This window comes from Ambystoma mexicanum, chromosome 6q (assembly GCF_040938575.1).
Source record: "Ambystoma mexicanum isolate Mex_15411 chromosome 6q, UKY_AmexF1_1, whole genome shotgun sequence".
NCBI lineage: Eukaryota > Metazoa > Chordata > Amphibia > Caudata > Ambystomatidae > Ambystoma > Ambystoma mexicanum.
The window spans coordinates 1,504,963,376-1,505,107,554 of NC_090937.1; positions in this window are offsets into that span (position 1 = coordinate 1,504,963,376).

Here is a 144,179-nt window from a genome sequence, read left to right on the forward strand (position 1 = left end):
ATGCCAATTTACTAACACCTCCCTAATCAAAGCCAGCCTTCAGCTGTGAACTACTGCCCCTCTGAATGAAGACACAGAAATAATAGGAGCGAAATTGTCGTATGCTCCTTTAAGCTACTTGGTCGACCTCCAGGCCAACATTTAAAATAGTTTGTGGGAGACTCATTCTGGAGGATTGGCCAGAAGTTCATATGATTCAAATTGGTGCAGGAAAGTTTGTCCAGGCCTACTGTGCAAAACTGCCAGAAACCTATGTCCACAAACTAACACAGGAAAATGCAGAAAAATAACAGCAGCTGCACCAGGCTCAAGTCGGCTTCAGACCCACGAGAGGAACAGAGATAGCATGCCTATCTATATTGAATGACCTAGAAAATAACACAGACACTGACACACACTCTGCACTGTTACAACTCGACCACTCAGCAGCGTTTGACACAGTTGGCCATGACATACTCATCAAGAGTCTAGAAGAAATAGGACTAATCGATCTAGCCCTGCTCTGGATTAAATAATTCCTAACTGATAGAACAGAAACAGTCTGGATGAACCCCTTCAAATCCACCCCACAAAACTCTCACTGTGGTGTACCACAAGGATCATCCCTATGCCCACTGCGCTTCAATATCTACTTGACTCCATTAATCAAGCTCATCAAAAGTCACAGCCTTAACTGCTACAACTACGCAGATGACACACAAATCATCTATAAAATCAAAGACCCACAAGAAGAGAACACAATTCTGGATGACTGTCTGAAAGAACTCTACAAATGGATGAACACAAACAGCCTTAAACTCAACCCAGGCAAAACAGAAATTATGATTATCTCCAAAGTCCAAGAAAATAACCTCTATATTCAATGTCCCAGAGAACTAGGAACAGCATCCGCACCATGGAAAATAGTAAAAAATGGTGGCGCCCTAAAGGATAACGCACTTACACTTGAACCACAAATAAACGCAATAATCAAGAAATGCTTCTTCCGCCTACAAACAATAAAAATAATCCTACCATTCCTCTCCTTCGCCCATAACACACTGACCACCTTTGCACTCATCATGTCCAGAATAGACTATGCACAACAGACTTTACCTTGGAATGCCTGAACCCCTGATGAAGAATATGCAAGGGATCAACAATGCAGTGGCTAGACTTCACCTCAAACTATCACAAAGGGACCATATCATCCCAGTGCTAATAATGTTACACTGGCTGCCAATAAAACAATGTGCATTACATACAGAGAAATTTGTGGTGAAAAGGCAGATTTCCTACAAAAGAAAATACCCATCTACCTACCCGCAAGAACTCTCAGATTAAGCAATGACATCCGCCTGGAACCAAAACCATACACAAGAAAAAAACTTAGAGGATCATCATTCTGCCACCTGGCAGCCAAAACATGGAACACCCTTCTGAAATAAATACATAATGGATCACTTAAGATTCAGAAAATCACTTAAAACCTGGCTCTTCAGCTCCCAATCGGACCAAAACGAGTAGAAACACTAAGACACCACTGAAAATTAAACAGTCCACAATGAATGTGCATGGAAGGTAGAAGCCGGGGAGGGAGGGATCCCAGGACATACCCACTCCCAAGCCATCATCCAAATCTAGGCTTCACCTAAGGATAGTAACTCCAGCTGCAGATGAGGGAGAATTAACCAATAAACAGGACCCAGTGAGACAGGGAGCGGAGGGAGGCAACTAGAAAGCCTCAGATATGTGATAGCAGGTAACCCCCCTAGCGACCTGCAAGTAATCCTAGTAACATACACTGCTCGACCCAAGCGGGAGGCCTTCACCATCTTCCAACCCTCAGACCACCAAACAAATACAGAGAGACAAGGCCACTTGCGCAGAACGTGGTGAGAGACTCAGCGACTGTCGAATATACAAAATCCACAAGGTAAGAAAAAGTGCTACTAACCCAACTGCTAAACCTAAACTCTCCTCTCTGCATACACCCCTAAATGCTAAACAAACACAACCATGTCCTTTCTCAGCAATACGCAGTTGGCTCGTGGGGTGCCGGTATGGCCACCAGGTCAGATCTGGTGGCTGCAAGGGCAACCACGAGCAGAACTCCTAGTATGGCGGTATGGTAGCAACGGTGCCAGTAGCTTACCGGAACTGGTGTTACCGTACTGCCATGCTTATAATGAGGCCCATAGGACTCTACCCATCAATAAACTGCACTCGTGCTCAGCGAACGGTACTAACCAAACTGAAGCTCCCAACAGTATATCATAATCTTCTCGCTCTACCTTTGCCCCGCTATGCCCCACTAACACACCCCACCCTCTGACCTTTCAGAGCAGCCAGAGCGCATGGGGACCACTCCAGAGTTCATACTGCGCGGTATAAATATCCTTTAACCTTAACATTAATATTAACATACTACAACTCCACTTGAAACACATGATTGCCTTTGGAGAAAAATAAGCGTCATGCTTTCAGGGAGTTTGAGAAGTGAAACCGTAGGTTGGAATACAGTTTTACTGGTTATGATTGCCTGTCCTGTTCATGAATCGATACAACTGTTATCTCATATTTGTATTTTTTGACAAGGTGTTTACTTTTGTCTTCGTTCATCGATGCATGTATTGAATGTCCAGTGGATATGTTGAGTAAAATGTTTTTGCTATACCTGCATATTTGATGGACGCAGATGGTGCCACTCCATTTACAGATCCACCGAACAGCTCAGGGCTTTACCACTTGCAGGATGCTAATGCCTCTCTTATGTTCCATACCCGAGGCACCTATTCTCTTTTACCATCTAGTGGAGCACAATAGAGTGTACATTGATGTCTACCTATGCTTGTCAGGTAATGTGAATTTAGATTGGGGATATTAACATGACCTTGCTATTAATGTTATATATAGTTGAGTAAATACCTGATTTATATGGAAATATGTCGATGCCCTAGTTTGTCGGATGCTCCAGAAACGAGCCTGTTCATTCACATTAGATAGTAAACGTTTTCTGATTACAAATATAACTAAGTATTTGTTTATTTTTCTTAAACAGATAAACGATGTGTTTTCCTATTTTCACTGTTTATCTGTTTATCTGATAATATGTTATTGGCAGTGCCGATATTAATGTTTTAAACTTGTATTTAATGTTTAAGGTCTCATTTGAAATATTTGCCTGTTGAATAGAGAGGAATACGATGTGTATTTAAATACGCCTTAACTCATTTTTATTTGGCAGAATCATTCCCAGCCCTGCCTAGAAAAGAGAAGAAAACAGCAGTAGAACCCAAGTGCTCGACACTGAAGCAATTATTATCCTACACGAAAGCCAAAACTGATGGCTTGTTTTTCTTTAGTGTTGAGCCGAGCGATTAGGGTGAAGGGAGATGGCAAGGGGCTGCCACCCTGAATGGATCAAAGTAAACGACTATTCGTGCCTTCTGCATAGCTGTCAGTGGTTCCCATTGATTCTCTGAATCATTAATTTAAACAGGAGGATAAGACAGTGGATGTTTATTTTTTTATTTTTTAAGATTGGATGTCGGTGCCTAGGTGGCTTTATTTATTTGTATGGATTGTTCTGTTATAACGTGCTTAATAGCAGTGAGTGGTTTCTAAGCACGAGATCAAGATTTGAACCTGTATTGGGCTTTGTTGTAGTGCTTACAAGACAAACACATTTCCCTTGAGCTATCCTTACTCCCTCCCTCCTTTGTGCGCCTTTTCGATATGCAGTAGGTATCTTTGTTGTTTGAAAGCACTGTGGTGAGCGAACAACAATAACCCAGCAGAGTGTGGTCAGACCTTTGAGGACTACGACTTCAGCAGCATTTGAGAGTTGCAGTGTCAATGACAAGGGAGAGCAGCCAGATAGCAAAATTGCTTTTATGGCCAGAAAGAACTCCATATACTCCTATGCTTCTGAGATCGATTGGGTTGATTAAGCTGGTACCGATCACTGAAACATACTCATGGCCTTAACTGTTAGTCTTGTCTTTAATGTGACATGAAGCGCCACAATGGAAATGTAGTGGTGCAGATGGATGTGTTTTCCCTAGCTCCCGCCCCCTCACCACTGCCATATTAGAACAGCAGGGGAAGAGCTATATGTGGGACTCCATGTGTTGTCCCTATACTCTATTGAGTGCATGAGGGACAATATGCACTCAGACAACCATACTGAATGTACCCTCGTACTCAAAGAGAGGAAGGATATCAGCATGCACCATTAGACATCATGGGGCTCTGAGTGAAATCTGACGAGGGCAGAGTGATAGCATGAAGAAGATATACAAGGACATGCTGAAACAATATGGAAATACTTAAGAGTAACAATGTAACTGAAGTGACAAAAGAAGAATGCATGAAATGATAAAGTAATCATATATACAAAGAAGGTAAAGTAACTTGCTGACAAATAAGTAATGTTACTTCCAAATAAACGCTCCCGATTGCTGTAGTGACATCTCCCTCTGAGGGTCTCCCGATTTTTCGGATTCGTACTTATAATATGAAAGTAGTGACATTTTTCCTATGTACTATAATGACCAAACCTCTCTGCTATGGACAACATAGCTTAAAAAAAAAAAAGGCATTTTCATAAATTTTACTCATTTGCGAATCACGTTCAACTAACATACTGCAAATCACATACAGCAGCACATAGTGAAGTAAAATGCACACATGCACTGTGTTGAGATATCAAAGGAGAATACTCTGATGAAAGATGAAAAATTAACGTGTACAGTAACATCACTGCTTTAAACACACAAAGTTACTAACTTCTTCTTTTTACAATCGCAGTGAAGACTACTCTCCTGAAAATCAACAGCATATACACTGCAAACAACATATCCGAAGAAGCCTGGTCATTTCGCAAAAAAAAGTAAGTACAGTACTACCTTTATATTCTTACTGTTCCTCAAAGAGACTGTGTGGGTTATTCATTTAATTTGCACACCAAAACAAACATTGATTTTTGAACCATTCTACCCACAAATCCCCATTTATTAAACAAAGAATAACAGGCAGAATGGCTCACAAATCCCTGTGTTTTTGGAACTCAAATAACATACAGAATTCTTAGAATGTTAGTACTAGAAAACAATAGCTGTTTCAATTTTATACCATTACGTTTACTATTAATGCTTCTCCTCGCAACTAGCTCACTTTGTACTCTCATATGAAGCACATTGCGGTAGTATAGAAACAGAAAAATAGCCTTCCCAAATCATTGAAACAGCCCAATGCACATTCACTCACCACCACAACGAGCTTCTCCATAAAACTCATGCATGCATTCCCACAGCACACATACATTTTACAACAGACCAAACCATGCCTTCTTTTTTTCAACAGACCCCAAAGAATGCCTACCAAAAAGCAAGTCCGTAGAAAGGAACACAGAAATAGAGCAAATGAAAATAAAAGTGTCCAAAGTAAGCATCCATCTGTAGCAGAGTTTGTAGAGAACGTTGGAACAAAAGAGCTAATACAGTCGTTTAGCGAAACAAAGGAAGCTTCAACTACCGAAACTTTACCTCCTCCATCAAAATATGGCACGAAACACAAAAAGCTTCACAAAAAAAATCGGCTATCAGTACTGCTAACAATGCTCCTATTAATCCTGATATTTTAACAAGAACCCATAGTAAAAAAAGTATTTTAGCAAAAATGTTTCACCACTGAGTCCTTCAGAATCTAATAAGAAGAGGACCAAAATCATCCTCAACCCTTAAAACCTACCGCTGAAAATTAATCCTACAAGCTCTCGTGGACAGTGCAATCCTTCTCAAAAGGAAGTTGTTTATATTAGTGTTAAATAGGATGAAACCACTAACAAAACTAAGTACTAAACTACAAAATAAACTTATCAATAAAAGGAATGTAAACAAAAATAACTTCTTACATATTTGTGGAGGTGAATGGAGTCACACAACAACCACATAACCATATTTTAATGAAGAAGCATACAAACAAAATCAAACAAACACAATTGCCATCCATAGCAGTGAACGAGGGTATGAAAAAATCAATAATACCATCATGGAACAAGAAACATTGCTTATAAAAGTATCCTCTGAAAACTCAGAATTACATCTCGATTCGACTGAACCAGACCATCCAGTATACAAATGGCCGTGCACGTCAATGTGTGACATTCCTAACAAATCTTTCAATTCTTTACGTCAGTTTCTCAAGCAGTATGTGAAAGGTAAAGACAAAATTAAAATGAAAGTGCTGCAAAATATGGATATCTGTCCAGTACGCAAATACACAGGACATTCATTAGCCTGCATTTGAGGACCTATTTGGAAAAGCACCTTCCATGATATCAAAAGGATATCAATACATCATCAAATGTAAGAAATCTAGTGTATTAAATATAGTATGCTAAAAGTCCGGCATTAGAATTAGCCAATTTATATAACACTCTTCTGCATGGTACACCCAAATATTTACAAGAAGAAATCGAGCGTATCCTGAGAAAATATTTTGGAAGTGAAAGCCACTTACAAAATGCAATAGTTTTAGAACAGACTAGCAACACTTTGCACATAGCAACCTTCTACTACACAAATACAAAAAAGAAATAGTAAAAGTGCATCGGCTGAAACACCAAACCATGTGTGTGTGTGTGTGTTGCCACATAATGTTTTACAAAAGGAACACAACAAATATAGGCATAACATACACAATAGAAGACAATGAAGACTCCAAATGGTTTGAATTAGCTCTGTACCTTATAGCAGAAAACAAATAACAAAGAAGTGAACCCCTAATACGTTGCAGTTACTGCACTACAAAACTGGAAAACAACCAAACTCCTTCACGTGCTATCACAAATAATTTGGAATTGTTCCCACTACCAAAACCCCTGCAACAACTCAATTTGTATGAGAGCATCATAATTCAAACAATTCACCCATTTCAAGCAATTATACGCCTTCAACCAAAAACAGCAAAATTACCTCCCTCTGAATTGGGGAAAGGCATTTGTGGCAAAGTAGTTTATTTGCCATTAGATCTAACAGAACATGTACACACTCTAGGAGTGCAACGTCCAATAGAGCATTCTTTAATTGTCTTGGTAAATGGTGTACCAACAAAAGACAAACAAATTTGGCAACAACTGGTGGACTTACATAAAGTTAGACAAGCCTTGCAATATCTGAAAGACAATAACGAATACTACAAAAAATAAATATTGAAGAACAACTGAAATAATTCAAGAGTCATAAGAAACTGGTCAATTTGAACTTCTGGATCCTGTTGCAGTTTCCACTCTTTTGGACCATTACATGATTCATCCATTGCATTCCAATGAAGCATAGATGATGCACTAGAAAATGACCAAATGCGACAAACCAAAGGGTCACCAATGAGCATGTGGGAACAAAGTATAGAAGCACATGCTTTTCCACTGCTATTTCCTACTGGCAAAGGCAGAAGATGCCATGATAGATGTGAAAGCGCAACACCACTCCAGCAATGGATTTGACATGTATTTTATTACAGGTATACAAGTCATAAGCCAGAGACCCCCAACCCTCTCCACAACATCAATCAACTGACAGTACTCAAAGGATAACATTCTAAATGAGACATGCCATAACATTCCAGATGGATCTAACAATGATGTCATGGCATTCTTCACACTAAGCATTCTACTAACATTATATACAGTCTCAGTGTAAGCTGAGACATTATCATAACAATAGACCCACTCAGATTACGGCATCAGAATAGCGCTCATTATGAATGTATTTGCAAGATCCCAGATATAGACAAAATGTGGAATACATATTCCATCTACTCTTTGAAAGTGAACTAGCAACCCTATGTTACAGAGTTGCACACATTTTGAAATCTGGAACCCACTTTCAAAATATGTCAGCTACGCAATTGATCCAAAAAGTACAAGAAACAGATGAGGTTTTACAATGAAGTATAACAAATTTGTTTGCAAACATGCGTGGTACAAAAGAATACTGGTTCCGATGGCACAGAGACGTAAGTTGTATGATCAGAAACCTTGGACCACCAACTTGGTTTGTTACACTAAGTTGTGCAGACTATGCATGGCAAGATTTACATGAGTTTCTACGCATATCAAACAACAACAAAACCAACATAGATATATTAACACCTGGAGAACTTTGCTTTCTAGATCAAGTTAATCTGTCAAGATATTTTCATCATAGTTTCATTGCTATGCTACACTTTATTTGTAATAAAACTGTTCCTCCCCTCAGAGAAGTGCCAACTTCTTTTGGAGAAAAGAATACCAAGTGAGAGGGACACCATATATTCTCATGCTTTTATGGATCAAAGGTGCACCTAAATTTGGCCACGACAGTGATGCCACTGTTTTGCAGTTCATCCAAAAATATGTCACTTGTGAAATTCCTTCACAACAGACACATAGTGACCTGCATGGACAGATTTTACAATTTCAAAGACACAAATGGGGCAAACATTGTTGTCGCAAATACAAAAACAAAGGGAAATACTACACCAAATGCCGCTTTGGTTTCCCTAGACCAGTTACAGAAACAGGTGAAGTGAACAACTTCATGTCATCGGTTCGACATAGTGTTAAAGGTAAATCACCTAAGAACACGTATTACATAAAACGAACAGAAGAATCAAAATATATCAATGATTACAATACAATCATTGCTCTCTTATGGAAGGCAAACATAGATGTGCAGTACATTGCAGACAATTCCACTGCAGATGCACAATATGTTACAGCCTACTTAACAAAAGCAGAAAAAACAGAGCTTCAAGACCTCAGGAATGACCTATCATCAGAAAAAACACTATCTCAGAAATTGTACGTCCCAGGCATAAAAATGCTCTCACATAGAGAATGTGGCACATATGAAACGGCATATCGTTTAACTGGTACTGCTTTGTATGGAAAATCAGACAACATAGTATGGCTAAGTCTTGGTCCTGCTAAATCTAGAAAAATAGTTCTGAAATCATATGAGGACATAGAAACAATTGCCAGAAATGATCCCAACAGCCAAGACATTTTAAAAAACATTTTACTAGACACATACTATCCGAACAGGAGTAGAACTTTGGAAAGCATGTGTCTATACCACATAGCTCCAAACTTTGCATACAAAAATAATATAAAACCTGATGAGAGCAAAGGTAGAAATAGAGTGACAGATTATGAAGGCAACTTAGTAAAACTTACCAAACGAAACTTAATTAATCATGCACATTATCATTAAAAACTCCTTAAAAGAAAGAACTATATTACATGTCTCTGCTACAACTTTTTAAACCATGGAGAAAAGAGGAAGAGATACTAGATAACTATGACTGCTATGAAGATGCTTTCAAAGCAAATGAATGCGCTATAACCGATGTGAACTTTACGCAGTACAAAACAATGTTGCACAATGAACAGCAACACGAAGAAGAACTTCAGGCCCAACTAGATAAGGACATTTCCGAAAGTAGTCAACCTTCTGTAACAGGAAGCCAAGAACCACTAGGACAGCCACTAATAGCAAATGAGGCAGAATTAGATATGACAGAAGTGGAAAACACCATGTGTCACTATGAAGAAGATATAGAAGACTTAACTGTACTACAAGCAAAACTTAACAAGATCAGCGCACCATTTTTGAAGAAGTAACAAAACAAATTGCTCAAGACGAAAATAAAAAATATACCTGCCAAAATTACAAACCTATACTGCTGTATGTCAGTGGTGAAGCTGGGTCATGAAAAACATTCTTAATCAAAATCATCAGCAAGTTCCTTCAACAATTGACAAACAACATACTGTAAGCTGTTGTAAATGCCCCCACAGGTTTAGCTGCCTACAACATAGGCAGTGTCACTTTACACTGATTACTACTCCTTCCAGTAGAACACCAAAACAAATTAGACTATTACAAACTTTCTGCAGAAGCTGCAATGGAACTACGCAGAGTATTAAAACAAATGAAAATGCTACTAATAGATGAAGTGAGCATTGTCTCCAACCTAATGTTGCTTTGATTCACCTCAGATGGCAAGAAGTACTTAAAATAAAGTACGAAGAACTCTTTGCAGGGAAACACATTATCGTTTTCAGAGATCTTCTACAATTGACACCAGTGGAAGGTGAACCTCTTTTTAAAACCTTAGGACACAAACTCTGCTTTAAAACTTTCAGCAGCTTATAAAATGTCAACCTTTAACAGGAAACATGCGGCAATCTGCAGATATCACTTATACCAACATTTTAAAAAGTATTAGAGTTGGTGAACTATCTCAAAAATATTGAAAACCGGCACATTCATGTACTTTATGGCGATAATGCATGTGCTACTGATGTTATGGAACAATTAGCGCACAAAAATGTCAATTGTATGGCCTTAATGCCAACTCTTGCAAGCTGTTTCAAATTCAATGAGCAATGTTAAAAAAAGAAATGCAACCAATAATGGAAATGTGCGCCACAGACAAACTAGACGTACATGGTATGACACTACCCATGTGTGAGCAAGCCACAACAAGACTAAATAGCTTAGAAAATTCAATCTCCAACACAGCTGGGTTGGAAAAATATTAAAAGGATCCTTAAATTGTAGAGTAATGCTTAAAAGTAACCTTGACATGGAGCAAGAGCTAGTTAATGGGGCTCTGGGTACAGTTGTTGGCTTTCAAACAAACCCACCTGACAACAACATTCAGTTTGTCAATATTCGCTTTGACAAACTTTCAGAAGTGAAAAGGATAGGGCGCTCAACTGCTCGATTCCTTCTCTTCAAAGACATGTATGTACATAGAGAACAATTTTCTCTAACTCTTGCATATGCAGTCACCATTCATACATCCCAAGGTCTTACCCTAGACAAAGCATTGATAGATATCGGAAACACAGGGCCTCATTACTGGTCGGGCGGTTCGGAATTAACAGTGGCGATAAACCCGCCGCCACTGTTAATTCTGGACCGCCCGATCCCGACTCCTGCAGGCGGGAGGTGATGTTCCCACCAGGTCTGACCTGGCAGGTTTAACACTGCCCGCCTGCAGATGGACGTGGAAACACCAGCACCATCACGAGATGGTGCCGGTGTTTCCACTTCCCCATTCCCATTGAGTCCTATCGGACTCAATGGGAATGGGGATTTACAGAATTCCGCCTCCGGAATTCCCGTAACACCAGGGTCGTAATGCCCTGGTCATTCCGGGAGTCACGAAGGCGGAATGGTAATACGAGTCCGGCGGTAACCAAGGAGTTTCACCCCCTCGGTTATCGCCAGACTCGTAATGCGGCCCACAGTCTTTAAAGAAGGCTTGAGTTACATAGCACTATCACGCTTAAGTATACTTGATGGTCTAGTTCTAATCAACTTTGATGCAAGTAAACTGAACGCTGATATTCCTTGCATTTTAGAATACAATAGACTGTGTTCACTGTACACCCCCCATTTGAAACAATATCCTGTCACAGAAAAATAAAACGTGGTAAAAGAAAACTAATTCAAACAGCTATGCAACACAATCTGACAGCAAATCCTTCAAAGAAAGCAAAAGAAGCAAAAACTTCATCAATTACCACAAGCAAAGAAGAACCTAAGTAAATCAGGTACTTCTTCAAAGAAGGAACAAAAACTCAGAAAAAAGCACTCAGAGACAGAGCTAGCTGGTCCATTCAAATTTGCAAATGAAACTGGTGTAAATTGCTATGCAAATGTAGCAATGAATATTCAATTTCAATTGCCACCAATTGTTAATAATATTTACTTACACAGTACAGACCAATTGTGTTTGCAAATGTTAGTCCATCATAGAAACGCAACAAACAAACCTGACAACACGTACAGTGTTCACGGAATAAAACAAGAATTGAACTACTGTGCTGCAATGGTGAGATTCACTATAAACTCACAAGAAGATCCACAAGAATTTCTAATATACTTACTACAAGTACTGGAAAACAAAAAAATACCTATAAATGACATCTTCCAGATTTCATACATTTGGAAACATACATACACTCTCTGTAACAATGTGATATAGGAACAAATCCCAAATGAGCATTGTGTGTATGTATCCATACCTAATTGTGAATCCATTACATTTCAGCAACTTGTACAGAATGCAAACCATGGCAGATTATGTACTATGTGCAATTCAGACAATCGCTCCACCTTACTGATACAAACACATAGTAACTACATAATACTTATGCTTCCACGTTATAATGCAGATGGTACCAAAAACAACTGCAAGCTGATTGGATTCACACATGGTCAAGTGTCACTTGGAAAGAAAACCTTTACAACAATAGGTATAATTTACCACCAGGAGCTACAACCAATGCAGGTCACTAATGTATGGTTTGAATGTAATGATAGCACCATTACTCTAAAGCAGAGATTGCCAGCTAATCTTACAAATGTGTACTTAATCTTCTTAAAGCCAACATTTAATAACTAATGTGTACTTCAACATTACCAAAAAATCTAGTAAAGGACTATAAACAGTTAGAATACGCCAACAAGTATCTAACTGCCCAAGAGTGTATAACAACCACACAGATAAATGAATACCACAGATCCGTAACAACAAATGCACAGTTAGAATACACCAACAGTTGCTAAAAATCTGCAACTAGGCAACAGACATAACATTAATCAGAAAGAACAAGGACAGACTCAAAGAAAACAAAGAAATAGTTTGTAGCATAGAAAATACATTTTTTTTTTAATCCGACAAGGATTTTTTCCCCCAGACCCAAGGATTTGAAAAACAGAAACTGAGCAAAATGCACAGTACACTGGTTTGTAAACTAAATATGAGGGTCCAAAAAAAAAGCTAAACTGTCTATTATACAATGTAATACGTCTTTATAAAATACAAACACTAACATGCTCTTTTCTTTTATCACAGACATTAAAAAAGGATATTTCCGCCAAGTACTAAAGTCAAGTAAGAAATATATGGATTCTGAACAAAGTTAACAGTAAGTATAATTACAGTCATGTCATACGTATTCAAATCTACACGTCTCATTTATGGCAGTAATATGGTGCAGTGGCTGTGGGCTGGGCCTAGCGTCTCGGATGTATAACCTACCACCTACACCCTATGGCCAATCAACCAAGACTATAGGTCCTACCCACAACCATCGCAGCATATCAAAACCATGGTGCTTGTAATTTCACTACTTTTAAATTTACTCTTGGGTACATGGTCTGCAGCCATGCCCCTAAGGCGTTAGGTCGTACACACAACCACCGCACCACAACACACTTATAACCTCACTGCTTATGACTTCAGTCTTGGGTGCATGGCCTTTAGCTGGGCATCCAAGACTCTGGGTCCTGGCCAGAACCACCACAGCATATCGCACCCATTGTGGCTTCTAACTTCACTACGTATAAAGTTGGGTTTGGGAGCATGGCCTTTGGTAGTAGTTGTGGCCACAGGCTACACTCTTGGGTGTAAGCCAATGGATTTTTCAATGTATGGGTATGCAGTGTATAAAATCCATAGTAGCTCACGGCCATGCATCCAAGACTCTAGGCCCTGGCCACAACCACCGCAGAATGTCACACCCATGGTGGCGTACAAATCAATAGCACACACATAGAAAAAAATAATTTCATTACGGCATGTACTCAATTTCAATGTTCGCTAACACCATGCGTTTCATTAGAACAGTTTCAAGTTGCCTGCGCACAGCACAGACTGAAATACTACCCTTATGAGACCCCTCATTTTCTGTACTTACAAACATCCCGAACAAGGCGGGCATAGGGAATACATCATTAAAACCTACCGCCTGAACAAATACAGTTTTTCACCCATCTCTTACTGTCTGAACCTCCCCAAGCACTCTGAAACAGCAGAACAGTTTTCAAAATAGCATTTTGCTGCTGGTCGCCGCTGTGATGTCGGTGGATCCAAAGATGTCGGGCGCATCCAAACAATCTGATGCAGAACACGGCTCACTGCAGCCAATCGGCAGAGACGTCGCATGTCCGCGGTCATGACGCCAGCCGCTTAGCCAATCGGTATCAAGTCCGCGGAGCGAACAGGGAAGTCTGACCGCGGAGCGGACATAGATATCACACATTTTTTGAGACCTACTTTTTGGTCATTTTAAAGAAAAGTAGTGCACGGATTGTCACCAAATTTACAAAAGCAGGCTTTCAGGACCAAGACCCTGCCCCTGCCACAAATTTGGTGAAAATCCGTGCAGCGGTTTGGCCTGTAGCCATGTGCAAAGATTTTCCCCCATTCAGTCTATGGGAAAAAAAGATGTTTTGGGACCCCCCCTATAACTTTCAAATTATGCAAATGAAGATTATATTTATTATTTGAATTACATATATGTATTGCCAAATGCTAACCATTGTAAAATATGTCGAAAAATGGATGAAATGTTTTTTTTTTTTTTTCATTACACATTATATACCAGCAATTGATATAAATATATGAGATAACCTTTTTGGGCTATATTATATTTCTGATGCAAGCACGCATGATGATGAGAGTTATTGTGGAGCGTAAGCAATGTTAATTGTTGTAGATTGGAGATGACCTCTGTAGGAATAACACAAAACAGGCATTTCAAAATGAATCCCTGTCATTGGGCCAATGGCTGCAAAAGCTTTTGGAAATGGTTGCCATGGAGCATCTTAGTGCCTGCATCATCATGTCCAGCTTTACACTCTCGAACCACCAGAGAAGCCAGTTAGGCAAAGTGGTTTGAGGTCATCATCTTTGGAACAGAGATAACCCAATCAAATGATACATTTTACGGGATACATGCCTATCTAAGTACACATGTCAAAGACAGCCATCAATCAGCCTGTTGAATGGCCATCTCCAGAAAATGTGTCATGAGACTCAGCCTCTTTCAATTTTACTACTGTGAAACCTTGACCTTTTAATTATGTGTGAATAATCTCTCTAGACCCTCCACTGTGAGACTTTGACACTCTGTCTGGATTGCCATAGTGAGGTTTGCTACACTTTAATTCTCACAATGTGAGTTTCATAGTCTTGAGTTTTGCCAATTGGTGGTTGCTGATCTCTGGATTGCGCAACTGCACAACTTTATCTCTTTGACATTTTCTAGGGTGAGTCTATTTGTTTCAGCCTGCATTTGAATACCAGAAGTGCAATGGTGGAGTGTGCCACCATTGCACTTCTAATAATAACAATTTCGTATTTATATAGCGCTACAAACCCTCAGATATCTGAGCGCTGCTTATTATTTCCCACAGTGTGTGGTGCTCATTTATCGACCTCGGAAGGATGAAAGGCTGAGTTTGGCCCTGCCGGGATTCGAACCTGCGTGAGCAAGCTCTGTATGGATGTCAAAGCGAGCGCTCTACTTGCTGTGCCACTCGACTCGCGACTACTCCCTCCTGAAAATATCCACTGAGAACACTCTCCTCTCTGGACTGTACCATTGTGAAACCCTGATACTTTACAATCCTCTCAAGTCTACCACTCTCAATTCCGGCACTTGACTGTTATTGCTTTCTGGACCTAGCGGCTTTAAACTTAAAGGTTTTTTTATTTATGCTGCTTTTGGCCTGATACTTGGTCACCTGTAACCTAACACCCTGGAATCTAACCACTTCAAACCATGCTCCTTTGAAATTGTGCTACTTCGGAATGTAGGCACTTTGAATCCTCACACCTTCTACTCAGCCACTCTGAATGTAGTCACCTTGAATTTTCTGCCCTTTAATTAAATCACCTAGTCCTCTGAAATCAACAAGTTTGTGCATCTGCTGCCCAAATGTAACTATATTGAATCCAATGAACCTCGCATCCCAGCTACCTGGAATTGTGCAACCTCTTAGATTGCCTAATCTTCTTCTTTGAAACCTAACCACATTGATCCCACCACCTCATATCACTGAGTTCTCTCACACTACAAACCCTCCCAGCTCTGAACCTAGCCACCTGGAATATTGCTGCCATTCATACTTAGCCATTTTTGATTGCTCCTACATTTAATTTAGACACTGTGAATCTTTGCGACCATTGAATTAAGCCACCTTGAACAAAACCACTGTGGATTCAGTCAAGACTGAACCTGGCTACTTCTGAAGTTAACCACATTGAATCTGGCCACATTTAAACCCGTTCCCCTGGCCTAAAGCAACCAAATGTTTTCACCATCTCAAACTCTTCAATCAAAAATGTTAACCCACCTTTAACCCACCAGAGTAATCAACCTTGAGACAGTCACATGGAGGCGTCATGCCCCTGAGTGCTTACCTCCCACCACTGTAAACTCAGTCAGAAACTCAGCCACTTCAGAACTTCACCACAATGAATCTGCAAGAAATTACCCACTATAAGTGTTAGCAGCCACAAAACAACCACCACTCAGAGAGTGCTGTCTCTGGAAATCCAATCTCAATCAACGCAAGTTCAACTATCCCGAACCTCATCACCATGAAACTCTGAGATATCCCAATCATGAGGGCTAGCAACCATGAGGCATCCCTCACAGGAAAGTCCACGAGAATCCTAAACTTTATCTCCAGGACAGCTGACAATTTCTTTGAATCAGTCCACCAGAAGATTGGGAGACAAAGAAATAAGTTCACCACAGGTGGCATTTCACCCCTGGAACCAAGGACAATAAGCAGTCTTGATTAATGTGGGCCCCTAAAACTGTGATCCTTTTACCACTGTGAGACCTTCACCACTGTGTAACCCAACAAACACTGTTGGCCCCATCTCAGTAATCACTCAACACGATGGCATAACCACAAGTTTATAGCTATTAACAAAGAAAACATTTCCCAACAAGGGATAATATCACCAAAATAGGTTGGCACACAGCGACAACATCAATAGACCGCAAAGCCACAATAGCCACAAAAATGGAAAACAGAACAAGAAAGACAAAATAAACAACTGTCCCCGCCAAACACCTACCAGAACACACAACACTTATATCACCACTAATCCCCATTAAAGGATCAAGCGCCTGTGTGTGCGGTGTACTGCGACAGTGTAGGTGTATTGTGATAGTGCGGTTTGACACAGTACTGCGTGTTATGTGCGATGCATTGGACTGACAGACTGCTGGGTCCTTTCCTCAAACCTCTGAGAGTGGAAGGCTTGGAGGCGAGGAGGTCGAGAGGTGCTGCAGAGGCACTGGCATTGGCGACGGAGCTTTGGAGCTGCCTTGGAAGGCGTGCAAGTTCTAAACTACCTACAGCCTCTCCCACCTACTAGAGGAGCGGCTACTTGTGGAGCTGCGATGATCCCAAATTGGAAATGGGAGCATGTATGCTGCATGCAGCAAATAGGTATTTCAGAGCGTATACATAAACTGTGAGCCCTGTTTGGGTCTGCTGCGATCCTGAATAGGGCCGAGGCCTTTTCTGTGTTTATTACACAGTAAAGTTGAATTGCAGCATGGTGAGAGAGAGCACTCCTACCTGTTGTGGAATAGTGGGCAGGCTGTCGCCATCAAGACAGGAGGGGCTGGAGTCCTGTGCGAAACGCAGTATCATGGTCCTGGTTCAACGCAGATTAATAATTGTTGCTACTTATCTGTGTCGGTGTACACCTTTTGGTGTTACTAGGAAGGACATAAAAGCACTTCCTTTTCAATAAGGTTGGGGAGGTGTGGGTATATGGCCATTACCTGTGTTGAAGCATATCTCTGTAGCAATTGAATCAGGCGGGGACTGTGGTCCTAAGGACTTTGACCCGTGCTGGTAAAAGTGGCATAACTCATATGCCGGTCAAGTGGCACAGCGAGTAGAGCGCCCGCTTTGACACCCGTGCAGAGCCTGTTAACGCAGGTTCGAATCCCGGCGAGGCCAAACTCAGCCTTTCATCCTTCCGAGGTCGATAAATGAGCACCACACACCGTGGGTAATAATAAGCAGCGCTCAGATACCTGAGGGTTTGTAGCGCTATATAAAAGCCTAATTATTATTATTATTATTATTATAAATTCATCAAAGCGGCCACGAGAGGAGTGCAGGCAGTGGAAGCGCCATTGTTTAGCCCTTCGAGTGGCTGGGAAAAGTCGGCGGCATTTTCTGCCCCAAAACAAACAAAAAAATAATAATAAAAGATGTGGTCTACAACTATATTTTCATCCTACATGTTTCCTGGAAACCGGCTGGTAGTGCCTGTATTGGTTTCGATGCGGGACAAGGAAAGTAGTTTGGAGCCCTTAAACCAAGCGCACGCTAGGACCCGACTACAGGTCAAATTGGGCTCAGTTGGTACTGACGAGATGGTAAAAATTCCCAACTTGAGTTCACAATCCCCGTGGAGGCCAGTCAAAAGGCCTCTCAGAAAGGGACTTCCAGTAAGGACCGCAGCCTCCTCAAAAGATATGACTGCAATGCAGGTTCATGATTTGATGGACGCTCTCCTAACAATGAAATAATTGAACCTGAAATGGGTGGCCAGGGTAGACAACATACGCTCATGGATACTGAGGATCCTATGGACCTAAATCAAGTGTCTGGACTCTCTAACTTTGATTTGCAGCAAAATTGGCTGATGATTTTTCAGCCCTATCAGAGAAACGTAGTACTCAAAGGTGTAAGAGTATCTCATTCATAAAGGACAAACTTGATGCCCTAGTTGAGGACTCCGTACCAAAAAAAAAGCAACTTCTAATGACTCAAAACAACCACTGGAAGGGGAAAGCTCACAGACTGCTTTGGAACTAGCAGGCGCGGTTGAAATACCCCTGCAATTGCCAGTGCAAATGCCAGTAATAAACTCAATCAAGCCAGTGGAAAGTCAAAAAATGCCAAAGGACATCTCACTGATTGAATACAATAGAGAAGAAATGATTTCTTTGGTAATACTGAAAGGTCTCATAGTGATTTATCATCAGTGGACTTGAGTATGGCATGAAATTACAGTGATGTATGAGAGGGAAGACGCCAGGAAGGCAGCATCTCTATAGAGGAACTGGCCAGCATACAAAACATGGTAAGGGAAACCCTGACCATCTCCTTATCCCCCTTTTGCAAACTGTATGAATCCATCCACTCAGCAATCCAAGAACAAGTAAACCTAATGCACACCTGGCAGTTGAAATTGGCAAACATGCATACGTTCAACAGGAAATTGGAAGAACGGCTCGATGTGGAAGCTGAATCTTCCACTCAATGACAGAAAAGGCTGTGCGACCTGCCTGGAATGAGAATGCTGACAAAACTTGCTTAATCAACGCTATCCTTGAAGATGGGAAGTGGATGAGGGAGTATTGGAAGGCGAAAGAATGAGAAGCTGTAATGAACAAATGTGCTCCCTGAGATAATCACTGGGTTGAAATGAAAGTCTGCTCTCTTGCTGATGTTGAACAAACACAAAATACAATTGATCTGACTAAGAAAACTAGTATAGAGCCCCATAACAAAAATGCCTTCTCTATATTAAAATCATCTTCGTCATCACTACCCAGTAAAGAAGGAACCCGGGGACAGAAAAGAAAAAGTGATGTCCTACAAGAAAAGAAATCAAAGAATCTGAAGCTGTTGCCAGAAAAAAAGATGAACAGATCCAGAGCATTTGTGCGGAACATACAAATTCCAACTTGGTTGGTTCCTCATGAAAATACAAAAAGACTGCACAAGGAGATGAGCTTGCTTAACCTCACACAGCCCAAAGAGTCCGCAACAGAGGTTGATCAAAACCAAAGTTCCCGCACCAACTTGGAAGAAGTCTCATTCCAGATAGACTCATGTCCAAGTGACCTCCTGGAAATCATGGAGGGCAAAGTAGATGAACAATGGAACAATTTGAGTGAATCAGATTGGTAAGAAATCGAAAAGTAGAAGCCTTGATATCATTCAAAAGCAAGAAGACAAATAATGGAGGGAGCAGATTTGGGTCCTTGACAGTCGCTTCAATCTTTCAAACTATGGAAGATAAAAGACAAATAGTGGATTTAAAAAGTGGCTTGATGTCCCGTAGTAATAAAAACAAGGAGGACTCAAAGCTGTGATTATATGGGCACGATTTATAGATTTATGATTATATACTCAAAGGAATTGTAGTGCATGTCTAATGGTAGTATCTAACGTTAGCTTAGTTAGGGCCCGTCTACCTCACTGCGACCTGACCCTCACCCCGCCTGGTCACAGACAGATGGATCTCGTGACGCTCACCCTCCCGCCAACTAAGCAGCCAATCACAGAGGAGCAGCGCCTACACGCGCCTATGCATTGTGGTTGTGTGTCCAATCATAATGAACTTTTGTAACATTTGTATCTGACATCACTGATGACGTTTTTTGCCCTTTTAATCAATTGTAAGTGTGTTGTTTACCAGAGCACTCTCAGGCAGCAAAGTTCTGTGGATGCCCATTTTACATAAACAAAACTTAACTCTTGCAGCCTTAGGGCCTCATTACACGGTAGGCGGTAAACCATGGCGCTATTAGCGCCATGGTTCATGCCGGTAATTTACCGGTACCGCCTTGGAGGAAAGGGGAATTACCGCCCTATTCCAAGGTTGGGAAGGCGGTAATTCCTCCTTCCTCCATTGCCCTTCCCCATTCCCATTTTTGCCCCATATGGCATAATGGGAATGGGGAAGGCGCTAATTACGGTACCGCAAATTGCAGTACCGTAATTAGCACCCTGGTCCCTTTGCGGGTTGGATTTTTAACGCCTGCAAAAAGCAGGCACTAAATTCCCCAACCCGCAAAGGGACCTTGTAGTAAGGCGGTAAGGATTTACCGGTACCGGTAAAATACCGGTACCGGTAAACCCTTACCGCCTACTGTGTAATGAGGCCCTTAGTCTCATTCCCCATTGGGGTGTGTGTCATGATGCCTACCCCCAAGGAGCCAGATCGGATCCAGCATCCCCGGAAGCCGACATCATGTTCTCAGGGGGAGGTCCAGCGGCCCCTGGTAGGGGCCCTGTGGACTCAGTCCTGGCGCCTTTGGCGCCAGGCTCATATTGGACATCAGTCCTGGCGCCATAGGCGCCAGGCTCATGACAAGTGAATTTATGTAAAGAGTGATTTTGTGTAAACTTACCTGATGCAGACCATGCTGCAACATCCAGGCCTCCTTGAGGCCTTAATGGGACTACTTTACCTGTGGGACTAATTTGCCACTCTGGCGTGGTCAGGGAAGGATACATACCTGGTTGGGGAAGGATACATACCTGGAACTTCTTTGGAGGCTATTTAAGCCACGCCCAGACAGCAGCTCACGCTTCGCGTTGTTCTGCTCCTAGCAGCTGGACGCTCACCGTGTCAGCTCCTGCATCCCGGCTCCAGCCACGCCCGATTAGATCCTGGAACATCTAGAAGGAGAGGAGAGAGAAGGTGAGAACAAGAACATTGCCAGTTGCTTACCTGTGTCCGGAGTCGTCACGCTGGCTACCTGAAGAAGAAGAGTTTATTTTAAACGCTTCGCGTCGCTCGTTGCAGCGCCGCACTCACTCACCTGTCCACGAAACATCTTCATTCTTCATCGCGACCCTCTGCATGGTCCACCGCATACCTGCACCTAGGGGAAGAAGAAAGACAAAAGGTGAGCAGCAGGATCGTTATGATGAAACCTGGGTTCCATCTTTAATACTTACCTGTCTGTACTAGGCGGGTCCTGTCAGCATCTCGGGTCGGCGCTGCTTCTTGGGCAGTTACCGTACCCCGGCCCCTAAGGGGAAAAAAGACAAAGCATTACTGGATGTATTTAAAAGACATTTTCAAGGAATCATTTTACCTCTTATCCAGTTATTTCCGGCGATTCCATTCTTCACTCCTAAAACTCCCGCAGTTTCAGTAATAAGGAACAGACTTCAGATTTCGAAGACAGATGAAAGGGAGATCATTTTCTTGAACTTTTACGAACTACATACTCACGGCGCTTGCCTGGAAAGTCAGGTGAACTTGAACCTCACGTTTCCAGCTAACCAGTGAAGTAACTGGATATACACGCACCCCTGCACTAGAAGCAGGATGGAGAGTTCATCCTTTCAAATCCTAAGGTGAGACTTACCGGGGGAATTTATAGGAGGTGGCCAACGGAGAGTGAACTGGGAGGTGGGAAGCCAAAGCGTCACTCCGTAGATAGCTAACCCCCTTTCTCCATCTGCAGAAGGATTCTCCTGCGGATTAGACAAGCAAGATTCGGGGGTCCTGTCCAGTCGGTCTTCCGAGTTCTGCGCATCACCCTAGAAGAGGCCACAGCAACCCAGACCAGATCAGCACCTCCGTGGGAGTCAGGTGAGCGTTACAGTGTGTCACATTTATTGGTATGGCACGTGCAAGTTGGGGAGTGGACCTGTACATTTGGAGACCCCGTGACGTGATTGGGACAGGTGCCCTGAGGCCCCATGCTGTGCAGTGAGATCCAGGACGCCCCCAGCAAAACCATCGCCTCTGCGGTTGACCAGTTTGCGTGCACAAATATGAGGTTCCATCCAAGGGTTCCCGTTTTCCAAATACCCAAATAAAACTGCTCGACAAGGCGGGTCACGGCTTGGTTGGGGTGTGGAACAGATTGTGGATAGACCATGAACGATGGCTCTCGGACCACCCTACTGAACATGTGAGTACCGTTTGCGAGATTCATAGAGGAAGAAGTAAACATTTTGAAAGGGTTATAGTAAAAGAGAAAAAATAGGGGAAGATAAACACAGACACTGAGGGTATAGTTTAGGGTCAGTGTGAATGTGACTGAGGCTTTCTTTTACCTATCCTTTATATGACCATTAGGTTGTTGTGGAAATAGAGTATGGGATCCTAGCTCTGAAGGGGGACAGAAGGCGGCGCTGCATAGCATTGTCCTGACCAGTGCAGGGAATAAGTGGAGAGAAAGTGAAAAAAGTAGGATTCTCATATATTTAGTAGACTCAGAGTAGCAATTTAGAATATTCTTTTTCTGTGTGAGCAGAATTCTTGGAGAGGTAGCCTAAAGGGGCTCAGAGGTGGGGAGTGTCTGAGAAAATAAGAATGAAGGAGAATAAACTAAAGTAATTGAAAAGATGGGGTAAAAGAGAAAGGGAGTATATGTTACATGTGCTAAAGTTTTTCGTCAATGTGTTGACGTTTTTCATGTTCGTTTGTCAGTAAGTACATATGTATCTGTGCATTCACCAAAATAAGGTCTGATGAGAAATATTGGTAAATAATGTGTGATTTATATTGGTAAAGAATTTGCGTTTCTTGCAAAAGGGTGTAAGTAAAAAAGGTTGTGATATTTTTTAATATTGATGATGAAATAAGATTGAACAGAGGTGTTACAGAAAGGAGGTTACTTGGTGATTGACATTGTGTAACTATACCCAGAAAATGACGTGAACACAAGTAAGTGCAAGAAATACGGTATTATGGGAGGGACTACACCATTAGCACATATCTGTCAACATCTCCCTCTGTACAGTGAGAAAATACAGAAATACCATGATCAGTGGATATCGGAAATAAAAGGAGAGGGTGTGTCGCCTATATGGCCTGAAGGAGGGTCCTTCGAGAAACATGTATTGGACCTTGTGTCAAACCCATCTGTTAGCGAAATATAGGGGGAAGCAATTGTAGAACAGAAGGGAGGAACTAGATCTATGGCGAATGTTCGAGGAAGTAATGCCTAGCAGCGAGGTAAGTAAAGACACACTAACCGAGAAGGAAAAGGCCCCGGAGGAGAGAGAGGGTGCTACAGGGGAAGAATTCACAATAACAACGTGAAAGAATGACCTCACTAAAATCTACCCGCTGTTGACAAGGCCTGCAGTGGGCTACAGTGAGCCCCTGTATGTGCCAGCACCCACCATACCAACTACCCAGGCAACTGCATTAGCCACCGCCCTGCCACCATATGAAATGGGAGGGTTATATTGAGCAACTAGTGCCCCTCCAGTGAACTTTTGGTGGCTAACAGGAGACTTAGGCAGACAGCTTGCACATGCACAAATGGAAATAACGCGATTAAGAGCCTTGTGTGATAGGGGCCAGATGTTGCCACGGGGAGGTGAAGTACCGCCATTGACAGCGGTTGACCTCACCCCTCCCCCAAGTGTCGCAGGAGGATCCACACCAGCCCCGCCACCGCCAGCACCCATACCGAAGGGCCAGGAACAAGAGTGGAAATCAGGAGGGTTCCTGTTCCATTTAAATGGTAAACCCGTAAGAATAATAATACCTGCAACCCCAGACAGCCAAAGAGGGGAGGGACAAGGAGAAAGGGAGTCAGAAGAGGAGATAGAGGAAATATGGAGTTACCTAGATGAATATGAAGAGAGGGTGGCAGCAGTGAGATCTCCGCTGCCATTCCCATTCGACCAAGAGGATGAAAGAGCCATGCCAAGGTGGCAAGGGAGGTTAAGGCAAAGAGTAGGAAACATGCTTGTGAGTAAGACAAAGAAGGGAACGGTAAGTAAGAAAGGAGGAAAAGCAAAACTACAAATGCCTCTGATACACAAGGGAGCAGGGAGGCCACACTACATTCCATGGGTACACATGGATAAGAATAATCTATTGAAACTTCTTCCTGCACTTTCGGGTGGGGTGGGGAAGTGGATACATGCATTTGAAAAGAACACAATAGGAGTGCCCTTAGCCATAGGGGATGTATATTGTTTATTAGTGTCCGCTGTCGGTGATCAAGCAGATGGAGTGTGGGTGAAGGCAGGCTTCCTGGGAGTTACAATGAACTGTGACCGCCATGATGGGTCATCATTTAATAACGTCAGAGCGCAAGTATGGGATGCATTGTGGAGAACTTTTCCAGACACTCCAGATTTACATTTAGTGATGCAATGCACTATGGGAGAGGAAGAGGAGCCTATGCAATTCTTCCTTCGGGTGCAAGACCTGTGGAGATCTGAAATGGGCACGTCATGGGACCAATCCATCGCCTTGTTCTACTTTATAATTAAAAAAGGGCTTCTGAAGGAGGTAAAGAAGGCCTTGGACAAAATAGGTGGGATAGAAGCCAAAGGCTGGCCAAAGATTCAGAGTATAATTGTGCACCATTGTAGGAGGATCAAAGAAAGAGAAAAAGAGATAGTACAGAGAAGGTTGGCCGATAAAACAAAGCTAGTACAAAATAAATTAGTGTAGGTCGCGGCAATGAATACCACAACATCTACTGACAGACAAGAGGAAGGAGAGGAGGGGGTAGGAAATACGCCAGCAAGGAAATGAGAAGCAGTACGGTCACCCACACCCAGGAAGTCCATATGGGTTACCTATGGGAGGGAATGGGCAAAACGAACAATGCTATAATGAACCACAGCAGAAAGAACCACAAGTGCAACAAAGACAACAACCACAGCAGAGATGTATGCAGCAACAAATGGCAAGGCAGAACACTATGCGTAATGCAAATACTAATATTTTTACAACATCTACAAATGGTGCACTGGCACCTTTTTGCAGTGCAGCGGTGGTGGGGGACATTGTATTCTCTGTTCCAGGAACAGAGACATATGCAGACTAGGACAGCCCACAGAAAGCATTTGCGTGTCCAGTCCTATATAGTACCCTACATGCAGAAGAGGAACCACTAGTGGGGGCAGAGATAGGCAACAAACAGTTCATCTTTATGGTGGACTGGGGAGCTGAAAAATCATATCTCATGGAAGGCCGGTTCCCGCTCTCTGGAAAAAAGTTGGAAACGCAAGGGTTCTCTGGGGCTATTTTAAAAGTTGCTTACACAAAAGACCTTGACATAACAGTGGGGGGGGGGACGGTGCAAGCACCTCTACTATATCATGAAGACTTGCCAATAAATTTGTTGGGAAGAGACCTCCTGTGTAAATTGAATATGAACATTTCCTTTACCGAGCGTGGAATAGCGTGTTCCACCCCAGGAATGTGCCCAGTAAAGGCAATGCTGATGATTAGTACCATGACCAACGAAAATGTGGTATGAGTGGTGCCCATAGGCATGGACATGTTCGTATATGGGATCCGGGTACTTGCCAGAGTGGTGCCAGAGATAACAAGAAAAGAATTGAAAGTTCCCTCAGATTTTGTCTTCCGCCCCATTGTGAATACAGATGCTGTACCAGGCAACATTTTGTCTATTGATCTAGAAGGGGTACAAGTTTCAAGTAAACGTGTCGCAGTGATAGGACTGGATACACATGGATACGAATGGAGAACAGTACTATGCATAGACACAAATATAATACAGACTTACAAATAAACAAACAAACAAACAAACATAATGTTGCACAAATTAACTGATGAAGAACTGTTCACTGACAATGAGAGTGATGGGGAAATAGTAATGGAAAAAAGTGTACCATGCGACATCATGATCCAACAAAGGGAAATACACAACCCTCTCATGCCAAGTGTTACTGTGCCACCCACTATATTTGAGGAACATATGGAAAAGGTCCTGCCAGAAATATGGACTACAGACCCCCATGATGTAGGGCTCTTAAAAGAGGTCACACCCATCAAAATAAAACTGAAACCAGGTGCAATACCACCACGAGTAAAACAATACCCACTAACAAGGGAGGCAGAGGATAGAATACGAGAAACAATACATGCATTACTGCAACAAGGGATAACAGTGACATCCAACTCACCATGTAACACAGCAAATATTCCAATCAAGAAAGCAAGGGGCAAGGCTTGGAGGATGATCCAGGACCTATGCCCACTTAATGACATCATACAAAAGGACTTTCCATTAGTGCCTAACCCTGCATCCATTTTGTGTAGTATACCTAAAGATGCTACTTGCTTCACAGTAGTGGATTTAAAGAATGCTTTTTTCTCAATACCACTTGACCCAAGCTGTCAGTACCTCACAAAGTTCACGTTAGGGTGGAACAGATATGAACATTGTAGGTTACCCCATGGATATTGTGAAAGCGCAAGCATTTTCAATAATATCTTGCACGAAGACCTTGGCAACATTGGTGTAGAGAGCATGATAATACAGTATGTAAATGATTTACTTGTCTGCAGTAAAAATGAAGAACAGTGCAGAACAGATTCAATAACATTGTTAAATTTACTAGCCTAAAAGGATACAAAGTGGTCAAAGGTAAGCTGCAATATTGCCTAGCAGAAGTGCTCTATTTAGGACAGCTGATTTCGAAAGATGGTAAGAGAATTTTACCAGATGGAGCAGCAGCAATACGCCACCTGATGATACCAAAGACAGTGAAGGACATGCAAAAATGTCTCACCATCTACAATTACAACCGTGCCTGGATACTGACTTGATTATGCAGCATACACACGCCCACTGTTACAGGCCCTAAAGGAAGAGCAAAAGAATAATGTCCCGTTAAAATGGACGGACGAGATGATGACACAATGTTTCAAATTGAAAGACCTCATTGCACACACACCAGTTTTGGCGAACCCTGATTATGTCATGATGCCTGCTCCCGAGGAGCCAGGTCAGGCCCAGCGTCCCCGGAAGCAGAGTTCATACTCACCAAGCAGGACCCAGCAAACCCCTATAGGGGCTCTTTGGACCTTGTCCTGGCGCCTTTGGCGCCATCTCATAAAAGGCATATGTCCTGGCGCCATAGGCGCCAGGCTCATCATGGCAGAACATATGGTAATGCTTGGGTGAACTCACCTGAGGCAGACCATGCTGCATACTCACCCAAGGCAGACCATGCTGTCTGAAGCTCCAAGCCAACTAAGGCTGGGGAGGAACTATTTTCTTTCAGGAACTCTTTTCTTACTCGGGTGAGGCCAGTGGAAGAACACTCACCTGAAGCTCTTCCAAGGCTATTTAAACCACACCCGGATGGCCACACATGCTTCGCGTTATTCTGCATCTGCAGCAGGACGCTAACTGAGTCGGCTCCTGCATCCTGGCTCCTGCCACGCCCGCCAGCACCTGGAACACCTGCAAGGAGAGAAAGGCAAGCATTAGGACATTACCTACCTTCATCCAGCATCCGGATTCTTCACTCTGTCGATCCTGCAAAAGAAAGTCAAGGGTTAGAAACGCATCTCATCGCTCGCTGCAGCGCCGCTTCCACTTACCTTCACGTGGCGCTGTCTAGCTCTTCAGCGGTCATAGGCGACAGGCGACATCGGCCGTATCCCAGCACCTACGGAAAAGAAAGACAATAGTTAGAAGCGCTCCGCTTCTTATGCTGCCGCGCCGCTTCCACTTACCTTCACATGGCGCCGGCAACCTTTTCAGCGCCCATAGGCGACATCGGTCGCATTCAAGACCTACGGAGAAAAAGGACAAAACAAGGTGAGCAACGAACTAATTGCAAAAGGACAGATTACTCACCTTAAGTCTTACCTGAATTTTGTTGGGACCTCAGTTCCCTTTTCGGGTCGGAGGGGCTTTTCTGGCTTTTCCGTACCCCGGCCCCTATGGGGAAATAAGACACACTCATTAAGGTTTGGAGCAAACCACTACGGCACACCTTCATTAAAAGTACTCACCTGAGCTTACCTCGGTGAATCCATTCCTCCACACGGATTCCTGACCTAGTCCCTGAAAATTAAACAAAGGCCAAGGGACAAATAAGGCTTGATCTTTTGAACTATATACTTACGGCAGCATTTTGGTAAAGGCAAGCAGACATCGAACCCTCGCCAAATACGAGATCCAGTGAAGTAACTGGAAATCTACGCGCCCCTGCATCAAAAGCAGGATGGAGAGCTCGTCCATACAGAAATTAAGGTGAGAGTCTGCGGAAGGCACAGCTAGGGTTCGAGGAGGGTGAGAAGGGGATAAAGGGTGGAATCTCACACAATCTAGCAGACAGTTAACTCCCTTTTCCCATCTACAGAAGGATTATTCTACGGGCCAGACAGATGAGGTTTGGGGGTCCAGTCCAGTCCATCTTCCAAGCACTACGCTTTACCGTGGAAGAAGTTGTAGCAGTCCAGAACGGGTCGGCGCCTCCGTGGGAATCAGGTGAGCGTTACAGAACGCAAAGCCTACCAATAACTTCCTACCCAGGCGCCATGGAAACTTCCGAGACAGACCAGCTGGCCCAGCTATTAGGGGAATTACGGGCCGAAGTTCATTCCGCTCGCCAGGAGATGAATGCCCTCAGGAGGGAGTTAATTGTGTCAAAGGAACGAACTGATGATCTTGCCCGCCAGCTGTTGCAGAGTCAAGCTGGTCAAACTCCTCTACCAAGTTCAGGGGGTAGTTTCACCCCTGTGGCTTCAACTAATCCATTGCAAATCAATCTACCTGGAAACGTGCCACTGGCCTCGCCTGAACATTTTGCTGGAGATCCCAAAAGATTTGCAGTATTTATGAATCAATGCCGATTGCATTTCCTCTGCAGACCTGGGCCTTCCCGAATGACCAAACCAAGGTAGCCTTTGTACTTTCTTATCTGAGCGGCAGCGCAGCTGATTGGTCAATCCCATTGGTTACTCAAGACGACCCGATCCTTCAGAACTTTCAAGCCTTCCAGACAAATATGGAAAGACTTTTTGTGAGGCATTCTCAGGCACAGGCCCTGGACAACAAATTCTTATCTCTACGACAGGGTAATCTGGACCTCTTAGGTTAGTTGTGCGACCTTCAATAGGTTAGTTGTGGAAACAAGATGGCCCGAGGATAAGAGAATTACGCTATTCCATCGAGGTCTACGTGGAGAACTTAAAGATGTCTTGGCCAGGTCGTAAATCCACCCCAGGACTGCTCGGACTATATTGACTTAGTGGTCCAACTGGATCACAGGCTTCAAAACAGAAAAGCAGATCGGTCCAGGTTTGAAACCCGGGTTTTTGCCAAAGCCCAGGTTCACCCCAAGGGTGTCGATGCTACTGAACCTATGCAGATTGGAGTAGTCAAGGGACCTTTGACCCATAGGTAGTGTGAACGAAGACGGCAAATGCAATTGTGCCTCTACTGTGGAACTTCAGGACACTTCTTACGAGACTGCCCTGTAAAATTGCCCAAAAAGGCGGTAGGAGCCACGGATAAAGATCTTGTAGAATCTGAGCTGGGAAACGACCACGCCCGACAAGCGTAGAGCTCCGCTTGCCGAGCTTAAAAACCAACTCTTTGACCTCACACTTCACCATGCCAATGGTCCTCGTAAATCCAAAGCAGCCTGAACGGTTGCATGCAATTAAGGCATACATCGATAGTGGGGCTGTAGGAAACTACGTGGATCGTGAATTGGCTTCTAGGATGAACCTCCCTCTTTGCCCTAAAACCAATAAAGATGTCATCACCACTGTGGATGGAACCAAAATCGCCTCTGGGCCGGTAACTCACTCTACCACGGAAGTGACATTGCTGGGTCAAGACGGGCATCGGGAGGCAATGGTGTTTGACGTAATCAAGGCTCTGCAATTTCAAGTAATTCTAGGAATCCCTTGGTTAGAAACACACAATCCTCAAATTGATTGGCGAGCAAAGAGGATAACCTTTCCAGAGTGTGTACAAACCTGCTATCCACGAAATACAAGCATTGGCCTAGCTACCTCAACTCCTGTCATTTTGCAAGTACCGCCAGAGTACCAAGAGTTTCAAGACGTCTTCCAAAAGGAACAGGCCAATACTCTACCGCCCCACAGGTCATACGATTGCCAGATAGATCTACTACCCGGTGCAACACCCCCTTGCAGCAGGATCTATGCCCTTACCGAGCCCGAGAATCTTAATTTACGACAATATCTGGACCAGTACTTAGCCAATGGTTTTATTCGCCCGTCTAAGTCTCCTGCATCCTCGGCTTTATTCTTCGTACCAAAAAAAGAAGGCGATCTCAGAACTTGTATAGACTACCGCGCACTGAACCAGATAACTGTCAAAAACAGATACCCTTTGCCTTTGATCCCTGAACTCCTTGACCAAGTGAAAGATGCCTGCATATACACCAAGCTAGATCTCCGGGGGGGGTTTATAGTCATAATGTCGACAATAAAAATGTCGACAGTCAAAATGTCGAAAAAAAAATGTCGGAAAAAAAAATGTCGACTTTTTTTTTCAATGCATTTTTTTTTTAAATGGGGGGGTCCCCACCAACCCCCCTTTTTTAATTTTTTTTTTAATTTTTCCCTTTTTTTTAACTCCCGAACCCCTAAAATAAATATATAATTCAAAAAAACGAAAGTCGACATTTTTTTTTTCGACATTTTTTTGTCGACATTTTTGTCTGTCGACATTTTTTTTTTGATATTATGACTGTCCACCTCCGGGGGGCTTACCATCTAGTGCAAATCAAAGAAGGCGATGAATGGAAAACTGCCTTCCGCACTAAATATAGGTTGTTCGAGTACCAAGTTATGCCTTTTGGACTGTGCAATACACCGGCTGCCTTCCAATATTTCATGAACGATGTCCTCGGGAACTCATCGATGTTTGTGTTATCGTATACATCGATGACATTCTTGTATACTCCTCTTCAGAATCTGATCATCGAAACCATGTCAGGGCAGTCCTCGAGAAATTGCACCAACACAAACTATTTGCTAAACTTGAAAAATGTGTTTTCCATGTCACGGAAGTCGAATTTCTAGATTTTATCCTGACACCTAAAGAGTCCACATGGACTCACGAAAAGTGGATGCTATCCTCAAATGGCCATCACCCAGCTCTGTAAAAGGTGTTCAAAGCATGTTTGGCTTTGCCAATTTTTATCGCAGGTTCATTCCGGAGTTTTCACGGGTGGTTCAACCCATCACTGCACTCTTAAGAAAAAATAAACGTTTTGAATGGTCTAAAGAAGCTGAGCAAGCCTTTCAAGAACTAAAAGCTAAGTTTACTTCTGCACCCGTATTGAAACACCCGCGCCCGGATCTCCCTTATAACGTCGAAACCGACGCATCCAGTCTAGCTATGGGAGCTGTCCTTTCTCAAAGGGACCCAGAGACTAACCAACTGCATCCCGTTGCGTTCTGGTCCAGAAAATTCTCGGCTGCCGAGATTAACCATCACGGACAAAGAACAGTTAGCGATTAAATCTGCTTTTAAGGCCTGGCGACATTATCTCCTTGGCGCAAGACATACCATCACAGTGATTACCGACCATCGGAATTTACAGTACTTGAAAACCGCCAAGGCTCAGTCATCTCGACAGCTCCGTTGGGCTCTGTTTTTTGCTGAATTTGATTTCATAATCACCTACCGTCCTGGCTGTAAGAATGGCAAAGCGGATGCTCTATCCCGAATTGGAATGGGGGACACAGTCACTAACTCAGAGCCTGTGCCGAGAATTCCCGAACAGAGGATCTTAGGTATGACTTCTTCACAATCGCTAGAAAATATCCAAACTAGAGTTAAACAACTCCTGGACCCAACAGACTTGCAGGACTGGGTTCAAAAGGGATCTGATTTTACTATAGATAACGATTTACCTTATTTCCGAGGACGATTATTTCTTCCACAGACGGATTTACAAAAGCTAGTTGTTTCTTGTTATCACGATACACTAATAGAGGGACACCCTGGCATTGCCAAAACTGAGGAAAAGGTGAAAAGACAATTCTGGTGGCCTTCTTGGCGAAAAGATGTAAATTAATTTGTGATGTCCTGTGGTGTGTGCGCCCAAAATAAAGGCCAAAAGAAAAGACCAGCCGGTCTTCTTCAACCGTCAGACATTCCACCATCACCCTGGCATACCCTGTCATTGGATTTTATTACAGACTTACCCCCCTGTTCAGGATATAACTCTATTCTTGTTATTGTGGATTTATTCTCCAAGATGGCACACTTCATTCCATTAAAAGGTTTACCTTCAGCTTCAGTTCTAGCTAAAGAATTCCTTGAAAATGTTGTCCGGTTACACAGATTTCCGTCTGTGCTGATTTCAGATCGAGGAAGCCAATTTATTTCCCACTTTTGGCGTAGATGTTTTCAACTGGCACAAATCGATGTAAGACTATCAACCAGTCATCACCCCCAGACCGATGGTCAAACAGAAAGAACGAACCAGACTTTCGAACAATATTTACTTTGTATGCTGCAACAATCTGAAAGTAACTGGAAAGACATTCTTTGGATAGCTGAATATGCATATAATAATTCTGTGCACTCTGGAACTGGGCAAAGTCCTTTTTACACTTTATATGGGCTTCACCCTCGAACCTCTGACCTGGATCCACCTCATGATCTCGGAACACCCGCAGTGGACCAGCTGCATACCGCAATTACCAAAGCCTTCAAAGAAGCAACTGAACATTTACAACAAGCCAAGAAAAGATACAAGAAAAGTGCTGATCGGCATCAAAGTGAGGCACCTCAGTACCAGATTGGGGACCAAGTCTGGCTGGCTACCAGACACTTATCACTCAAAGGACCTCAAACTTTTAATCCCAAATACCTGGGACCATATTCCATTACGGCCATAATCAATCCTGTGGCCGTTAAACTGGATTTACCAGCTCATATGCGAATACATCCTGTTTTTCATGTGTCACTTTTGAAACCTGTGCAACCTGGAACCAGACCAATCAAGCCTCAAGAACCCATTCAAGTGGAGGGAGAACCTGAGTTCGAGGTGAAGAACATTTTAGATTCTAAAATGATAAGATCAAGGCTTTTCTACCTAATCGATAGGAAGAGTTACGGGCCTCAAGAGAGGTCATGGGAACCCCATGACCATGTACATGCACCTCGGTTAATTAAAAAATTTCACCGGACCTTCCCAGACAAACCAAAACCCCTGGGGAAAACAACCTTGGGAGGGGCCTTGGGGGGGGAGTGCTGTCATGATGCCTGCTCCCGAGGAGCCAGGTCAGGCCCAGCGTCCCCGGAAGCAGAGTTCATACTCACCAAGCAGGACCCAGCAAACCCCTATAGGGGCTCTTTGGACCTTGTCCTGGCGCCTTTGGCGCCAGGCTCATAAAAGGCATCTGTCCTGGCGCCATAGGCGCCAGGCTCATCATGGCAGAACATATGGTAATGCTTGGGTGAACTCACCTGAGGCAGACCATGCTGCATACTCACCCAAGGCAGACCATGCTGTCTGAAGCTCCAAGCCAACTAAGGCTAGGGAGGAACTATTTTCTTTCAGGAACTCTTTTCTTACTCGGGTGGGGCCAGTGGAAGAATACTCACCTGAAGCTCTTCCAAGGCTATTTAAACCACGCCCGGATGGCCACACGTGCTTCGCGTTATTCTGCATCTGCAGAAGGACGCTCACCGAGTAGTCTCCTGCATCCTGGCTCCTGCCACGCCCGCCAGCACCTGGAACACCTGCAAGGAGAGAAAGGCAAGCATTAGAACATTACCTACCTTCATCCAGCATTCGGATTCTTCACTCCGTCGATCCTGCAAAAGAAAGTCAAGGGTTAGAAACGCATCTCATCGCTCGCTGCAGCGCCGCTTCCACTTACCTTCACGTGGTGCTGTCTAGCTCTTCAGCGGTCATAGGCGACATCGGCCGCATCCCAGCACCTACGGAAAAGAAAGACAATAGTTAGAAGCGCTCCGCTTCTCACGCTGCCACGCCGCTTCCACTTACCTTCACGTGACGCCGGCAAACCTTTTCAGCGCCCATAGGTGACATCGGTCGCATTCAAGACCTTCGGAGAAAAAGGACAAAACAAGGTGAGCAACGAACTAATTGCAAAAGGACAGATTACTCACCTTAAGTCTTACCTGAATTTTGTTGGGACCTCAGTTCCTCTTTTGGGTGGGAGCGGCTTTTCTGGCTTTTCCGTACCCCAGACCCTATGGGGAAATAAGACACACTCATTAAGGTGTCGGAGCAAACCACTACGGCACACCTTCATTAAAAGTACTCACCTGAGCTTACCTCGGCGAATCCATTCCTCCACACAGATTCCTCACCTAGTCCCTGAAAATTAAACAAAGGCCAAGGGACAAATAAGACTTGATCTTTTGAACTATATACTTACGGCAGTATTTTTGTAAAGGCAAGCAGACATCGAACCCTCGCCGAATCCGAGATCCAGTGAAGTAACTGGAAATCTACACGCCCCTGCGTCAGAAGCAGGATGGAGAGCTCGTCCATACAGAAATGAAGGTGAGAGTCTGCGGAAGGCACAGCTAGGGTTCGAGGAGGGTGAGAAGGGGAAAAAGGGGGGAATCTCACACACAATCTAGCAGACAGTTAACTCCCATTTTCCCATCTACAGAAGGATTATTCTACGGGCCAGACAGACGAGGTTTGGGGGTCCAGTCCAGTCCATCTTCCAAGCACTACGCTTTACCGTGGAAGAAGTTGTAGCAGTCCAGAACGGGTCGGCGCCTCCGTGGGAATCAGTTGAGCGTTACAGATTATGATCAGGAGTTTTACCTGTTTTCACACTGCAACAGCATTTTAATGACTGCAGATTTGACCCAGAAAACATCATTAGGTCACAAGCCATTGGCCTACTACAGTGGTACATTTGATTCAGTAATGCAGGGCCACTTCACATGCGAACAAGCACTCGCTGCAGCGGCCTTCACAATAGAAAAAAGTGCCACCATCGTGATGGGATGCTCAGCGACACTATGCGCAGAAAACTCGCTCTTTGTGGTTTTAGAACGTTCAAAATCTACATTAACAACACAACGGGCAACGACATATGAAATTATAATATCCAGCCCAAACGTTCATGTTCAGCTATATTCATTACTGAACCATGTAGAGTTGAAGACATGCAAGTGCATGATTGCGCAACATTTGAGGGAGAGGAAGTGTTACGCTCACCTGATTCCCACGGGGGCGTCAATCTGGACTGGCCCGCTGTTGCTTCCACCAGAGTTACACGTAGAGCCGAGATGACAGACTGGACAGACCCACTTAGCTTTGTTTGTTGGACTCGTACGAATATCTTTGTGCAATGGAGAAGGGGAATTAACCTCCCGTAACCTGAGCGTTAACCCGCCTTCCCACTCCCCTTGTCTGCCCACAGAACACTCCTGAAGTCCCCTCTTAATCTCACCTGATGATTTGGAAAGATGAGCTCTCCATCCTGCGTCGAGCGCAGGGGCGCGTAGACGACCAGTTACTTCACTGGCGTGGAGGAATTGGCGAGTTCCAGTATTGACTCTAAAGTCCAATTGTTCGTAAGATTTCAAAAGTCTGATCTTCACTCTGCCAGATTCCTTGCAGGTTGCAGATTTAAACCACTAGAAGAGTTCCAAGTGGCAATTGGTAAGATCCTGGTAAGTCTATTGTGGTTCTCCCCTTTGGGGCCGGGGTACAGCGATGATGCAGAAATAACTGCGCCAACCCAAAATGAGGTGAGTACCCCCCTGTGGTAAATCAGGTAAGCCTTTGGGGTTAGGTTGTAATGTCCTTGTTTTCCCCTTAGGGGCCGGGGTGCGGCGGTGATGCAGAATTGACTGCACCGACCCGAGATGAGGTGAGTACCCCCCTGTGGTAATCAGGTAAGTCTTTGGGGGTAGGTTGTCTTGTCCTTGTTTTCCCGTTAGGGGCCGGGGTGCGGCGGTGATGCAGGATTGAATGCGCCGACCCGAGATGAGGTGAGTACCCCCCTGTGGTAATCAGGTAAGTCTTTGGGGGTGGTTTGTATTGCCCTTGCTCACCTATTTGTTCTTGTCTCCCCCAGGTGTTGAAGAAAGGCCTGGAGATGCTGGGTTCACGATGGAGTAAAGGAATGCAGCCCCGGATGGTGAGTTCAGCGCGGCGCTGCGAGGCACTGTGAAGGCTTCTCTCTTCCAGATCGACAATGTGCTGGATCAAGGATTCAGGTAAGGGTTTTGTTCTGATCTCTTCTCCTTCTCCTTTTCTTGTTCCAGGTGTTCCAGGGCTGAAGCGGGCGTGGCTGAAGACTGGAGCTGCTGAAGACACGGTGAGCGTTATGCTGCAGCACGCAGAATAACGTTGAGCACGTGTGGCTGTCCGGGTGTGGCTTAAATAGCCTTGGAAGAAGTTCCAGGTAAGTATTCTTCCACAGCCCCACCCGAGAGGAAAGGAGTCCCTGAGGTAAAATAGTCCCTCAAAGCCTCATTTGGCTTGTGGCTTCGTGCAGCATGGTCTGCATCAGGTAGGTATGCAGCATGGTCTGCATCAGGTAAGTTTTCTGTAATGTGCCTGGCGCCCATGGCGCCAGGACTGACTTTATTCTTATGAGCCTGGAGCCATAGGCGCCAGGACTGTAGCCAAATAGCCCCTAACTGGGGTCTTTGGGCATGCTTCAAGTGGCATGATGTCTGCTTCCGGGGTTGCTGGGCCTGGTCTGGCTTTCCGGGGGCAGGCACCGTGACAGGAAGATGATATTCCCAAGGTGAGTGAAAATGTGCTACAAGAGGGGGAGATATACTTTGTAGATGGATCAGCAGCAATAGACAGTGAGACAGGAGAAAAGCATGTAGGAGGCAGCAGTTGTAAGAATGGAGGAAGAGGGTATGAGATGATTGTGCAGAAATGACTCCCCTCTCATTACTCGGCTCAAGCAGCAGAACTGACAGCACGTATTGAAGCGCTGCATATAGCAAAAGAATGTGCTGTCACAATATACTCTGACTCAGCATATGCAATGACAACAGTGCACTCAGGGTTGTCATGATGGCGACGAAGAGGGTTTCGAAGGGCAGATGGTTCACCAGTACAACATGCAGCACTACTAAATGAACTGATAGAAGCACTTGCAGAACCCTCAGTGGTAGCGTTGGTGAAGTGCCAAGCACATACCAACAACACAGACGTGATCTCATTGGGAAACGCAGCAGCCGACGCAGCAGAGATAGATGCTGCCTATTTCAATATTCCGCAAGCAATAGAGTGCATTGTTAAAACGCCCAGCACAGATACACCAGAGGAGGGATACAGCCATACCCCAATTGGCCAAATAATAGAGCTCCAAAAGCGTGCACCTATAGAAGAACAAGAGTTGTGGGGGAAGAGAGGTTGTAAACAGTCTCTGACAGATTTAATAGGGAGACAGGAACTAACAGGGAAGGTAGTAATGCCAGTGGAGTTATTAGAAGTAGCATTTCAACAACTACACTTCCCAACACACGTGACTAAACAACACATTGCAGCGGAAATACAGGAACATTGGTGTGTTCCAAATTTGCAGGAACACTTGTCAAAATTCACAGTAGAATGCACAACCTGCCAGACATATAATTCAGGAATGATCCTGAGGACGCTGCGAGGAATGCTACCACGTCCTTTGGGCCCGTTAAGAGAGCTCCACATTGACTATGCGGATATGGGGGCAAGATGTAATGGAGCGAGATATCTGATTGTGATAGTTTGTCCATTCTCAAGGTGGGTGGAAGCTGGACCATTCCCCCACCCAGACGTGAAGTGTGCCGCAATGTTCCTAGTGTGGGAGGTTTTCTCAAGGTGGGGCATATGTGACGTAATAAGATCAGACAATGGCACTCATTTTGCAAACAATCTATTTAAGGAAGTACCACCTTACTAGGTGTTAAGCGCAAATTTTGTTTGATTTGTCACCCACAGGCGAACGGAGTGGTGGAAAAAATCAACGGCCTACTCAAAAGCAAACTATCAAAGTAATGCACCACGCTTAAGAAGAACTGGGTGCATTGCTTACCTCTAGCACTGTTCCAACTCAGAACACAACCAAGTAAAGATCATCATTTGAGCCCACATGAAATAGTGAGGGGTCGGCACATCCATACACACTTTCCCCAGTAAGAGGAACCTCAGACACTCACATTGCTGCCACAGTTCTAGGGGATGAATTTAAGGAATACCTTACCCAGCTTTCATGCGCAGTATGTAGCATAGTGAGACAGATCGCACCACCATTTATGCCAAATGCTGAGACAGATACTACAATGCCAGCACAGGACAGCCCAAAGGGTCAATTAATGCCAGGTGAAAATGTGTACATGCGAAGTTTTGTGCAGAGATGGAACTCTCCAAGATTTCATGGGCCCCACGAGGTTAACTATTGCACAACCACTGCTATTAAAGGGATTGAAATATTGGGTGCATCTGTCAGATGTGAGAAGAGCACATGATAGCGCAATCCCTCAATGTCAACAAAATAACAGCAACAAAGTTGCAAGTGGATAAAAGACACGTGTGCAAAAAACAAAAGAACAAAATTCAGAGTGGTGAATAAGAAACAGTTTATGACAGGTGAAAAGAGAAGTGTACACATGAGAATACATATGTGTATGTAAAAAAGAAGTTGCTCTCTCTCTCTCTCTCTCTCTCTCTCTCTCTAAAAGCATTATGAATTAAATAATAAATAAGATGAAAAGTAAATGTGATGCCAATGAAATAGAAATTAATGACAATAATACTGAAATATATGCATGTCACTTAATTTTATATCGCCCCTCCAGGTGGAAAAATGGCAGAAAGGAGGGCACTTACAGATGACACAAATGTAGATAGTGATAGGGCAGATAGTAGAATAAGCAAATATTATAATTTAGAGTGTGGCCTTAAATTTGTGTCAATATTGTTTTCTGTGATATTATTTTTTGCGGCCTGGTACTGGATTGTGGCTTTCATAATTAACGAGGGGGGAGCGGTATAAACCTGATACGAAAGGGCTCAACGCTCATATGGGCTGGAGTTAAAACTATGTGGAAACAGAATCACTCTGCAAATAGCACTTTTTTCACTTGCTGCAATTAAACCAAGTAAAGTAACAAGACCAATACGTATGATGGGGATTACTCCTGGGAGGGTGAGCCTGACCTGATAAATACTGATGTGCAAACAACCACAGAACCTACCTCACAAGGCACTATAATACACTTTGATCTTGCTACTACAATTACACAGAAAACTCCAGAACCACAGGCCTGGCAAGCTGCTAGTGAACCCAATGACACAACATGGGCATATGTCTTTCCCATAAAGTATAGAAGGGTGACAATTATTAATAACAGGGAAGGGGGGGAGGAGACAGAAAAGGGGGGCGAGAGCGAAAAGATATGATGTGTACCATGACCTGAGATTAGATGAAATTGAAGACCTCCGCCACCCAGACCAATGAAACAAATGGTACTCAGACATGAGTGCAACAGCGAAACAAGCCACAAATGAGAGCTGCTATCTTTGCTCTCTCATATCGCACGCATCAGGCAAACCTAAAATACTTGTACATCAAGAAGTTCCCTTGTCAGAAGCCCAATGTTTAATTCATCTCATATTATGTCGAATTTGCAGCACCTTGCAGTCACACACAGTTACAATAGAAATGCTGCAGAACGAGAAAACATGCATGAGCAAGCCGCAAGGAGTAACTTGCATCAAATAACCATTTTTTGTCATCAAAGGGACAAGGTTAACAGAGAATAGGTGGCATGACGAGACAATCACGTGCAAAGCTGAGGCACTACGAGGACTAACTGAAGAAAACTTTCAATGGGTCAAAGAAACGTGTTCTTCAGTCTGGTCCCAGCATATTGCAAAAATGATGTGGGTTACTGCTCTCGAGAAACCTATCAAAACCCAGAAGGAAATTCTGCATGAACTTTGTTTTCACGGCGAAGGAAAGGTGCAGATGGGGTCCAACAGGCAATGCAACAAAACAATCATCATCCCAGATATGAAAAAAGGTACATCAGCACTCATGGACATGTTCTGGGTGTGTGGCAAACAAGCCAACCTGCATCTACCGGTGTCATGGAAGGGCACATGCGCCCTGCCACCCTGCATTCAGCACTAATGGCTGATTCCAGAAAGTAATATCCATGGGGGGAGAGGTTCGGCTGGCATATAGGCAGCAGGGCACTCGGCTGGCAGATCGGCAGCAGGAGATTCGGCTGACACATCGGCAGCACTCCAACCAGCAACCAAAGAGCCTTCCACATACGACTTTTTATCTGAAAATGAGCTACAGGACAGAGTGTCCCACAAAAGGAGGTCATCAAACTATATCTCCAGCGAGTCATCCGACCTTCTAGCTGAGATCCCTGCAAAAATACAAGTTGTTCAATTCAGCAGAAACTTTCTTTGCCTCCCTCCTAATGCCAGGACTCCAGGCACGAATGAACACCAAATGGCTGCAAATAGTATGCTGGGAACTGATCCAACTGGCCAAAGATACTGAAGAGGGATTCAATGTGATCAAGGTGGAACTGCGTGCCTTGTGCCTAATGACAATGCAGAACCGGTACGTCCTGGACGTTCTCACCGCAATGGACAGCGGTGTTTGCTGAAAAATTGGGAGCACATGCTGTACATTCGTACCTTCTGAAGACGCAGATAATGTGACCCTCTATCACATCATCTCGACAATACACAGCATGGGGGAGAGAATGCTGAAGGAAGGAGGAATAAAGCCGAGCAACTGGTTCGATAACATATTCAATTGGATACCGTCCTGGTTCAGCATCATGATGAAAAGTTGTGTTCCAGTCATAGTTTTTATTTTACTATTTTTGTGTGTGTGCCAACCTGTAATCCGATGTTGTGTGAAATCAATGCCTAGTTCAACAATGAGGATGGTAACAATGGGCAAACAGACAATGGTAGCAACTATGAAAGATGCACCAATACAGACTGGAGAACAAAACACACCAAAATACTGCATGACATAATTAAGGGCTGAATATTAAAAATCTCCCCTGGGAAAATCTCCCTCCTGGCCCCGTGCCTTGATCAAGAGATTGCCAGCGACGAACAGTTGGTGGATAGTGCATGGGTCTGAAAAGGTTTCATACAAGAAGTAGGGAAAAACAGCTCCTCCCATACATTTAGGACATCGAACTGGTGAAAGTCTGTCGACTTCATCGGGCGGAGGAGAAGAAATTGAGATGCTTAAATACTGCATCCTCGAAGCTGCTAATCAAAAAATTCAGGCAGGTCTCTAAGAACTGGGTGAAAGCTTATACATCAATACTCATCCAAAAGGATGCAGAGAAAATGTTACTCACAGTATGCAGGAAAAACTCACGCAACATGTGGGACCTTATCAACAATGGGGGACGTAGTAAGAAACATCTGGGGGTGTGACGGAAGAAGGATGGGTCAGCCATTATACTAAAATATTTGTGGGACCCCCTGGTGTATTGGTGGCCCAAGTGGTTGGCACTTAGTTTTTTACGAGGAGGAAGCCAGAACTATGATTATGAAGCTCAGCTCCTCCAGTGCAGCAGGCCCTGACAGGGTCTCCAATAGTATGATGAAAAGCAATCCCGATGCCTGGGCAAAATTCACGTTATCCATCTTTAAACAGATGATGCTATATAGGTGAGTGCCTCTCCTGGCGGGAGGCCTGGGCGGTGCCTGTGTTCAAGAAGGGTAATGGGACTGATCCTAAGAACTATCGTCCTATTGCCCTCTTGGATTCTCTAGGCAAGCTTATTGCCTCATTGGTTCTTTGGGATCTCAGCTTATGGATATCTGCAAAGGGAATTCTTGACCCAAGGCAAACAGGATGTATACAGGGGCTGGGGACCTCTGTAAATGTATTAATCTTGAACCTGCTAAAACGGAGGACTTTGGCTACCAATGCTACATTGTGTATGGCTTTCTTAGACTTCCATCAAGCCTTTGATGGAGTAGACAGAAATCACGTGTTGGATAAATTGAAAGCCTGGACATGCCCTGTAGACATCTTAGAGGCAATACAGGCTCTGTATACAGATACCTCTATACAGATTAGACTGGTGTAAGGCCTGATGTCCAGGTGTTAGGCAGAATTATATGCTGTACCCTTTGGGAACACCACACACAATTAGGACTACAAGTGACAGTACAAAATCACCTTTGGTACAAACCTGTACTACACAGTAAAGTGGTAGCTATGGCTGAGCAGCCAGACTTATCTCAAGAGTAAATTGAGCAGTACCAATATTTACACAAAAGACAGCAATTACTATGATTCAAACAAACAATGACTCAAGGTTTCTGAGTAAAAGAATATCCATGTATTTACACATCAGTTATTAAACATTTCACTATTATCAAGCAGTAGAACAATCACGTTACTAATGCATTACACCGCACCTAATAGATTCAGGACAAGTTAGGCTCAAAATGAAGTGTGAGCAAAATGGCACTCCAGCAATTTAAAAGGGATGGAAAGACAAAGTTAGACAGAAATTAAGCAGCACCAACACGTGAGTAAGCAGAGCAATCACCCAAAGTCAACGGACCAAAGTCTTAGCAGAGGATCACACAGTTAAGAGTAGTTTGTAGGTTAAGTCTTTGCCAAGAGTTAAGAACGAAGTTGGTTGGACGAAAAGTTAATTTAAAGAATGGAGAAGGACAAGTCCTCGGATTGGTGAAATATTTCACACACTTTTACCGCGGCTGGACGAAACAAACAACAGGGTTTGCACAGGACCTTTAAAGCAGTAGAATGCTGTAGCTGAGGCAGACGTTCCTGGCAGGTCCTGCAGGCTCACGGTTTCTGAAGCGACTGTCGGACTGAGAAGAAGGAGGATGACTGGAGGGTCCTGCACTGCCCGGGGAACAAACTAGCAGCAGAGCAAAGCGACAAATAAAAGGTGTGCTCCTTAAAACGCAAGCAGAGTCCATTCCTCATGACTATCTGGTTCTCTGTAGCTCTGTACAGCAAACTCGACCAGAGAAGGGAGCCCTGGCCAGAAGTTTTGTGAACTGTTTTTTCCCACCAGCTCAAGAGGAGAAGATTTCTTGCAGATCTTCCCTGTTGTCAAAGTTTGGAGATTCGGACCCGCAGCATGGCTTCACCGGGAGGTTCAGTCGTGGAGGAGGTCCTCTTCTGTCAGCTTCTCGTTGGCTCTCTCAATCCAGTGGTGACTCTGCCTTTCCAGACCCAGAGACCTGCTTTTTATGCAGTTTTCCCCCCATTCATACAGCCCGGCTGTCAATCACACAGCAGGGTGGCTGTCCGGCCGGGACAGTCACCACCGAAAATCATATCAGAGTGCGACATGGGTCTACAAGGAGACCCTGTGCAGGGAGTCCTAAACCCCTCGCTCACGCCCTGTCCCCCTCAGACATACAGGCACCTGTGCAGAAGCCCGCAAAAGGACAGCAAACAAAGGAACCAAACCTGGTTTGGTTCACAGAGTAAAACACGTAAAATACTTTTACAAAAAGAAATGGCGAATAATCTCAGCCGTAACCATATGGAAGCATTTATGGTCCAGCAGGTTTAAGTTCGAGGCTTCCAAGATAGCCTAAAACAATGGCAGGGCTATTTAAGATAACCGCGGTAGGAAAAATAGGGTAGTTACCACTGCCACTAGCCAAGTCTTAATGAAAAGGGAATGCAACAATGTTCCAAGAGAAACAGACAAAAAGGGGTAAGTATTAACCCTTTCCAGAACTCTAGGTAAGATAGTTTTTACTGGGTCTGTGAGTTTTAAAATATACTAATAAAGTCAATGGCAACTTTACATGCTCTGGGAGACAGTAGTCAGTCCCAGAAAATGAGGTCTGAGTTTGGGAGGTCTACAAAAGACAACCATGTGTCACTGCACTGAAGGTGCTGTGTAACACACAGTACAAAGATGATGCCTATGGAGTAGGTGAGGCTCCACAGTCTATGAACATAAGTAAATGTAAAACACACACAGCAAAACACATGTAAGAGTGGTAAAAAAGACTCACACTCTTAACAGGTGAAAAAAAAAAATCCTAGAAATCCAGCAAATCTGCTGAGGGACTCAGTAGGTAAGGGAAATTAGCCATTCTGGAGAATTCTCTAACACCAGGAAGATCTTGACATTTGGTTGCCTTGAGCAAGGCTGCGTCCTCACCCCCATCTTATTTAGCCTGTATTTGTCTAATCTGGGTATTTCACAAAATACCATTCGCGCTTTTCCAACAAAGTTGAATGTATGTGAGGTGCCATGGCTGCTTTATGCAGATGACATTGGGCCTCATTACACGGTAGGCGGTAGCCATGGTGCTATTAGCACCATGGCTACCCCCTTACTGCATTCCGGGACCGTGTTCCCGGAATAGGGACTTACCGGGTCATTCCGGCCTTGGAGGACCCGGTAAGTCCCCATTCCGGGAACCATTCCCCATTCCCATTTGAGCCCCCATAGGGCTCAATGGGAATGGGGAAGTGCCTAATAACGGTACCGCAATTTAAGTACCCTTAAATGTTAAATGATGTTAAGGACGGGACCCTGAACAGGTCCGACCTCAATATCAGGTCAGACATGGTGTTAAGGAAGGCACCCGTTAAGGGAACTCATAGTATGGTGGTAAGGGATTACTGGCACCGGTGCCCTTACCGGTGCCAGTAATTATTTACCGCCTACTATGTAATGAGGCCCATTGTCTTTCTTGATCAAACGGCAATAGGACTACAATGCAGATTAACAGAATGTAATAACTACCTAAACAACAATGGCATGAGAATGAACCTAAAACAATCCCAAATTCTACACATGACCACTGCTAGGAAGAGGATAGTGACAACCTTCTCATGAGGGTTGAGGATGTACAGCTGGCCGTAGTGGAAACCATTATATATCTGGGAGTAAAAATCAACAGACATACAAACGAAAATGCTCAATTGATCTGGCTGAAAATGAAACTGAAAACTATGATGAATCAAGGAATTACTTTCCATAGACGCTATGGGGCCTATTCCATGATACCTATTTTGACCTTCTATCGGCAAAAGATAATACATGTCCTCACCTATGGTGCAGAGACTCGACCTAATATAAGTAAAATAATATGGCCTATGATGGAAAGCCACTTTTGGCATAAGGTCTTTAAACTACCCACATCTCTATCCATAGCCAAAATCCAACACAAATTACGTCTCCCATCTATGCTATCCATAGTAGTATGGAAAGAAATGTCTTTCTTTAGGAAATGCATTATGTTGAATGTCTCCCACCCTCTGGCTATTCTGAGATCAAAAGTCAAATGTAAATTTAATGAATCATTGGTCCAAAGTGATGAAGGAGATATTGCACAACTTTGTGATGGACATTGACCTGTTATGAGGAAATCCCCTTAAAGTAAAGTCAATCTTGGAAAGAGAAGATTGGAAAAAGATGTGTGAAGTGAGAAAAATGACACCCCACTCATTTAGATGGTGGGTGGGAAAAAAGGGTTTAAATGACCCCCTGTATACGTGTTAAGGTTTTCTTCGTCATTTTACTGGGATCTTCTGCTTTGCTGCCATTTGAATATTATGCCCACAAGAGAGGTTCAGTTCAAATGTCGGCAGAGTGGTATTGAGAACAATGATTGTCGTTTCTGTAAAGAAAAATGACCAAGTGGAATCGATTTTCCTTATTGCAATGGAATGTGAGGGGCTCATTGAGGAACAATTAAATTTCATGGGAAACTACTAACAGGGATCGTTAAACTTGGAAGAACAATGGGACTGGTTGCTGATTGGACAAAAAATAGGTCAAATGTGTGCTATGCTTAAATTCATTGACCCAGTGATTGGTTTGAAACCTGAACGGAATTATATGATGCATCACTGGTAGAATTGTCTGGAAACAAAGAATTATCTGGAGTTAAAGAAAAAAAAACTAGAACACGTGGATATGTTGAATTGGGGTTGAATTCTAATTCTTAATGCTAGATACCACCGTTTGCTTCCTTTGTGTTCCCCCTGTCCTTTTACTCTTTTAATGGAATTATGTGAATTATTCTTTGTTTTGTTGGAACTGCTGTTTTTTAATTTTGTTTTTATTTTCTTAAATTGTTAAAGGTTTTCTGTTACTATTACCATGTTTTAAGTTTGAAACCAATACAACTTTAAAAAAAAATAATTAAAGGAACCAAAGATCCTCTACAAAGACGAGAACAAAGACATCATACATCTCCCGCTACCTCTCAAACTACAAATCAGCCACATCAGAAATCAAACAATCCACAAAAAAGACCCAGAACAGAGAAACCCATCACACAACCTAATGGAACTCCTCAACGAAGGGACAGAGAATACAACATCCACCCTGAAACAAACAAGCTCAATCAACATTGATCTGAAGATCTGTTGGACACCACACTCACCAGAAATAACATCCAAAAAAGAACAAGCCAAATATTACACACAACACTGCAGCCTACTCAATGATTGATGTATAGCAAAACAAAAAACAGGAATGTATGACCTCCTGAGCAAAGGCGGCATGGACGCTTGCTTTTTCAGTGAAACCTGGCTCTCAGACGACTATGAAGTAATCACTCATAAAGCCATATCCAACAACTACAAACTAATACAAGCTAACAGAGAAACCAGAATAGGAGGATTAATCACTATAACACACACAAATCACATCCACTCCACATGCATATACTCAGCTGACATAGAAGACTGCAAATCATTCCTAGACAACCTTATGCTCAATGACCAATTCAATCAACTCTTCCTCCTGATCTACAGACAGCACACCTACAACCCTAACTTTGCCAAAAAAACTCACGGGTGCCATAGCTAACCTGTCTACAAATCACAACAACAACATTGTTCGGGGAGACTTAAACAGCTGGTTCGATAGAGATAATGGAACCACTACAAAATCCCTCAGCAACCTACTTGAAACACTTCACCTCAAACAAATAGTGAATGGACCCACTCACAGACTTGGGCACACATTCAATGGAATTTTCTGCAGGGCTGGACTTATGACTGCCACCCACCGGTACCACTGATATGGAGGGCCCAGCATATGATCTCTTTCACCATCAAAATCCCAAGTTTCACACATCCCACAAACATAAAATCACCTGGCGACTAATAAATGAAACTGGAAAATACCTGATAGTGATATATTACCTCAACTATTAGAAAACACCAAACCCGACACCACCCAGCTAAACAAAATGACACCAGATACAGTTGAAAAGAACATTCACTCCTAGATCACAGACACAATAGACTCACACCCTTACAACTCTCACCCAAAAAGTCACATTATGACAGTAAACATAGGAGCTGGGGGAATTCAAAAATATAAACTGTAAACTAGAAAAAGGATGGAGGTCACACAACAACACTACATCAGTGAGACAAAATTATCTACCAAGTCCTGAAAGATAAGAATGCATACTATTCAGCAAGAATCCATTCAGCAACAAAAACACATAAGAAAATGTTCAAAATCTTCAAGGAAATTAAAAACCAAACTTCATGCAACAATAAAATTATACCCTCACAAAGTCAGACACAAACAACACTCGCCCAGAAATCAACACTCAATCAATAGTGCTAAAACCTTCAACTAACTACTAAAAGATACCAACATAGCTGGATGTCCTGGAGACCAAAGTTCACAGATATCTACAAAAAGCTACTCACACAAAACATGAACCCACCACACCCGACCTCTAATGCATCTAAACCTAAACATGGGAATAGTAACAAAATCATTCAAATCAATATATTTTATTTATTTATTAATTAATTAATTAATTAATTTATTTATTTATTTATTTATTTATTTATTGCATTTATATAGCGCTCAGGCAGCCCAGGGGCATTGTGGCGCTGTTACTTGTAAGGGAACTTAGTTACAGGTACAGGTACATGTTGTGCCTTGGGTTACAGTGCGGCCGGATACATCAAACCCCTCTTAAAAGTGTACATCTAAAAAACAGATGACCCACCAACTATAGACCTCGATTAAATTTGCCATACTGTCATGGCCACAGGCCCTAGAACACAACACCCACACCATCTAGTGATGGGGCAATGGGTCACTTGACTCACATTTGTCCCTTTGGGACTCATAAACACAGGGTCCCTGGCTTGACTCAGTCCTGGCACCTTTGGTGCCAGACTCATATAGAGATGTGAGCAGGAACACTTCATTTCAGTGTGGGAGTGCTTTTATTTTTACTTCAGTGCACACTTTATTTCAGTGCAGCAGTGCTTTTATTTTACAAGAACTTTCCAGGTTCTGAAAGCCTTTATTCCAGAGAACAGCCCCATGTGCTGACTCATGGGGCGGGGATCCCTAGGCCTGGGGTTCAGGTGCTGACTCATTGGGTGTGGCAGAGCATGTCTTCAGGCACGCCAGAGCTACTGGGTGTGGCCGGGAACAAGACTATATAAACCCACAGATTCCTCAAGCAAACGCTTAGCGTTATTTTGCACCTCTGTGTAACGTGACGCTCACCACCGCCTGGACCAGCTACTTACCTCGTGATCCTGCAATAACAGCATCCTTACCTGGACCCTGGCTCGAATCTCACGGCAATGTTCCATCTTCTTGGCAGATCCCGAATCGACACCGCAGTACCTGCGCTCTCTGTCCCACAAAGCCGAAGTCCTGAAATGAGAAAAGAAGACAAGGTTAGAACTCCCGAAAACACCCAACCCAGTGTCGCACCGCATTTAAAACCCAATGCACACCCTAAGGCACCATTAAAGGCTACTTACCAGCTGTCGGACCATCTCAGCCCCACACCTCCGTACCGCCGGCTTTGCTAATTCTACCGCAGCTACCGCCGGCAACGCTACACCACTTGCAAGGGGAGAGAGCAGAGAAAAGAGACATTACATACAAAGGACAGGGAACAAACTTTACAAATACAATTACAACAGTCAGAAGACAAGCAGGCAAGTGGAAACAAGGGAAACACTTACCTACAAGAGAAGTTGACTAGTCGCAGCTGGCCTGGACTTCCCTGACAAGGGACTAGTGAAGGAACTCGGTTCCCTTCGACAAGCGCCCCTGCCAGAAGCAGCAGGACAGAGAGCTCATCATCATCATTCCGCAGGTGAGCCTCAAGAGTAGTGCAACCCAAGGGAAGCCACATCCAGGGAGAAGAGGTCTGTTGAAGGAGTCAGGTACAACAGGCTGCATACTCATACGACCCCTCTTATATTCAGGCAGGAACTGCACTGCTCATCACCGCAGTTCCCCACACAGACACAGAGGGTGGAACAGACAAGGGGAGTTTCATCCCTAGGAGGGCTGCAACCATATCCCAATGCCTCCGCAGAGACCAGGTGAGCATAACACCGCCCAGTAAATATTCGGGAGAACTACATGTTCAAAGAACTACTCAATCAATCGAAACCAACAGAATATTTAACCAATTCAAGGTTGGTTTTAGATCCATGAGAGAAACTGAATGAGTACTCATCTTCATATAGGATGACTGAAAAATAAATGTGGTTAACAACACCCAATCAACCCTCATACTACTGGACATATCAGCTGCTTTTGACGTGATCAAGCACACAACTCTAATCTAGATCTAGATTTAGAGACTGGAAGAATATGATATTAAAAGCACCTCTTTACAACTGAACTCACCTACCACCATTTACCTCAAGGATCCAACCTCTCACTACTCATCTTCATCATATATATGACGCCCTCTTAATGAAGCTAATAAAAACCCGTGGTCTGACACCCTACAACTATGTAGACAAACCCCAACTCATATTCAAGTTGACTACTGGCCTTTACACAGACAACACCCTCAATAAATGCTTCCCCAATATAAGCACTTGCGTGGCAAACAACAATCTCAAACTAAACCCAAGCCAAACAGAAATAATGAACTCCCCATGAGAAATGCCACCAAGCACAGACATGCCATACCTGGCCCCTGAGCATGGGAACTGTAGGATTTTATACCTCTGATTACCTTCACCAGGTTGCTACCACCACCTGCAAGCACATGCAATAATTTGCCTATCCTTTATTTGCTAAAGCAGTCCTCTGAACATTGGGAATTAGCATCCTCTTATTTTCTTTTATTTGGGTCCTCTCTGCTCACAATTGCCAAACTTTGCATAGGGCTGGGAACATTAATTTAACCAGTGCCACTGTTAGGGAGAATTCTCAGAAATGTGCTAATTCCCTTCTACCTTAGAGACCTCCAGCACATTTGCTGGGCTTTAGGACTTTTCAAACCTGGAGAGAGTGAGGCCTTTTTCCCACTCTGTCATGTATTGTTTCATTGATTTGAACACTATGTTTCTTTTGACTTTGGAGTCTGACACACTCCATAGGCATCATCATTTTACATTGTGTCACACAGCACCTTCAGTGCAGGGATCCAGTGAAGTTGTCCAGATTTCGCAAAGGTTTAAATACCATCTCTTGGTTAAATTACTGTTTACAAGAGCAGTGAAGTGAAATTGACTTTGCTTACATTTTGTAACTTTCTAGACCCAGGACAAACCATCTTACACTAGGGTGCTGGAGAGGTTACTTAGTATCCCCTTTGTCTGGTTTCTCATGTAAATACATGTTGTTACCCATTCTACAATTAATGGCTGGTGGCAGTGGTTTACCTTTTCCTACTACTGTGTGTTTATACCACAGGCTGCAATTGCAGCTTCAGTAAAGCACCCATGGGTGCCCAATTTGTCAAAATGGTTTGGTCTTCTTTTTTCGCCATTTCTTTTTGGAAAGGTCCTTCTTGAGATTTACTCTGCACGCCAAAACAGGTTTAGTTCCCTTTGTTCATTTTGCCTTTGGCAGGATTCACTGGTGAAGACCGCCTCTGGCTCCAGCATGTCGTGCAGGGCAAGAAGTGAGGGAGGTGCCCGAAACTCCCTGTTCTTAATCCCCTTGGTTACAGGAATGCACTCAAGGGTGATTTGTGGGCTGGTTGTCCTTAGAGGACAGCCACCCTGCTGTGTGAGTGACAACTAGGCTGCACATGAATGGGAGAAACCTGCACTAAAGGTGAGGCTTTTGGCTTGGAAGGCAGAGTCCACCACTGGATGAAGAAATCTGAAGAAGAACTTGGAAGAGATGCTTGCTGCAACTCCTGGACTGTTGGTTTTCCCGATGAAGCCATGCTGCATTGCTGAAGCTCTAAATTCCCCTCGACTAGAGATGCCATGCAATGGAGGACTTCTCCCCTTTGGTTGGTGGGACTAATCAACTCCAAAGCAAACTTGTCTGGACATCCTCTCGGAGCTGGCTGTACTTAAATTGCTGCTGCAGGAACCGATTGCCAGGGAGAGGAACACCAGGATCAAATGCATCATTTTTAAGTCGGATCTGAGCTCCAGGAAGATTCTCCGGACTCCCATGAAGCAGGACTGGCCAAGCTTTAGCCACCTCAACAGAGTGCTGGACCCCAGATGCAAGGAAAGTCCATGAAGGTATCCGAGAACCGCAGTGGTGCTATTTGTGAGAGCCGCGATAAGCTGAAACTGCGAAATGCTGCAGATCTGAAGTTTTGCCATTGCTACCGCCGACCTTCAATTCGTAGTGCAGGAGTCCCCAGACGTCCTCCCTCTTGTCCCCGGCACTGAGGCTCAGGAAACGCAGGATCTGCAGACATGCAAATGGAAAAGAAGCCAGCTGGAACCAATTTCTTCAAACCATAGGTACTGTAAAACTAAGGGGTTGCTTGCCTCTTGTTGTGAATCCTTGCTCTCAGTTGAGACTTGTCTTGGGTGCTTTGAGGAGTTGCTTGCAGCGTTGCCCCTCACAAGCCTCCCAGTTTGTGGCCTTACAGGGATTTCTTTTTCTACAGAGATTTCTAAAAGATTGTTCAAGACTTTTTACCTACCTGCAAGAAGTGCTTCAGCTCACCTAGACTTTTGCACAATTGGCCTTGGCAGTCCTGGCTCCCTAAAATACACTGACTTTGTGCTTTACCTATCCTACAACACAAGTCACACATTACATAAGGGGCCTCATTACGACCCTGGTGGAACGGGTTAAACGGCGCCTTAAAAGGCTGCGGCGCCGTTCAACCCGTTCCGCCACATTACGAGGTCCCCTCGCGGGACACGTTAAGCACTCCTGGGAAAACCAGGCGTGCATACCGGGTCCCGCGAGGGTAAGAGGGAGCAAACAACGGGCCATCTCGTAATGGCCCGTTGTTTACTCCCTCTCCCATTCCCATTTGAGCCCTATAGGGGCTGAAATGGGAATGGGCATGAACCGTGTCTGTGTCCTCGAGTGAGGAATTACCGGGCCATCCGAACTCGGAATGGTCCGGTAAGTCCTCATTCCGAGGACACGGATGCGGTTTTGCCGGCAGCCATGCCGACAATAGCGGCATGGCTACCGACATACCTGGTAATGAGGCCCAACATGTGTAGCCGGGAAAGGGTAATTTACTTTGCATTGGAGGGTTCAAAAATGACTTACCTGCTGAAAAATATTTGTTAACCATTATTTTATTCCCTCATCCTTTCATTTTGACACTAACCTCAGTATTGATGTAGATATGCCAGTGATATATCAATGTCCACAGTGTCCTTGTTATTTAAGTCACCTCAGTGGGTAGGAAGTGTCTATGTGCCATCCCAAATGGGTATCTACTTATTTATTGAAACTGAGAGTGTGTATTTTTGAATTATATTATTGGGTTACATATTTTGCTCCCTTCTAAAGAAGGTTTATTAAAATTAATAAATAATTGCTTACTCAGGAAACCTTGATAGTAATTGTTTATTTGGATACTTGTCACTGTTTAATAACCCTAATGCTCACACCGACTCCTATTGAGATAAGCCTGGCTGCCCAGTCGCTATACCAACTTGTGTAGTACATGCTTAACCAAAGGTTGGGTTAACTATTGCCAAGAGAACAGGCTGGTGCAGTCTCCCACAGGGCACTGCATACAATCTTGCCTAACAGGCACTAATAAACACCCCCAGACCCCCACACCTCTTTACACTCTATGCATACAGTGCCCACAAGTACAGGCCACCGCGGTACTCATTTCATCATGTACTTTATATGCAGTTCGACATTCTCAGCTCAGCACACAATGCTTGGAATGTAAATAAAATAAAAAATGCAATGTACCAAACTGTACGTTACATTTGGCAAAATAAAAACCAAAAGTTGTAATCTTGCATTTTACATTGTAATGAACGCTTTCTCTATTTTTCAGACCACGATTGTGAGGCAAACATGCTTCATAGACACCCCTCTCCCTGCAATAAAGTTATTTTCTCTCTTAGTAATTTTATGTACACTTCACCGTTTGGCTGGAAAACCATAGCTATCTGTAACATTGAAATATATTCAAAATCTTGGCAGTCTTACGTTGCTCTCAGTTTGTACTTAGAATATCTGTCCCTTTCACACATTGAAAATATCTGTGCTTGTATCACCTTGTTTATTTTTAACCCAAATCACATCTCCCAGGCCAAGCCAGGGAACACCCTAATCAGATTCAGTATCTACACCCCCAGTTTGCACCCATAGTTTGCACCATTCTAAATACTAATCATTATTGTATTTTAGGGTTAATGTTCAATTTGTTAGGGGATTAGTAGTGTTATGTTTGTTAGTCTGTATGATCATTTTACACTACACTGCAGTGCTGTGCTATGCTACACAATGCTATGGTATTCTATGCAATCAATGCAAGCTACACTATGCTTGAACATTTCTTTGGTTTGTAAGAATTCTCCTCAGTGTCTCAAATCAGTGTTTAAGGCATGCACACTGGCTGCAGGCTGAAACACCATCATAAACGTGCTATAGGAGTCAATAGAATGCTTGTATCGGTCAAAATGTGCACCACTTGTTCCTAAAGAACCCGAATGAGGACATCATCTGTGATAACAACAATCTGGTAATCCTAATGGTTAATGGTCTTACTCTGGAACCACAAATTAAGGCATAGTAATGAAAATGCTGCTATCACCTACAGTTAATTAGAGGGATCCTCCCGTATCTCAATTTACCTCACAGAACCCTAGTGATCATTTCTTTGGCATTATCAAGAATAGACTCTACCTAGATATGCCCAAATGGCTCAACCAAAAACTATAATGCATCCAAAATACTGCAGCAAGACTACTCTTGAGACGAAATAGAAGAGACCACAATACACCGGCCCTGAGTCTATGCTGGCTACCAGTAAAGAAATGCATCAATTTCAAATCTCTCTACAAAGACAAGGAGACACATTCTTCCAAACAAAAATGACCCAATGCCAACCTAGAAGAGATCTGAGATCTAGCACCAACCTCCAAATAGGAACAAGATGATATGAGAAAAGATAATTTGGGGAAGACCATCTAACAACTAAAAACTTGGCTATTCAACTAACAGAGATAAACTTAGACTGACTACACAACAAACACCTCTAAGAGCGGGCCACATCAATCCCATACAATGCCCACTCCTACAAACTGTAAGCCCAGAATAGTGATAACACAGGATAAATACCTGCAGAAAGAAACAACAAGCCAGCTACACAATATCCAGAGACCACCCAAACCCCTCTAACCATCCCCCTGTTCTCTCTTCCACAACACCACATCTCTCACATATCACACACATTCAGGGGCCAGTGAAACAACTCCACCAAAACTCTCATATTGTACATCACTCACTAACCAAACTACAAAACCAATAAACCGTGACACCAAACAACTCAAAACCTGGTCACCACCATTCCAGACATAAGCACCAGTGCACAAAACAAAACACACACAGAAAGCTCACACACATAGGCACCAGCTGATCCTGGTTCGTCACATATCAACAGATGAGCAGAGCATCTATTCTACCCCTCTCTGCCCCACTAATCAACTCAACGCACTTTGCCTTAAAGATCCACATGAGCGCCTAGAGACCATGGAAATGACAGTAGTGCTGGATATAAGTCAACTTATTATAAACTAATTATGGTGAAGAACTGGCTTGGACCCTTGAAAAACAGTAGAAATATCTCCTTGCAACGGTTGACAAACCAAAGAAAAAGGTGAAGAAGTAGTAGGCAGAATGGTCACCGGGCTTCGACCTTGGACACTACACTATGGGCCACATTACGATCTCGGCGGTAGCCATGCCGCTGTTGCTAAAAATCGCCAAAATCGCGTCCGGGTCTGGGTTCCCAGAATGTGGAATTACCGGGGCCATTCCGAGTTCGGAGGGCCCGGTAATTCCTCCTTCTAGGAACCCGGGCCCGGACCTTCCCCATTCCCATTTCAGCCCTCATAGGGCTGAATGGGAATGGGAGAGGGAACAAACAACGGGCCGATTACGAGCGGCCCGTTGTTTGCTCCCTCCTCCCCTTGTCGGACCCGTTCTGCACGTCTGGTGATACCAGACGTGCAGACTGGATCCTGCGAGGGGACCTCGTAATCAGGAGGTACGGGGTTGACAGCGTCGGCACCTTTACCAACGCCGTTAACCCCGTACTGCCTGGGTTATAATGAGGCCCTATGTTTAATTCCCAAACCCTAATTTTGCCCAATGAAATAGGGTTCTTAAAGAGTATTTTTGTGTTTGCTTCCCATTTTAATTAAGTTCCTATTTTCCCCTATGATGAAGGAGATGCATTATCTGTGTTTTTTCTATTTTATTTTTATGATTGAATTACTGCTGAGCCAATTTTGGTGAAAAATTCGGACATACCTCATAGTAGCCTTTGTACTACTTTTACTTTTTTCATTTTTGTTATGATTAGGCTTCATTAACCTTATTTAGTAGATCATAGTACTTCTGAACACTGCTGTTTTCACACTCCTTAAATTAAAGTTCAAAAATGCAAACAAGGTTTAGGGTGAGGTAAGTGAATGTTTCCCACAACTCATGAGTGAGCCAATGTCACAATGCGCTCCCTTCGCTCCCGTTACCACCACTTGAGGCATGATTTGAAGTTTATTCCCTACTGGACTTTCCTTCCGAACCTTATGCTACAGTGCTGTGGTGAATTGGCAGCGCTAAATCCTTATTTTCCATGCTACTGCCCTTCCGGCTCCATTCTAGGTTTTCTGCAGCCAGCATGCTGCTTTAATCAAAACACTATGCTCCCCAGAATGCCTGGCCCACTGCTTCATCTCCACGCTTACAGGACAAGGTTGGGTGGAGGATGAGCAACACCTGTGGCTGGCAGGTGCATCAAGCAGCACACATCAGGTGTGTGCTCGTTAAACAGCTTTAAAAGACTCAGTTTTCTTCAGTCCAGCACTGGCAATTGATGCAGTGTTCCTGTGGCTGACTGTTCCCTTGTTTCTGGTTATTAGCTCAGTGCCTGGTTCCTAGTTTTTATGTTCTTGTTCCTTTTATCTGGATTTCAAATTGAATGTGCTTATTAGTGATTTCTCCTTCCGGAATTCCCTTTCTGTCTTCTTCTGTTTTGCAAGCAGCACTTCCCAGTGTGTTCCTTTTTCTGTGCAGCCCAGTTTGCCTGGGTACTATATTTCTTTGACTTTGGCCTATTCTGCTGTGAAACCTTGATCCTTTGTCTCTCCCCATTTATAGATTTAGAATTTTGCCTTTTTTCCCTGAATGGGCAGGGGGAGGTTGTGCCTTTGTAATTTCGTTTTTAGTGCTCCTGTTCCTTTACATTCTCTTGGGATCTATTCCAGGTTTTCCCTTCCCCTTCTCTATTTGTTTCCTATTGATGTACATGTGTCTTGGTTCCTGTGTGCATGTTGTTTGACACAAAGCTATTCACTGTGTGATCCTGTGCACATTTCCCTTGCCATATTGACTGCCTTTGCCCTCTCATGACAGCCAAGGCCCCAACGTTATAGGCAAGCCATGGCCGGATGGTGAGTTGTGATTCCACTGGCTAATACATTTATTGTGAATGTTTGGTTTGGATATGCTAATGTGAGATCTGGGGGGTCATTACAAGTGCGGTGGTAAGGGGTTAATGGCGCCAGTAAGGATGCCGGTGCCGTTAACCCCTTACTGCTGCATTCCGAGGTCCCTTAGCGGGTTCCACTAAGGCCGGCTGGTAAAATCAGCCATTCTTAGCGGGAGCCGTTAAGAGACTAGGGAGCTAATAACAGGCGCCCTATTTGCGGGCCCGTTATTAGCTCCCTTTCCATTCTCATTGAGCCCTATGGGGGCTCGAATGGGAATGGGGAAGGGTATTTTGAATGGGGACTTACCGGGTCCTCCAAGGTTGGAATGACCCGGTAAGTCCCCATTCAGAGAACCCAGACACGACTTTGGAGGCAGCGACTCGTAATGACCCCCCTGGTGTGTTTTGTATTGGACTGATATTGTTGACTAGAAAAACAAGGCATTCACTTACTGAAGACACATTGGTGTGAATAGTTTTATAGGGAACTTGTAAAACTTTGCAGCATGCCATTAGAGATGGCAACACTGGTTTGGAATTACAGGTCCTTGCCCCTAATACCCCATTGGTTTGAAGACATTGGGCCTCATTATGAGTATGCTGGTACAGGAACATTGGTTCAGATAAGCTACCGGCACTGTTGTTACCGGACCGGCATACTCCGAGTTCTGCATGCGGGTGCCTTCCCGCACCCCAGGTCTGACCTGGCAGGCGGAAAGGCATCTGCTCGCAGACCTTGACGGATGCACCGGCACTGTTGCACACAGTGCCGGTGCATCCGTCCTCCCTATTCACATTGAGTCCTATGGGAATGGGGAGTCATTTTTTGCAACGCCTGGTTATGGGGAATTACTGGGGATGTAATGCCCCGGTAATTCCCCATTGCCAGGCGCTGGAATAAAAACGAATACGGCGGCAGCCGTGCCATTTTTACCGGCATGGCTACCGCCAGGGTCGTAATGAGGCCCATTGAGTTAGTATGATGTGGTTTTCATTTACAGATGACTGCTAGTTTCAAAACCATTTTAAGGCACAATGGACTATATTTTCTAAATGAATCCCCATGTTAGACATGAATTGTTCTTTTTGAATATGCTGTCATATCTGGTAGTTTAGCACTACAACCTCACAATGTGGATGACTAGTGCTCATACATATAAAGCAGCAGAGTGTAGAGGGAACGTGTTGCAGTGATGCATTTCAAAGTAACTGGAACTGATGCTGACCCGGTACTGACTGATACAATGTGGAATGTAATTTGCATTTAGGCAGTTTTACAAATTAGTTTTTTTTAAAAATCTCATCTGACACAGATTATCAGGTTAGACTCAATTGCAATAACAGCACATTTTAGTATTTCAGACATACTGTCAATTTTATGTACTTTTGTTTTTATTTTATTGGATTTAAGAAGTGCGTTTGCCGAAGAGCTGTACACAATTGACGATACTATATAGGAGATGATATGACAAAGGTTAGACATGGAGACTTATGACAAGGAGAGAAATAGAACATGTTAAGACGTAATAAAAAAAAACAGAAAATATTGGTGAGAAGGCTACAGCTTTCAGTGCTTTGGAGCCCCGAGAAGCGTAAAAGAATGAAAATGAAAAGGGTAAAGTGTGGCTTAGGAGCTCCAAGGCGAAAGTGAGATTTCACAAAAGTAAGAGGTTATAAGTCTAGAACAAAAGAGTGCATCTAACTGTGGGGGAATGAGGCACCTGGTGATTCCTGGATATCCAACTCAACGAGGAATTAAAATGTGCTGTATATACATGTATACATATGTAGGAAGTTTGTGATGGACACCCTTTAGATGTGGGCCCAGTACGCTACACAGTTACCTGAGAAGCCATGGAGCCTGATTCATGGAACTGTTAGCGTGTTGCAAAGTGACTTTGCACTGCCAATAAACACGTTGATTCACAGAGCGGTGCACACTGTATTTTACCAGTGCAAAGTCAATGGGCCTCATTCCGAGGCTGGCGCTATCCATGGAGTAAACAGCACCATGGTAAGCAACCATGGAGCTATTTACTCCATGGAAATCCGGCATGGTGAATGGAGTAATTACCGGTCCATTCCAAGGTTGGAGGGACCGGTAATTCCCCATTCACCATACCGGTTCCTGCCCCCATAGGGCTCAATGGGAATGGGGAAGGAGTAAATTACGGCACTGTAAATTACGGTGCCGTAATTTACTCCAAGGTCCCTTTGCGGGTTGGATTTTTAACGCCTGCTAAAAGCAGGCGTTAAATGCCAACCCGCAAAAGGGAACTCGGAATATGGTGGTAAGTGTTAACGGTCACCGTTGCCATTAACGGTGACCGTTAACCCTTACCGCCAGCCTCGGAATGAGGCCCAATGCAAAGTTACTTTGCACTGCAAAAATCCACTTTGCACCGCTCTGTGAATCAGGGTGTTTGTTGGCAGTGCAAAGTCAATTTGCACGGCGCTAAAAGTTCCATGAATCAGGCCTACAGTGTCGCCAATTTCTAATGCTAATCTGTTGGCAGTCTCATTAGAACCTGGTAACATAGTGAACGTGCTGTTTGAGTGTTCTGTGGGTTGTCGCTACTAAGTGGTGTATATGGGTCATAACTATGGTCTGTTGGTTCTAGGCTGGCGGAAACATGGCAGGCCCGGGTATAGGACTTGCTTTGCACAATGCAATGCGGCGAGGAATGAACAAGCCAATCAAGTAGCTCACAGGCTGCTCGGTTCTGCACAATGCCCAGCACAGCAAAGCCCTTCGGTTGTTTGGGAATCCAAGGAGGCTGAGGCACTGCAAGGATTTGCTGATGGGTAGAGCACGTGGGTGTTTGGATTCCTGTTTATGAATGCACGCAGGGGTGTGTCCTGTAACAACTGGGTCAATGGTCATGTTAAGTCACTTTCTCTGATCCTTCTTACCGAAATGTGATGATGGGGTCAAAAGCTGTGTTATCTTTCTTCTGCTAATCCTATAATTTCGATGAATCATCTCAACTGATAGTTGCACCCGTTGTATACTAATTGACCTTTTCACAATGACATCGTTAGAATTGACCTCGGGAGAATTGGCATAATTAAGAAGGTCAATTAGGACATATATACGGGAGAAACCCCACGCAACCTCCCAACCCATCCAAAACACCCAGAAACCCACCCCCCCAATCCCCTCATATTATTTATAATCCAAAACCATCCCAATACATATATATATATAAAATAACTAAAATAATATAAAGGTCAATTGTGCAGAAGGTCAGTTAGGACCACTATAATTAGGTCAATTGTGCAAAAGGTCAATTGTAAAAGGTCAATTTGGGTAATAACGGTTGCGCCTATGCTTTTCGGAAGATTGCTAAACGGGGCGGAGGTAGGCATTGGGCAAGCTCAATGACATTTTAAAGTGCTTATTTACATGTAAAGTATTATCACCTGATGTCTTCTTGATGTCAAGATAACTCACATGTTCACTGGGTTTTTCCTTACAGTTGTCTTTGGATGCAGGCACCACGAAGCAGAATTTGCTGACCATCTCCTTTGCATACCTCCCTTTCATCAATAACACATGGTACCCCATATTTCCTGTGCTCTTGCCCGCAACATTCAGCATTCCATTTGCAATTTAAAACATGTTCCAAACCTATTAAAGAGACACCGTTCTGATGGTCTATTTGCATTCCTCATTGGCACACAATAAGCACACGAGCAGTAAACCTGCCAGCAAACCAAAATAGCAGACAACAGATTACTATTCTTGTCATACAAAGACACTTGCCTCTATCTAATGAGCGGCGCCCAGCGAGGGAGAGTGTGATTGGCACTGCCATTTAAGAAGGAGTGGAGAGATGAATGAGTGCGAAGGTGATCACTTAAGACCCCCGGTATCTGCTATGCAGGATGAAGCATAGCCCTGCTGTCTCCTCGCTGTGCCTGCATTTTTCAATGTCTTCTATGGATGTCCAAGCTAAGCAGTATAAGTAATAGAATGAAACGCAATATTAATTATTTAGGATTCTAAGGTAGATCATTCGGTATCCCGCAGGCACATGGATTCTTGCATCGAGGGTAGGAACGGCTCCATACTCCTTGATATAAACGGCTCCATACTTTTTGATATACTAGCCGACATCACTCTTGATTATGACTGACATTTGCGAAACGACATATGTTATTCAATTGAATACTGCGTGCCTGTGCGGGATATTATTCGATTTTGTTCTTTTTTGGGGGGGAATTTTTTACATCGTGTTGGAGGTGACTGCATTTACGTTGGAATGCAGCAGATGCCTGAGCGCATGGACGACATGATTTATAGGAGTTGTCAAAGATTATGCTGCCTCGGGGTCTGAGAGGAGCCTAAGTGCATCGCATGTAATGAGGTGCTGCTATCCAAGAGTACCTTTTAATGCGATACACACTAAAGGTTATAAATGAGGGGCTGTGGGAAATCAGGATTATTCTAGAACAGTAAAAGAAAGGTAGTTTTTCCCTCCATACTGACAGCTTATGTGCATAATGGGGAAAAAAAGAAAAAAAAAAGGCAGAACAGTTGGGGTACACTTTTCAAACACTTATATCACTGACATATACTCATAAATATAGTTGTTGGGTGAGTCATTTCTTTATCCTTATAAGTGCTACAATGAACAAGTTATTATGAGGACAAATAATATTGCTATATTTAAGCTAACATGACACTTGACATTGGAAAATGAAAACATGTCCCCGAAGGATAGTTAAGCAAAACATGCGCGCCTTGGAAGCAAGACGACACGAAACAGAAGCAACACAGGTTCGATACCCGGGTTCGCGCTTAAAAACCTCTGGTTGTTTAAGCGCGTTATAAATAACACAACTATGACAAAAAAAAAAAGAAACAATTTCGCAATTAAAACACAAACAATTCCTGTAACAGCGCCTCGATGCTCGTGGGCTGCGTGAGCGCTTTAAAAATGCTAAAAATAAATTAAAAAAAATGTCTTCTGATGTATGTTTTGTCCTTGTCCATTTGCCATGTGACACAATCGGCTGGATCCAAACAATTACCATCACTCATCAATAATTTACGAAATTTCAAATGGCCAAAGTCATTTCTGAAAAGAACATAATGTTGCAGTGAATATTGACAGAACATTCACGCATTTGATTCGCCATATCCCGAAACTGTCACCTTCGATTTTTAAGACTTCTTCCACACACCTAGCCCAAATGTCATGTATAACAACATCATTCTGAAAATTCGCTAAAGCCTAGTTTCTAGTTAAAAAGAAAAAAAAACAAAGAAAGAAAAAATACAACAAAACAAAATTCTTGTGAATTGAGGGAAAAAGCAAACAAATTATAAACACAATATGAAATGCAAAACATGATGTAAAAAAATCACAAACATACAGTTCATTCACCATGCAATAGACAGGGTGCTACGGTTCATTGGTTGCTGTTGTAACCGCCGCTATTTAAAAAGAAGACATCAAGTTATTTGCCTTTTCCAATATGATTAAAAAGATTTCTGGGTGGTTCTTAAAAGAGCCTTTGGATTCGTTTACCAATTTTACAGGACCTGCAGTAGTGGCCCTGTAGTTATGGTTAAGTTACTTAGCACACTTTGGGTGGATTATAAAATTGCCCTCCCTGGTCAAATCCTCACTAAGCTTTGGTAAAAAGTATATGGCCCTGTCAGATTGATTCTGCAAAGTTTGGCAAGGTTTTGGGATACAATCCCAAAATGTGTGTTTTTTTCCCATAGACACAATGGAAACAGAATGTGCTCATGCCTACAGCCGAAACCGCTGGATGGATTTTCACCAAATATGTGGCAGCAGCGGCGGCTTGGTCCCGAAAGCGTGCTTTTTGTAAATTTGGTGTAAATCTCTCCAGTAGTTTTTTTAAAATATGCCCAAAAATTAGGTTCCAAAAATGTGTGAAATCTGGGTTCTGGCCACTGACTCACTTCCCTGTGTGCTCCGTGCACAGCCCCACAATTGGCCCAGGGGGTGACATGAACTCTGCTGACATTGGACGCGCTCACTGACTGGTGAAAAGCGTGAGGTGCGTCATATTTGTTGGAACCGCCTGCCGTCTTGGATTCACGGACAGCGCCCATTGTCTGCAAACATCACAGTAAAAACAGATTAAAAACACAACATTGCATTTATCAAACTAATGAAACAATCCCTGGGGAGATGAGGGGTGAGGAGGATGGGATGGGATATGGCCATAAAAAGCCAAAGAATGGGTGATTTTTCATCTCTGATGTTCGCGAACAGTTCAGGGGCAGCCCCACAATGTTTGCAAACAACTCAGATGTTTGAGGTCATCCATACATCATTTTACGTATATCTTTGGCGCCACTGAATGAAACTGTATTACATTTTGTGATATTCATCTAGATGTGACCTTGAATGGTTCTACAACGTTTTGACAAGAGGGAACGAAATTAGAGGGGGGGGACACTCAAAATATACGAAAGTGTTTTCAATTTGGTGCCGTTTCCCGAACCTGCACACATGTTTGCAAAAAGATTTAAGACCCAGATTCAAATGATTTTGCAAAGTATGATTTGATTTTGTGAGGAGGGGGAAAAATTAGAGGAGGTGTTTCAATATTTTTGATGGGATATAACTTTGTTGCCATTTGACAAAGGTGCACAAAAGATTTTAGAAAGCTTATAGATCCAACTGTGAATTGTTCTGCATAGTCTTTATGTATTTTGTCAACTGGGAGCTAAGTTATATGACTATTTTATAGACATACATTTTGTGACTGTTCAACAAAAACAGATTGTCCGAGGCCATGACCACAAGAGACTGGCAATGTGGTTACAGTGGCATGGCCACCAGGGACTGGTTATGCAATGACATTTTTGAAAATCGGGATAGGTTTGAGTGGGAAAATAAATTCTGCCCATGGCTAAAATTCTGTTTGTGGCTACAGCTCTAAGTGCTGCATAGTTTATAGTTTATAGTTTGTTTATTTGTGGTGCGCGTACATGTTACAGTCAAACAGTCAGACAAAGGGCATAATTATAGAACATAGCAGATAGTTACAAACATGCAGTGATTTACAAATGTATATATACAATATGTCCATTTACATAGGCATGACAGTATCAGTAGAACCTAGTACTACTGTGGCAGGTAATGACGGCCTTTACATATCTGTAGTGTGAGGCTGTATATTATGCTTGGTCTTGCACCAACAGCCAGGTTTAAACATTTTTGCGGAAGAGGATGAAAGCCGGTTCCTCTCTCAAAGGTGCAGGTAAAGTATTTAATTTTCTAGCCACTAGGACTGAAAAGCTAGCCCATCCTGCACGTTGTTGTTTACATCTAAAAATAGTGACACAGTGAGATTGGGCTGATCTGATAGGTCTGGTGGAGGCATGTCTGCTGATAGCATTGGATAGGTAGATGGGAGCTCCGTTAGCTAGGCACTTATATGAGGTGGAAAGTATTTTTAGATCAATGCTTTGCTTAATGTTAAGCCATTTGATGTCTTGTCTTGCTGCAGTGATATGTGATTCCTAGGAATATTTAAAGCTGCTCTGACTGAATTATTTTGCATGACTTGCATTTTATTCAGATTACGTTGGGGGGTTCCAAGGTAAAGTTCTTTGCAATAGGCTAGCTTGGATAATACTAAAGCTCTGGCTATTGTGATGCAATTGGGTGTGGACAAATATGGACGACAAGCAGTGATTAACTTGCATGTCTGTGCTGTGGATGAAGGCCTATGCATTAGTTTGTCTATTTAGCGTGAGTGCGCATCGATGTGGATTCCTAATGTTTTCACTGACTTGGCAACTTTGATTAGGTTACCATCGATGTTGAAGGAGTTGAACGTTGTTCCTAATTGGGACCCTAAAAGAAGCAACTCAGTCTTCTCATCGTACAAACACAGTCCATGTGTCGCCATCCAGGCTTGTACGATGCTGTAGATGTTATAAAGGTCTTACTGTCTGTAATGTGGTCCCCAGTGATAGGTATTAGTATCTGGGTGTCATCAGCGTAGCTCGTGTATATAACTCCCAGATCATCAAGTCTATCAAAAAGTGGCTTGGTGAACACATTTTAGAGAGTAGGGGACATGCAGGATCCCTGCGGTACTCTGTATGTGACTTGAGTAGGTGAAGCAGATGCTGAAGGTGCGAAGACCCTCATAGATCTGTTTTCAAGAAAAGGCTAAATGCAGGCATTCGCTTGGACCGAGTAGTGTGCCGCAGTTGAAAGGTGTTTGCATAAGATATCATGGTTCACCAAGTCAAATGCCGCTGAAAGGTCAAGAAGGATTAGCAAAGCTAGTTTGCCCTTGTCCTTCAGTGTTTGGATTTGGGTCTTTAGGTCAATGAGCGCTGTTTCTGTCCCATGCCTGCGTCTAATGCCTGATTGCCTTAGTCCTAGCAAATCTTTAGATTCCAAGTGTCGCTGAATCTGTATGTAGGCTGCCCTGTATAAAATGTTTAATAGAAAAGGTACGATAGTGATCGGCCGGTAGTAGAAGGGATAGTTCGGGTCTAGTGATGGTTTCTTTAATAAAGGGAGTACCCAAGCGTCCTTTTAGTCGGTTGGGACTTTACTGGATTTAAAGGAGGCGTTGATGGTATTAGTAATGAAAGGGGCAAGCTCTTTTGTGGCCTACTTGATAAGAGGGTCTGGGCAGGTATCGCCTTTGTAATTGGAAGGTTTGAGTTTCAGCATAATGGTTTCAACCTCTTTAATTGTAAGTGGAGTGTAGTTGAATTGCGGCTGGTCATTTATAGTGGCTCTGTGAGCCTCAAGGCCAGGATCAAGGTTGGTTATGAGGCTTTTTTGTGTTCTATTTTCTTCTGGAGTAAGGATGTTTTGTCTTGTAATGCATTTTGTATATTTGTACACCAATTGGAGTCTTTAATACAGGTGTCTGGTGGTGGTGCCGGAGATTCTAGCTCTATCAGGATATTGAATAATTTCTTTGTGCTAGATTTTGCTTTAGAGATGCGTTTGTTTAAGTTATCTTTTTTTGCTTGGATAATCGCTATCTTGTAGTTGACATAGGCTGCATTAAAGGCATCCTTATAGATGGGTAAGGGGTTATTTTTCCAATGTGCTTCAGCTGTTCATATCAGTTTTTTTAAGACTTTATAGGTGTGTAGTATACCAATTATTGAGATGTGCGCAGGGTGGGATTTTCGTAGCTTGAGAGGTGCTATGGTATTAATCGCCTTGAGCAGTGTCTCATTGTATAGGTTGAGTAAAACAGACGGGTCTGTATGCGAAGCAGTAGGGTGGGTGATAGGTGTCAGTAGAGGCAGGAGGTTCTCCATGGTTAAGTTGCATTTATTTTGTGTCATCATGGTTGGTGCAGGGGTATGTGTAGTTTGTATCTCAGTCTTTTTGATAGAGAAGGTTATTAGGTGGTGGTCAGACCAGGCACAAAATGTATTAGAAAGAATGTCAATATTACAATTAAGGTCAACTATACAGTCTATTGTTCTTCCTTTTGTGTGGGTTGGGTTTTGCATTGTATGTGTAAAACCCAATTCGGTGATAGTATCCAAAAGGTCAGCAGCTTTGAGGTCTTTTGGATCTTGGAGACCTAGGTTAAGGTCACCCATAATAATGACTTGGGAATTACTTTTAGTATTAGTTGATAATAAGTTTGAGATGTCATTTTCGAATGAGGATAATGGGCCAGGTGGTCTATAGATCAAATTTATCATAATGGTAGTTGTTGGGGATGTGGACAGTTTAGCAGAGAGTAGTTCTGCTGATGGAATGTTTTGGCTATTAGATATTCTTACGCTGAGGGCTGTTTTGTATAAAAAAGGCGGTGCCACCTACTTTGGAATTGTTAGTGTTGTTGGCCTCTCTGTATGCTCGAATGATTGAGTAATATCCGGGATGGCTGCAGCCAGGGAGGGGCCAGATGCTGCATGGAGCCATGCCTCTGTAATGGCGATGAAGTCGAGGTCATGAAGTTTAATGAAATCAGTGATGTCTAGAGCATGTGCAGGGAGTGATCTAGCATTGATGAGGCCTGCTTTAATAGTGGGAATGGGAGTTTTTTGTTTGGGCGAGGATGGTCTTGTCTTGGTTGCTCGGGATGGGGGGGCATGATTAATTGTGATTAAAGGTTCTAGGATAGAGCAGATGTTACTGGTCTGGGTGTGGTAATTATTGAAACAGGATCCAAGTCTGCAGTTTCTAAGTGGTAGTGGGCAAGGAGTGCTATGTGGGCTGGTGAGTATGTTAGTTTGCGGTGGTTGTGAAGTGTATAGGGGCAGACATGTGTGTTGTTGTGTTGGTATGGCAGGGTGTAACCTAGTAGGGTATTTTGGGTCCTGTTACAGGCCTGTTTGTAGGATGGTCGATGGTGGTATGGTGGCTGAGGCTGGAGGTGAAGATGCAGTGGTAAGGCACATGATAGAGTTCCTAGGATTTATCAAGATGTGTCATGATGCCTACCTCCAAGGAGCCAGGTCCGACCCAGCAACCCCAGAGGCAGGCATCATTTCCCTCAGGGGAGTGCCAGCGGGCCCAAGCTGGGGCCCTATGGACGCAGTCATGGCGCCTTAGGCGCCAGGCTCATGTTGTACCTCTGTCCTGGCGCCTTAGGCGCCAGGCTCATAAAGCTAGACATGTGTTCAAGTGTTTTAATGTGCACTTACCTGATGCAGACCATGCTGCCACATCCAGGCCCTCTTGAGTCCTGAATAGGAACTACTTTACCTGTGGGACTACTTTCCACCCGGGTGTGGTCGGGGAAGGATACATACCTGATCGGAGGAAGGATACACAATTGGAAACTTCTTCCAAAGCTATTTAAACCACACCCGATAAGCAACTCACGCTTCGCGTTGTTCTGCTCCTCGCAGCTGGACGCACACCGTGTCAGCTCCTGCATCTGGACTTCAGCCACGCCTGTCAGCATCCTGGGTCACCTGCAAAGGGAGACAAGAGACCTACCAGCTAATCTGCACCACGGAGACATCACCGACGATCCTGAAAAGGAAGACATCATTTTTAAAAGCATTTCGTTACGATCGCTGCAGCGCTGCATTTCACTCACCTTTCCTGGGTTCCTCCATCTTCAGCAGCGATCATCCGGATACACAGCTCCTTCCCAGAGCCTAGAGAAAAAGACAAGAATAAGAGGTGAGAGAAGGAAGGGAATAGGAAAAGCTCAGTTTCCTTCTAAGACTTACCTGTTGGGTCATTCCCATTTCATTTCGGGTCTTGCTGCTTCCAAGCAGGACCCCGGCCCCTATGGGGAAAAAAGACAAAGACATTAGATGAGCGAATGCAAAAACATTACCTGAGCGCTCATCTAGGACTTACCAGATCTTTACTGGAACTGCAAGTTTCACTTCGGGTCAGCGCCATATCTCTGGCATTCCGAACCCCGGCCCCTATGGGGAAAAGACATCAACATCAGCGCTTTGTTGCAAGAAGTCTCCAAAGGAATCTTCATTCATCACCTGAAAAAAGACAATGAACATTATTATTTAAAGTTTGAACTTTTGAACTTGCAACAGAACTTTTACAGCGTCTTACCAGTATAATCAAGCTTACCTGAACTCCCATCCAACCTCAATCCAGTGAAGTAACTGGGTTCAACGTGCCCCTGCGTCAGAAGCAGGATGGAGAGCTCTTCCTTTCAGACCCTAAGGTGAGACTTCACAGGGAATCGTGGAAGGGTATCGTGGAGGGTTGGAAGAGAGTGGGAGGCTTGAGCATAACTCAGTCAGTAGGTAATACTCCCTTTTCACGCACAGGGGAATATTCCTGCGAGCCGGAGAAGCCAGAGTAGAGGGCCCTTCCTGTCCATCTTCAGAGTCCTGCGCTTCACCATTGAAGAAGCATCAGCACTCGAAGGCAGACCTGCGCCTCCGTGGGAATCAGGTGAGCGTTACAAGGTGTCCATGGTGTGTGGGAAGGACTGGACAAAGGTGGCTACTAGTGGGAACGGGCTACAATGGATGATGGAGGTTAGGCTGTAAACTAGCGCTCGGAGTAGTCCTGGCATGACTAGTTTTCCTTTTTTAGTACTAATGTGTTTGTATGCTAGAAGTATTAGGCTATTACCTGGCTGGGCCTATTGTGGGCACAGTATTGGAACTGTAGAACATGCATGCAAGGACCTAGTATGGGCACATATGGGAATCATAAGCATAACGTACATGCAAGGAACTAGTATGGGCACAGTATTGGAATCATAGGCATAACATGCATTACAGTAGATTGATCCAGTTATGCTAATATCAGGAAAAGCAGTTAAAAATCAGTGTGTTGTACTACACAAATGAGCTGAATAGAGCTGCAGGCTTTAGGCTGCCATGGATGCTATGAGCAGAGAACTAGGACACATAGGATTATATGAAAACATCGATGTGACTATTGCGTCATAGACTCTGAGACAAGGCTAATCAGCAGAAAATTACCAAGCACTCTGCACCATATGCACACATGATCTCCAGGTCATCCATTTAAATCAATACCCACCCTTATTTGTGAACATAGTGGGACACAATATTGGGCTTGAATGCTGTACTCATTTCCACACCCTCTCAGCAATGACTGAGCCACAATCCATATGCCTTAAAAAAGGCTCTAGAGAGTTGAATTACATGTTGAATTCTAACAATAAATACAGCATTAAGAATGGTTTTGAAGACTGCTTCATTATGACAATAGTTACTTATTGAATAACCCAGTACTGAGGTGGACAGGGCTCACTCTCTTATTCGAAACCGAACACTTGAAGAAGGAAGGGCACTTGCACAAAAGAACCCCCTCAGCAGCAGCCGTGTAATCTGTTTACAGTACCAGATGAAGTGCAGTGATCTACCCATTCTACCACCCTGCGATTACTTGATAATTGTGTACTTTGATTTGATTATTGGTGCATGCATCATGGCCGAACTCTAGGTAAGAATGGGAAGAAATAGTTTGCTTGTGGCTATAGTCTGAAGTGCTGTACTGAATGACAACAAACTTGCTTGAGGAGCATTAGCAAGGACCTGAAAGCATGGTCTTACAAATCTGTTTTGCATTTTATTTTTCCAAAGTGCCCAAATGTAAGAACGAAAAATAGTGATGTAAGTTTGATGTATGGACAATGGGCCTGGCCCTCGGCAAGGACGAATGCCTACTCTGAGTGACTTATCGGGGCATGCAGCATGGCTGAACTCGAGGTTGAAAAGGGAATAAATATTTTGATTGCGACTGCAGGCCGGGTGCTGGATGGGATTGCAGCAAACCTCCGTAAGAACCATCAGCAAGGACCTAAATGGATGCCTTTTCAAATCTGTCCTGTGTTTTATTTTTTTGAAAGTGTGGAAATGCAGGTACAAAAAATAGTGATATAACTTGTCTGCCGTGGGCAGTGGCATACAAAATAGTGATATAAGTTTGGTGCATGGACAATGGGCCTTTCCTCGGCTAGGATGGATGTCTGCTATGATTTAGTTATTGGGGGTGCTGCATGATAGGTTCAACAGTTGAACAGTGTCTGAGGTACTTGACATCCTATTGGCAGCTACCCACTGCACAAACATCAGAAATTAATACAAAAAATGTCCACCTTCTCATCTCTCTCTCTCTTCCTCCACTTCGAATTCTAATATCTGAGGTGACAAGCAGTATTTGGATCTATCGCAGTACAATGTAAAACTACATGGAATGGCAGGAGAAAAATGATCCCACACTGAAAGAAATTAAAAAAGAAAAGGAACAAGAACATGTTCACCCCCAACATCACAATACCTGTAACTTTCAAATTCAGATCCCTGCACTTCCCAGATGTGCTCCTGACCTCTCATGCTCTCACCCTTTGCCCCCACAACACACACTGTTTCTGTGACACAGTTTGCTTTGAGATGTCAGCTATTCGAGGCTATAGCCTAGACTACAGAAAACCTTGTGTTGCAAACTCATTCCCTAGACCCCGACCAAGTCCCACATTTCGCTAGCCACCCACACTCTCACCTGTAGCCTGATAGCATTTTCATGTTTTTGAACTGCAAATAGCTTTTTTATCTGCATTTAATTTTCCCATATCCTCATCTATTGCTGCAGATATCTCTTGCGTTGAGAGAAAAACAAGATGGCGGTTGTTTCATTTCTAAAAGAAAATCAGGGTTGGGGAAATCCCTGATATTTAGCTATCTATTTTTGAGAAGGGGGCACCCTGTGTATTCTAAACCATGCTATTATATCTTTTGTAGTTGTACCCAAATGTATCCCCACCTAGTTTACTGTCATGTAAACGTTGCTTTATTTATCAACATCTACCATACATAACTACATGAGCAGTCATTTACTTTATTGATTTTTTTACTTTCGTCATTCATATTCTATATTCAGATATTTATTTTTGCTATAGCCTCGGCTATACTAAAAGAGGAGCGATTGGTGTATTGAGGATCACGCCTAGCATCCGAAACGATCGGGGTGTTTACCCACGGTTATCCCAAACCTGTTCCACACCATGGGTTGTTAACCGGAGGCACACCCTGTAGACGCGGCTAGGAAGAAGCCACCTGAGCTTAGTGCGTTGTGTAGATGGCACCTATAAAAAGTATTTGAAAAATATATATACTTGTGTGTGGGAAGTCATCTTGGAATGTTTTTTAAGATGTATTGAGTTTAAACGGTTATTATAACATTTTAATACTTTGTATTAATTAATAATACAGGTAAGTGTATATGCTTTAGACAGGATAATAAATATGCAAGCAAAGTTTTGTAAAAACAGGCAAAAACAGGTTGTGGTTGTGGGATTCTTACTGTCCATGATGTGTCTTACATTTTCAATGCCCTTTTTCATTGATTGTAATTCTTTTTTAACATTAATTATTAGTAGTTTTAATTATTTTAATGAATCCATTCTTAGTAAATGGTGAAGTAAATCCCTATTTGGGTTTCATGCTATGTAATCTCATATGTTGTCACACAATGCACTGATGTAGGCAGATGTAAAATGAATAGGGGTGCATAGTAATTTGTGAAATTAAACATGCATCATAACTCTACCCTTGAAATGTATTTGTACTACTTTGGTGTTAGATTTGTGGACGATTTTGAAAGTGGCCTTAAATATGATGGAGTGCAGCTGATAAATGCTAACTTGGTTTTGATGTTGTCAAATGTTATTTTTTTGTTATTTGTGGTAATTCATTGATTCTGCCATGTTACAGGGAAAGTTAAGTTCAATTGATAGGTTTCCAGTGAACATTTCATCTCTTTAGAAATGGTTTGGGAATTGTACTCTGAAGTTATGGATACAGTATGTCAGGTTTTACTGAAGACATGTTCACTGAAATGGGGGGCAAGGGCATTATTGATGATGTTTGCTAAGGTAGCATTCTGGGGCTGACCAGGGCACTTTGCTAGGCAAACCCTAGTAGGAGTAGAGATGCACAGTGGAGGGAGGATATACATGCTGATGTCTTTTCTTGAGTAGCAGCATTGGATAACCTTCTTCTATTCTCAAGAGATAACTACCTCAAAGTGAACTCGACTAAAACAAAATGATGGTGTGAAAGCCCTCATGCAAAAAGGTGGCCCATATTGCTTGGCAACTCATGGGAGTTCCGATCGAAGTGGTTAACAAATACATCTACCTTGGTGTTGTGTTTGATTCAAAATTAGTGCCCTCCTGCCTCTTGAGCAAACCCAAAGTGCACTGTGCCCAGACCTCCAGAGCTATTTGCTCACTTGCTTCCAAAGGTGGAGGCTACTCTGTGGGTTCCCTGATCAAACTATATTATATGAAAATCGCTCCAATAATCTGTTATGCTGCTGAGGTGTGGGCTCTCGGGTCCCTGTAGGCTGTCTCTAGCATTGAGTTGAATTCTCTCAAACGCATACTAAGACTCCCGCAGTATGTCTAATCTGAAATGCTTTTTCTGGAGTTTAGCTTACTATAGACACCGAAACTAATAATGTTGTCTTGCCTCAAATTGTACTGGTAGTTAGCTCACGCACCCAGCAATACTCTGATGGGGTTGATGCATGAGGCCCTTTCCATAAAAAGACCCTTTTTGAAATCATCCACTCTAGTATCACTTCAAGTTCAATACAGCCATGGGGGTAACACTTGCGTCATTCAACCTGGATCAGATGGTAGATCTTTTCACATATATTATGGAAAGACGCTTTGCTTCTGTCTATATCCAGAACTTTATTGGCAATCACTACATCTGGGACTACCTACACCTCAAGTGTAATGTTGCCAAAACATATGAGATTACTTGGCGCTGGCTTAAAGTTGGCAGAGAATACACACACTTTGCAGGCATTGTAGCGAACCAGTATTCGAATTTGTCCAACACCTCCTCTGTGATTGCCATGCAATGGTGACATTTAGACATAAAGCTATTAGTGCCTCGGGCCCTGATGTGGGCACTAGCCCAAACAAACTCTGGGACATATTTGTGTCCACGAATCATGAGCGAATGAGGGAATTATCATTTCCTTTGTGAAACTGTGGAAAAATATTACGACATGATTGTAGACATTGAAGCATGATATTGTTTTTAAAAGACTCTATTGTGGTAAAAGTTATTGATTTAACTGTATAATACTATAATAAAAAAGAGTAGCAATAGTAGCAATAGGTTTGTAGGTGAAATGCAGAATAGTGGGTAAGGCCATTGGCCTTATCAGGCCCGAACAGGTACACAGAGGTGAGGCCCTTATCTTTGATGAGGGTGCTTAATGAAGACTAATTAAATAGCTGGTGGGAGGAGAGAGTGGCAGGCACCAGTCATGTCACTAGAATCCAAATCAATGCTGTATTCCTGTGGTTGAGTAAGAGTGTTTAAGTAGCGGTTTGTAAGGTCTCAAAAATGGGAGTGGGGTGGAGCAACTGAGTGGTAGTGCATTTCCTTCAAGGTCTCCTACCTCATCACCTTCCTCATGAATCGAGGGCACACCAGAGATTAATGAATTGCAGGTTGTTACATCAAACCAAAGATATGTAGCAGATCATCGTGCCACACCTTTCTATATGTAAATTAACAGGTTCTGCTAATGTATACCATGTTTATTGTGTTCAGGACTAAGATGCATACTTTGAATGTTCTGTTTTATGTGTTGAAGGAATGTAAAGGGCCCTTCCTTCAAATTTCTGATGAAGGAATGCCTTTTGCCCTTTAGGCAGACATGGCTCTTATAGATTAGCCGTACATGATTGGAGAAAGTGTGTAAAGGATTGCATGTTGTGTAAATAAGATGAGCAAAGTAGAGTGTGAATGGATGGTAACTGGGTTTCTCAGTTTGTGGTGCATTTGTGGTTGGAACAGTAATTTTCAAGAAGACTTCATGAAACCTGAGGTAATTGCATAGATGATAGTGACCATTTGTTTTACAGGCTTAGAAATCATGATAAGGGAGGTGCATATGACATTAAGGATATGCACCAACTAGGGAATTGCCAGGTCATATGTATAGAGAAAGAAGGAAGGTTATTTGATATGCAAAATGTATCTTTTTCATAAATAACCATAGCATAACATGTACTACTGCTGGAAGATTCTTCAGAAAGCACTCAAATTAAATATGGAAACCCCAGATAATCAAGTAATACCTATAAAGTGTATTAAATTACAAACCTAAATATACTGATACATGTTATATAAAGAAAAGAATAATTCATATTATATATTGAAAATATAAAGAAACAATGACTGATCTTCACCATCCCAATTTACGTTTTTACAGGTTTTTTGTGAGATGCAATCAAGAAAGCAACAGCAACATGCCATAAGAATCTTGGGCAGGGAAGTCAAGTTTTAAAATATAACATTTTAAAACGTAATGTTCTAAGAAACTGTACATACAAATAATGTAGATAATATTACAATATCTGTTATCGATAATACTTTTCAAAATCAGCAATTTCAAATAGGATATGTGCCAACTGAGCAAACTGATTGAACCGAGAATATTTTTAGTGAAAGTAAGAAAAGAATAACATGTATCAAATCTGTTAGTAGCTAGTAAAAAAAAAGATTTTAGAAGAAAAGATAGCAAATATGCTACCAATTTTAAACAGAGGAATAAAGATATATATTTAAAAAAATGTACACATGTTTGGAGAAGTTTGAAACCAAAATCTTGATGTGGAAAAGCGTTATTTGCAAAAGAAAACAGTAGAAGTAACAAATAAAAAAGCTTTTTAATTGTTACTTCTACTGTTTTCTACAAGTTAAAAAAAGCTGTTCATGTGAAAAGAACATTGTTCATTTTTGTATTTAAGAAACGTGAGAAATTACTTACGGTGACTACACCATTCTATAGAACTATAGAAATAGTTCATGTACTTACACGTGACATCTTTTGTGAAGTGTTTGGTGGAGAGTGGAAACACACTGCTCATACATACATATTTTTTAATGAGGAGAGTTACATTCAAGGAAAGCATGTTCCCTTAGATATTGATGAGATTGGATATAGCTATGAAGTCTGAAAGAACTCCTAATGTCTGATAATACAGAAAAGGAAAGTTTACGTCAGTCTTGGATAAAACCTAAAAATCATTGTGAGGTATGGATGTGCAATTTTTTGTGCAATATTGAAATGTTTTCTTGTAAAGTCTTAAACAGATTTTGCAAGTTTTGCACAAAAATAATAAACTTCAAAGACAGCTCAAGATGCTACAGAGAATAGATGACTGTGAAGTTAGTGAAAACACAGGACTTCGGGTCACTCTCTAGCTTGTCAGGATTTGTTGCTAAAGAAAGACATATAAAACATGACAATGACAAAGGTCTCCCAATTTGAAGAACAACGCACAGTACTGTAGACCAATTACTATCAAATCCTTTTTATAGTAATATAAAACAATTGTTAAAATTCGAAATTGGAAGGGCCCAACTCATAGTCTTGTATTACCATGAATACGTAACTCCCCCAATGATAAAAATAACTATATGAAACCTCAAAAAATAGATGAACACAACACACGCAACACTGTACCCCAATATTAAACTCTTCACATTTCAAAGGAAAATGTGATTGCTCACATTAGTGGAAGAGAGCGGTAAGAGGCACAACGTACTGTGCAGTAATTTGCCATAGGTGATTGAATAGGACATTTTCTTCTGTTTGGGATTGTGATTTCCTTGAGTTTTTTGTTGTGCATTCCAATTCACTTTGAGAGGCCAGATCATGAAAGAATGGTAACTCGGCCCTCTGTACAAGGGTTATTTAGCATGGAATATCGATGTTTAACTTTTTTATGATTATCAAAGTTTGCATTGTTTTCGAACACAGCAAAACCGCAAAGGAGGAGCAATTAAAAAAAGATGCTAAGTGCATCTATGATAATTGCCTAAAATAGTGCATAGGACAGCAGCAGAGGCACGGCTTGCAAACACAATTATAGAAACTCTAAATATAGAGCTGCAAAGTGCTTGTAAACATTTACAAAAGTGCTCATTTTAAATATAGAGTAGAAACCAGCATATTTGGGTTTCACAAACACTGATAACAAAGAGAGTTGGAGTAAATACCAGAGTATTTGCACAAGTAGAACTCGGCAGACAATGCAATTACAAGGAACTGTTTAGGTAAGAAGAGTAAAGTCTAGCAAAAGTCATTCAACACACAAATGTGGGGTGTCACTTTGAATGTTGCAACATAGGGCCTAATTCATAGAAGAATTTTTATAATGGCAATATCCCATTGGAAAGCGCTCTGTGAATGTGGTACGCTGTGCCTAGCAAGGTTACCATCACTGCACTGGGCACATCAACCTCACTTTTTCCTCCACCTTGCCCCACGGATCCCTTTTTTGTTTTCCACTGACATCACAGAATGACACTGTGAACGTTCCCAATCTTAATGCAGAGTGAATGACTTGTAACAGGAGACCAGCCCTAAAGAATAATTCAGGAAGTTGGCCAACAGGTTGACTAATTGTCAGTTTAAAGATGCTTTGAAAATCTAAGCCAGTATTCGAACTGAGAGTGGTTGTGCTGATATGCAATGCAGGAGTGGGTAAGGGTGCAGTATCCTCCCGCTCTCCTTCCCTAGTTGAAACACAGGAGGCAGCCATGGTTGTAATTTTAAGGCACATTTCCTTCGGTTCTCTAACTACTGGGCACAGTGTTTCTTGGTGGGTCATTACTTTTGCATGGTCAAATGTCAAGTGTGCATAGCTTCTGTGCTGGAGAGCATACCAGAGTTCCCAGAAATAAGCACATACAGGGTATCATCCTGCATTCCAAGCATGTTCACTAATACAATTACCTCAACATGATTTCCTCATGTACCTTTTTGTGCTACCAGTTGGGTACCAATCGCACCCTCAATAATAATCGTACTATTCTAGTGCTAAATTTCCTTGATCACTAGCCGGAGACTGTTTGCCGAACTGCGGTTTACTCACAGAAATCTTTAAATAAGATGAAACACAGACTTTGGGAATGGAATGTTAGACAGTGTAAGGCAGTCCTAGCAGGGGAGCTTAAATGGAGTTAAGAAAAATTGTTTCACCAAAATGTGTTCCTCATCTTTTAGTGGAAATCTCAATAACCGGGACACTCCGCTATCACTTTGATTATCTGGGTTTAGCACAATACCATGTTTAGAGATGTACGGCTGGACTGAAAAGCCTGGCCTTGATCAGTGATCACGTTTTAACTGTGACATAGCGATGGCCAAAATATAAAGGCACACACTGAGGCAATAACAGCAGTGACATCCATGTCACGTTTCCATGCTTAGGAAGACATAACTTACTTCTTGTTATTTTCACATGCTGGACAACCAATAGGAAAAAACAAGAGGCAAGCACTCTAAAGTAATGGAACACAATGCATATTAACGTATAAATATAGGTACACAACATGTATTTTGAATAGAGAATGATAGATCATTGTGTTGTATTGTGTGTAAACATGTGACAACTATGTATCACAGTGGAGGGTTCATGATCATCATCAATTTCAGCTGACCTTCCAATGCCAGAACGAGCTTGCGACCATGATTGTGGGTCTGTGTCTTTCTACAAGGTAACGGGTAAGCCCCTTGTGATAGGTCAAAATGAGGAGACATACCAATATGTACCATTTTCAACAGATTTATTTGAAAAACAATCAAGAAAATCTGTATCTTTCCCTAAGAGTTTCTCTATCTAACAAAACTAAAGGAGGGTGCTAGTCATCAATGGTGAAATCCAAAGTCCAAATCAAGTTTTTCCTCCGTCAAAAACTAACCCAGGCTGACCCTACCTCTATTACTACATAACCAACAGACCAGGAGAATGACTCAATTCTCCTGAAGTCCATTTCCATAAAGTGCTCCTCAATATGGGATCTTCAGATAGCTTTTTACTATCTCTGATAAGTCCTTCAGTTCTTTCCAGGGGCTTTTCCATGCCTTTTTACATTGGTTGCCTTGACTCTTTAGATTAGTTTTTGAGCTTTCATTGATTCTTGAGGGAGTCCCTGAATATGTGTTGTGCTTCGAAACCCTTATTTCTTCTTGGGTATAAACAAATATGTTCTCGGACCGATTCTCTTTCCTTTTGTTGTTTGTCTTCTCACTGAAACAATTAGGCTGAGTGCTTGTTTGAATCTTGCTCTTCTTGTGATCTTGCCATTTACTGGGACAAACATGTTGAGTCCCTGAATGATTCCCACACTTCTTATCATTTTGCCATTTACTGGGATGCGCATTGTCATTGAATATGCTTTGTTCCCCACTGGCACAAGTAAGCTCATTGCAATCATTATATTCATATTTTCTCTGTACTTGTATTTACTTACGAGAGATGCCTGTGCCCCGTGTCTCCCTCTCTCCTTGTTACCTCTATTGTACTGGAGCTGCCTGACCCGGCCCCGCATTCAGCTTTCTGTGGATTTCGATCAGGACGGCTCCTCGGTCTGTACACTCTACTTTATTGGACGCACTTACATGGCTCTTTGCAGTATCACAGGGTAGAGGGTGTGATTTTCTCACGCTACCATGCAATTCTCTTTATCTCATTTTGGTTTCCTCTGTCGGCAGACAGACCTGCCTGCGTCTTTCTTTGGTGTGCTTTACACTAAGCACTTTCGGGTTGGGGCTTCTCTTCACCACTTTCTTGGGACTTACAATCGTGGAACTGACTTAGTTAGTTTTCCACTTTATTCACTACGGGCACTTATTCTTACATGCTGCCTGTAGTCAGATAAAGCTGCATTCTCTGTGAGTCCTCCAGCTGGTCTGTATCTCCCTGGTCTCGTTCTGACATTTCCTTGTTGCTCCCACTTTTTATTAGCACAATGCTTGGGCTTCCCCAGATTCTCAGGATAGTCCTTCCTTTGTGTTGGAGCTATACTCTTCATAGCTCCTTTAGGTTTCTTCAACTCAGTGAGTGACAGGCAGGTATTCTTGATCACTCCTATGTTCTTATTCTTCACAGTACCAGGGCAGATACTTTTCTTCTGTCATTACATACAATTCAATATGTAAGAGCAGTTTAGTTGTCTGTCAACTGATACTGTTGTAGTGGGTATTTTAGGATAATGAAAAGGGAGTTCCTCATTGGGAAAGGGGCTCTTATTCCCAAGTGGGGAGTCTCTCCCTGTGGTGTCCCACTTTCTGCCACCCCTAGGTTGAATGTTGCATAGTGGGCTCACCTCCCTAGGTTCACAGAAAGGCCCTTCCCTATTGGCGAAAGTGATTGAATCCCATGATTTGTCACAGCCTGTATAGTAACAAGGGTTCTGCTTAGGGCCTAATGTCTACTGGCATTTATACTTCTAAATGAATAAACTGATTAACCCTTTAAATCGATGATTGGAGCTAATATAGATTGTCTTTGGCTAATAACGCTGATCCGGTGACGCTTAGCTGTATTTAATTTTTTATGGCTGATTTCGGTATTGCTGGTGACTGTGGGCTTTAAGCCTTTGAGTCAGCATTTGGATTTTGGCCAATCCATGCCACATGAGTCTGTGTTTGGGTTCATTGAGTATAGTTGGCGATGGTGACTGTGGTCGATTGCGGGTTTTAACATTGAAGTCGCTGCCTACTAATGGTACTGTCAAATTTTGTGTTTCTTTTAATTAGCTGACGACTGTGGGCATAGCATATGAGCCAACTTTAATTAATTAATGATTACACTAATATAATCCATTTTGTTGAAAGGCCAAGTAAGCTAGTGGGTGATAATTAAGTTAAAAACTGAGCTGAGATGAGGTTGTGTTATTTATCATTCAATTCTATTGTATATATCCTATATCGTCTGTTTGTGCTGATTGATGTACTTTGACATGTGAAGTATTAAGGTATTTTTGTCATTAACCATCAAGTTAGAAGTCATTTTAGTTTTTCACAACATTGTTGCGGTATATTTCAAATATTTTCTCCCGGCATAAATATTTCAACCAATGTAACCATTACTTTTGGTTGTGGCCTGAGCCGTGCGCTGTTTGGAATGTCCAACACATGTTTTAATACCTCATTTAAGTTCATATCTATACCTAATCGATTGGTAAAGCATGCCCATTACAATTTCTTACCCTAACTGTGGCTTTATGTTCATGGCCCTGCAGTTGGTGTGTGCAAGGGTCTCCAGGGACAATGTCACATTTTCCTATTCTCCTGTACGTGGTTCCTTGTTTGCCACTTAGTGGAAGTATAAAAGACAGTCTAAGTACTGATTCTTTCGAGTACTGTTTGCACAAGTACATAATTCAGGTTTAACATTTGTACTTCCCAGATACAATGCACCCCCATGTCGACTGTCCTGTTTGACTGGGAGGATCTATGTTCAGTGGCAGGCCACTGCAGGGCGCATCAAGCCTTTTGCTTTAGCTTGCAAGCATAAGTTCACATAAATGTGACTCTTGCGCCTGTCCAGAGACAACATGCTGATGAGCACGGCATTGATATGCATCTGTGCTTGTGCTTTTATATTTAATATGTATTTACATCTCCTAAGTGTTTCCAGATACTCACACTGTGGTTTACTTTCTGTTCTCCCCCAATTGCGCCTTGCTGTTGCGGAGGTGGCACCCGGCTGCATGTTCATTCTGTTGTGCTGATAACACACTTTTGGTATTTGTCTTCCATGCTCTCTATAGGGAGGCATGGTATAGGTGAGCAGGGTGTTCTAATTCCTTAATCCTGTTGTCTGACTGCTTACTTGGGGCACTTGTTCGTTTGCGTTCAGCTCATTGGTTGCTTAGGGGACTTGCAAGCATCCATGAGTATCTTTAGTAGGGTGCTGCGGATCAGTTGCTAGGAACCCAGATCCACTGTGCCTGAGCTTCTTTTTAGATACTATGCTTGTACGCTGCTCGGATGCGAAAGGAGCCTCAATCTTATGTTAATATTAATCCTTTATGAATGGGTGAATACTGTTGTGTCTGGTGATCTAAACGTAATTGCACTATAATCTGTAATCTTGCTCGAGTGCGCTATATTCAGTACAAGTGCTCCCCTTTTTGGGGCATGATTTGTCATAACAATAGGTTATATGTGTAATCTAGACATTAGATATGCTGATACGTGTGGTATTCATGTTAAGATGTAGCTACACTTCAGATGGTATCAAACCTCTTGTACTTCGACTCCTGTTGAATGTACTATTTTTTAAATGTTATTTTTCCTTTTTACGGAAGAGCAGATTCGTTTGCTCCTTTCCATTCTTGATTGTGAAATTTTCAGAGCCGCAAAACGGGATGTGCACCCCAATGTTCTGATCCTCATCGTCCTTGCAGCATATATGGTTTCTAAAAAATTGCAGTGACCACTTTGCTGAGGATGAGCTAACAAAATGTTTGAGATGATTGTGCCTTGGATCATTAGGGGAACATTAGTTCCCCATTTAGTCCTGTTTTTTTTTAAAATATATTTTTTGTACATTTGTTACTCACCCAGACACTTGGGTCGCACGGCGAGGTTACAGACAGCTCGATGGATACATTACAGTGGCCAGCAGAGCACATTTATATTGACAAACAATACATTAAAAAAAAACAGAGGACAATGTCCATATCACTAAAGTATATACTTAGGGGAAGACATATTGACAGAATATTGTGATGGCTATGTTATTAGTATTGGTTAAACAGCCAAGTTCTCAACAGTTTTTTGAACCCTTGAGGGTTTTCTTCATTTTTGATGGAGAGAGGAAGAGAGTTCCAGTGTTTGGGGGCTGAGTGTATGTGATGTGAGACCCCAATTTCTGGATCCGCTAGGACTCTTTGTGTAAGGGTGCCCTGGTGCTGTTGGAGGAAATGTTCACAGTATCCACAACCCACAATTGTAAATCATCACACATCTGCTAACTGTATATATGTACATATTCCTGCTTTCCTTCTTTATTACTGTGTATATGCCATGTATATGCCATGCTTATATTTTATTGTCTGTAACTAAGTTTCGCAAATTCATGTATCTGCTGCGCCTTGTTACCCTAGGGTATTCTGGCACATTACAAATAATAAACTAAACTAAACTAAACTAAACTAATCTAATGATCTGTTGTATGATCATTATTAGCGCCGGGGAGTTCGGCGGTAGGGCTAATACCGCCAAAGTCGTGATCAGGCCCCTAGTCTGATGAGTAACTATAATTTACCTTGGGCTTCATTACGAGTATGGAGGCAGCCATGCCCTAAATAAGGGCATGGCTACCTCCATAACAGGCTCCAATACCGGGTTCTGTGAATGAGGAATTACCGGGTCATTCCGACCTTGGAGGACCCGGTAATTCCTCATGCACAAAACCATTCCCCATTCCCATTTGAGCCCTTATAGCACTCTATGGGAATGGGGATGGAGCTAATAACGGGCCTGTTAATAACGGGCCCGTTATTAGCTCCTTGGTCCCCTTGCGGGACCCGGAAAGGACGTCTGGTTTTACCAGACGTTTCTTTCGGGTCCCGCTAGGGGACCTCATAATCAGGCATCCCGTAATGAACGGTGCTGGTCCTGTACCGGCACCATTCATTACGGGACCACCAGGGTCGTAATGAGGCCCCTTGAAACAAGCCAGGTAGATTATGGTAAGACTTGGGGCAAATGTTGCCTCCATCACTGTTCCATTCACCTGCTGGTAGAATTTGGTGTCCAATTTAAACAGGGGTTTTTGTTAGTGCTATGTGAAGGAGTTCAAAGATTAACTGAGAGATGTTTGAAATTTTTGGTTGTCATTGTTGTACTTCTGCATTGTTTCTGGTTATCATCTCTGTACTTCTGCATTGTTTGTTGTAAGGTTGGAAAGGTTCAATAAAATATGAAGAGGAAAGCCAATAATTCTCCATCTGCATAGTCCTCTGAAAAAATCAACCCCTATTATGAAGCCTATTATCAAAGCAAATAACCTAATTGAGGAAATTGATACTCTTATCAGATTTAAATCATTAGGGTATGGTGGCTAATAGGTTTGAGCATGTAACAAATAATGCTGTAGGACCTCACTTGAACGCTGCAAGAGAGTCAAAAGTTTCAGATTATTGTCCTCCTATCCCTTCAGAATCAAAACTGCAAATTCCAGTTAGTTCTTCTGCTACACTGAAAAAAGCAGAGGAAGATACATTTGAGATTTGTGACATCTACAGAAACTACTGTCTTTTGAGTTAACAGCATTTGATAAGCATCATGTAATTCATGATTCTGTTACAGTACTTAATAGATATGTTCTTCTAAGGCATACTGCTACCCAGGAAGATTCAGATGGTATACTAACTCATGAGGTACAACCGTGCCTGCAGTACAAGTGAGTACCACTACCAGGGATAACTGGTCCTAAAATGCCTAAGGTATTAATAACAGAGGGAATTATAGTCTTTGTGCTTATGTCAAAGTTTGGACTCTTCTTTGATGGACTCCAAAGCTTCATTATTGGAAACAATTCAGGAACGTCGGAATTGGGAAAGCTGTAGTTAGCACAAATTGACACCATGGTAACAAGTAAATTGATGGAGTTCCCTCATTCTCTGCCCAGCCCAGATCCCCTCACTTCACCCCGAGGCTGCCTTCCAGTGGCTGATTGGCAGATGGTCAAACCATGTGACCAGAAGTGCTCCTGAACACCAGAGTGCTTTACTCTGTTGGATGTGGTGTTCTCATCCCTCTTCTCACTCTCTGTGATCCCTGCATATTACTTTTGCTCCTCTCTACCAAAGTCTTTCCTTTTGCAGTTTTCCTCATTCCAGCCTCTGCTGTACCTTTCCTTTTTGGGCAATCTCTCTCCTCTGCCCTTTTTCCCACCCCCTCCCACTTTCTATACCTGATTCATGACTCCTTCAAGGGAATCTGCCTCTTAACAGAATCCCCAAGCGCAGCCTTGCCGGAGCAGCCAGCCTGCTAATGCCCAGAGGCAAAGGTCAGCCCACCCCGTGTTTACCCATTTTAATCTGGGATGCCTGATGCAAACAACCTATAAAGACGGATAAGGTTAGAGTGGAGTGGGCGGGGAGCACTGCTATTACTGTACTCCAGTAAAATACCTCCACTCGTATGACTGAATGTCATATAGCTGCATGCATTTATCCTAATTGTGTAAGGTAGCCATGTTCTGCATTTAGCTTAATTGTATAAGGTAGCCTTATTCTTCATTTAGCCTAAATGTAAAGGTAACCATATTCTGCAGATCACCTAATTGTGTAAGGTAGCCATATTCTGCATTTAGCCTAAGTGTGTATGGTAGCAATATTCTGCATTTAGCCCAAGTGTATAAGGTAGCCATATTCTACATTTGGCATTATTGTGTAAGGTGGCCATTTTATGCATTTGGCCTAATTGTGTACGGTAGCCATATTCTGCATTTGACTGAATTGTGTAACATAGCCATATTCTGCATTAAGCCTAAGTGTTGTAAGGTATGCATATTCTGACTGTAGCCTAAGTGTGTAAGATAATCATATTCTACATTTCACCTAATTGTGTAAGGCAGCAATGTTCTGCATTTAGCATAATTGTGTAAGGTAGCCATATTCTTCATTTAGCCTAATAGTGTAAGGTAGCCATATTCTGTATTTAGCTCATTTGTGTAAGGTAGCCTTATTGTGCAAGGTAGCCATGTTCTGCATTTAGCCTAATTGTGTAAGGTAGCCATATTCTTCATTTAGCATAACAGGGTAGGGTAGTCCTATTCTGCATTTAGCCTAATTGTGTAAGGTAACCATATTCTTTATTTAGCCTAAATGTGTAAGGTAGCCATTTTCTGCACTTAGCCTAATTGTGTAAGATAACCATATTCCGCATTTCACCTAATTGTGCACGGTAGCCATATTCTGCGCTTAGTCTAATTTTGTAAACTAGCCATATTCTGCATTTAGCCTAAGTGTGTAAGGTAGCCATATTCTGATTTTTTAATAAAAAAAAAATGTTTATACTTTGTTTAACCCAAGGGTTTTTAAAAGTTTTTGTGTTTGCTTTTCATTCCTTTCCATTTGAATATTGTTTGCCAATGGTCGTTTTTCTATAGTTGACAGTATTGTATCTAATACTTGTGCTGTGGCAGTGACCCAAGTAGTTTGTCCGCCTCCAATTAGCCTCGCCCACCAAGTCTCTACATCGAAAGTATGGGCTGCAGATAATATCTCCTTCAAGTAAGGACCTCTTATAGCCTCTACTTGTGGGCATCTTAACAATAGGTGTTTGGTCGTTTCCACCATAGCCGGGTCATTGCAAAATCCGCAAACGTTTGTGCTCGCCAGACCTCGTATCATCAAGTTTTCGTTCGTGTGGAGTAAGTTGAGATGGGCTCTTATAAAAGTATTCCTCAGCTTGCGGTTTGGATATCTTTTCACGTACGCTTGTAATTCGTGTAGTTTGTGGAACGTCTGTGGCAGGTGCGAAGTTAACTTATACGCAGCAGCCTGGTCCAAGGTAAGTATCCAATCAAGCTTGTTTAGTTTGTTATGGATTTTCATCGGATTGTCCATCAACTCCTTTTCGGAACATTGAATAGAGTCTAATTTTTCTTCTTGGTCTCTGTACCATCTGTTCAGGACAGTCAGGCGCCATCCTTCTGCCTCTGTATTTATAGCTTCAAAAAGCTAAGGACGATTTTCCAGCAATAGTTTCCTAAACAACATCAAGCTGTTTCTTTCCACTATCGAGGCAAGCGAGAGTTGGCTCATTTCCGGTCTGATCAAAACCAATGGAGTTGAGTTTGGTAGATTTAGGACCTCTCTCCAGTATTGGCTTTCAAGTTTCGTCCAGATGGTGTGTGGCAACCCCAGCATTGCTTCAGCTCCGTAGATTAGTGTGGGAACTACCTTGGCCTTGTAGAAGTCCACAATTGGTATGAGGGAGAAGCAACCATATTTTCTATCTATCGCTTTAGCCTGCGATATTAAGTTCTTTATTTTTAACAGCAGATGTTTTTGCATTGCAATCTCCCTTAGCGAGTTATCCACCACAATGCCCAGATATTTAAATTCTGTGACTGTGTCGATGTGTTCACCTTCCAAAGATCATGCATATGAGTCGCTTTTGCTTCTGCCTTTCCCAAAGAGCATGATTTTGGTCTTGGGCTTGTTTATTTCAAAACCGTTTGCCTTGATATAGTCAGCAAAGTTGTTAAGTTGTCGCTGCAGGCCTATTGCTGTTTGATCTGTGATAATGATGTCACCCGCATACATAATTCTCGAGATTTTCATTTGGCCAATATGCGAGGGAATGATCTGACCTTTGCTTCTGATTCTTTGTAGTCGCCAATAAAGCTCAGAAATAATGCCGGGGCCAACGGGCAGCCCTGCTTAACTCCCTGATTGGTTGGCATCTCCTCTGAAAGTGCGCCTTGGTTGTCAAGCCTCACTTGGATCCTTGTGTCCAAATGTAGTGCTATAATTGGATGTAGAATAGACGCCGGGAAATTCCAAGACCTTAACTTTGCCCAGAGCCTCGCTCTGTTAACCTGGTCAAAGGCTTGTCTTAGGTCGATAAAAGCCATGTAAGTACGGGTGCCTCCTGCCAGGCTTTTGTATTTTAAGATGTTAACCGTTAGAATGTTAATTGTTGTTCCCACATTCTTTTTGAAGCCGAATTGGAGGGGGTCTTCGCAGGGTGCGTCTTTAGCCCACCTTTGGAAATGTTGTAGAAGTAAAGAACCGTACACCTTGCCAATTACATTCAACAGGGCAATAGGCCGAAAACTTTTAGGATCGTCTCTCGCCCCTCTCTTGTAAATAGGTACCAAAACTGCGGTGGTCCAAGATTCCGGTAGAGCCCTTGCAGCTGTCAATCTTCGGAAGACCGCACATATGAAGTTGGCCCATGCCTCAGGATGTTCTTTCAGGTGCCTGTTTGTCAGACCGTCGGGCCCAGGGGCCCTGGAATTTTTCAATTTTTTCAAAGTGTACGTTATGTCTTCAAGGTCGTGATGCTCCACCCAGGGTTCTGTGCTTTGGACCTGTGCAGTTTCGGTGCTAACCTTAGGATCGAAGAAAAGGCTTGCGAAGAACTCTGTCCATTTAGCCTCTGCAATGCCATTGATTAAGGCGTCTGAGTTGATCCGTTCCGTTGCGTTTATCAGGGCCCAGAATACTCTCGGGTTTTTGGTTGACACACTTCGCAACATGTCTTCTGAATCTTTTTGATACATGGCGAGACGATGGTCTCGCAGCCATGACTTATAAGGTTTTAGCTCATTGATCCAAAGTTGTTTGTTAGAGTCAGATCTGGTTTTCACAAAACTTCTCTTAGCCTTCCTGAGTTGTCGTCTTTTCTCGACCAAGATTTGGTCGTAAGTATGGATTGATTTGTTCGTAGATGTTTTACTCTTCAAACTCGTTTTCTTAAAGACGTTCAGAAGATCACTGTAGTCGGGAAGGATAGAGACGTGCTCTTGAAACTCTAACTTGGAGTAGTTATTAGTCAGGGAGATGACACTGTTTAAGCTCAATGCAAGTCGAGTTCCATTTGCATTTGTTACGAGCTTTGGGGCCGAGGCTATTTTTTCAGTTGAAATGGTTGGCCAGGACAGGCATAGAAGATTATGGTCGCTCGCCTTGGTTTTGACCACGTCGAAAGATGAAATGATAGACAGTAGGGCCGATGAGACGTAGATGTAATCTATTGTTGCCTCAGAACTACGACCTTCCCATGTTGGATACTGAGCTGAATTTCCAAAAGTGGCGGCCACATTGAACAGGTCTTTAGATTTCATCAATACTGACCAAGCTGCACCCCTTGCTTCAGCTTTGGTTCTCGTCGGTTTCTTTTCACATACAGCGTTCAGGTCGCCGCAAACATATAGATGGACTTCGGCGTGTGTAATGTATGCTTTATCGATTTCGTGTTCTACCATATCTAGAAAATCCTTGTTTGAGATGGCTTTTGGGTTCCAGTACAAGTTTATGATTATTGCTGTTGTCGAGACGGATCTGTTGTATAGTGTGTCCCAATACTTCCATTTTACTTGTACTGAAATCATCAGGAAGGAAAGTGTCAAGATTCTAATAATTTTCATACCATTGCCCATTCTAACTGCAGTTATCAAGCTCGAGGAGGGTCGACCTTTCGGTCCCTTTTTAGCAGTTGCAAAGGCTATTTCAAAACCATCTAAGATGGGTTTTGTAGTAAGCCATGTCTCTTGGAAACACATGATGTCAATAGATGCAAAGTTCCCGTCACCCCGTACTGTAAGGTGCATAAACCCCGATTATTCCATGAGCAGAGTTTAGCTAGATTTGAAGTTGGGCCTGTTTTCGAGTCGTCGTCGCCAAAGTTCTTGTTGGCAGTGGATTGCTATTTTTCTTGAGGGCCAAAAGTTTTCGGAAGCCATGCCGACATCTTTTGTAAGGGATTTGATTTTTCCTTGTCTTCATTGACTTTTTGTTCCGATTGCACCTTCTGTGTACTTGTTCTTTTAGTCGGCAATGGTGGCCCAGCTGGTTTTCTGTCATATTTTGTCACTTCCACCTCGTCACTTTCTTTATGATTCATTGAAGGTTTACCCCGTGGATCTAGTTTTCTAGTGTTTTCTTTATGCAGTCTTTTCTTTGGCGAGTTTCTCGTCGATTCGTTCGCCCATGCTTCTTGATGTTCCGTATTACGGTTCTCTTGGAGGTGTTTTTGTCTCCTAGCCTCAGGGGATCTATCGTTTGAGGAGTTATACCCTTTCCTCGTTGAACGGTTGTTTGGACTCAGGTAAGTTGGGTCTTCCCATTTAGTTCTTCTCTCGTCACCCAATTCACTTATTATACTATTCTGAATTTAGCCTAGTTGTGTACGGTAGCCATATTCTGCATTAAACCTAAGGGCCTGATTCGTGGAATTGGGTGCATAAATGGCAAAAGGGATGCGTACTGAGAAGGACCTTATGCGATCCGTAGCACAGAATATTTTTTGCGTGCCATGCGTATTCATGGATTTAAAGATGCATTATTAGCCGCTGCACAAGTACAACACGCCCCAAGCATACCAAAATGCAAGCAAAACGACAGAGTGCAAGCCTCCGCAGCACCCCTGGTGCAAGCCCAGGATGCACGCCAGCAAAAATGTGTGCCCTCCCTTGCAAAGCCAGATTGCACCCCAGCAAAATCACACACCACACCTCACAAGCCCAAGCTGCAAACCAACAAAAACGTGTGCCCTCCCCTGCAAAGCCAGACAGCACCCCGGCGAAAATGCATGCCCTCGTTCATAAAGCCAGACTGCACCCCAGCAAAATTGCATGCCCCGCAAGCTCAGACTGCACCCCAGTGAAAACATGGGTCCTCCCTTGCAAAGCCAGATTGCACACCAGTGAAAACATGTGCCCTCTCTTGCAAAGCCAGACCGCACCCCAGCAAAAATTTGGGTCATCCCTCGCAAGCCCAGACTGCACCCCAGCGAAAACGCAGGTCCTCCCTCGCAATACCAGGCTGCACTGCTACAAAAAAAATGTGGTTCCTCTCTTGCAAGCACAGGTTGCACTCTCCAGACTGGACGCCCCCCACAGGCAGCTTACTCCAGACTGGACAACCCCCACAGGCAGCCCGCTCCAGACTGGACACCCCAAACAGGCAAGCCCCTCAAGACTCGGCACCAGCCCACCTCACCTGTGACATCCCCAGGCAGCCCACTCCAGACTGGACAGCCCCACAGGTAGCCCACTCCAAACTGGACACCCCCCACAGGCAGCCTACTCCAGACTGGGCACCAGCCTCTAGCCCCACTCACCTGTGACACCCACCAGGTAGCCCACTCCAGACTGGACACACCCAACAGGCAGCCAACTCCAGACTGGATACCCCCACAGGCAGCCCACTACAGACTGTACACCCCTGACAGGCAGCCCATCGCAGACTGGACACCACCACTCAGCCCCCTCTCATGTTTGGCATCCCCCAGGCAACCCAGTCCATACTGGACATCCCCCAGGCATTCTGCTCCAGACTGAACACCCCCCACAGGCAGCCCACTCCAGACTGTTCACCCCCCACTGGCAGGCCAAGCATGACTGTGTACCACAACCAGCCCCCCCCCCTCACCTGTGACACCCCCCCCAGGCAGCCCACTCCAGACTGGATATCCCAAACAGGCAAGCCCCTCCAGATGGTGCACTAGCCCCCCCTCACCTGTGACACCATCCAGGCAGCCTACTCCAGACTGTACACCCCCCAAAGGCAGCCTACTCCAGACTGGACAACCCCACTGGCAGCCCACTGCATACTGGACACCCCCCACAGGCAGCCCCCTGACAGTCTCTGTTAGGAAAAATTCTCAGAAATGTGCTATTTCCTCTCTACATTAGAGACCTCCAGCACCTTTGCTGGATTTTGAGGACTGAACACACTACCAACCTGTGTAGTACAGACTTATACCAAAGGTTAAGTTCCTATTGCCAGGAGGTCAGGGTTGTTGTAGTGCACCCCAAGGGTACTGCATGCAATCTTGCCTAACACAGATGGCAGGTGGTGAGGATCTATTGTAGAGTTCTTAGACTAAGAATTGACTTTGCTTTTGTTCAGCTAGAAACCTTCATAAGGCTAAGCTCCACTAGAAATGCATTGTAACATTCCAAATATGGGTAACTTCAGTCAGGAAACCCTGATCATTTTGACAGTAGAGCAACTGATAAAATTGTGTAAAGTCAGCAGTCTATCTGTTAAAGGAAAGAAAAATGAACTAATTGCAAAATTGTTGAATCATCGAAATCTGGGTAGTAGGCCTGTCACACTTACTAACCCAGGAAATGTGGAAAATGATATTGGGGATGATAATGCAGAGTCTAACTCTGATGTCTTAGAAGAGTCAGAAGAGGAAGAGGAGTCTCAGGAAGAGAGCCCCTCTTTGCTTCAACAGGTCATTTGCCTCAACCTTTCACCACTGGGACCCCACAAGGTCCATCGCTGAGTCCAGATGTGTGTGTCTTGAGAAAATGAGACTTGAGTAAGAATTCAAGAGGTTACAAATTCAAGCTGAAACCAAACATCAGAAACTTAACAAGGGGGGTCCTGGGAGTCTCTCTGCCAGACATTAGTCCTGGTTACGAGAGACTTACCCAGAGTCTTTAGCTCACTATCTTTCACAGAGAAGAAATATCCCAAACATATCAGTCTTTGTCCTGCCCTGGGGCAGTCCAGCACCGAAATGCTAGGCAATTCTCCTCTGAACAAGAGTACCAACAGAAACCCCAGACACGTGTTTCAGTCTGGTTGGACCTCATCAGTAGGGTGGATCTGTGCCTCTCTAAGAATAGTGAGCAAGGGGTCCACGTCTGGATTCCACTAGTAACTTAGGGTAAGACCCAAAGTTACTTGAATATGCAAATTAACAAGGGGGGTCTCACCCTAAGTTACTAGGGGAATCCAGACGTGGACCCCTTGCTCACTATTCTTAGAGAGGCACAGATCCACCCTACTGATGAGGTCCAACCAGACCGAAACACGTGTCTGGGGTTTCTGTTGGTACTCTTGTTCAGAGGAGAATTGCCTCGCATTTCGGTGCTGGACTGCCCCAGGGCAGGACAAAGACTGATATGTGTGGGATATTTCTTCTCTGTGAAAGATAGTGAGCTAAAGACTCTGGGTAAGTCCCTCGTAACCAGGACTAATGTCTGGCAGAGGGACTCCCAGGACCCCCCTTGTTAAATCTGCATATTTAAGTAACTTTGGGTCTCACCCTAAGTTACTAGGGGAATCCAGACGTGGACCCCTTGCTCACTATTCTTAGAGAGGCACAGATCCACCCTACTGATGAGGTCCAACCAGACCGAAACACGTGTCTGGGGTTTCTGTTGGTACTCTTGTTCAGAGGAGAATTGCCTCGCATTTCGGTGCTGGACTGCCCCAGGGCAGGACAAAGACTGATATGTTTGGGATATTTCTTCTCTGTGAAAGATAGTGAGCTAAAGACTCTGGGTAAGTCCCTCGTAACCAGGACTAATGTCTGGCAGAGGGACTCCCAGGACCCCCCTTGTTAAATCTGAAACCAAACATCAGGACATCAAACTAAGTGGATTGGAAATGCAACATGCTCTTGAAATGAAGACATTGGGCCTCATTACACGGAAGGCGGTAACCATGGGTTGACGCGGCGGTAATTCCCCATTCCCCATTGGCCCTTCCCCATTCCCATTTGAGCCCCCATAGGGCTCAATGGGAATGAGGAAGGCGGTAATTACGGTACCGCAAATTGCGGTACCGTAATTACCTCCAAGGTCCCTTTGCGGGACCTTGGAGGTAAGGTAGGGACCCGCGAAGGAACCTCGTAGTAAGGCGGTAAGGGATTACCGGTACCGGTACCATTTCTGGTACCAGTAATCCCTTACCGCCATCCGTGTAATGAGGCCCATTGTCTCTTGAGATGTTCTATCCCAAATTCGTCTAGGTCTTCCAGTCCAAAGAGATCTTGCATGCCTAAAGAAGCAATGAGTATATATGATGTGAAAGTTGATATTTTGGATTGGTTGGGTGCTTTTGAATATAACTACAGGATTCAGGGCTTCACACTGAATCAGTTAATTCCTTGGCATTTGTCTAGGCTCTCCCATGTTGCAACTGATGGTGTAATGGAAGTGGGGAACTTGAAAGATTGGAGTATGAAAATGTGAAACTAGCTTTGATAGCTAGATTTGGGAAAACTCCTTCCCCATACCGAGGTTTAGGTAAGACTGAAGGTACCCCTTGGGTGTGTGAATGTTTGAAAAACCTAGATGGTAGGGTTAAGGGTTACAGAGTGAACTCCTTTGAAGGAATGAGAAATCTATTTTTGTTGGAGTCTATTTTTGATGCCTGCTCTCCTGAGCTGAGACAGCACTTTGCTGACTCAAACAAGATTTATCCCAAGAAGCTAGCAAAAGCTTCTGACTTGTAGGTTGCCAACAGGACTCACAATGATCATGTGGCCACTCACAGAAATGCTGAGGGGAAGCAGCACAAGAAAGATGGCAATGAGAATTCTAAAACCTCCCATCCAAAAGAGGGACACAAACAGGGTAAGCCATTTGGGAAACCAGGTTAGTCTAGTGAAACCTCTGGTGCCAAACCAGAGGGAGGTCAGCAGAAACCCCCATTCCAGAAAACATTTGGTAAATGGTGTTGTTGCGGGTCTACTGACCATTTGAAAAGGGGATCCCAGATGCAAGGGTAAACATTCAGGGGTCCACACTGCCTCCTTAGCCTTCATCCCTGAGGAAGAAGTTCATATGGCAAGTGGAAACATTCGTCTATTAACTGAAGATCCCATTGGAGTCAGTGTTTCTTTAGTGTCCCTGGGTCTGTGGGAACAGCAGCATTTAGATGTGTATAACTCTATTCTAGATAACAAATAAGAATACTACAAGGACAGTGTACTTGTACATTGTCAGGAGACCCCTGCCATTAGTGACATTAGAGCCAGCATCACAGTGGTGGATGAAACCTTTTTCAAACCTGATGATGACGCTAAGGCACCCAAAGGCCCCACTAAGCTTGTAGGAGGCCCTATCCAGATGGTTACAATACTACCAGCTCTAATTCAGTGCAACAATATGACTGTAAGAATACCTGTCAATGTACAGAGTAATGTGCCTCAGAGAGTCCTGCTGGGGAATGACTTAACGACTCTTGTAGTAGTATCAAACGTCCCCAGGCCTACCAGTAAAAGGAATCAGGAGCAGACAAGGTCCCTTAAACCTCCCACATCGTCAGGCAACTGATTTATATTGGTTGTGATAGACCATGCTACCAAGTCTCCTCTAGCCATACCTATGAGGACTGTTACTGTTCAGGCAGTGGATAAAGGCCCACCTTTGTATTTTTACCAGGGTAGATTTTCCTAAGGAGGTTATCTTGGATAGGGGGACCCCTTTTATGTCCCACTACATGCAAGCCATGTGGAAAAACTGTGGAGTGACCTACACGTTCTCAACAGCCAACCATCCCCAAACCAATGGGTTGGTGTAGAGGTTTAATAATACTATGAAAAGCATGATAGATTCTTTAGAAGAACCCCTCAGAAGAAAATGGGACCATCTACTGTCAGGCCTTCTCTTTACTTATAGAGAAGTCTCTGAGGAAGGGGTTAGTTCCAGCCCCTTTGAGCTCCTCTATCATCATTCGGTTAGAGGTTCATTGGCCCTTATCAAGGAGGGATTGGAGAGTGCTCCTTCCCACAAGCCAGCGAGAGTCACTGACTAGTGGCCTCATTATGAGATTTGTGTTAAAAACCAAACCTTACCGGCATGGAGGCAATACCGCGTCTGGGTAGCATTGACGCTGCTAACAGCGGTCGATTACGAGAATGTGTGCACGCGCATAGTGGCATACCGGTATCGTCTGTTATGGCAAGCCATAAATGACCCCAAAACCCTTGTTAGCGGCATCATGGAAAGTGCTGATACCTCCTCCACCTTCGTCTACCACTAAATAATGGGCACCGGCATGGGTCTGGCAATAACGGTTCCGGCAATACCGGGCCCAGCAATACTGGAACCGGAAGTAACGTCATTGCGCTGGAATGGGAAATGGCATGGCGGCCATCTTAAAAAACACAATCCATTGCAATCCTCGAGATACAGGACATGGAGCCCCACTCCACCAGCTACATCTGCACCAACACCACCAGAACAATGCCAAAGGCCATTAAAAAAGGAGTATCCCTCCAGCGAAAGGAGAAATTCTCTGAGGACGAATTAAACATGCTGGCCGACACACTGGCAGAGAATGGAGAAGTGGTCTTTGCATCAGACCTCAAGAGAACTGCACAGCTGAAAAAGAAAGAAGTATGGGAGCTAGTGGCCCATAAGGTCAGTGCAGTGGGTACCACCCCCCGCACTGTAAAGGATGTAAAAAAAAGGTGAGATGACCTGTGCCTCCATGTACGCAATAACTTATCACCTAATCAGAGCCAGGGTCTGGCTACTGGTGGTGGATCAAACTCCCCCATAAATCTCACCCGATGGGAAGAAACCTGTGCCAGCACCATTGGAACTGAGTCCATGGAGGGAGTGGGAGATATGGAACGTGGAGCGCCGTCATCGGCAGATGGAGGTGAGTGTCCAAACAAACCACTGGAATGCAAAGTATGATGATGGGCCACCAATGTGACAGTCACATGAGCCAATGCATGGGCCATCACACACACATGGACACATCCCTGCCTAGATGCTGTTCCCAGCACTGTCACATTCACATGCATGCAGCATGCCAATGCCATACCTGAGACACACCCCACAAACAGGGAAACGGCATGTGTCAAACTGCACGCAGTCCACAACACAAAGGCATCTCACACACCATACACCACCTTACACATGTGTGAACCAGACGTATGCCTGAATAACCCCACCATATAGCAAACAACATGTATGCCACAACTGTAAGACAGCAAATCATCAAATGTGTACAACTGCACTAATACCATTGTATGCATGATGCATGTATAACCATCACTGATGCCGTCCATCTTTCTTTCTCCCACAGATTCCGACAGTGATGCACAGGACTCTGCTGCACAGGCCATAACTCCATCAAAGAGGGCCAGGGAAGACAGCAACAGGCCTTCCACGCCTAAGGGCACAGGCAAGCCACATCAGCCACCGAAGGCAAAGGCAACACAGGATGGCAAGGCACAGGAGCGGCAAAGGACAGCCACAATACCAACAGTGCCGACACCGGTGGAATCCACTGCAGTTGAACCAGTGGCAGATGGGACCCTGTCTGCTGCAAACAGCTTGGTAGGGGAGGCAGCTGCCACAGCGCCCCAGAGTGGTGATGAAGAACAGTCCAAAGGCAAGGTATGTGTCCCCAGCCCCAGCCAAACACCCCAGCAAACCCCAAAGAGCACACCCAATGGCACCACACTCGACCAGTCTTGAGGAGAGGCAGTACCAGAGGCCTGAAGCCCCACACAGGACCCACCTGAATTGGGCCCCTTGCCAGATATCCAATACACCTCCACAGTTGAGAATGGCACAAATTGAGGAGCGGCAGCAGGAGCTGACAGGGCTTGTAAAACAGTACGTCTCAGATGGTGACCTGACAAGGAAGGAGGCCCGTGAGAACACTGCAGCCATGAAAGGCGCCATTGATTCTAGCACCTGACACATCTGTGAGAAGCTGTCGGCAGTGAGGCAGGTCCTTGCCAGGATTGCCGATGCCTTGGAGGCTCAGCTTCCTGCCCCTACAGTGGAGCAGGCAGCCACAGAGTCATCGACCAGCTCCACCCAGATGTGCACCCTGTGCAGGTCTGCGTGCACCATGCAGTGCCCAGACATGCCACCCCCAGAGTCCGACAGAGGACAGAAGTAGCAGGGTCAGCCTGCATGTGCAGACTTATGCAGACTCATGTAGCATACCATTGCACACCATGTGTGGGGGAGTTGTGGGGAGAGGGGGAGGGGGCGTGTGGGGTAGTTGTGGGTGGAGGGGGAGGGGAGGAAGTGAGTGTGTGGGGGAGTTGTGGGGGGAGGGGGGACTGGGGTGTGGGGGAGTTGTGGGGGAGTTGTGGGGGGAAGGGCAGGGGAGAAGGGGGGTGTGTGAGGTGGAGGGTCAGAGCACTTTGTTCATATTTCCTGTTCAATACACCCATTGTGTACCAAAAAATCCCATGACTGGGCATTGCTTATTGTGTATGTGTGCTTTATTGGTTTACAGTGCGCAGTGTCCATGTACCCCCACATCTAGTGCCCTGATTACCACATCCATGGCACCCTCTGCATCCATGTGTCTTAGAATATTGGCCTATCACAGCCTGGCACACAGCACGCCCCTCCTGTGCATCATCAATTGGATGATGTGCAACCCCATCTTCTTCATCATCTTCATCCTCAAATGGTGGTTGCTGTTCAATGTCAGGGGGCAGAGGCACATTCCGTTGGATGCACATGTTGTGCAGCATGCCATGATGATCTTGGCCACCTTCTCATGCCCGTACAGGAGTGCCCCACTCGTCCTGCTGAGGCAGCAAAACCGTGCCTTCAACAGGCCAAAGGTCTGCTCGATCACCACATGGGTACGGGTATGGGCACGATTGTAGTCCTCGTGCCTGTTCTGTGGATTCCAGACAGGGGGGAGGAGCCACGGCTTCAAGGGATAGCCAGCATCACCTGCATGGGTGCAAAATAAGGTATGTGTAAGTCAATTCCTAAAATGACACCTGTACTTATCTCTCACATGCCTGCAGATATCTGTTGTTCACATGCACTTGTCCCTGAATGTATGCACACATTTTAACTTGCCACAATGTGTGCTGTCCCATGGTCTACAGGTGTGGGTTGTCCAGATGATGCTGGTTGTCCACTTCCTTACTGATGTTCATGCACTGTGGATGCCTACCGCTGTATTTGCTATCATTAATGTGATGTGTAGTGATTCATATGACTTTTTTATTAGCAGCATTGGCACAAGTCTCAACATGATTTCTCATTCAGCGCTTATTCTTCCCATGGTGACATGCAGCGCTACTGTGGTGGTAGGCCAGTGACAAGCAGTGTATTCCCTTGGTGGGATTGATTTGTGCGCACTCATGAATGCATGTCCTGTGTTATGTTTTGCTTCAAGCATTTACATTATGCATACTGACAGCATGTTTCTGCATTGTGTTACAGAGGGCAGGTCTGATGATGTGCAGTGGCGTATTGTGGGATGTGGGCTGGTTGCAAGTCAAAAATATTGTCATTGGTGTGCAGCTTCCATCATTACTATGCGGTTTGGGTGTCATGTTCAGTTTGGGATGCTTTGGGGAACAGTGTTTTGCAGTATGGACATTGTCCAGTCACCACCCCAATCACACCCGGGTGGTGTGTGCATCCCCCCCATTACACTGCCATGTGCCTGTCATGCAACTTACCAAGCAGCCAGGCACGTCGTCCTGCATGTCGCTCCATGTAGCTTGGTAGCGTGGAGTTCCGCAGGACCATTGAGTCATGAGTAGATCCGGGTTATCGGGCACAACACTGTGTGATGAACTTGCTGGAGTCACATTCCATCTGCACATTGATGGAGTGGTATAGCTTACGATTGCGGTACACCACCTCCATGGCATGTGGGATCACCAATTCCACATGGGTGTAGTCAAGGGCACCAATACAGTTTGGCATTCCTGCCAGTGCATGGAAGCCAACTTTAGTGTCAAAGATCTCCTGGGCAGTCCGTGGTAGGGATATGTAGTCGCTTGAGTGCTTCAGGAGAGCATCCAGCACTTGGTTCATCATGCGTGAAAAAAAAGATTATGATATGCCAGGCATCTTCCCACTGTGTGCTGGTAGGTGCTTGTGGCCAGGAAGTGGAGCACAGACACTACCTTCAGTAGAGGGGGGATGGTGATGCGTATTTCAATCAGGCAGACAATGTTGTCGTGTATCATGTCCATAATGGTGGTGATGGTATCCCTGTCCAGGCGGTACAGGGTGTGTACCTGCTCAGGGGTTACGTTGAATGGACTGGCTCTGATGCGAGGGACTGGAGGCTGCCTGTGTGGTAACATTGGCTGCACTGGTGGGACTCGGTGGGCCTGTCTCACCCTCATTCTCCTCCTGCGTCTCCTCTGTTGTGCCTGTTGTTGTTGTTGCTGGTGTAGCAAATGCAAGCATGTCCTCCAGCCCCAATACTGCAACTGCGAGTGGGATCATTTTGGTGTGGAAAGGGGTGTGGTGTTAGGGCGTACTCCTTTTGTGCTGGGCCAGACTCCGTTGCCTGCACCTGTGCTGTTTGTGTCCACCTGTGGCAATTGGGAACACTGCACATTGGTGTTAGCGGATGATTTGCGATGCCAGTGATGCCGCCATCCCGGTATCCGTTATTACCACCTTCATCATGTCGGTAGTTGCATGTTCGCTTGACTTGTTATGTCCTCCTGTTAGTGGCATCCCGGTATTGCCGGTCCATTGTGCCGTGTGCCCGCGGACATGCCGGTACAGGAGGGCACAGACTCAGTGGTGGTGCTGATACCGGGTTATCGACTCGTAATAGGCCAGAGCGGTATGTGGTGCCAGTATTCCCTTACCGGCATCATTTTTCCATTGCTGCAAATCTCGTAATGAGGCCCTATGTGTTAGGTCTCTGGACACACATGATGACAGAAGCTTCTGATAACTTGAAAGCAGGTCAGGCTCTGGTTAAACATTGGCATGACCAGAAGGCCAACATGGATGAGTTTACTCAAGACCAGCAAGTTCTAGTTATGGTACCTGCAAGGTAGAGGACTTTACTGGACACATAGATTGGACTCTTCAAGGTTGTGGGAAAACTTGGAGAGGTTAATTATTTGGTGGACTTAGGCAATCCTACGACTGATGCCCATTTTTTACCTAGGACAGATGTGCTGGTGGAGAAACGTGGTTCAGCCAAGTACCTCAGTACATTTGACCAAACATCAGGCTATTGGAAAATTGCTCTGAATGATCATGCCAAGGAGAAAACTGCATTTTCAACCCCAGGAGGCCTCTACCAGTTGGACTAAAGAATGCACCTGCTACACTCCAAAGGATGGTAAATCAAGTTCTGAATGGGATGGAGGACATCTGCATGGCATACTTGGATGATTTTGCAGTGTTCAGCCCTACCTGGAAGGAACATATTTACCACTTAGGATATGTAGTGCAGGCTCTTGAGCAGGCCAATCTGACCATAAAAGCAAGTAAATGTCAAATTGGTCAGAGTAAATTGGTCTACCTTGGAGATGAGGTAGTATGAGGTGAAAAAAGGACATTTACCTTCATTCGGAGTAGGGCGGTAAGGGATACTGGGCACCGGTAAGGAGACCGGTGCCAGTAATCCCGTACCGCCCTACTACGAGGTCCCTTAGCGGGTCCCTTCCTTAACACCTGGTCTGCCCAGGTGTTAAGGATGGGACCTGTTAAGGGACCTAGATGAAAATAACGGGCTTGGGATACACCGGCCTGTTATTTGCACCCTCCCCATTGAGCCCTATGGGGGTTCAAATGGGAATGGGGAATGGTTTGGTGAATGGGGACTTACCGTTCCCTCCAATGTCAGAATGGACCGGAAAGTCGACATTGAACCAAACCGGATTCGGTACCGTTATGGGAGGCAGTCATGTCGCAAATAGCGCCATGACTACCACCATACTCGGAATGAGGGCCATTGTCTAGCAAAGCACAAGCTGTACAAGACTTGGCCACCCCTACTACTCAATCCCAAGTGAGAGCCTTTTTAGGTCTCAGAGGTTACTATAATAACTTCATAGAGAACTATGGGACCACAGCTTCTCCCTTGAATCTGATCTCCTCACCCAAATTCCCCAAGAAGCTCAGGTGGAATGAGGAGTAGACTAAGGTATTTGAAAGACTTAAGAAAGTCCTTTGTCAAGCTCCAGTCTTAAGAGCTCCCGACAATAATCAATCCTATATTGTACAGTCAGATGCTTCCAACACAGGTATAGGTGCAGTTCTGAGTCAGCTGGATGAGAAAGGCAGGAAACACCCAATCTGCTTCATCAGTAGAAAACTGAAGGACCCTGAAGCAAGGTGGGCAACCATAGACTGTGAATGTTTTGCCATTGTGTGGTCTTTGAAGAAGTTTAGACCATACTTCTATGGATCTACTTTTGTGATTCAAATAGACCACTAACCCTTGAGATGGTTAATGCAGATGAAGGGGGAAAATCCAACATTGCTAAGATGGTCAACCACCTTACAGGGGTTTGATGTGACCATAGAACACAGGTCAGGGTGTAATCTCCAAAATGCTGATGTCACTCCAGAAAGTATGGCAGACTCCATAGGCATCATCTTTTACATTGTGTCACAAAGCACCTTCAGTGCTGTGGCACAGGGAAGTCTTTCAGATTCCCCAAGGTTTAAACACCTTCTCTTTGCTAAACTACTGTTTCCAAGAGCAGTAAAGTGAAATTGACTTTACTTACATATGTAACGTTCTTGACCCAGCACATTCTATCTTATAATAGGGTGCTGGAGGGGTTGCTTAGTATCCCCTTTGTCTAGCTTCTCATGTAACAATGTTATGTTACCCTTTCTTTGATGGATGACTGGTGGCAGTGGTCAAAATGTCCAGGTCTTCTTTTTTCACCATTTCTTTGTGGAAAGGTCCTCCTTGAGATTTACTCTGCATGCCAAACCAGGTTTTGTCCCTTTGTTAATTTTGCCTTTGGCAAGATTCACTACTGAAGCCTGCTTCTGGCTCCAGGGTGTATGGTGGGGCAGCAGACGAGGGAGGTACCTGAAACCCCCTGTACTTAGTCTCCTAGACTCCTAGGAGACAGGAATGCACTCTCAGGTGATTGGCCGGCTGGCTGTCCGGCAAGGACAGCCACCCTGCTGGGTGACTGATAGCTAGGCTGGAATGAATGGGTGAAACCTGCATAAAAGGTGAGGCTTTTTTGCTTGGAAGGCAGAGTCGACCACTGGACGAAGGAATGCGAAGAAGAAGTTGAAGAGGACTCCTGCTGCAACTCCTGGACTGTTGGTTTGCCCAGTGAAGCCCTGCTGCTGTGCTGAAACTCCAAATTTGCATCTACAGAGAAGCTCCTGCAAGGACGACTTCTCCCTTTGAGTTGGTGGGACCAATCAACTCCAAAGTAAGCCACCTGGATATCCTCTTGGAGCGGTTGAAATTACACTGCAGTCGCTGCTGGAACCGCTGCTGGAACCGAATATCCATGGAGAGGAATACCAGATCGTGTGCTTTGCTGCAGGAAGCAGGACTGACCAAGCCTGAGCCCCCTCAACAGAGTGCGTGACCCAAGATGCACGAAAAACCCACCTCGACAGACAGGAACCATTGTGTTGCTATTTGCGGTAGACGTGAGGAGCTGAAACACCGAAGTGCCACTTATTTGAGGATTGCTGGTTGAGAGTAGTGACCATCCTATTGCTGTGCAGTAGTCCCCAGCAGTCCTTCCTCTTGTCCCCACGACTGAGGTCCAGGAACACGTGGATCTGCAGAGCTGCACAGGAACAGATGTCATCTGCTGCAATTTTCTTCAACCTAGGTACTGTAAAGTCTGCGAGAACTTATCTCTTGTTGTACAACCTTCCTTGTCCTCATTGGAGACTTGTTTCGGTTGCATCTGTAGAGTTGCTGACAGCTTCTTTACCTCACAAGCCTAATACCCTTGTGGCCCTACTTTTAATTTCTTCTTAGTCTACAAAGACTTCTAAAACATTGTGCAAGACTTTTACTCACCTGCAAGAAGTGCTTCAGTTCACCTAGACTTTTGCTAACTTAACATTGTGTAAGTGACTCCAATCAAGAAATCCCACTAAGTCAGTGCCTTGTCTGGGATGCCCAAGGGAAGCCCTTCTTTATATATTTTTATGGCAAGTTATAATCTGGATGATGAACCCTTGTATAACACCCCTCTCTTAGAATTCCCCTTGACCGGACTGAGCCAAGAAGTAGGCTTGTTTTGCAAATTTAAAAGGTTTATTTAAAAGGTTTATTTATTTGAAAAATTAAACAATATATATATATCACACTTTTATAATAAATTAATAATTGATATCACACTTATGAATATAATGTTGATCAACAATGGGTAATCTGACACTAGCACACTTCTTTACAATCAATGAGGAGTTGGTATCGGATGGATAAGGCAGCGCAAATACTTTTATGGTTTCAAGGGAAAAGCAATGAAGAATAAAATGCAGTACGGAAATAACTTGATATGATTTTAGCAAAAGATAATATAATCACTTTTTCTCTGGCAATTCACCCCCCCTCCTATGCAATGTGAGAAATGGAAGGTGAGCACACAGTTCTCAGGAATGCAATCAAATACAATACGAAATTCAGTTCCCCCCCAGCAAGCTTAGAGGAAAACAGGTAGAAGTTTGAAACACAGGCCCAAAATGCTTGAATGTGATGACAATGAAGTGAGAAATGTGCTAAAAAGGATTTTAATTCCCTCTAGAGGTTCAGGGTGGGAGATATCTAATTTATGTTAGTTCAGACTCACTTTAGCAATGCTCTATGAGTAACTAGCAGGTTAAAACGAATTTTAGCAAAGGAAAGCAAGAAGCGGCTGATTTTTACACGTGGCTGAAATTGTGCAAAATGACAAATCGCGGCAAATTTAATTGCGTGCGTCGAGCGTAATAGGGAGTAGCAAGTCGGTCCTCTGGAAAGCCTGGAATCTTAGCTTTAAGATGACAGTTAAAACTCGCTCCTAGCACAAACGGTTCCGGAGATACGGACGATTTCGTGAAAGTAGTTTTTCGGATTTGAAATTTTAAAGCTCAGAATGACAGATGCCAGTTTTCAGTTTTAAAGATGACAGAATGACACGATTCTAGGAGGCAGTTCTAATAGGCTAAAATAGTTTGGATTAGATTATTTTAAACTAAGAAATTGGTTTTGCACAGTGAGTACTCACACTATATTTTTGAAATAAGCCGTCAAAGTCTGGTCAGGTTGGACGGGACTTCCGGCGGGTGGTTCTGAACAGCGGTCTGGTCTCTGGTTCTGCTCTCAGCACTGCACAGTTCTGGTCTCTCTGGATCTCTGGTCTCTATGGATCTCTGGTCTCTGGAGGTTGATGGATTTGAAGTCTGGAGTCTCCCGGCAAAGCGTCCCGCAAGAAAGTGGAAAGTGAATCCCTACCTGTTCTGCACTGTCTGCTTTTATGTGTTTAGAAAGTGGGGGTGTGCGTGGCTTAACTGAGCCTGCCCCTCTCTACTTGTCATTGGCCCAATTCTCCCCTCTCCCATGGTTGGGGGAAGGAAATGGATTGTCATCATGATGAGGTCTGTTTATGGGTCAGAGGATCCTTCCCTGGTCAATTTGCCCACAAATCTATATTTGATTCAAATACATATTTCCCAGATACACAAGTTGTTGACATTACATGTACATATTCCAGATGAATTAAGACAGTTCTCTGTTCAAGCCCCATGTTCCTGCGAGCTGGGATTCAGAAATGACCACATTTTGCGCTTTTTGGTTGGTTTACCAATATCGGACATTTACAAAAAATTACACAAATGTGCGCAAGGAGTATGGACATTAATCGATGAAGTGTCAGATTTTTAACATGCAGACATTTGGAGTAAGACCCTATTTTCCGCTAGCAACCCCCCAAAATACACCACAGGGTCCTAACACCTCTTAAAACGTGCACAGAAAAATCACAAGAATAATGATATTATTTATATAATTTTGACCAGTCCGCACTGTGAATTATCTATCTTTTTAAGATTATGCCCTGGTCAAAAAGGGGTGTGGCTTCCCACATCACATGGTGGAATAACTGGTTTATCCACTTCCCCCAAGCTCAGCTGGCTCTCACAGGCACTGCCCCTCCCAGTTTCTCCCAAGAGGAAGCCATTTTACGACCCCCCAATATAACATTTGCCTGAGCCCAGGACAGGGCTTTGTTCAACCTCCTGCAGTCTGCAGGTACCCCTCCCTTAATTCATTCAGAGAGGTGTGATCTCCTTTTGGTGGGGGCAGCAGGATGCAGCCAGGCCTGGGAAGAGTGGATGAGCTGGTTTCTCCTGTCGGGGGTAGTTGTCAGGCAGAATTCACTTTAGTTGCCAGTTTTCTACATTCAAATCCAACTTACATGCAGCTATTTTTTATATATACATTAAATAATTACTTCCTTCAAGTCATTTCAGAATATAGTTTTACATTGTATCCACCTCTTAGCAAGTCTTTCCTTGGCCTGGTTTCGGTTCATTTGTTCAGTTTTACACAAAAGTCTGGTGGTTTTAAAACGCCGGCTTTCTGATAGTGGTGAGCACCAGTACTGCATCCATTTTTGACATTAAGAAAATGAATTCCCCACAGTTCTGGGTTGCTTTTGGCAATCAGCATTGCCATTCCCAATGGTTTCAGGCTACTGTGTGTGTAGCCCAATGCTGGTTTTAGGCAGTGCCCTCCTGTGCTCACAACATAGGCAAAAATGGGTGGCAGCCTATTCTTCATGTTTTCTCTGTGCACTCTCTGGAGGAATTCTGGCCATCATGATGTTTTCCATGCCAGTACTGCACAGTTTTATGGTAGGGCTTGGCTGCATGAGTAAAAACATCCCAAAAGCCCCCCCTCTTGCGATGGCCATTCTGACATTTCACTGATGGAACTCGCAAGATCTGGGATGTTCGCATCATCTTCTTCCAATTCCGTAGATGGCACAGTTCAGCATCTTTTCCTCCCTCCAGTCGATCAATCAGTTCTCCTTGCTGGTCCTGATGGGAGGATTGGGCGGTACCCCGGGCCCATCGGATCTTCTCTCCCGGTCCCCAGGTCTCCTTCCGTGGTCAGTCTCCATGGTTTCATCTCTCCTAGGATGATAAAGCAAAAGCGGCAATACCTATTCATAGACATTTCTCCACCACTATTAATGGTGTGGCGAACACATACATTTTATACATCCGGTTACATTTTTCAGTCTTGTTTTAAAACAAGATATAACATGAAACATTTTTTTTTCCAATCAGAATATTTTAGAGACTATGGGCCTCATTACGACCCAGGCGGTAAGTTACCGCCTGGGTCGTACCCTTACCACCATGGTGTAAACTACGTTTACACCATGGTGGATGGCGGATTTACCGCCCCATTCCAAGGTGAGTGGGGCGGTAAATCCCCATTTCCCATTTTACCCTTCCCCATTCCCATTTTTGCCCCATAGGGCACAATGGGAGTGGGGAAGGCACTAATTACGCCACCGTAAATTACGGTGGCGTAATTAGCACCATGGTCCCTTAGCGCCATGGATTTTAACGCCTGCAAAAAGCAGGCGTTAATATCACCATGGTGCTAACGGACCTTGTAATCAGGCGTTAAGCGTCGGCACCGTTTACGGCGCCGTTAACCCCTTAACGCCTGATTCGTAAGGAGGCCCTATATGTGGGATATTTTAGGATGGGAACTGAACTAATCTGGAGCGGTCCCCTCTGGTATTGCAGAGGACTCCTCCAGTGGCTGCAGAGTGTGCCTAGGATGGCAACACTTTAGCTGATATATATGTACCCACTTATCTTCCCCTTCCGCCAAATTACCTTTGGGGATGCAGATTTTGTAGGCAACAGGGGAGATCTTGTCTATAATTTCAAAGGGTCCCTTCCATGTAGGCAAACATTTTCGCTGTTTGGCCTGGTTCCTTTGGAAATTGTAAAGATAGACCCGGCCTCCCACATCATATTCCTTCCTGGTGGTTTTCAAATCATAGTGCGTTTTCATTCTTTCAGCTGATCTTTCTTGATTCCGCTGAGCATAGGCAAAAGCATGTTGGAGGCGTTTCCTTAAATTCTCCACATACTCATGAATTGTGGAGGCATTTATCAGTGTCTGCTCTTGGGTTCTGTAGAGCAAATGCTGGGGAAACACCATCTTGCGTCCAGTCATCAACTCAAATGGTGACATTTTAGTTGCAGATGAAGGGGTAGATCTGGTGGCCATTAGGACCAGAGGTAGTCGGATATCCTAACTTGGCCCACAATCTGCCACAAACTTTTTTAATATGCTCACAATGGTTCGGTTGTATCTCTCCACTGCTCCAGAAGAAGCTGGCCTGTAAGCAATATGTAGCTTCCTTTTGACCCCCAGTATCTCCCACATCTTTGTCATTACTACCCCTGTCTGACTCAATCCTTTGAGGTAGACCAAAACGGGAAAAGCTGTGGTTAATCATCAGGGCAGCTGCTGTTTCTGACTTGCAATTTGGGGCCGGGAGACATTCCACCCACTTGGTAAACAAGCATGTAACGGTCAACATGTACTTGTTTCCTCTAGACGAGCGAATTACAGGGCCTACAAAGTCGATTTGCAAATCTGACCATGGCAGTGTCATCCCCCTCTTTTGGAGAGGTGCACGGTGCATGAGGGATGATGGCTGAAATTGTGCACACACAAGACACCCCTTCAAGTATTGGTCGAGGTCCTGCCCCATGTGTGGCCAGTATGCAACCTCTCTTAAGATTTCCAGTGTTGTGTGAAACCCCCTATGACCAGCGGTGGCCGCATCATGGGCGTGACTTAACATCAGGCTTCGGAATGAGGTAGGGACCACCCACTGATCATGGCCAGCTTGGGATTTCCTTACCAACAAACCGTCTTGGATTCGGAACCTTTTGGGACATTTCATCAACACTCTTAGGTCCTCTTTCCCAATGTAATCAGTATCCGCCAGGGGAAAGTTCTCAGGGTCCTCAATGTGTTGGTAAAACTTACCAATTATTGGATCCCCCTTCTGAGCTGTAATCAAATCAGCATCAGGGGTCTCCTTATTCCATTGTGCAGTTGAAAGATCATTGTGAGCATTTGTCAGGGAGCTAGTGATAGCAGTGACCTGGATTTCCCCCAACAGGGACTCTATTTCTATTAGATCCCCTTGGATGGCCTCAGTTTTGGCCAGCTGATCAGCTAAGTCATTTCCAGTTTTGTCTGGTCCCTCTACTTTGGAATGACCCTTGATCTTCTTCCAGTAGATGGTCATCCCATTCGAGGTGACCAGATCATCAATGTTTTGGATTAACTTCCCATGTTTTAGGGGTTTGTTATTAGCACATAACATGCCTCTGGTTTTCCAATTAACCAGCTGCTCCACGAACCCGTTCCGTACATAATCCGTATCTGTGATTATGACTAGTTCCTGGAGTTGATGTTGGACAGCAGTGAGGATGGCCTGATGCACAGCCAGCAATTCTGCCACCTGACTACTTCGGGGACCAATTTTGTATCCAGCGGAGGGTTCTGGGGACTCATTCACCCATGCATTACCTACACCGGCCACCATTTCTTTCTCCCCGTTGTTGTCAACATGGTAAGAGCATCCATCCACATAGATAGTGGGCATTCCCTCACACTTGTCTTCTTTAAAGACTTGGTGTGGGGAATTAAGGTATGCCTCCATGTTGTCCTTGATTTTTAGACTTTCGTCCTCGAGACAGTTTTCTCTGGCACAATCATGCAAGTCAGCCAGACCTTGCGCGAGGGGACTCTTCTTGTTTTGGCAATATCTGACCTCCACAGGAAAGCCTTACATTGACAGAATCCAGGAAGTAATTCGGGAATTACTCACATTTCCGGCCCGGATTCTGTCACTTTGGAGATATTGCAGAGGCTGGTGTGGAGTCTCCACTATGATGTGTTCCCCCTGGATAAACGGGCGGTAATTCTTCAATGCCCCCACCGTTGCCAGGAGTGCCTTCTCACAATCGTTGAATTTATCCTCCACAGAGGATAAAGTTTTGCTCGCATAGGAGATTACTTTATTGACCTTGTCATGCTTTGGGTATAATACTGCCGTCAAGCACGTATTAGAGAACCCTGTCTCCAGGAAGAACTCCTTGTTTCTGACAGGGTAAGCTAGGCAAGGCGCTTGTGAGAGGCTTCTTTTGAGATGTCTTACTGCCTCGGATTGTTCTGGACCCCATTCCCATTTGACCCCCCCCTTCAAGAGATGAATCAGGGGTCTAGTGATCTCTGCGTAGTCTTCAATGAACTTTCTGATGTAATTAGTCAGTCCAAGGAGGCTCCTAAGTTCCCGCAGAGTTGTGGGGTCTTTAAGTTTCTGAAGTGCTTCTACTTTCTTTTCTTGGGGACAGAGACCCTGAGGAGTAATCTCATGCCCCAAGAAATTAACACGGGTTCTACACCACTGTGCTTTCTGAAAGGAAAGTTTTGCTCCGGCGGCCCTCAACTGTGTCAGAACATAACGGATCTGCGCTATGTGTTCCTCCACAGATGAACTTTTGATGAGGACATCATCTACATAAGCCAGGTTACCCCTCGCACCCAGGTCGGGCATGGCCTTATGTAGGAAAATGTTGAATTCATTGCCGGAGTTGAGGTATCCGAAGGGAGGGTCCATGTGTACTGCTGGCCCCCAAAGGTAAAAGCAGTTTGTATTGGTCCTCCCTACTGACAGGCATGGTCCAGTATCCATTGGTCAGGTCTATTGCTGTGAATACCTGTGACCCCTGAATCTGGGCCAGCCCTTGGTCAATGTAGGGCAGAGGCCATCGGGAAGTATGGACCCGTTTGTTGAGCTCCCTAAGGTCGGCACAGAGTCTCCAATGGCCGCTTGGCTTCAATATTCCCAGCACCGGATTATTGAAGGTGCTGTGTACTGGATGTATTATTCTTAAGGTTCTTAATTATTTCAGTAAGGGACTCCATGGATGCGAGTGGCAAACGATATTTATTTATTTATTTATTTATTTATTTATTGCATTTATTAATCGCCCAAACCCTTGGGTACCACGGCGATGTTACAGACAGCTTGGTTAAAACATTTCTTAGAGATTGCCAATCGGGCGCAGTGCATGTGAATACAAGATAATCATACATGAAGACATTTAATGCAGGGCTTCAGTACAGTGATATATCCTGAAGCATGAAAGGGGATATTAGTCTTGGTTAAATAGCCACGTCTTCAGGGATTTCTTGAAGCCTGAGAACGTTTGCTCATTTTTGATGGGGTGGGGAAGAGTGTTCCAATATGTGGGTGCGAGGTATTGGAAACTACTGCCTCCTGCCTTGGTTGTCTTGTAACGGGGGATGGCTAGGAGTAGTTGACTGTTAGATCTGAGGGGCCTCTTTGATACTTTTTTGGTGATGGCGTGGTTGAGGTATATGGGGACACAAGAGTGGATGCATTTGAATGTGACACACAGGGCTTTGAATGTGACCCTGGCTTTGATGGGGAGCCAGTGATGGTTTCTTCTAATATTTGAGATGTGATCTGACTTCCTTAATCCAAGGGCCGCCCGAAGGGCTTTATTTTGAATAAGCTGTAGTTTGTTTAGATTGGCTTTAGAGGTACCCAGGTAGAGTACGTTGCAGTAGTCGAGCCTGGATAAGATTAAAGCTCTTGCCAGCGTGATGCAGTTGGTGGGTGTCAAGAATTGGCGACTGAGAGCAATAGGTTTTGAGGTGTAGGAGGTAGAGGAAGAGAGGGCGTTAATGTGCTTGGTCATGGTGAGATTGGCATCTAGGTAGACACCTAGTGTTTTTACTTGTTTGAGTACTGATATGTTTGTGCATCGATGTTGATGGATGAGTAATCAGCATGTAATGCTTCTATTTTGGATTGGGAGCCCACAATGAGAACCTCGGTCTTCTCATCATTGAGGCAGAGGCTATTTAGTGCCATCCAATTTTGGATTATGGCATATATTTTGTTGATAGTGTCGGTGTCTTGAGTGTAGTCTCCCGATAAAGGGATGAGGATCTGGGTGTCGTCTGCAAAGTTGGTGTAGATGACACCCATGTCGTCTAGCGCTGAGAAGAGGAGTTTAGTGTATGCATTGTATAATGTTGGTGCGAGACAGGAACCTTGGGGGACACCAATGGGTACTATGATGGGGTTGGCGGCTTCTTTACCTATGGCGACCCTGGAGGTGCGGTCAGCAAGAAAGGATTTGATCCAGGTAGTAGCTTCGGTGGAGAAGTTGAAGTCTTTCGCTAGTGTGGCACACAGTTTATTATGGTCTACTAAATCAAACGCAGCGGAGAGATCGAGTAGGAGGAGGATGCAGAGTTTTCCTGAGTCTCTGATGGTATCCATCTGGATTTTTAAGTCAAGGAGTGCCGTTTCTGTGCTGTGGTTGGGGCGGAAGCCTGATTGCCTCGTGCCAAGGAGGTTGTTTTGTTCAAGGTGAGTTTGGACTTGGTTGTATGCTAATTTATCCAATATTTTGAGGAGAAATGGGACAGTTGTTATTGGCCTATAATTAGTGGGCACAGTAGGGTCTAGTGTAGGTTTTTTCAGGAGAGGGGTGACCCAGGCTTCTTTAATGCTAGCTGGTACTAGGTTAGTATTGAGGATGCGTTCACGAAGTTGGTGATAATGGGGGTGAGGATGTGGGCGCAGGATTTGACTACTGATGCGGGGACAGAATCTCCTTTGCAGTTGGAGGCTTTAAGTTTGGCGATGGTGTCAAACACTACATTTTGGGATACTGGTGTGAAGTGGAATGGGGAGCTGGTAAATTCCTGATGTGGTCGATTTAGATTAAGGAGGGCAGGTTTGTTGGCTAGTGATTGTTTTTTGGATGTGATTTTTATTTGGAGTAGTTCAATTTTGGCTGTTAGTGCGTCTTGAATAGTGGTGCACCATTCCTTGCTAGGGATGGTTGGGTTTATGGCTGGGGTAGGGTTTTCCAATTCTTTTAGAATGGCAAATAGTTCCTTGGTATCTGAGGTCGCATTGCTGATCCTGCTATTATACGCATTAGATTTGTAGGTAATAGTAGCTGTTTTATAGGTTTTGTTTATTTCTTGGTAGGCTTTTTCTGCCTCTGCAGTAGGATGCTTTCTGTAGGCATGTTCACACGTGCGTTTGGTTCTTCTGAGGGCGATAAGATCATCATTGAACCAGAAACTAGATCGCTTGTCTCAGCGTTTTGCCTTAGTGGTGAGCGGTGCTATAGCATTAACGGTTGCAGTGAGGCAGTTGTGATATATGTCTGCTAGGAGACAGGGGTTGTCACTAGTGATCGAGGTAGAATCTAGGATTTTTGAAAGAGGAGGCGTGAGGTTTTCTGGCGTGAGTTTGCGGGCGTTTCTAGTTTCATAGGTAATCATGGTTTTAGGTTTCTTTTGTGTGGGTTCGGAGGGATTGATTGTAAATACAATGTTATGGTGATCGGTCCAAGTAAGAGGGGAGATGGCCTCAATGGTTATGGGGGTATTAAGGGAGAGGATCCAGTCAAGAGTCCCGCCTTTGATATGTGTGGGTGCATTAACTAGTTGGCTGAAGCCCATGTCCTTCAGGGCGGAGTGAAGTGATTCTGCTTTGGCATCTTGGCTGTCATTGAAACCTAGGTTAAGGTCGCCCAGGATGATTTTATTTGAGCTAGGTTTTATTAGTGGAGCTAATAGCAATGGAATTTCAGTCTCTGGGTGGTTGTTAGGGCTAGGTGCTCTATAAATTACTATTAAGTTAATCGTAGTTTTAGCATTTATGGGAAATTTTACGAGTAATGTTTCATACCCTTCAATACTTTCGATGGGACAAGATCTAAGCTGTAATTTAGTCTTGACTATTATAGCAACACCGCCTCCTTGTGAGTGGGTCCTATCTGTTCTAAATATGGTGTAGTCGGATGGGATTGCCAGAGTTAGTAGTGGACCTGATGCTTGATGGAGCCAGGACTCTGTGACTACTAGTATGTCGAGCTGTGATTCCATAATGAGGTCGTGAACTTCTATAGCATGCGCCCCTAAGGAGCGGACATTGATAAGCGCTCCTTTAAAGGTGGATAGTAATTTATTGGGGGTGTCCGGGGCTGGTTTGGAGGTAGTGTTGGGTTTCTGGCTAGGAGTATGGTTTTGATGAGGGGGAAGTACTCTGGGCCTAATTTGTTTGGGAGGTGTGTGTTCATATTTGGCTGGGTTGGGGTGGTTGATAGTACGAGATCTTAATCTGAAGTGTTTTGCTACACCTGTCACGGGGTTAGAGAATTTTTCAGTATGGCTGTGGTGAGGTAAATCTGCAGTGGGCAATACGTGTGAGATTGGATCAGGGCTGATAGCATGATGCTTGATGGTATTCAGATAGGTCCTAGGGGTGAGACTTGCGCTGTTTGGGAATGGGGGAGTAGAGGGAAGGAACGGTGTAGGACATGGGATAGGGTGACATGGGATATTGCTTCACAAACACTGGAGTCATTACAGGGTCCGTGGGAATTGTTGTTGTGTGGATGTCGGTGCGACCACAGTCATATGAGTCTACCGCAAAGAGATCTTGGAAACCCAAGAAAACTTGTTTCAACTTTTGCTTCTGTTCCAGAGTCGCACAGGCATCAGCTAGGTTGACTCTCTCTTCCACCATCTGCCTGAAGCTTGGAAAGACTTCTGGTTTGGCGATCTCAGCGGCCTCCTCCAGCTGGGTGGAGAAGTCCCTGGTCAGAGTGCTGATTTGGACTGGAGGCTTCAGGTGGGAAAGGCAGCCCTCATGGACCTGGAAAATCACCTCATCCCTCCTGAAGTCACAAGTCACATCTTCCTTACCATAAGGGCAAGAAGTGTACACCAAGAAGTTCCCCCCATGCCGGGTGAAAATCCTGTCTGGTGTTGTATTGTCATCACTGTCACTGTCAAAACAGTCCTTGAGGATTGGTCCTAACAGTTCATTTTCTAAATCAATGGAGAAATGTCGTTCATCAACCGCCATTCCAATAATGGTGCCTGCGGCTAGACTAATACTCTGTAAGTTGCTGTTATCCACCTCTATTGGAATGGTGTCATGTTCTATGCTGACTAATGGAGTTGGGTTTACCCCTAACCCTTGTTGTTGGAGAGATGCATTTAGATGAATATAAGCATCAGGGTTTTTCAATTTTTGTCCTCTTTTAACTTTCACTTCCAGGGAGAATTGTCGGTCCTTTCCGGGATGATGACTTCCTCTTTAATCTGAATTTCAACTGCATAAGGTAGCAATTGAGCTGACCTAAATGCTTTTTCTGGATCATCAAAGCCCATGGGATTATCCGCTAATTGGGACCAAGCTTTGAAGTTTATTAGGTCCAAACTAATGGCAAAGCGATTGAGAATGTCACTGACTAAGTAAAAGGCGGCAGTGACATCTCGCACGACCCAACAATTATGGACTATGCTCTTGTTGCCAATAGAGATTTTGAGCATACACCTGCTTGGCAGGAGAAGTTTGGAATTGGGTGTTTCCAGATCCATTTCCCATTTGTCTATCAGTTTGAATGTGGGAATGGCTGGATCTTTTGCGAGTTGGCAGAACATAGCTTCGCTGATGAAGCTCTTACCGTTGTTCACACACACTCTCAAGAGAACAGAGTCCTTCCCATCATTTAACTGAACAGGGATGAACAACTGCTCTCCAATTTGCTGAATATCAGCTAGGCTCTGAGCTGATTTCACATCTTTCTGGACTATAGGAGTGGGAGTTTCTGAATGTGGATTGGTAAAGAATTTCAGAGTGTTTCCTTCCAGTGTGCAATACCACCTTAAACTGGAAGGAAGGTTGATTTTCAGAAATAGAGAGGACCCTCTATCTCCAGTCTGTTGTCCTACTGCTATTACTGTCACGTCTGGAATTTGGTTGTTCTGGAAGTGAAATTCTACTTGGTCAGATTTTTGTTCAACCATGTGGCAGGTGCCATTTAAACTAACATGGTTGACACTCTGTTTTAATTTTATTGGTCGGTTAGTCTGGGTCCAGAGGACCTTGTTTACGCAATCTATTAGGGGTGACAACCTTCTCAGGAGGTTGTTCCCTAGTAAACAAGGGGTGCCCTCTGGAGTCACTACTATGACCGGGTGTTTCACCTTGTGTCGCCCAATTTTGATGTCCAAATCTGCAGTCCCCTCGACAGGAATTTCCTTCCCGTCAAAGTTCTGCAGTTGTCCAGGAAGAGAGGTGAGAGGGATACAGTAATCCCCCCCCCCTTCCTGCATTTAGTTCATAAAAGGCCCTTTTGGACAGAAGGGTAGCTTGGGATCCAGTGTCCACCAGTTCCAAAATTGTACCCTGCCCCTGTACTTGTACCAGGGAATAATATCTTCCGTCCTTCTCCTCAAGGGGGCATAGATAATGCACATTTTTAGACAACTGGTGGGCTAATTTTCTGGTTTTGGACATTGCTAGCGAAGAGATTTGGGCAGAATTCTGTGGAGAGCCTGGGGAATCTGAAAGAAAAAGTTGGCAACTGGAAATGGTTTTAGGTTCTGGGCTGCCCCCCGCCCCTTTTTGGAGGCAGTCATCAGGATGGGTTTGACCCATGGGATTTTGGTATTGTTGGTTCTGGGATAGAATGATGGGTGGCGACAGCTCAATCCCCACATCTACCCAGTCTGTTGATTCGGTTTTAGGATCCCCTGGTTCCGGTTCTGGGCAGCCCCTGCCTTTTGGGAGGCTGTCACCGGGATGGGTATGTACCAGAGGTTTTTGGTTTTGTTGGTTCTGGGATAGGATGATGGGCGGCGACCGCTCAATCCCCCAGTCTGGATTGGAATCTATTGGGACCCATTTTTCCTTGGGAGGAGTTCCCCCAGCTCTGAAGGAGAAGATCCTTTTCCCAGGATCCTCTGCGTATCCCTCTCCATCAAATTGGAAGACCTATACCTCCTCCACAAAGTGGGTCTGTTTGGGTCCTTTGTTTCTCCTACCTCGTCTCTGCTCCTTGGGTGGCAGACTTTCAGGGGTAGGACATTTTTTTTCCGGTTCCTTGTTTTCCAGGGGCTGTTTACAAGTTGGGAAGGAAGCTTCCTCCAAGGCTTTACACCACCCTTCCCCTTGTGCCTCCTCCCTGGGAACCGATGGGTTATCGGGGTGCTGCTCCCATCATTGTTCTGGAGCACCAGGTCCAGAGTTTGGGGCATTCTGCGGTGGCATGCTCATCTGAGGGTTCTGTTGAGCCCTCAGTATGTGACCCAGATCCCGTGCCATATTTTTGACCTGGCGCTCTAACTGGGAAACCCGCTCAGGCTGATACGGGGCTCTATTTTCTCCCCTGGGCTGATCCCAGGAAGGGTAGCTATCCTTTCTCTGGTAATACCCTGGGTTGGGAAGATTTGGGTACCCCTCCACCCTTGGCCTCCCCTCTCCCGGATTAGCTTGTCTGGGCTCAGGCAATTGGGGAAAGAAGGATGGATGATTTTGGGGCTGGAAGCTGTGTGGATACCTGGGGAAAAGATTCTGCCCAGGGTTTGGTGAATTTCTGCCCTCCACACATAACCTAGGATGGGTTGGTTTCCCTTGTAGCGGGGACTTACATAATCAGGGGAGCGAGGGACCCAATTTGTGGGACTACCTCCTTGACTACCTGTCTGTGACTGGCCCGAGGGCCTTCTGGTGTTAGAGTTATTTGGTACAGGCAGGTTTTTAGGCCCCCCCATCTCCAAATCTAAAACGGGGGCAACCTTTACCTCTGCCAACTTGGCAGCAGCAGGGGTGCTGTTGGTTTGGGGGTTTTTCTGCGCATTATTTTTATTTTCTATGGGCTTCTGCACCTCATAGATCCGGGAAGCTTGCTCAATGACTCAGTCTAAAGATCTTTTCTCGTGAAAATCTCTCACGAGCTGGGTCATTATGTATTTGGGGAGAGCATGGAAAAACGTATTGATAAATTCTCGGCTGTCCGTGCGCACCCTTCTGGTGGTCTGCGCAAAGGCACGCTTCAATTCTTGCACAAATTCTTGTGGGGCCTGATCCTCCCCACTTTGCAAATTGTAGGCTGCCTTGCGAGCCTCTTGGGGACTTCTATCAACAGAAAAATGTTTCAAGATGGCTGCCCTATATGCGGACCATCCTGAATGGTTTTGGTCTTCCAGCCCTGCAATGAAACTGGAGTATTCTGGGGAGAATGTCCATTTGACGTACTGGATGCAGCTATTGCTGTCCTTCAAATGGAAAGTCTCCATCATTTGCTCATAGAGCTCCAAGTGTTCCCAAACAGAATACTTGGCGTTCTTATGATAAGGCGTGATGACACTCATTGCCTTTATTTGTTTCAATGGGGCCTTATTGGCCTTTTTGGTTTGGGTAACCCTGGTCCATTCATCCTCCAACTCAGAAGCACTGCTCCCAGACGTGCCAGTCTGATCTTCCAGGTTTTCCCGGATTCTGCAAGCCTGGGAATGGCTGGCAGAATGTGGGAACCTGGTCTCCTGTGTCCTGTGACGCTCAAAGGAGTCTTCAGATCCCTCCTTGCTGCTAGGATTTGATGGGTACCCCCCCCACTGACCTAACTGGGCAGAGGTCTTCAGGATGCCCTTAGTGGGCCTATCTCCTGGGGTTCCCCACTAAATTGCACTTTGCTTGGGTGCCCATACCCGGATGCCCGCCCCTCCATTTTTGGGTGGTACTGGCCTATGAGCCCCATACTTTTGGCTGGATAGTAATCTGCCATCCCTATGGCCCTGTGCTCATGTGCAGCAGGGGACATGGGGGTGGCAGAGTCCAGGGACTGGGAGAGATGAAGGCCTCTGGTACTAGGGCTCCTGAGGTTATGCTCAGGCGTTTCCCTTTCCCAGCAAACCTCATCTCTATCAGCCCCTGCTCCCTGTTGCAATGCAAGAGCCTGCGCTTTCAGTTCTTCAGTTAAGGCCTTACTAGACTCTATCAGTCTCTCCTGCATGGCTACCTGTTGCTGGAGCCTATCATTGTGCTGGCAGAGAGCCTCATTCTCTCTCTGTGCCTCCTGATTGGTCCTGGAGTACCGGGCTAATCTATGCTGCAGAAGGGTTACCTCCTGCGTCCCATCCCTACTGGCCTGCTCCTTTCTTGCCAGAGCCTCTTCCACCCTCCTGGTGTGCTCTAACAGGTTCTGATGCTCTTTTTGGAGGTCACCCAGCCCCTGGAGGGCCAAGTGATTTTCTTCAGTTTTTCTTTTTAAATGGCCGACTTCCTGGCCTAAGGTGTCCCTTTCCTGACTAAGAGTCTGCATCTGTGCCGCCAGGTCGTCCCTTTGCCTTTGAAAGGCACCAGCTTTCTGGCACTCCTGATCAAACTCTGCCTGGGTATCCAGGTCTTTCAGGATCAGTTTATTGCTCTCTGCCTTTTCCCAATCTAGGTGGCTTTGCAGGGTGACTACCCGCTCAGCACATGCCCTATTGAAATCTAATTGTTGCTCCAGCTTTTTCTGGCTCTGCAGTAGGGAGTCCAAACTTTCTTGGTACTCCTTCTGCAAGGCCAGAAATCTGGTATCCTGGTCAGCCTTTTCCTTTTGCAGCATATCCATATCCTCCTTTATTTAAGCGATGTACTGTCTGCTGTCATTTTCTGACTCCTGGCTCCTGAGCAGCCTCTGCTCAGAAGAGTCCAGGTCAGATTGGGCCTTGTCTAATGCAATCTGTCACCTATTTGACAGATCGTGGCATTCAGCACATTTATCCTGCATGGCTCCCATATATAGATACAAATATGCCGCTATACTAACAATCTTATTGTGTTCATCTTTGGCTTTAGGGGCCATATATAATTCACTCAGGGCCACATGTAATGGACCCTGATATCTCCATCTATCTGACCCGGTTTCAGTGACCTGTTGGGCGATTGCCTGCAACCAGACCGTTTGGTCCTGATGAGTCCACTCACCTCTCACAAATAGCTTATGTAAGAAGTGCTCTCTGGCTATTTTGATGTCTACCAGTGTCGTCATTCTGGAGATTTGAGTTCCTTCCTGGCTTACCGAAGTTTGTATTTTATTTTGCAAAACAGACCTTCTCCTTAGAGCGTTCCTTTGAGGAGTGCTTTACAGCGTAAAACAGCGTGGTGATCTAACCGGATATGTGTATCTGGTCAGTTGGCACACTGTATTAAGCTGCACAAGTGGTAATTCTAACCCAGAATATCCTGGACGAGCCCCCACTCTGTAAAGTGACTCCAATCAAGCAATCCCACTAGGTCAGTGCCTTTTCTGGGATGCCCAAGGGAAGCCCTTATTTATAATTTTTTTTTGGCAAGTTATAATCTGGATGATGAACCCTTGTATAACACCCCTCTCTTAGAATCCCCCTTGACCCCACTGAGCCAAGAAGTAGGCTTTTTTGAAAATGTAAAAGGTTTATTTGAAAAATTAAACTATATATATATATATATATATATATATATATATATCACACTTTTATAATAAATTAATAATTGATATCACACTTATGAATATAATGTTGATCAACAATGGGTAATCTGACACTAGCACACTTCTTTACAATCAATGAGGAGTTGGTATCGGATGGATAAGGCAGCGAAAATACTTTTATGGTTTCAAGGGAAAAGCAGTGAGGAATAAAATGCAGTACGGAAATAACTTGATATGATTTTAGCAAAAGATAATATAATCACTTTTTCTCTGGCAATTCACCCCCCTCCTATGCAATGTAAGAAATGGAAGGAGAGCACACAGTTCTTAGGAATGCAATGAAATACAATACGGAATTCAGTTCCCCCCCAGCAAGCTTAGAGGAAAACAGGTAGAAGTTTGAAACACAGGCCCAAAATGCTGGAATGTGATGACAATGAAGTGAGAAATGTGCTAAAAAGGCTTTTAATTCCCTCTAGAGGTTCAGGGTGGGTGATATCTAGTTTATGTTAGTTCAGGCTCACTTTAGCAATGCTCTATGAGTATCTAGCAGGTTAAAACGAATTTTAGCAAAGGAAAGCAAGAAGCTGCTGATTTTTACACGTGGCTGAAATTGTGCAAAATGTCAAATCGCAGCAAATTTAATTGCGTGCGTCGCGCCTAATAACGGAGGCCCTATAGGGAGTAGCAAGTCGTTTCTAGGTTTTTTGGAAAGCCTGGAATCTTAGCTTTAAAACTCGCTCCTAGCACAAACGGTTCCGGAGATACGGACGATTTTGTGAAAGTAGTTTTTCGGATTTGAAATTTTAAAGCTCAGAATGACAGATGACAGTTTTCAGTTTTAAAGATGACAGTATGACACGATTCTAGGAGGCAGTTCTAATAGGCTAAAATAGTTTGGATTAGATTATTTTAAACTAAGACATTGGTTTTGCACAGTGAGTACTCACACTATATTTTTCAAATAAGCCGTCAAGGTCTGGTCAGGTTGGACGGGACTTCCGGCGGGTGGTTCTGAACAGCGGTCTGGTCTCTGGTTCTGCTCTGAGCACTGCACAGTTCTGGTCTCTCTGGATCTCTGGTCTCTCTGGATCTCTGGTCTCTATGGATCTCTGGTCTCTGGAGGTTGATGGATTTGAAGTCTGGAGTCTCCCGGCAAAGCGTCCCGCAAGAAAGTGGAAAGTGAATCCCTACCTGTCCTGCACTGTCTGCTTTTATGTGTTTAGAAAGTGGGTGTGTGCGAGGCATAACTAAGCCTGCCCCTCTCTACTTGTCACTGGCCCAATTCTCCCCTCTCCCATGATTGGGGGAAGGAAATGGATTGTCATCATGATGAGATCTGTTTATGGGTCACAGGATCCTCCCCTAGACATTTGGAGTAAGTCCCTATATTCTGCTAGCAACCCCCCAGAATACACCACAGGGTCCTAACACCTCTCAAAACGTGCACAGAAAAATCACAAGAATAATGATATTATTTGTATCATTTTGACCAGTCCGCACTCTGAGTTATCTATCTTTTTAAAATTATGCCCTGGTCAAAAAGGGGTGTGGCGTCCCACATCACATGGTGGAATAACTGGTTTATCCACTTCCCCCAAGCTCAGCTGGCTCTCACAGGCACTGCCCCTCCCAGTTTCTCCCAAGAGGAAGCCATTTTACAACCCCCCCCCAATATAACATTTGCCTGAGCCCAGGACAGGGCTTTGTTCAACCTCCTGCAGTCTGCAGGTACCCCTCCCTTAATTCAATCAGAGAGGTGTGATCTCCTTTTGGTGGGGGCAGCAGGATGCAGCCAGGCCTGGGAAGAGTGGATGAGCCGGTTTCTCCTGTCTTGGGGAAGTTGTCAGGCAGAATTCAAATAAATGTCACTTTAGTGCCCAGTTTTCTACATTCAAATCCAACTTACATGCAGCTATTTTGTATATATACATTAAATAATTACTTCCTTCAAGTCATTTCAGAATATAGTTTTACATTGTATCCACCTCCTAGCAAGTCTATCCTTGGCATGGTTTCGGTTCATTTGTTCAGTTTCACACAAAAGTCTGGTGGTTTTAAAACACCTGCTTTCTGATAGTGGTGAGCACTAGTACTGCATCCATTTTTGACATTAAGAAAATGAATTCCCCACAGTTCTGGGTTGCTTTTGGCAATCAGCATTGCCCTTCCCAATGGTTTCAGGCTACTGTGTGTGTAGCCCAATGGTGGTTTTAGGCAGTGCCCTCCTGTGCTCACAACATAGGCAAAAATGGGTGGCAGCCTATTCTTCATGTTTTCCCTGTGCACTCGCTGGAGGAATTCTGGCCATCATGATGTTTTCCATGCCAGTACTGCACAGTTTTATGGTAGGGCTTGGCTGCATGGGTAAAAACATCCCACAATTGGCTGGCTTGGCTCCCTGAATTACTCTTCTCTCCTCTGCTTGGGTGTTGTGTCTTCCTTCCAGGAAGCGGTTAACTGACTTTCCATTGGGGTTAACCAAAAGTACTAACCTGCTTGTGAATATATGCGTGATCTCGTGTGTTGTTCTGGGTAACCGGTTTCCTTTGACATATTCCTGTATTGATTCTAAATGCAACAGTAATATATTAATATCCCCAGCACCCTACTATTGAAGTCACCAGATGGTGTAGGTAGGGTCTGTGAGCCATCCCAAATGGGTACTTTCTGATTCAGAAATCTTGAGAGTGTGCATTTGAGTGTTACTGTTATATTGCCCCTCATGAAGAATGCTTACTCTAACTGACTGTTAAACAAATTGTCCCGGGTGGATAGCTCTGCGGCAACATGCAAGCAAAACGAGCCTAAGCAACACAGGTTCGATCCCCGGGTCCGCGCTTAGAAACCTCTGGATATTAAGTGCATTATAAATACGCAACTAAGACAACTAAGAAAAATTAATAATTGTTTAATCAAGAAACCTTGTGTGTAAGACATTATTTGAATACTTGTCACTGTGAATCTCTTTGTAACTCCCTTACAGCTCACATTGACCCCTCTTGAGATAAGCCTGGCTGCTCAACACACTACCAACCTGTGTAGTGCAGACTTATACCAAAGGTTGTGTTGCTATTGCCAGAAGGTCAGGGTTGTTGTTTTGCACCCGAAGGGTACTGCTTACAATATTGCCTAACAGTCTCCCACAATACCAGTACAATGCATGTCTGCAGCCCACCTGAACCTCTGTGGTCTGACAGCACCATGAAGTGCAACACCAACATGTGCTTAGCAAATACGACCAATTGGAAGCACTGAAATTACATCCATGAATGTAGCATATACTCACACACCCTTCCAGGCCTCCCATACACCAGTGACAAATCCATGTGCGTGTTGTCCATGGCTTATTCCGAAGGCATCACAGCACAGTAACAGAATTTGTGCACATGACAGAAGCAAAACTACCAAAAGATGTTGCAAGATACACAAACCATGGCCAGGCATGTCACAGCCTGAGCATCAGTGACCTGGGTGTAATGGGTGGAAAAATACCTGTCAAGGAACAATCACATGACAGGGACATGCATAGGTGATGGTAAGGCAGTCAGAGAGACCATGAGTCACAGAGACTGGCGAATTGGGCAGCCACTCCGGAAGAGCTAACATGTCCCACTACTGCATTCCAGTGGTAGAGTATGAGTGGCACATGAGAGAAGGCAGTGTGTGTCTGCACATGCTGGTGGGCATGTCTGCATGACAAGGAGTGTACACAGCAATGACAAACGTGCTATTAACATGACCATGGAACTCCTCCACAGAGAGCCCACATCGCTCCACCCCAAACACACTAATGCCAAACACACAGTATTGCTGCACAGGTTAATGCAAATGAACATATACAGTGCAAACCCAATCGTATGTTGGACTCACCCTGACATGTCAGACACGTGTGCATCCTACTGTCAGCAACAATCCCAGCAACATCAACACACAAGAATGCATGCCACAAGGCATATGACTTGCAATAGATATTTGCACTGGTGGAAAATAGGACTATTAAAGAAGCCAACACACAGATTAACTGCATGAAGCATGGATTGTAACAAACAGAACAATGTATTGGACATAAATATGTACACAAATAAATGGGGAATCAAGCTCAAAGTAGTCATGGGGAAATATGAAATAAAGAAAAATATATTCTAAGCATAAACACATATATACAATAAAAACTGGGAAGTAATGTCTTTAAAGTCTGGGGATATAATACATAAAAAAGGAATCCTACACCTATATAACTATCTACAAAGGAAGCAGGCTAGTACTCCTCGTCTCCAATATCACTGAGCCTTTCCACCAGGTCTAAGTCCAGCGCCACATCCTCACCCCTCAGGAAGTCCTCTGTTGTTGCCTGGAGGGCTTTCAGGTTCTTCAGCAGGTGTGTCTCTAGTACTCGGCCATTCCTGCAAGTAGCTTCCAGGATAGCCGCCCGCCTCCTTGCCCAACACAACACATTTTCAGCCCTGGCCATCACTACCCATCACTTCCTGAGCCTGCTGCCTCTCTGCCCCGATCTGCTCATCATACCCACGGAACACAGAAGACATCTTGTCCCTCAGGTCCACGTGTGCCTCCTACCTCACACTTTGCACCTACCTCCTTTCGGTGGTCTTCCCTGAAACAAAAATCCCTCTCGGCTGCCTCAGTGTCCAATGCCTGCTATGTGGGTACGCCCTCCTTGCTGATGACGATCCTCAGGGACGTACGGCAACTGCACTGCTCATTGGTGCCTGCTCTCCCTCTATTACTGGCGCACCTGTCGGTGCCTGGGTAGGCACAGTGACCACCTCAGCTGATGTGCCTTGGACTCCCAACTCGGAAAGGGATATGGTCTCCACCACACAGGGCATTGTGGTTGGTACTGGTGCACTGGGTGCCCTGGTGGTATCTGGGCTGAAAGGCATCCCGGAGGATAACAGGTCCACAGAGGAGGAAGATGAGGAGATGGTCGCAGCAGTGAACATTCCATGGAGGACACCACAGAACAGGCATGATGCAAGCCAGACGATAAGGCAGTATACCACACTGTGATGATGTGCAAGCAGACCACGAGTAGCCTGCCCATCATAACAAATTACAGCTGTCTGCCTCATCAACCCAGCCAGCAGGGGTAGCACATGATTCTGGATGGCAACACCAGATGTGAAGGGAGTGTCGATTTGGATGGACACTTCAGCTGACACCGGGTGGTGGGTTTGGGTGGAGGCATCCCAGCAGGCCATACTGCTGCATCCGATGGCCCAGGGACCCCATTTTGCACAGGCACCTCCATGGTGGCTGCACAGCCTCCACAACCTCATGCCATTGGGACTGGACTGGAGTAGGCACACCCACCACAAACACCGACCCCCGGCCCCATCGGCTGGGCTGCAACACCCACCTCCTCCCTCTACCCCTCCATTAACCTGGATGACTCTGGGTCACCTTCTGCCATGGATGGCCCCTATGTGGCATCAACTCTCCCCACTGCTGCTGAGGAGTCCCCTCCCACCTTCACCTTCTTTGACTCACCCCCAGCAGCCAGGCCTGATGTCACTGGCGCTGCCACAGCCACATCACTCCCTGAAGATGAGCTGTCACAGGGGTGTGGATGATGCCTGCGCCTCTGCCTGTTGGAGGCATCCATGCGGCCATGCTCCACAGCACTGCTTATGCTTTCTTCATCAGATGCAACTGTGGAAAAGGAGACACAAAACAGAAACATCAGTGTACTGCATGAAATTGGGCGTGGCAACACCAACATTCATATGAACATGACTTGTCAAGGAAACAATCATCAAACTCCACACCCACACACAAGGACAAGCAATCCACATTCATGCAGACACCTGCCTGGCCGTCACTCCACACAATCACATCAAACTACTTGCACTTCCACAACTAATCAATTGCATATGCTATACACACATTCATCATTTGGACGTGTGAACATGCAACAGCAACAAACGCATATACATGTCATGCACACACATCAGCTGAGAAGCCACAAGCAGAGTCCCATGAACTGCAATGACTAAGCCAGATATCCAAATACACGTGTTGCATCCAGGCAGGAGTGACACCCAGTCACACAATCCCACACAATCTCATGTTTGGCACATACACATGAGCATCATGCATGCACATGATGCGGCCAACACTACCTCAACTGTCACACTTGTCACCCTAGCACGTTCCAGACACAAGTAACAAGGCATGTGCACATTCTGCAAGCCAGCACTACAACACACAATGCAAGTGATAGCACATTTATAAATATAGGTCTCAATGCACACAGAGAGAGCAAATTCTGGGGTATGCAGGCAGACATCCATCTCAGAAACATACTTGCTGCAAGCCTAAAGGGGTTCCTGCCAAGATGCCAAGATGCTGGTTCATGCACAGAGCACATGCACCACTTGTATGCTGTCACAATGAAGTCTGCATTGACCTTGCACTTTTAGTTTGCATCCTATGTTTAGCATATATTTATCTGTGCTTGCAGTATCACATTGCTTTGTGTTGTCTGCTTATGCCTTCCATAGCAGTTTCCTTGGTAGTCAGCCTTCCAGTCTGACATTGGCCTCTGTGAATTGATGCGTCAAGCATGCGCCTGCCTAAAGTGCAAGAGGTGAGTATTTGTGTTCTGCATTTTTGTGCGTTGCATATCGTCAGAACTCTACAAAATCTGCAGGGAACTTGCCAACCCGTCCGCAGTATCTTCTGCCCCTACACTTTCCCAGGCCCTTTGTAATGCACTCGCCTCTCACTTCTTTTCTAAAACCCAGGACATACTGAACAGCCTCGTCACACACTCTAGCAACCCTCTCCCTGTGTCCCCCTACCATTCTCCATCTTCTTTCCTCCTCCTCCTCCTTCTCTCCGGTCTCCCCTGAAGAAGTCACCAGAGTTGTCAACTCCATAAACGTCTCTTCCAAACAGGTTTCCCCATGCACCTCCAGAACCATCAATGATAACATCCCTTACTCTCCCTGATCTTGGCAACCACTCCTTTGCTGCTGGTTAATTTCTATACTCCCTTAATCTGTCGGGGGGAAATTCTGCCGGGGTCGGCCGGGCCGTCCGTAGACCTCCGGGCAGGGAGGCCCCAACTCCTCCCATATATCCCAAAAGAGATAGAGTATGAGACACACGCAAGAAGCAAGGTGACTCTGCTGTTTATTAGACAAAACGGCAGGGATGGGTCAAGGATCGTACGCGTCCGTCCTGACACACACACAATCGTGGGGCTCGCAGGCCCTTTTTACCTTAGTATGACGCGCTACTTGCGTCATCTTACAAAGTTTAGCAAAAAACCTATTTCCAATCTGGATTGGTTATTCGAGTGGTAGGGTTAGTATAGCATACATATAGAGAACGGTATTAGTGGTTGAGGGTTAGTCAGGTGATATACTTGGGCTGTCCCTTCAATTTGATACATGAAAATTGTTACATGAAGACCTTTGAGGATTGGTCAATGTTAATGGCGTCAATGATAAGAGCCCCATGTTCTGATTGGTCCACTCGCGAGCCTCCCAGTCTGGGACTATCGCTGTTCCCAGCTCGCGGTGCACCTGTCATTTGCAACAATGTTTTTACTATGGGTAGGTGTAAACAATGTGAGGATTTATTCATATGTTGGGAGGTCGACTACTCCCACTGCTGCAGATATCCAATGAGTCTTTTAATTGTATCTGCCTGTGTCTTGAAACGTGGGATTCAGGCGTCTCCTTCCTCCCGGGCTTGGCATCCTGTCAGGTTTGGCTTTGTCACGTGAGGTGGGACCGTGTTTGAGGCAGAATTCAGCACAATTAATATTGGTTTTCCCACTGTGTGCCTGGTTTATCTTGCAGGTGCGACCTTGGCGTCGGCTTGCAGCGTGCGAGATTGCAACATCGTGCCCTTGGCGGTGTGCTTTCGCCGGGCTCATTCTGCAGGGTCAGCAACCGAGCTCTTGCTCATTCAATGTTCATGGAAGCTTTTGCTTGCGGCCTACTTGGGCCTGGTGCATAGGTGGAACCATTTGATGCAGATCGCTTTAGGTTACGGTATCATATTGCTCTATCCTCAGTATCGTGTCTCCGTTATATTCTTCATTATGGTACATGGTTCTTAGAAGAAGCGTGAGCAAGCCTTTTTAGATAAGTTCATTATGCGTCTTGCGTTTCTGCATTTTGAGAGCGTATGTGGAAAATAATAAAGATGCACGTCCGTGGGTATGTCTGTCGCCTACGTCATAGCACTGAGTATGTTCTTCGTGTGGATTGGTGTGGGAGTGTCCAGTGTGCATGTTTGCACAGGTGTGCTGACCGTTGGCTAGGTCGTCATGGCATCTCTAACGACGTGTAGGTTTAGTCGAGTTGATCCATGCCGCAGGTGTCGGCATGGGCAGGGCGGGCTGCTGGGCAGGTAGGTGGGCACATCCGTATGTTCCTGTACCAGGGTATTTGGTCGTCTGGTAGATAGGCAAACTCCTCTCGTGGCGGGTGCCTAGGCCGTGATCCTCTAGGCCAAGCGCGAGAGGGGAAGGGCGGGAGCTTGTTCTTCCATTCTCCCACTTCAAATCACTCCCTTGTGTGCCCCCTGCTTAAAATACCATATGCAGACCCTTACTGCACAGCCAACTACCACCCCATTTCCATCAACCCCTTCCTGGGGAAACTGCTTGAGAAGTTGGCCCTCCCCGAACTCAACACCCATACCGAACTTGTTGGCGGTCTACATGACCACCAGTCTAAATTCTGAGCTTCCAGTGGCACGGAAACTTCTCCCTTGAATACCAGTGAAGAACAGCTCACATCCCTTGATTCCAAATCCCCAGCTGTCCGCATCCTCCTTGATCTCTCTTCTGCATTTGACACATTGAACCATTCTATCATCCTAAAAAGGCTCCATGATATCCTTGGTATCTCGGAGCGGGCACTGGACTGGCTTACCTCATTCTTAACCACCCGTTCCTCCAAAACCATTCTGGACCCTTTATCCTACCCTACTTCCTCCTCCACCTGTTGTATCCCCCATAGTTACATTCTTTCATCCTTTCTACCTATCCCTGCTAGCATGCCTCATTGTTCTTTCTCCCCCAACTTCCAGTGCTATGCTGATGAAACACTACTCTTCTTCAAACTTCCTACTGATGCACTTGGACATTCCTTTATCCCTGACTGCCTATCCGCCATCCAGGCTTGGTGCGCTGCCAATGACCTCGGCCTCAATGCCAGCTCCCTATTGAATCCCCTTCACCTTACTTCTTCCCTTCAATCTAGCCTTCCTACATGGGCCCCCCTACCCCTTCCTCTGAAGCCAGGAATCTTGGAGTCATCTTTGACTCCTTCCTTTCCCTCATCCCTCATATTCAGGATATTGTCAGAAGTCCCACTTTCAGCTCTTCCTTCTCAAAGGAACTGTACCCTTCTTCACCTTCCCTCAGAGACCCGTGCTCTGGTTCTCTCGAGGCTACACTACTGCAACAGCCTCCTTCTTAATCTTCCTTTGTTCACCCTGTGACCCCTCCATCTTACCCAGAATAGGGCAGTGAGACTTATCCTTGGCCTCAATCCCAGAGACTGCATCTCTCCTGCCCTACAAAGCCTTCACTGGCTCCCAGTCTCAGCACAGATTCAATTCAAATTCTTCTTTACATTGACAAGGGTATCTCTGGCAGGGGACCACTCTATCTTCAACACTTCCTGACCAAATACTTCCCTTTTAGACTTGTGCATTCCTCTTGCACTAACTCCCTGCGTATGAAGCAGTTTGCCAAACAGAAAGCTGTGCGGTGAAATAGAACTCCTGGAAGCCATAGACACAGAGTCCAGAGTCAGTTATGAGTGCTCACCGAAATATAAAGACAGCACGTAAATCTGAAAATGCCAAGATGTGCGCAATGCATTTCAGGAAGGAAAAAGGAAGACTTGTGACTGACAATCTATGGAGAGCTGCACTGACATATAAATAAACTGCAGTGCACAGTATCTGCAATGGGATACCAGAATTGTGCTCCAGGCAGCTAAAGTAAAACAGAGCCTTTCATGTGTAATAAATAAAATAATGTAATTTTGTTTTTCCCTCAACCAGATTGACAATATGGACAGCAACATGCTCCCCAGACTTTCAAAGTATTATCATGGTTTGTGCCTTTAACAAGCTTATCCACATGGACAATTTCAAAGCAACACTCATGAATGTTGAAACTGTGAAAGCAATAGATGATTTTGTGTAAAGTTACACATAGTGTGATATTAAAGGCTGTTTGCTGCAGGGTACATGCACGGTCATTTCTCCAAACTTGAAGCTAACCTCCAGGACCTCCCTCTGTTGCCCTGGAGATTCAGGCCTGGTTGTCTTCATCCATCCTTGCCCTTCCTTAAAAATACAAGAAAGTAAGAAAGTAATACTTTTTAGATCAGAAATCCGGTGACGACCAGATAAAGGCTAGTCTGTTCTGCAGCAGGAGTGACCTCCAGGTCAAAAGTCACAAAAATATTCTATTAGTGTGGCTATCAGGCAGCTCAGTTTAGGAAATGTGCCTGAAGAGAAACAAAACCCATGGAGCAAGTGTAGGGGCCAGAGAGACAGAGTATTCTAAGTGATGTGAAAGTTGGTAAAAGCATGCCAGTGATAATTAGTATGACAACTGTAAAGTGGCATATTTTTCACTGATATGGCTCCTGAGTAAATGAAGAAAAACTGTATCTCTGCACAGGAAGGACGTGCGGACTCCAGACTAGCCTCATCTGATTTGCCTTAAAATGTAGTTCTTAAAAATATATTCACACATGTAAAGATTTGGAAAGGCAGGGTATTTGCCATGTTGTGAGATTCCTATGTCCCATGGCATGCCGAGCCCACCTGTCAAAGTGAGATGATGAAGCTATCTCCTCCCACAGCTATTCCAAAGCACTCCCTCATCCTTTTGTCATATCAGCACACAGGTGGGAGGTGGGTAGTGAAGTCCAGCCAATCCCTTTCTTGAGAATCATGACAAGTTAGTGATGTCATTTGCCCTATAAATAAGCCAGTTTGCATCAGCACTGGAGATCTTCCACTAATTCTCGGATCCAACCCGCTGCTGAAATCTGGCGAGAAACATCCCAACAGGGAGGCCTAACTCTTACATTGAAGATGGGATCCAGGAGAAATAGAAGCTGACTGGAACCCCTTGGAAGAAAGAGAAGAGACCCTTGACTGACCCCTAGGCCTCTCCTGTAAGTAGAACTACACCAAAGCCATAGATTGTGTAGACCCCCTATTCTTCCAGCATGGTTTTCGTTATTTCTCAAGTGAACATATCCTGTTGTCTATGTAGATCCCTAGCATATTTAATCAAAGTAAATCAATGAATTCCCATCTTGAATTCATGGGCTCTGTATTGTTGGCATTTGAAACCAACAATCTTATCCCAGTGAATTTTAAACTGGGATAGACATAAAGATCTGCCAAAAGAATTCATCCCAAACCCTGTTTCCCCTTGATCCCATTAATTTTAAATCATAAGTGTGAAGCCTGGCTGTGCCTTTGCATATGCAAGGTGCAAAACGAAATTGCCCCTTTGTATCCATTGTGCTCTGACCAAAACTCATAAGACCCACCTGTTCTTTGTAGGTTTGGCAAAACAAGTTTCCCCATTTGCATTTTCATTCTCACATTGCATCTGTGATTCCAACCCAAAACATGATTTTCCCATTCTGTTCTGACCAAAACCCTGACGCGTGTGTGTTATTGTTAGGTGTAGCAAAGCAAATTCACCATTTCTTTCTATTCTTTCACATTGCGCTGTGCTAAATATCACAAAAACTGATTTTACATTGTGTTCTGATAAAAAAAACAAAGCCCTCTCTGTTATTGTTAGGTGTGGCAAAACAAATATTTCCCATTGGTTTTCTGTCTCCCATATTATTTCTGTGATCAAATATCCCAAAAAATGATTTTACCACTGTGTGCCTACTCCCAGCCACTGGCCTTTCACTCATAGGTGGTAAGTCTAATTGATTTTTGGAGGGTGTGGGTTGCTGGGAGAAAGGCATAACCCTGTTTGAAATCACTGGGTGTGCTGAATTGTTATTTTCTTGTATTGGTGGGTGATTTAAAAGGAATTCATTGTGACAGCATATATCTATGTTGGTGCCTTTACGGAAGCTCTTGTTCTTGTGTTGCCACAACATTGTTGGCTGATGTTTATCTATTTATGATATTTGGCTAAATAAATGAATTAATAAATATATTCTGAATACACACCGGACTGGTTCCTTTTCCCGTGTGGCACCGGGTACTTGTTGGGGTTGGGTGCGAGACAGGTTGGAGGCATCACCACATAGAACTGGAATCAAAACCAAAGTGCTTCATTGTGCACCACATTCATTGTGGGGAAAGGAACTCCATGAGTTGGGTGTGACCGCGTAATAAACCGCAACAGAGCTGGTGGTTGATCAATTTCCGTGGCGGGCCTCCTTCTGTGTAATAGCCTCCCTCTCCCTCTGAGTCTTGAGCAGGACCTTCTTACATTCCAAAAAATCATCAAGACCTTTCTCTTCTCCTCTTCCTTCTCCTCCTCCCTTCCCTGATAATCAAACATTGGGTGACTGTTGTGCACGTCACTTATGTATCCTCAGGGCTATGACCCCCAGCAGCTCTCATCCAAGCTGCTGTTTATGTACTGCACTTGCTCAGGCTCAGCTGCCCCACAAGAGGTTGCACTTACCTGTTTCTTTTCTTTTCTTAGCACCTCACCCCAAGCACTTCGCCATGAGCACTTCAGCACCTTTTCCCTTACCCCCCTGCCCTCTGCACTTGCACATTCTGAACACTCACAAGGCATAATAGATTTGTCTCGCTCCCCTGTTATTCTCATGATTTGTTTGTACTATCATAGAATTAATTATCTCTGCTGTAATTGATTGTCTACCTTCCCCTGGCCCTGCCCTTTTGCCCTGTGGGCGCTTTGGAACAGTTTTGCCAATTGTATAAGTGCCTAACAAGTGACCAATACATATATATAAATACATAAATAAATAAATGTGCTCCCATGACTGTGTTCAGTGCACTTTCCCAATACTACGAAGGTGGTGGCATGCCCTGTCATGTCATTGGTAGTCGTCCTGTGGTGTCCCTGCTTTTTTGTGGACTATATTATCTGCATGTGTGATGTCTACTCATTTTCATGTAGCATGTTGCCTAATGCATGTGTTGTGTAGTGCTTTGTGTATGTGCCATTGTCTTGTGAAGGAGATATATGTGGCATGCACATTTGCTGCCTGCCATTGAGAGGGACAGGCAGTGTGGGGTTGTTGTTGCTTGTCAGTGTGTTTGTGTTTTGTGTGTTTGATTTGCATATAGTGTTCAGGTGTTGCTGCATGTGTGGTGGGATACATGTTGATGACTGATTTGTGAGTTGTTGTTTGCATGTGTTGTATGTCACTGAGGGGGGCCCGTAGGTCTTACATTTTTGTGTGCATGGATATTTTAGCTCATTCATTTTGCTCATTGTCTGCAGATCCTTCAGTCAGGAAATGATGGCTATACATAAAGTGCAAAGTGTTTATGCGTTGAAAACCCTTCCATCGAATAAAGTTTTGTTATTTAAACACTTACATTGTTTTTATGGAAATTCGATGAAACATGCATAACGTTATAAGGGAGCTGTCCAGTGCTGAGATCTGTTCAATACAGTTGCAATACAGTTGCAATGTATTGCAGCACTGGACAGCTCCCTATAACTTGTGTAGTGTGAACTGTGTTTTTTTATAATGGGGGGGCAACCTCTGTACCCCCCAATCAAAATAAAATGAAGTTCTCCTGTCTTATAAAATACAATGAAAGTGCACACTACACAAGTCAGTGGGAGCTGTCCAGTGCTGACATCTATAATGTATTTCAGCACTCGACAGCGCCCTCTAACTTGCAGTGTTTATTGTTAATAGGGGGTCCCCATAAACCCTACCCAACCCCCAGGGGCCCCCCTCCACACCCAATGTAATCCCCCATTTTCAAGATGTAACACTTTCCTCGACCCATTGAAAAATCATACATTGTAAATGCATTTTGATGAAAAAGCATTTCAATGAATGCATTTCGATGGATAATGATTCAATGGAAATTATTTCAATGGAAAGGCTGCATACTGTACAGTTTCTCTACTCATTTGCTGGGCCCCAACCTTTTTTTAAGTTTCACGTCTCCTCCTTGAGCACATGACATAAGCAGAGGTCTGTGTTTAGATTTTCGCCTCCCCCTTTGAGGGCTAAAGGCCAAGCTAATGCATTTATATGGGACGTGTGACCTGGAAGTCACAAGTCCTGCCAGAACAAACAGGGCTTATCAGTTTCCCACTGTATTTCCAATCTAAAGCATTGTATTTCTTTCTACATAGTGAAGTACTTGATTTGATTGATGATGACACCCAAGCCAGATCTTCAGGGCAGCAGGAGAAAAAATGCTGGGTCACTTTAATTTCTGAAGATTGAACTTTCACATAGTTTAGCATCTTGAAATCGGGGCCTACTTTCTTTCCTGTATGATTCAGGTTCACAGGCCCTATATCGGACCTCATTTCTGTGCAGGTCTTGTATTTTGGTGTATCCTCATAACTGACTCTGGTCTCTTTATTTCTTGCATCCAGGGGCTATATTACACCCCGCAGAGCAAATGTCTGAAGTGGCTGGAATTTTTTTCTCATATTGAGTGCAGCGACAATTTGTGTGAGGTGAATAGGGGCAACCATACTGTGAGTAGCCCTCCCTCAATGTTTGTCTGATTCATAAAAACAGTAATAAAGAGCCATGGCACATAGTAATGCCTATGTGGCAGAGTGTGGCATATTACCAACGGTTATGATAATCGCACTTTGGAAAACAGTGTGCCAAAATGCATGCACACACAGTTTGCACTGTTGAGGCCATGTGCAGTACTGGATTGGCTGATGCAAACAGTGGAATTATCCCCACAAAATAAACTCTGTCAACTGTGTGCAATTTTCTGGTAACTTTAACCGTAATCAGGCCCTAAGGTTGGCACACATTTAGCAACAAAAAAGTGCTACCCTTTGATAATCCAGCCTTTTATTTATATTCCTTTGCTAGGCATGAAACTGATGGTCTAAATTCTGGTCTATCAACATAGGTGAGTGATTGGGCGGCATGGTCCCTTTTTTGTAGAATCTATAGCTCTCTGTTTAGAGAATAGCCCTGTCAACAGATTAAGGGCCGAATCATGGAACAAACGTGCACCAAAAATCCCAGCGCAAGCAGGCGCAAGGAGGCGGAAGCGTGAGAAAGCAAGCGCACGTGCACGCGTGCGATTCAAGGAAGGCGCTGCGCTACTTGCCCACTGGTTGTGCGCCAAATCCGTGCATGGCGCACGCTGGCGCATACGTCTCCAAACAGAGTGTGCTAAGCACACATAGCGCAGCGCACATAACAAAAGTAGGCGGAACAGGGGGTGTAACACGCTGAATGGGGAATAAAACGTGAAAAAGAAGGCGTAACGGGGGAAGTACTGCTGGGAAGTACACGGAACGCCAACACGCACGCAAACCACATGTATTCATGGAATCAAATAGGGCAAACCCGCGCACGGGCAAAAACACGCACAGGCCTAAACACGTCCGCCACACAAAGGCAGGAGGTAGCGTCCCTGCGCATCACAAAAGTGTGCACAAATAAAAAGAACGCATATACTGAGTGGGGTACATGTATTCCTGTGGTTCACGTGAAGTTTCAAATGCGATAGGCCCTGTGCGACTGTGTGAGTGGGGTACATGTATTTCGGTGGTGCGCGGGAAGTTTTACATGCGATTGGCCTGGGTAAGTGTATTTCAGGGGTGCACGGGAAGTTTTACACTCGATTTCAGCAGGGTACGAGTATTTCAGGGGTGCGCGGGAAGTTTTACACGCGATTCAGCAGGGTACGTGTATTTCAGGGGTGCGCGGGAAGTTTTACATGCGATTTCAGCAGGGTACGTGTATTTCAGGAGTGCGCAGAAAGTTTCACACGCGAAAGGGCAACGTCACAGACACGCTTATGTGCTAAGGGCCTTTGGTCCAATGAAATCGCGTACGTGTGCTGACGCGCTTACGGGCTAAGGGCCTTTCCTCGAATTACACGCTGACGTGCAATTTTTTCACGTGCCAAATCACTCCGTATCAAGCTGGCCACACGAAAACACACGGAAGACCACGCTCCTGCCCTGAAGGCCATTTTCCTGCCCCCCAGAACCCCAAGCACGCTCCCACCTGCCATCTGCTGCTGCCTGACTGCCTGCTGCCCACATGCCATGCTATTTGGTGTCTGCACATCAGCCATCTGCAGGGGTCCAGTTGCTGTGTCCTCCCCTGCTGGAACAGAAGACTCCCGACTGGGATACCATCGCTCCACAGCCTAGCCCCAGGACCCAGTTGCCCAACCACGCCTGCCTCGGTGGTCACCATGTCGGGGCAAACACCATCTGAGACCACTGGAGACCCTCAGCCAGAGGGGCAGAGGGCCACCAGCTTCAGTCAGAAGGAAGTTGGTGTCCTGGTGGAGCATGTCCTGGGGCATTATGATGCCCTCTTCGGAAACATCACGTGCCAACAAGGAAGGAGGGGATAGGATCTGGGATGACTTTGTGGTTGCCATCAACGCATTGGGGTGGCAACCCGCAACATCAAGCAAGTTAAGAAGCGCTGGGAGGACTTGAAGTCCAGGACCCTCGTAAAGGCCTGGCGCCTCGTGGAGGGGGGCCGGGGCAGCATGAGTACCATCCAGATGAGGGTCCTGGAACGCGCAGCCCCAGCGCTCCATTCCCAGATCCTTCAGAGGCAGATCCGTCTGGAGTTGAGCGGTAAGTGGCCAAGCATTGCTGTGTGAGACAGGGCATGTTGCAGGGTGCTGGTTGTCAGATACTTGCCTGCATGTCTGACATAGGCCATGTACGTATGTGTGTGTGCAGGGACGTCGTGGTCATGCATGCGAGACCAGTAATGTGTGAAACACATGGTAGGTGCATGTGTTATAATGCAACATGCGGAGCAGCATGCGGAATGCACACATTAATGCATGCCTGTCTCTGTTATTGGACATGGATGGGGTGTGAGAGATGGGTGCTGCGGTCATGGACATGTATGGTGTCCATGTCTGTGTGTCTGACTTGTGTGTCTGTGACTTGTTAATGCCATGGATGCATGACACATGTCTGTGACAATGTTCAGATTCACTGATGCAGCCTACTCATCCTTGTATCCACTGTGTCTGGGGTGTGTAAGGCCAGATGGATGAAACTACGGTGAAGTGTGTGCATGTGATAGGCATGACCCATGATTCATGTGAGTTTCAAACCAGCATTGTATGTTTCAAGAGTCCCTTGGACATGTATGCTAATGTTCATTGCATGTGTCATGCCTGTTACTGCATGTGTTTTGCCTGCACTGACTCATGTGTTGTGGAGGGACATGATGGAAGTGATGTTTGACAGTGCCACTCATCTGCTACTGCTTCCTGTCTAGGGGACCATTGTACAGTACCCTGATGCTTGTGTTCTATGTCTCCCTCTACACAGCGGCAAGTGATGAAGAGGGCGGAGATGGAGCTGTGGAGCAAAGCGGTGGGGATGCCCCCACCGGACGGCGACGCAAGGCCCAGTCACCCTCCCAGAATTTAGCCTTGTCCGGGAGTGAGGGGACTGGTGCTGCGTCTGCCACTACGGCTGCAGCGGAAGGGGTGGGTGAGCCCCCACAGGGCTTGCAACGGCAGAAGACGGTGTGGAGCCATCCAGGTTGGTGGTTTCCACAGAGGAGGAGGAGGCCGCTACTGAGTCGCACATGGGGCCTGGTGGGGGTGGTACCACTGGTACTAGTGGTGCAGTCCAGGGGCAGGGGCAGGAGGCAGCACAGGTCGCCGTGGAGGGGCCTGTGCATGTCACTGTCCCTGACACTGTGACTGCACCACCATGCACCAGCAGGGATGCCTCATCCCAGGCCTGTCCGCAGGTAGGAGGGATGTCCATGTCATCTGACACTCCTCTACCTGCGGACGAGGGGACCCCTGGCCGTATGGAGAAGGTTGTGATTGGTGTCGCGTTGCGCACGTGTGACATTCGTGATGACGTGCATGCTCCCCCGGGAAGCACGCACGTCAACATGAAGAGCAGCGTGCCAATGTGGCCCACTTGGGACTGTCCATGGTCGGGGGTTTTGTACATGTGTCGGCCACTCTGATGGCCCTCTCCTCCTCTGTGGAGACTATGCACCAGTCGTTCTCCATGCCGTCTTCCAGCCCAGATGCCACCAGGGCCCCCTGTGGACCTGCCCTGACCAACGCAGCCAGCTCGGTGGGGATCCCATCCCTGCCACAGTTGGGATTCGGAGGTCCAGCAGGGGTGGACACCACAGCAACTGCACCCCAGCAGATGGAGGATGTGCCGGTATCATTGGGCAGGGCACGTGCACGACGGCGTCGGTGGATTCCATCAGCCTGGATGCCGTGGTGCTGGCAGAGGCAGTTGCGTCTTGGGCATCATGGCTCGAGGCCATCTACATCAGAGGGGCAGGCATCGGCTAGAGGGCAGGAGGACCCTGGAATGGGAGTGTCTTCCGTGTGGCAGCGGTTGGGCCAGCAGATAGGAGCGGAGCGGCGGCGGACAATGGTCAGGGCGGAGAACTCCATGCGCAGGGCGCTGAGGCGGGCTGAGTGCCTCGAGGGAATTCGCAGGGAGTTGGACATGGGGTTATCCCTGCAAGATCTCGGGGCCAGAGAACATGCCCGCCTCCAAGACATTGAACAGGAGTTCGATGATGCCCTGGCCCATGACATCAACAAGTGATCCGTTGGACTTGCCCGCCGCCATTGTATATAGTTCATTAGTGTTAAGTTTCATTTCTTTTTTCTTTCATTTGGGGCGCATGGACTATGCCCCACATTTTTGTATATAGTTAGTAATTAGGTAGGTTTCATTGTAGGTTTCATTTATGTCGTTGGGCTCATGGACCCTGGATTTGCTATTTGTACATAGTTTTACAGTGGATTTTTCACATTCATCTTTTCTTTTTCTTCACCATGGAGCAATGGATATTACACTTTTCTTTCCCTTTGGATTTGCTTTGTTGGACGTTGACTTTGGACGCATTTTCATTTGGATTAATTTGGATTCTCATTTTATATATTTATCATTTTCTGGGACATGCTGCATTTTGATTATTATTGGCATTATTGTGTGTTTTGATTTCATTCCCTTCATTTTGACTGTAATACATTTTTGTTTCTTACTTCAATGTGTGGTCTTCTCTCATTGGTTTCATGCATGTCACAATGTGGGTTTTCTCAGTCATGTGTTGCCATTGTGTGGGTCTGACAGACTTGTACTCATGCGCATACTGCTTATTTATGATCTATCATGTAATGGGGATTTCAATTTGGAGTGGATGTAAAGCTTGGTTGGGTGTTTGGACTGGGGTGGCGTGGGCTGGGATATGGGTGGCCATAAGAGCCAGGGATCTAGATTGTGATGACCTGTTGGCTGGGGGACATGAGTGGGGGCCTGCTGGCAGGTGCCCCTCACTGCTGGGGGGTGGGGGTGCTGGGGGACATGTGTCCGGGCCTGCTGGCAGGTGCCTGTCAATGCTGGGGAGGTGGTGGTGCAGGGGGAAATGAGTGGGGGCCTGCTTGCAGGTGCCTGTCAATGCTGGAGGGGTGGGGGTTCTAGGGGACATGAGTGGGGGCCTGCTGGCAGGTCCCCCTCACTGCTGGGGGTGAGGGTGCAGGGGGACATGAGTGGGGGCCTGTTGGCAGGTGCCCCTCACTGCTGGGGGGGTGGGGGTGCTGGGGGACATGACCAGGGGTGCAGGGTAGTTCCCTGTGGTGTGGGCTGCCTGCAGGGGCCTTGGAGGGGGTAGAGGGGACACCTGGGAGGACCCACACTGCCATTCACATGTAGGACACCCTGCGCACCCCCGAAATAGGCGTTCCCCGCTCTGACAGAAAAATTGCATGTAAAACTTCCTGTGCACCCCTGAAATACACGTACCCTGCTGAAATTGCGTGTAAAACTTCCTGCGCACCCCAGAAATACACCTACTCAGGCCAATCGTGTGTAAAACTTCCCACGCACACCTGAAATACACATACCCTGCTGAAATTGTGTGTAAAACTACCCGCGCACCCCTGAAATACACGTACCCAGGCCAATTACATGTAAAACTTCCCGCACAACCCTGAAATACACGTACCCTACTGAAATCGCGTATAGAACTTCCCACGCACCCCTAAAATACATGTACCCTGCTGAAATCGCGTGTAAAACTTCCCGCGCACCCCTGAAATACACGTACCCAGCTCAATCGCGTGTCAAACTTCCCACGCACCCCTGAAATACATGTACCCAGGCCAATCGCATGTAAAACTTCCCGCGCACCCCTGAAATACACGTACCCTGCCGAAATCGCGTGTAAAACTTCCCGCGCACCCCTGAAATACATGTACCCAGGCCAATCGCGTGTAAATCTTCCCTGCGCACTTGCTGCGCACCCCTGAAATACACGTACCCTGTTGAAATCGCGTGTGAAACATCCCGTGCACCCCTGAAATACACATACCCCAATCGCACAGGGCCTATCGCGTGTGAAACTTCCCGCGAACCCCAGTAATACACGTACCCCTCTTGCCGTGCTGGTACAGGGTTAGCACAGCCCTTTGCACTGGATTGGGGATTTTGATGGCTTTTCCCTGCGCAAGGGGCGTTCTTGGGCGCGTAACTGGCGCTGCTGCAGGGTCGCTGCGCCACGATGCGCCACGGCTGGTTTTTGTAGCTAAAATCCATGAATACGCTGTGCGCGGAAATGGGTTCTAGCGCACACGGCTGGCGCAGAGATTTGCACGTGCACACTGTGCGCCAGCCGCATGTGCCACTTGTGCGCTAAATTCTATGAATTACCCCCTGAATCTTTTTTTGATCTCCTACCCACAGCATACTCAGATGAGTAAAAGTTAGATCATGAAAATTCCTTACTTTGTTCTGTTTAAAATAATGCCATGTTTTGTAATATGTGTACTTTTAAGGTGTTTTATTCAAAAGGAAGGCATTTCAAGGTCACATGGGCTGCATTGCAGTTAGCAGTACAGTTCATGTATCCCTTGATGGCTCAACAAACTATAGATGTCTGCAATGATTCCGGTGGGAGCGAGTGTAGAGGGTCTATTTAAGCAGCGATTTTAAAGTTTGTGTTATCCCCTGTAAATGGCAGCGTCACTTGGATTATGCTCCCATGAATCCATGAAAGCACTACAGGAAAATCCAGACATTGACAACATTAAATACATTGAGATTGTGAAGACAGGCTATATTGCGTGTGAATATATAGAAATCTTCTGTTTGATGAATGCTTGTCAAAATAGGTATTTTTTTTATATTTTCTTGCCTTTCCTCAACCAGTTCACCTTGACCAGCAATGATCTAAAAGGGTCTAATTCTCAGAACATTTAGCACTGAGGAAAGTGAATTGGCACTGGAAGTCACTGCACCACCTGATTCACAGAGCAGAGCAAAGTGACTTTGCACTGCAAAAGAACTCTCTGCACAGGGCCTAATTCACAGAAAATGACCAAGTAGCACAGACATAGTGCTTTTTTTTGTGAATTGTTCCGAGAACAGCTTAAAATTCACCTATTCAGATAAGAAGGGAGTTCTTAGTCATCCTATGTAGTTCTTAATTCTGATTCTTGATGCTGATTTAAGTAGTAAGTGTTTGCCTTGTCTAAGCGCCCTGATGGCCTCGGGCTACCGGCGCTATATAAGATAAAATACATACATACATACAATTAGGCCCATTTGTGCAAAGAGTACTGTTGCAGTGCAAAGTCACTTTCCTCCCCTCTGTAAATTAAGTCCAAAGCAAAGTGTATTTTTGCAGTGCAAAGTCACTTTACTCTTTTAAAACCTACCGCATAGGGATACACTGTAATTCAGTCCAATATTAATAGTTGATTACCAGCCTCTCAAACATGATTTCTTAGAAGAACAGCAGGCAATTGAAGGTCTATGTGCTGGAATACACTTCTAGATCATAGCCACTTACACCCACTGTTCTGTAGCAGTAGCTTCACACATACAAGGGAAGCACTCATGCAGTGAAGTTGAGTACCCCATAAAACGAATCTGTGTTTAGATTATGGAACAAACAGTGAAATGGTGGGGAATTCGGATTGCATTCAAGATATATGCACCTTTACTGGACCGCATCCCCGTGTTTGCGTCCTGCCAGAGTTGAGTGCATCTTAAAATACCTCTACGTGAATACATGTAGACAAAGAAAATATACTGTGAAATACTATGTGTTGCAATTCTATTTGAAATACGAGGTCAAACAAAGGCTTGCCACCCAGTCATTCCACTTTTACAATCACACCAAACCCAAGTTGACTGACTAACTGGTACAAGGCAGTATCTTTCGAAGTCCTCAGAGGATGGTCCGATACATTGTGACCTCTGTAGTCATCATTTGATGAAGAATTCTATGGGTCTTCAAACCCCAATGCCTTTTCTATCTCAGCATATTTCTAGTGAGTCTTATAGAAAACATTTTTCAATAAAGAAAGTCAAACTCCAGAGGCATGTATTGGGAGACATGGCGGTGTACATAGAAAATGGTGACATAAGTGTGCTTTTCTATTTGAAATATAACGACTTACGAAGGGGGTCATCATAATCCAAAGTACACTCCATAGTCCGACAAAGGAGTGACAGTAAAAGAGCTAAGCAAATCGTGTTCTTCTGTGTGCCTTCTATGTTTAAGTCATTCCTTCATTAGGATCATAATCAACTATGTTAAGAGTATTAACTCCCATCATAGAGGGCCGCTTTACAGAACTTTAAAACACCATTTTACAAAAGCATAACTCAAATAAAACATAATTGTCAAAATAACAAGAAAACAAGTTTGCTGGAAGTTTTTTTTTCATTTGACCCTAAGGAAAAATGTCCTTTTGAAATATTCCTCCAAATTTAAATATGGTTTGCAGCAAAAATATTTTTTATGGCAATGTTTTCTACAGTCAAATACTTTCGTTTAATATTCTATTTCCCTCGGTTATTGGTGACTAGCTGCGTGGAACTGAACATGGATACACTGTCAAAAATGCATCAAAATAAACCACGAATGCACCTACCAATTTGTGTCAGTGATGTGTTTGCAGTAGATGCTTTAAAAAGAATAGGACATCTGTCTGCTTTAATTTTAATGCATATTTTGCTGCCATTTACTGTAAACACGCTAAGCGTATGGCTTTTCGTTTTCAAAATCATGGGTGTTTAACTCGTTGAGTGAGGCACTATTATGTGGAGCTGTTTAAGAGTGAAGTGTCGAGGCATGATTCAGAAGACACGTGTTTTCAAGAGAGGAACTCTTATAATGCATCAGTGTCTGTGAAGAATGCCCTCTTAGGATTTCTACCAGCCTTACCATCAAAAGACACGTATTCCATTGAAATACGCCATCCCTCTGAAATATGAGCTATCAATCCATATCATCTTTGCCTCATCTATGCATTCACCCCGATGGAAGAAAGGACCTCCGTGGACACCTAGTTTGACCAGTTTGACTAAGGGCGTCCATTCTAGAAAACACCATTGGAAAACATGTTGTTGTCTTCATAGACCAATGACCGTGAAATTGCATCCTGCGGGCATAGCACATTTTAAATCGCTGCATCCTACTCTCCAACTGAATGAGCCAACACTGGGACAAAAGGTACATCCTGACATTAATCAAATATTGCGCCCCCACATAAGAGCACTGCTACAGATAATTTATAGCATTTATAAAGCGTGCAACAGCCCTTAGGCATCGTGGCGCTGTTACATAGATACTTGCTGTTTAAAAAGAATACAACAAAGCTTAGTGGTTACGTAGGTGCTGTTACATAGATGCTTGCTAGCTGCAAAAGAATACAATAAAGCTTAGTAGTTACATAGGATGCAGAAAGCTTAGTTACCTGATATAGCGATTATAGCGATTAGCAGAGTGTAAGGGAACAAGTGTGCCATCCTAACAACCAATGGCACATTTTATAGGTTTTGGAAGTCATTTTCAAGTGAAGCCGCAAATTCTTCAATGACACACTCATGCGCCTAGTATAGTCACCATATGCTAAGGTATAACACCACGTGTAGAATTGATGCCATCATAAGACATGTGCAGCCTGAAACATCCACATAACACATTTTGTTTACAAAAAAAGTCCCAAATGATTGATACATGCTTGCATAGGCACGCAGGTAATACTTAGAAAAGAGTGTAGAGGTGAAGCGTGGGGGGCAACACACCGTAGTCATACTATGCGTCTCGCTAGGCCCTGCTAGCTAGACACGTGCCATTCTGGCAAAAGGCCATTCTGAACTGCCTGCATTCCCATACCAATAAACATAACATCCAGACCTGGCATCCTGCCACCCAAACTCCACAAATCACAAGATCTATGCTACGTCCCCACAATACAAATGGCATCCCTACCTCTTGAACCCCCCAAAACACAAAAGCCAGACTTGGTGTTTCTGCACCCTCATCCACAACAACACATAACCTGCAGCTGGTATCCACATTTTAGCAGATATCGCACAATGAGATCAAATGATTTGCACAGCAATACATATTTGATTCAAGCGAAAACAGCCATGTTGCCTCCTCTGAATTACTGAAAGGCACTTGTGGCAAAGTAGTTTATTTGCCATTAGATCTTAAAGAAAATGTAGACTCTCTGGGAGTTCAATGGCCAATAGATCAATATTTGATTATCCAAGTGAATGATGTACCTACAAAAGACAAAAAAATGTGGCAGCAACTGGTTAACTTAAACAAAAATAGAGAAGCCCTGCAATATCTTAAAGATAACAATGAATACTACAAAGACATAAACATTGACGAAAACCTTAGAGAAACCACCAACATAATTCAAGATTCCTCAACTGGCAAATTTGAATTTCTAGATCCTGCTACAGCCTCCAATATTTTAGACCAGTACTATAAACTTATCAAATGCCAAAGGATCTCCAATCAGCATATGGGAAAAAAGTGTAGAAGCACAAGCCTTTCCACTACTCTTTCCTACTGGAAAAGTGGAAGGTATGATGAAAGATGCACACAAATAACAACATCAGAATACCGCTCTTTACAAATG